At 37.8% G+C, this 133,300-nt stretch overlaps 9 protein-coding genes and 1 long non-coding RNA gene across 15 annotated transcripts; 7 read left to right on the forward strand and 3 right to left on the reverse strand.

Moving 5' to 3' along the window:
• The first annotated feature begins 10,871 nt into the window (after window positions 1-10,871).
• Window positions 10,872-14,200, forward strand: LOC137727408 (transcription factor MYB58-like). The gene is made up of 3 exons (XM_068466276.1): window positions 10,872-11,013; window positions 12,948-13,077; window positions 13,348-14,200. The coding sequence occupies exons 1-3, from the start codon at window positions 10,872-10,874 to the stop codon at window positions 14,174-14,176; spliced, it is 1,101 nt and encodes a 366-aa protein (XP_068322377.1). The 3' UTR covers window positions 14,177-14,200.
• A 10,609-nt stretch (window positions 14,201-24,809) lies between these two features.
• LOC137730150 (uncharacterized) lies at window positions 24,810-34,683 on the forward strand. 3 transcript variants are annotated; one of them, XR_011068087.1, is made up of 5 exons: window positions 24,810-25,024; window positions 27,824-28,024; window positions 28,355-28,456; window positions 28,567-28,656; window positions 33,995-34,683. It is a non-coding gene; the product is annotated as an uncharacterized lncRNA (long non-coding RNA). The 3 variants fall into 3 exon arrangements; XR_011068088.1 differs by having other exon boundaries at window positions 28,362-28,456; XR_011068086.1 differs by having other exon boundaries at window positions 27,824-28,456.
• A 16,580-nt stretch (window positions 34,684-51,263) lies between these two features.
• Window positions 51,264-53,596, forward strand: LOC137729929 (style cell-cycle inhibitor 1-A-like). Its single transcript, XM_068468979.1, has 4 exons — window positions 51,264-51,398; window positions 51,703-51,819; window positions 52,360-52,415; window positions 53,177-53,596. Exons 1-4 carry the CDS (start codon window positions 51,329-51,331, stop codon window positions 53,408-53,410), a joined length of 477 nt encoding a protein of 158 aa, XP_068325080.1. The 5' UTR covers window positions 51,264-51,328; the 3' UTR covers window positions 53,411-53,596.
• A 1,244-nt stretch (window positions 53,597-54,840) lies between these two features.
• On the forward strand, window positions 54,841-59,994 carry LOC137728935 (proteasome subunit alpha type-2-A-like). Its single transcript, XM_068467748.1, has 11 exons — window positions 54,841-54,926; window positions 55,035-55,111; window positions 56,161-56,225; window positions 56,459-56,505; window positions 56,667-56,742; window positions 57,198-57,265; window positions 57,663-57,732; window positions 58,410-58,495; window positions 58,860-58,922; window positions 59,080-59,145; window positions 59,685-59,994. The coding sequence occupies exons 1-11, from the start codon at window positions 54,886-54,888 to the stop codon at window positions 59,731-59,733; spliced, it is 708 nt and encodes a 235-aa protein (XP_068323849.1). The 5' UTR covers window positions 54,841-54,885; the 3' UTR covers window positions 59,734-59,994.
• LOC137728932 (pentatricopeptide repeat-containing protein At3g24000, mitochondrial) lies at window positions 59,855-63,495 on the reverse strand. Its single transcript, XM_068467741.1, has one exon. It carries the CDS (start codon window positions 63,493-63,495, stop codon window positions 60,319-60,321), a length of 3,177 nt encoding a protein of 1,058 aa, XP_068323842.1. The 3' UTR covers window positions 59,855-60,318.
• Window positions 63,496-64,431: 936 nt separating this feature from the next.
• Window positions 64,432-69,818, forward strand: LOC137729527 (DEAD-box ATP-dependent RNA helicase 10). The gene is made up of 13 exons (XM_068468501.1): window positions 64,432-64,736; window positions 64,866-64,989; window positions 65,095-65,164; window positions 65,551-65,613; window positions 65,718-65,792; window positions 66,270-66,389; window positions 67,163-67,204; window positions 67,300-67,374; window positions 68,175-68,321; window positions 68,433-68,570; window positions 69,002-69,113; window positions 69,193-69,281; window positions 69,415-69,818. Exons 1-13 carry the CDS (start codon window positions 64,574-64,576, stop codon window positions 69,550-69,552), a joined length of 1,356 nt encoding a protein of 451 aa, XP_068324602.1. The 5' UTR covers window positions 64,432-64,573; the 3' UTR covers window positions 69,553-69,818.
• Window positions 69,819-70,236: 418 nt separating this feature from the next.
• Window positions 70,237-82,930, reverse strand: LOC137729526 (protein PHOTOPERIOD-INDEPENDENT EARLY FLOWERING 1). Of its 2 annotated transcripts, XM_068468499.1 has the most exons (20): window positions 82,699-82,930; window positions 81,184-81,264; window positions 80,918-81,025; window positions 80,704-80,784; window positions 80,506-80,594; window positions 80,251-80,387; window positions 80,082-80,152; window positions 79,203-79,338; window positions 78,410-78,748; window positions 78,253-78,326; window positions 78,036-78,170; window positions 77,567-77,605; window positions 77,219-77,287; window positions 77,036-77,098; window positions 73,888-76,951; window positions 73,346-73,410; window positions 73,208-73,275; window positions 71,987-72,770; window positions 71,224-71,801; window positions 70,237-71,089 (listed from the first exon to the last, which is right to left on the reverse strand). In XM_068468499.1, the coding sequence occupies exons 1-20, from the start codon at window positions 82,756-82,758 to the stop codon at window positions 70,648-70,650; spliced, it is 6,483 nt and encodes a 2,160-aa protein (XP_068324600.1). In that variant the 5' UTR covers window positions 82,759-82,930; the 3' UTR covers window positions 70,237-70,647. The 2 variants fall into 2 exon arrangements, with proteins under 2 accessions (XP_068324600.1, XP_068324601.1); XM_068468500.1 differs by lacking the exons at window positions 78,410-78,748; window positions 79,203-79,338; window positions 80,082-80,152; ... (4 more) ...; window positions 81,184-81,264; window positions 82,699-82,930 and having other exon boundaries at window positions 78,246-78,326.
• A 1,475-nt stretch (window positions 82,931-84,405) lies between these two features.
• On the reverse strand, window positions 84,406-96,104 carry LOC137728437 (G-type lectin S-receptor-like serine/threonine-protein kinase At1g67520). The gene is made up of 15 exons (XM_068467220.1): window positions 95,987-96,104; window positions 93,999-94,183; window positions 93,542-93,752; window positions 93,197-93,431; window positions 92,990-93,077; window positions 92,479-92,694; window positions 91,045-91,265; window positions 89,562-89,659; window positions 87,178-88,386; window positions 86,560-86,664; window positions 86,244-86,452; window positions 85,953-86,163; window positions 85,612-85,846; window positions 85,333-85,483; window positions 84,406-84,714 (listed from the first exon to the last, which is right to left on the reverse strand). Exons 1-15 carry the CDS (start codon window positions 96,102-96,104, stop codon window positions 84,406-84,408), a joined length of 3,801 nt encoding a protein of 1,266 aa, XP_068323321.1.
• A 1,963-nt stretch (window positions 96,105-98,067) lies between these two features.
• Window positions 98,068-101,674, forward strand: LOC137728933 (G-type lectin S-receptor-like serine/threonine-protein kinase At1g67520). Of its 2 annotated transcripts, none has more exons than XM_068467745.1 (7): window positions 98,068-99,399; window positions 99,495-99,605; window positions 99,681-99,883; window positions 99,973-100,183; window positions 100,298-100,535; window positions 100,650-100,800; window positions 100,891-101,674. In XM_068467745.1, the coding sequence occupies exons 1-7, from the start codon at window positions 98,187-98,189 to the stop codon at window positions 101,197-101,199; spliced, it is 2,436 nt and encodes an 811-aa protein (XP_068323846.1). In that variant the 5' UTR covers window positions 98,068-98,186; the 3' UTR covers window positions 101,200-101,674. The 2 variants fall into 2 exon arrangements, with proteins under 2 accessions (XP_068323846.1, XP_068323845.1); XM_068467744.1 differs by having other exon boundaries at window positions 98,075-99,399; window positions 100,295-100,535.
• A 9,587-nt stretch (window positions 101,675-111,261) lies between these two features.
• LOC137728934 (G-type lectin S-receptor-like serine/threonine-protein kinase CES101) lies at window positions 111,262-114,885 on the forward strand. Of its 2 annotated transcripts, none has more exons than XM_068467746.1 (7): window positions 111,262-112,538; window positions 112,650-112,760; window positions 112,836-113,038; window positions 113,128-113,338; window positions 113,450-113,690; window positions 113,805-113,955; window positions 114,047-114,885. In XM_068467746.1, the coding sequence occupies exons 1-7, from the start codon at window positions 111,347-111,349 to the stop codon at window positions 114,353-114,355; spliced, it is 2,418 nt and encodes an 805-aa protein (XP_068323847.1). In that variant the 5' UTR covers window positions 111,262-111,346; the 3' UTR covers window positions 114,356-114,885. The 2 variants fall into 2 exon arrangements, with proteins under 2 accessions (XP_068323847.1, XP_068323848.1); XM_068467747.1 differs by having other exon boundaries at window positions 113,453-113,690.
• Window positions 114,886-133,300: the final 18,415 nt, after the last annotated feature.

Below are 133,300 nucleotides of genomic sequence, written 5' to 3' on the forward strand. Positions count from 1 at the left end.
GAGTGCACTAAATATTAAAGAGTCACATTGAGTCCGTATGAGAGAGTTTTCAACGCAATCGTGGTTCATGGAGCCTTGTGATTTGGAGTGCTATTATTATAGGACGTGATCGTTGTATCTTGGGAGACATGCGCCGATCAACCATGAGCACCATAGTGGGGCGTAAACTTGTTTTAAGGACAAAGTGTCCAACACTTGCATCGACCATATCTTCTAGGTTTTTCTAATCCATTATATCCTATTCATTTAACATTGGTTACTCCATGCATTACTGTGATATATATATATATATATATATATATATAATTGCATGAATTATTTCTTGATTTTTCATGTGATTTAATATAGCAATTAGACCCTATTTTTCCAACAATCTTAAGACAAGTTTAGGTTTGATTGCTATACTTTTGGTCTTGAAAATCAATTGAATATCTGTCTCACGATTTAGATACATGCGTGCGTGATAGGTCATTAGAGTGTTCTACAATTGCTTAATTTTCACATTGGATTATAGGAATATATTTTTTTGTATATTTTCTTCATTTACTTCTAGTCCTTGTGAGTACACTTTGAAAAGTGGAACGGTGCTTGTGTCTCATGAAAGGTAATGAATATTGTCTGTATGTTTGTTCTCTAAAATGTTATTTTGCAATGTTAGTTTTGACACGTAATTTATTTGAACATATGACTTACATTTCTTTGTAGAACTGTTTTGACCTGTGAACCCTTACGATGTATATATGCATCTGTGCATAATGTATATGTCTACATGGCTGGAAATTGCATCCTTATGTCAAGCCTAAACTGTTTTAATCCGAACAAATGTGTGAAGGAAAGGGATGCCCTCTTTCCAAAAAGGCTGGAAAAACAGAAAAGATCGATGATGCAGTTTGAGTGGTATTGATTAGTTGGTTTTGTTGTATATGCGAAAAGCCACATTATGGCAATTGTAGATATTTTCTTTACCGTAAAAGCAAACATGTAAATGGTGGTGCGTCTTAGACTGCAGAAATAAAAATGCATTTTTTTATGGCATGCATATTTGTGTTCCTATATGTGTGAGCTAACACAATCTTTAAATTAATGGGAAGATGGGTCTCTTGGAAAGTTTCTGGAAAAACATGAATGGAGCATATTCTTGTTCATGCAGAAACATACGGTGAAGAGATATTTCACTAGACATGTCTTTGTTTAATTTCCTACCTTCATGTATGTCCCTTACCTTGAAGCCAAGTGGGCGAGATGTAGACCATGGTAGTTTCTCTTGAGGCATGTCAGTTGCCCTTAAGGAAATGGCTACCTGTTCAACTATGCAGCTGATGGATTACGGTCGAATAAGAGAAACCACAATTAATATGCACTTTCAAATGAAAAGGGTAGACTCTTTTATCATAAGAGTTGTGTTGGTTAAAGGAATAGATGCAGATTCTGCAGTGATATACATTTGACATGCTTTAGAAGATCCGCTATGAGTCATACTAAGTCCAATGAAATTGCAATGCGAGTGATAACAACTCAAGTGATGTTTTCTCATTGGAAGGAACATTAGACATAATTGGTTATAGCATGAGAAGTTTGAAAGTTTAAAGGCTAAAGACAAAAGGTGCTATCAGTGTTTCTCCTAGGAAAGTTCTAGTGAGGTTTTTAAGGCCTGATAAATGAAAATAGACCAAGTGAACCTATGAAGATGTATATATATCTATATCTTCATAGGTTCCTATTTCATGAAAAATGAGAAATTGATAGCATTAAATAGCAACCACAATGTGAGGGAATTGTGGGGTGGCTTAGCTATTTTTGGGAAATAGGATATACATAAAAAGAATGTAAAAGTTATTTGCTTCTAGAAAGAGATAACAATTATCTCTTATAATTGCAGTTTTAAGGTATTGAAAGGTTGGAGATCTTCTAGCAAATACCTTAAATGTGGGGGATTTTACCCAAGTGTTAGCAAATTACTTAGCAAGTCCAAAATACATGTTTGGAGAAATTACGTTGGAAAACAACTACTCTCAAAGGAAATAATGTCCATGCATGGATATAAAGTTTGTGATGACCATATAATGAGTAGTCAACCTAGTGGTACCAATTTTTAAAGGTTTGACTAGAGAGTAAGTTGTATCATCGAGGGGAATAGGTTAAAAGCCTACGTCTTAAGAATCACCATAATGACAACCTAACCTAGTTGATTGGAGATCCCAAGATCTAGGTTCAAAAGGACAACTGAATTGTGGATGATTCAATGGGAGCACTGCGGAGATAATCTCCTACCCATGTCCTTTGATGAAACAGTGCTATCTGCAGTGTATTTAGGATAAGTTTTGTTTTTAATGATTCTTATACTTAGAAATAACAAGTGGGGTATTGCATAATGCTCTTAATGGGAAGTCACCTATCTTGAGTGAGGAATGAGGCCGTTCTTGTGAGAATTTTTTGAAAGGCTTAGTTCTCTAAAAGCACTCATGAGAAACCAAGAATTGTTCTAGGCCAAAATGAGCACAATCGAGCAACCACGAGGTGTCTTGAAGGGTATTGTGTGATTACTATTGGTTTGGTTTACACAAACGGCTGAGCAGTTCAAGACATCGCGTTCATTGATTAGCCAAGTAAATCCGATAGTAATTCACTACGGAAGGTTCAAAGCCAAAAACCACCTATCCCGATGTGGTACTTTTCCTACTGAATTTTCTCTCTAGTGTCTGCATTGTCATTTGTATGGTATTGATTCAATTTCCATTCATGTGGGGGATTGTTGGAAAATTTAATAATAATATTATTATATTAAATTTAGGGTAAATATCAGTTTACTACCCTCAAGTTTTGTGACTTTCAACATTTAGTGCATGAAGTTTTTTTCTTCCCAGAGTTATACCTAATGTCACATCCTGGCCAGGGGCATATCACTTTCCGGGCCCGCTTTACCATTGTAGCACGATATTATCCGCTTTGGGCTTACCATTCCCTCACGGTTTTGTTTTTGGGAACTCACAAGCAACTTCCAGTGGGTCACCCATCCTGGAAGTGCTCTGGCCTCCTTTTCGCTTAATTTAAGAGTTCATACGAAACCCGAAACCAGTGAGCTCCCAAAAGGCCTCGTGCTAGGTAGGGATGAGAACATACATATAATGATCACTCCCCTGGGCGATGTGGGATGTCACAATAAAATTGTCACATCCCGGCCCAGGGCGGACCACCTCCCGGGCCCACTCCACCATAGCACGATATTGTCCGCTTTGGGCTTACCATTCCTTCACGGTTTTGTTTTTGGGAACTCCTGAGCAACTTCCCAGTGGGTCACCCATCCTGGGAGTGCTCTGGCCTCCTTCTCGCTTAACTTCAGAGTTCTTATGGAACCCAAAGCTAGTGAGCTCCCAAAAGGCCTCGTGCTAGGTAGGGATGAGAATATACATATAAGGATCACTCCCCTGGACGATGTGGGATGTCACAATCCACCCCCTTAGGGGCCCGCGATATTGTCCGCTTTGGGCTTACCATTCCCTCATGGTTTTATTTTTGGGAACTCACGAGCAACTTCTCAGTGGGTCACCCATCCTGGGAGTGCTCTGGCCTCATTCTCGCTTAACTTCTGAGTTCCTACGGAACCCGAAGCCAGTGAGCTCCCAAAAGGCCTCGTGCTAGGTAAGGATGTGAATATACATATAAAGATCACTCCCCTGGGCGATGTGGGATGTCACACCTAAAGTGTTAATTTTGGGACAGTCTCATACATCCATTAGTCAAACTATTAATTCTCCCGTTAAGTGATGACATGGTGCCCATGTGGACAATGATTGAGCGCCACGTGTCATTAAAAAAAAATTAAAATAATTAATTAAATAAAGGCTAAATATTAGTTTAATACCTTCAAGTTTCATGGTTTTCAACATTTGGTACATAAAGTTTTTTTTGTCCCAGAGTCATACCTAAAGTGTTAATTTTGGGACAATCTCATACATCCGTTAGTCAAACTGTTAACTCTGCCGTTAATTGATGACGTGACACTTATGTGGACAATGACTAGACGCCACATGTCAATGAGGGTTTCATGTGGAAAAAAAAAATTCAAAAAAAAAATATTTATATAAAAAAAAAGGCAAAACCCAAATCGTCTTCCCCAAAGAAAAAAAGAAAAAAAAATTATATAAATTGAGGCAAAAGACAAACAAAAAGATAATAACTTTCCCACGTTTCATCGGCAACCAAACAGAGATAAAGGAGAAAAAATAAAACCAATAGTAAAAATGGTAAACTTTCCCACATTTTCTCAGCAACCAAACAGAGAAAGACGAAAAAAGAATCAAAACCCATGTGAGAAAATCCAAAAATTAAGCCAAAGGAAAGAACTTTAGCCATACCCATAACTCCACTAACGACACTGCGGAAGGCGCAGTTGTTCCAAATGTCTTGGCCGCGCATCTCCTCCACTGTAGGTGGCAGTATGGGCTCAATTGGCGGCTTCTCGACCTTTTTCAAGGCCATTACTGTAAAGCTTGAATGGGCAGCGAAATTAGCAACAACCCATAAATAGTAAGTTGTTTTAGGAGTCAGAAAGGGTGAAATTTTTGGATCGGTTAAAAAGGGTGGTGTTTTGGGTTCAACGCCATAGACTCTTTTAGAGAAGTCTGAAACATATTCCAAAGAAATTATAAACTTGGAATTGGTGACACAGATGGAGTTCTGGATAAATTACTGGAATTTGGTTGGTGAGTTTTGTTGTAAATGTTAAAAATATATCTGGGTTGGTGCTCATTTGTTGAATGAAACAGAAATGGGGGTCAAAGACTAAGAACACCGATGATATCTCTCTCTACAAGGTCTTTCTCTTATCTTCTCTGTGCAGCCCATACCATTGCCTGTAAACCCATACTCCAGAAGCGGGCAAGATCCCTACCCCTCTCCCTCAAATCTCGACGACCCACATGCTTTTCTCTGAGTGTACCCCTTCTCCCACTCATGAAATCAAGGATCTACAGCAATAGCGCCGAGATCCCTACTCTTCATTTTCCCCCTCTTTTTGTCGCTCTGACTCTGTCTTTGTCTCCGTCTCCGTCTCCCTCAGCATGGCCTCCCAATTGCGAAACCCTCAGCGAGGGATCCCCTATACTCATCCCTCTCCCTCTTTTGTGATGTCTCCCTTTCCTTCTCTCTATCCAACTGCGAAACCCACGATCTGGGTTTTGCTTTTTTTTTTTAAATTTTTTTTATTTAACTGTTCTTTAAATAATTATTTTTTTAATTTTTAATTTCCACATGGACCTCTTTATGACACGTGGAGTCCAGTCATTGTCTACATAGACACCACGTCATTAGTTAACGGCAAAGTTAACAGTTTGACTAAGGGATGTATGAGATTGTCCCAAAATTAACACTTTAAGTATGGATCTTGAACAAAAAAAATTTATGCACCAAATGTTGAAAACCACGAAATTTAATGGTAGTAAACTGATATCTACCCTTAAATAAAAGTAAAATAAATAAATTAATTAAAAAAAAAAGAAAAAGAAAAAAACCAAATCCTCACCCGTGCCCACTCACCCATCTTCCACCTCCATTCCTTCTTCCCTCTGTAACACCCTCTCCGGCTCCCCCTTTTCTCTCCCCTATTTTTGTCCCCCCTTCTTCATAACCATGACCTCCTCCATCATTCCTCTCCTAACCCCACCCCTTCTTCCTCCTCCTTATCTTGCACCACAACCCAAACCCAGATTGAAACCCCACATCAAACTTCACTGAATTCCCTTCGGAGTCCACTCACACCTTCAACAACCGTTTGGAGTTAATGGCTTCCTTGGACAAGTTCTTCATGTAACAAGGTACAAACCTTTTCTCTTGATTGGGTTCTAAGTATGAAGTTGGGGAAACAGATATTAAAAATTGTTGCTTTGTTGAAAAATCTAGTGTTTTGGTGTAGGATCAGGAGGAGGAAGATAGGGGTTTGGGTTTGGGTGCATGATAATGAGGAGGAAGATGAGGGTGGGGGTTAAGATGGATGTGCAGAGGTTGCGGTCGATTTTTCAAGATTTGCCGTCAAATCTGCAGGGAGAGTGAGAGATAATGATGAATAGTGGGGGGAATATGGGGGGTGGGGGAAGGTGGTGGTTGCGCATAGAGAAACGGGGCTGTCGAAGATGATAACGGATGAGTGGGTGGAGTCCAAGAGGGGAGGGGAAGGATGGATGTGCAGAGGTTGGGTTAGGTGCAGAGAAGAGAATGGAGGGGGTTGGGGTGGGGAAGACGATAGGGTTGTGGGTTTTTATTTTTTATTTTTAAATTTTTTAAATTTTAAATTTTTTTGCTTTTATTTAATTAATTAATTTAATATTTTTTAATGACACGTGATGCTCAGTCATTGTCCACATGGGCATCACGTCATCACTTAATAAGAGAATTAACAGTTTGACTAACGGATGTATGAAATTGTCCCAAAATTAACACTTTAGGTATGACTCTGGGATGAAAAAAAACTTCTTGTACTAAATGTTGAAAACCACGAAACTCGAGGGTAGTAAACTGATATTTACCCTTAAATTTATTAATTGAATGGAAATTAGAAGTAGAGCTTTTTGGTAGAAAGATATGTCTACTTAAATGTAGTGTTGCAACTTTTGACTCTTCATGAATAGTCACATGCTTTCCAAAAATGTATCTCACATTCTATAAATAGGGAAGCCTCCTATAATCACCAAGAGAATTTTTCATTGTTTACATAATCATACATAGAATGCACTAAATATTAGAGAGTCACATTGAGTCCATGTGAGAGAGTTTTCAACACAATTGTGGTTCATGGAGCCTTGTGATTTGGTGTGCTACTATTACATGACGTGGTTATTGTATATTGGGAGACATGTGCCGACCAACCATGAGCACCGTAATGGGGCGTAAACTTGTATTAAGGACAAAGTGTCCAACACTTGCCTCGACCATATTTTCTAGGTTTTTCTAATCCATTATATCATGTTCATTTAACATTGGTTACTCCATGCATTATTGTGATATATATAATTGCATGAATTATTTCTTGATTTTTCATGTGATTTAATATAGCAATTAGATCCTATTTTTCTAACAGAATATCCTCTTTTTTCATAATACTTTTTCAGTTTCAGGGATGATCTTTGTTTTACTGTCTCCTCTTGGATTTTGTCTATTGGATATTGATAAAAAGTCTTAGTGGTTAGTAGAACTCTACTAACCAAACGGAAATATGTCAATATTAGGTACCAAATGGCCCTAAAAGCCTTATAATGTTAGTTTCCCTAACCAAGGGACTTAAAAGTTAACAATTAATACTATTTTTGGGTCTTTCTCATCACATAGTTAGACTTTTGCTCGGCTCATCCCGAAAAAAAGACTTTGCCAAACTACTCACTCAATGTTAGATATGCATGGGGCAGGGTTTTGGCATAAGGATTATACTAACTATCAACTAACAATTTTATATGTATCTGATACCATTTTCAGAGGCACGAACTAGGGCGGGTGACCTAATCATATATACACGACAAGGTTTTGTCGCCATGGCGTTTATAACTATCATATCCACACAGTACACTTGATTCCACTTGCTATTTCGGGAACGATTAAAAAACAAAGGGGAAATTATGATTTTTTTTTAATACTCGATCCCTTATTGTACTTAAGCCGGCGAAATATGTACGAATGTCCCTTTGGTCGCGATGAGAGATTATTCACCTTCATATAAAATAATAACAAGCTAAAGATTGCCATCGTGCCCAACTGCTGTTGACAAACCCATTTTTTTAATTTCTACTAAGCTTCTCATAGGCGGACTCTTTTATTTAGAGCAACTAGAAAAAGGTATGTAAGTACGTCCCTATTCAACCTCTTGGGAAACTTCACACTTTTTTTATTGGAAACTTTAACGAAAAGCTTCTGGTACTGTCATTTTAACGAAAAACCATATTTTTACACTAAAAAGTTAATCCTGGTATTATTCACTTTACCCTTTATTTGGTCCTTATCGTTAAACTTAAAGTTTTCCTTTTTTTATTTCTAGCATCAATATGCTTAAGAAGCTTAACCCTCTCTGGATGTTGTAAGATAACGTAATTAACTACTCTTTCTTAAGTTGGTTAAATGATGGTTGGATGACTTTAGTACAGGTAAAATTTGGCGAGTTAATTAGTATAAAGTTGTAGACTTTCATGCAAAAGTTATTTGCTTCATTATCTATACTACATTTAAAGGAAAAAAAAGAGCAAGGGATGATATGGTACTGGAGCTTATGCAATATACAGAACGAACAAAGTCAAATATCAGAGCAAATTGGGCTGGTCTTATACCTACACTTGAGGTTGAATATCCAATCATGCGGCCCCATGCAACGATCATCTTCTATTCTTGATTAACTATTTTAAGTCAGTAGTGGGGAACGATCAAACATTAACATGAAAGGGACCAACTCACCATGCATGCATGATAAAAGTTGATTTACTGCTGGATTCCAACCCCTGTGCTACATCGTACCTTCCTTACCACAGATTATATATTGAAAGATGATAAACCTTCGTAGTCCTGAGTAGTCATTCTTTTTATACTTCTTTCTTGTTTCTTTAATTTTTCTAATATTTTAATTTTTAATAACATGTGGTATTACTAATTCACTCATGTTATAAGTTATGTATCTATTTATTAATAACCTACACAAGTTCATGAAATACTATTATTCACCCGTATAGCATGTGAATTAATAACTGTATGAAAAGTAAAAAATCTTCCTTATCGACCACCGTAACATATTTAATATCTGAACAATTTATGACATTTAAAATATTTTGATACTCCTCTATATATATATCTTTGCTTAGATTAATCAATGCAACATTACTCACTTATTAATTAAATGAAATTTCTTGTTCAACTTAAAGGTAAAAAAGAATAACAAACCAAAATTTTAAAATTCTAGCCGCATAACAAAGGGAAAACGAGAGAGAGCCGTAAGAAGCTAGTGATCTCCTAGCTAGAACCTCTCTACAGATAATCTTATTCTAGTCGTTATTTGTAAATTTGTGTTTCCCTACTATTTTGTAAGGTTTGTTTTGATTGTTTTTGCCTTATATGGTTTCTCTCTCCATAGTAGCTACCTATGTCTTCTTTGACTAGATCTATAGTTTGCCTTTCTTGCCTTGTCAGATCTCTTTTTTTTTTTTTTTTTTGGGGGGGGGGGGGGGGGGGGGGCCGCATCTACTATGTCTTCTTTGACTAGATCTATAGTTTGCCTTTCTTGCCTTGTCAGCTCTATGGGTGGGGTGGGGATGGCGGGGTTTGCCTTGATTAGCACGAGGTTGATGTAGATATCTTTAGGAGTGGTTGATGGTGTTGGCTAATTTTACTCTGTAGAGGTGGAGCTGATTGGTGATCTTGTCAGAATTAGTTTATGTTTGTAATAATCAAAATAAGAGTTGCTTGTGTTTTGCAAACTCTCTTCAAGCAAACTTTGTACGTAATCTCTTTATATGGTACAAGTAAGTATGATGATTCTCACTATATGCGAGTTTGTTTGTTGTGAGGTTAATTTGGTAGTTTCTACATCAAAGTACCAGAGGTGCGCTGTTTGAGTTTGTTGATTTTACTATTAAACAATGCTTTAAAATCATGAGGTAATTTGGAGCTGTATTATCTTTCTTTGCAATGTTCAGATAAAAACATGACGTTTTTATCTATCTCAATATTAATTGTTTTAAGAGTATTTATCTTTCAAATCTTGCAACATTTTGTGATTATGTGTCAAGGAGGGTACAATCCTCAAGGAAAAAATCCTTTCATTTTGGGTGCGGGTCTCACATCATTTCTGTAAATAATTAAACATTTGCTCTAGTGTATTGGTTGAATTTACACAAAAGAAATAAAAATACAACTTAAGGATAAATTTTGGGACGTATTAGGTTATTTGCCATGTAAATATTGTAATATTGCCACCACCGGATATGCTATTTAATTGTAATTACTGGAAATGGAAAGATATCCAACTGTTGACAATTTACATAATAACAAAAGTGACAATATAATAAATATCAATCTACGCACAAAGGAGCAAAATGGCAGCACAAGAAATCTCATTGGTCCGATAATTTGTAAGCTATGAATTCGTTTGATCGTGACCATAGATAAGGTGTCCCGAACAAGATGGATAATCGTGATTTGCCACCAATTATCCTCATTTTTTTTATAAAAAGAAAGATTCAATAAAATAATTTGTACTATCTTACCTTAACTGACCATATTATTTTTCATATACAAAGGAATGATATACTAGATGGTCCTGAATTTTTTTTTTTTTTTTTGGGATAGAATAAACTATAAACATGCAGCATGAAGAAATGAAAGGCTGAACCCAAAGTCTTGGACATTTGATAGTACTCGTGGCAAATGATGTAATTTTTCTAGTTGACGTGGATCGTTGTGATCGCGGTAAATTATATAACATTTATATTATCATTGTTTGAGATATCATTCTCATGAGTGAGGATATTGTTAGAATTTCAGGTCAAGCATATCAGTTACAGTGAAGGAGAAATCAGCAATAAGTAAATTAGGAAGAATTGTAGATATTTAGAAATCGTCCTGGATCTCCTATTTATTACAGCATAGAGTGACCCCACCTTGAGGCATGAACCTTGAGGGCCTTTGCTCTGTAGACATTCCTCCTGCATATCTCCATCACCACCTCTTCCCTATATATATAAAGAGGGTGATGCATAAATGAATTTCTCATATATACAAAAAAGAAAGACATCGTAAATATAGATATCTGGAGAGTGAGGTGATTCGGATGACATGTGCGTTGGAAAAACACAGGAACAATCTCTATTATCGTTATACTATTGATTGGATCGAAAGAGAGAGAGATGGGGGAAAAGGGAAAATCACTATGTTGTGATAAGGAGCAAGTGAGGAGGGGTCCGTGGAGCCCTGCTGAGGACTTGAAGCTCGTTACTTACATTCAGAAAAATGGCCATCATAACTGGAGGGCTCTCCCTAGGCGAGCAGGTAATCTTAATCTTGATCCTCTCTCTCTCTCTCTCTCTCTCTCTCTCTCTCTCTCTCTCTCTGTGTCATTGGTGACATGTTGATTTTTCATAGATTTGGCATGTATGAGAAAATGAAATGGTGTTCAAGGATATAAGTTTACAAATTCTTGATCAAATTCCCCAAAAAATCGAATTTCTATCTTTTATTTAGACAAAGTAATTTCTTTTATCTGGGTTACAATATTTTGGATCAATCTTGCATTGAACATCCCTTTTCGAAGAATGAATCCTTCAAATTCTATTATGTTTTTGGTGACAACAAAAGATGTCATTGCCTTCAAATTCCTCTTCGTGGTAAACACTTTCTGTTATCCTTCAATGAATTGCATTTTTGTTTCTTGCTTTCTTTTTCGCGGGGTTTTATGTGGAAGAAGGCCGTTACAAGTTTTAGTGATAGAGTAATAGCTTTTTTTATGCGCGAAATTTAATTCTCAAGTCCTCGTAAACGTTGAATTTTTTTCGCTTTATGTGAAATAAGGCCATTACAAGATTTAGAGATAGAGTACTTATTTTACGCGCGAAAGTTTAAATTGGTACTCTACCTCTCAAGTCCTCCTAAATGTTGTTTTTTTTTTTTTTAATGAATCCAAATGTTGAAATAAAAAATAAAAAGTAGTTTCCTTAACTTCATTTGGAATCTGTTTTTTTTATTCCTAAACTGGCATGAAATATGGCTTCCATTGTTTATGACAGTGTTGACAAGAATTTTGTTAATTAGCTACCAAAAACAATAAAAAGCAAGGCAAGTTTGAAACGTTTTTAATTTGATTTTAAATTTTTATTCAACCTCTAAAAATTACTTTTTGGAAGGCTATATAACATTAATGATTGTTACCATGTTAATACCTAATCCTTGTTATTGCATATCTGCCTAACTGTCATGACCATTGTGTGCATCCAATACTTGCTTTCTGAAACATGCATATCCTGTTCGAATGTGTCAAATTTTCGTGAATATCAATGCCCCTTACCTTCTATACTACAAATTATGAATTTTTTTTTTCCATGACAAATTATTATGAAAATGCCCTTTCTACAAACGAACTAAATGTTATTGACTTGGTTTTATAAATTCAATGTTACTTTTTATTACTAATACAACGTATTTGTGTTACAGTCAGAAACAATTTTTTCTTGTATTCTTTGTGGCATGGACACACGAGGGCCTTGTTGTTGTCTATCTTTGGCTTCATCATTTAGCTAGACTAGATTGTGGAATGTTGGTCCAAGTTTGAAGAGTGATAGGGAGAGGTTTCCTAAGTTTTGTATCTTTCATGTGACTATATATATATGGTTGGAAAATCTCACCAATTACCTCTAGAAATACCAAGTGTTTTGTGTCAACAAAGTTAGGAATTGAGAACGAGTGCGCTACATTATCAGTCATATCCAGTTTCCTTAAAGTCTTTGCATGGCTGCGAGATGAAATGTCCCTTTCTCCACTTTTTATTTCCCACCAACATTAATCTATATTTCGTATTTGATAAAGGTTTTTTAGCTAAAATGTCTTTGAAATTTGCATAATTTCTCACATTGTTCTCTGAGATTTGAAATCAATAGAAGTAGTTACTGAGATTGTCCACCATCAATTATTTTGATCCTTACGTGAAAAATTATGTTAAATAAGGATCAAAATGACAAAAATACCTTCAATTTAATAAACAATAGGCCAAAATGATTTGACAAAAAATTGAGGGTATTTTTGTCATTTATTCTTATTTAATGGAAATTTTTCACGAAATGACCAAAATTATTGATGGTGGACAATCGTAGGGACCACTTCTATTGATTTCAAATCCAGGGATCAAAGTGAGGGGTTATGCAAATCTTATGGACCATTTTAATTTGTTTCAAAATATATGTCAGTAACATTAATATTAATTTGTTTTGAAGGTTTGATGAGATGTGGTAAAAGTTGCCGTTTGAGATGGATTAACTACCTTAGCCCTGATGTGAAGCGAGGGAACTTCACAAGAGAGGAAGAGGAGTCCATAATGAAGCTACATGAAGCCTTGGGAAACAAGTAAGATCCAACATAAATCTCATCAAATATAATTAGTGGATTAATTAAGCTATATTTTATTACTAACTTATTCTCGGCATAGTGGTATATAATTCTATTTTTGATACGAAATATATTTCAGGTTTGAAGCCATTCCATTACTCATTATTGATACACAATAAAACTATATTTTATTACTACCTTATTTTCAATCTAGTGTTATATATTCGTTTTTTTTTAATATTAAAGATGCCTCAAGTTCAAATCCCTAATTACCCGAAACTTGTGCAGGTGGTCGACAATTGCAGCACATTTCCCAGGACGAACGGACAATGAGATTAAGAATGTGTGGAACACTCATCTAAAGAAAAGATTGGCTTGCCGAAACCTATCTTCCTTAACATCCTCTTCCTCATCATCTTCTTCTACTACTACTACATTATTGTCTAGTGGAAAACCAACCGTAGGAGGAGGGGATGAACTAATTGAGCATCAATCTGCTGACCAAGAAACTAGCATGGCCACCAACAACAAGCCACATGAGCCATGCAGTTTGACTATTCAAGAAAACCCTAATCATCAGGATTCTCCAATGGAATTAACTAATGATCCCAAGGGGTTGAAAGAGTTGACCACTTCTTCTAATGTTTCATCTAATGAATCCAACGGCTCAAGTAATTCCAGCCAAGTTGTTGGTATGTCAAGGCCAGGAGCAGAAGAGCAGCAAATGGATGATGATTTGATTGACCTTTCAGGAATTTTTGATAATCCATTTCATGAGTCTGACTCTGACTTTTGGAACATGTTGGATGACTTTCAGCCACTCCAATCAAATGAAGTCCAAGTAGTTCATGAGGCTGATGAGGCTAATTACCAGAGCTCAGGCTTGGGACAAGTGGAAAATGGGAATTGGCTTAGTTACTTGCAAAATGAGCTTGGATTTGAAGCCGCAGCAACAGAGAGTGAGATCAACAACCAGGAGATATTACCAAAGGGTGCAACTGAACAACCAGTCATCCCAGAGACCTTTGACAAAATGCCAAACCCTGCCGGATATGACGAGAGCATGGATCACTTTCAAACGTGGCTTTCTTCGCCAGAAAACAATTCCGCCATTTAAGTTAGTGAAATTAATGCTAATATTAGTTGAGTCATCCCGACGACAGTTTTAAAGTTACAAATAGGGGAATTGCTTATGTTATGATGATGGAATCTTTGATGTAGTTTTTCATAGTTTATGTCAAAACACAGTGTAGGTTGAACAATTAAACATCATCAAATATTTTTATAAAAAAAGTATTTGTCTTCCAGTTATTATAATCTTTTTCTGAAAGTTTTGTTTATACGTTACGTATCTATTCTAAGAAGAAAGACATATAACATATATAATAAGTGCAAACAAATTCTCCTCCTTACATGTGATGATGTTCAAACATCTTCAAGTGGTTGGGTGAGATAGTTCCCCTCTTGATGAAAAATAATAGGAAAACTAATAAAAAAAATGTTTGAAAACTTTGAGTTTTAATGATAAGGACAAAATAAAGGGTAAAGTGAATAGTATTATGATTAACTTTTTAGTGTAAAAATGTGATTTTTCGTTAAAGTGAACAGTACCGTGGATTTTTCGTTAAAATCCCAAATATAATTAGCTCAGATGAAAAATACGTTTGAAAATTGTAGCAGCAATTCGCATGTTTTAGTAACAATTCGACCACTTTGATTTCACCCCACCCACAGTGACTATATATATATATATATATATATATATATATATATGAAATTTGAGTGAAAAGGCACCCTACCCACAGTGAGTAGGTAATAAACAATTTTTTTTTTTTGAACATTTGATATTAAGTAAAAATAAAAATTGAGGAAAAATGTATATGCACTACTACAAAAGGGGGCTATAGTGTCGGAGGGTGGTGTCGCTTTAATCTAATATAGTAGCGGATTAGGCAGTTGCGACACTAACTGAACATGACGTCGGATTTACTGTCGCTTATAAGCGTTATTAAATGTTTATGTCGCTTTTAAACCGACGTAAACATATATTTTAATCATTTTTAAATACTAGTGTCGCTTTTAAACCGACGTAAACATTATTTTAATAATTTTTAAATACTAGTGTCGCTTTTAAGCGACATAAAGTGTGTATATATATATATATATTAAATTAAATTTTATATCCCTAAAAACTATAATAATTATATATATATTAAATTAAATTTTAAAAAATTGGTGATCATTGGATTGGCTTAAATATACATACGATTCAATTTCTTAAGTGTTATACATACAAAATAAATAAATTTAAATCTACTTAATATATATATATATACACACACACACCATTGAACTTGATTGGATACGAATTCTATGAAACTAATTTCGACAGTTATAAACGAAAAATCACGATTTAACGGTTATTTTAACTCCGATTTTGATGATTTTTTACAGCTACACTCCTGACCCTATATGAATACAATGAATGGATTCGATCTTCAAATTAAAATATTTATACAAGTGGATACCACAAAATCTTATGTTATACTTAATGAAAGTATAAATAAACTCTAAGTGTTAGTCAATCTATTGTTTTGATGGGATACAAATTCTCCGAAACTAATTTCAACGATACCAACCGTCAAACTTGTTTGCATATGCTTCGAGATCACATTAGCAAAAAATCACAAAAAACAAACATTCAGAGATCAAGTAACGGGACAAAGCTTTTCGACGGTTATAAACGAAAAATCACGATTTAACGGTTATTTTAACTCCGATTTTGATGATTTTTTACAGCTACATTCCTTGACCCTATATGAATAGAATAAATGAATTCGATCTTCAATTTAAAATATTTACACAAGTGGATACCACAAAATCTTATGTTATACTTAATGAAAGTATAAATAAACTCTAAGTGTTAGTCAATCTATTGTTTTGATGGGATACGAATTCTCCGAAACTAATTTCAACGATCCCAACCGTCAAACTTGTTTGCATATGCTTCGAGATCACGTCAGCAAAAAATCACAAAAAACAAACATTCAGAGATCAAGTAACGGGACAAAGCTTTTCGACGGTTATAAACGAAAAATCACGATTTAACGGTTATTTTAACTCCGATTTTGATGATTTTTTACAGCTACACTCCTTGACCCTATATGAATACAATGAATGAATTCGATCTTCAAATTAAAATATTTACACAAGTAGATACCACAAAATCTTATGTTATACTTAATGAAAGTATAAATAAACTCTAAGTATTAGTCAATCTATTGTTTTGATGGGATGCGAATTCTCCGAAACTAATTTCAACGATCCCAACCGTCAAACTTGTTTGCATATGCTTCAAGATCACATCAGCAAAAAATCACAAAAAACAAACATTCAGAGATCAAGTAACGGGACAAAGCTTTTCGACGGTTATAAACGAAAAATCACGATTTAACGGTTATTTTAACTCCGATTTTGATGATTTTTTACAGCTACACTCCTTGACCCTATATGAATAGAATGAATGAATTCGATCTTCAATTTAAAATATTTACACAAGTGGATACCACAAAATCTTATGTTATACTTAATGAAAGTATAAATAAACTCTAAGTGTTAGTCAATCTATTGTTTTGATGGGATACGAATTCTCCGAAACTAATTTCAACGATCCCAACCGTCAAACTTGTTTGCATATGCTTCGAGATCATATCAGCAAAAAATCACAAAAAACAAACATTCAGAGATCAAGTAACGGGACAAAGCTTTTCGACGGTTATAAACGAAAAATCACGATTTAATGGTTATTTTAACTCCGATTTTGATGATTTTTTACAGCTACACTCATTAACCCTTTATGAATAGAATGAATGAATTCGATCTTCAAATTAAAATATTTACACAAGTGGATACCACAAAATCTTATGTTATACTTAATGAAAGTATAAATAAACTCTAAGTGTTAGTCAATCTATTGTTTTGATGGGATATGAATTCTCCGAAACTAATTTCAACGATCTCAACCGTCAAACTAATTTCACTATCAATTGATGGACAGAGTGTGGAGTGTGTGTGCTGTATAGCGCACAAATATGGCCCTCAACTTTTATTATTTTTTTGCTCTTGTGTAATACAAATTCTCAGAAGTATCCTTCCAATTAATTGAAGAGATCTTATTTTGGGACCAGGAGGTATTATACGGAATATATGTTTTCTTTTTTAGAAGAAAAAACCAGGTGGTTTGACTTGTGCAAAAATGGTGCTTTGCACACCCAAAAACCTACCCTTATATGAGTGTCGCTTATAACCGACACTAAATTATTTTTTTAAATATTTTGAAGTCCAATGTCGCTTTAAATTAGTTTTTTTAAATATCTTGAAACCCAGTGTCGCTTTTAAGCGACATATTGATTTAAATTAGTTTTTCGTTTTATAACCATCGAAAAGTTCCATAGAATTTGTATCCCATCAAGTTCAATGGTGTGTGTATATATATATATATATTTATTAAGTAGATTTAAATTTATTTATTTTGTATGTATAACACTTAAAGAAATTGAATGGTATGTATATTGAAACTGATGCAACGGTCACCAATTTTTAAAATTTAATTTAATATATATATATAATTATTATAGTTTTTAGGGGTATAAAATTGTTACATTAATATATATAATTATTATAGTATTTTTTAGGGTTATAAAATTAATATATATAAAATTATAGTATTTGAAATATTAGGCGGGAAATTTCCCGCTTGTTTGAATGGATGGAGAGACTTAGTGTCGGTTTTAACCGACGCTAGTGTCATTAAAGCGACGCTATGTGAATTTCAAAAAGTGTGTCAGAAGTTGGCGTCGGTTAAAAGCGACGCTAGTTTCATTAAAGCGACGCTAGTTTCATTAAAGCGACGCAAGTTTCATTAAAGCGACGCTATGTGAATTTCAAAAAGTGTCAGAAGTTTGTGTCGGTTTAAAGCGACGCTAGTTTTATTAAAGCGACGCGAGTTTCATTAAAGCGACGCTATGTGAATTTCAAAAAAAGTGTCAGAAGTTTGTGTCGGTTTAAAGCGACGCTAGTTTCATTAAAGCGACGCGAGTTTCATTAAAGCGACGCTATGTGAATTTCAAAAAAAGTGTCAGACGTTTGCGTCGGTTTTAACGGACGCAAACTAAGTACCCATATTTAAACCCCTCTCTTTCCCATTTCAACCGTGCTTTCATTTCTCCCCCAATTTCAGACTTTCTTCTTCTCCTTCCCCATTTCATCTGTGCGTCCCCTTCTTCCTCCTTTTCATTTTTTCCTCAACTCCTTCCCCGTTTGCTTTGGATCACCAGTTTGAAGATCAACATTCTGAAGAACTCCAATTCGAGGAGGAAGAGCTTGAAGGTGGTTCATTTTTAAATTATTATGATTATTAATTTTAGTTTCTATTTTGTATTCTAAATAGTTTTATGCTTAAATTGAAAATTTATTTTTGTTTCTTGGTTTTTAATTGTTTTTTTTGTATTTATGCATGTTGGATCTGAAGAGCAAGGACACTGGAAATCGCAGATCCATAATTTTTTAAAGGTATAAAACCTGAGTTTAATCTATAGAGATTAGAGCCTTAATGTTGAAGTAGTAAAGTATTGGAGCACTGATCTGATGGCAAGCATGGCAGCATGGAGTTGCTAGTATTATATATGGCACTATGGAGCTACAAAATATGTGGTCTTCGACAAAGGCAAGCACAGGAAAGCATGGAGGATGAATTTTTGTAAATTATATGGAATGTTAGATGTAAAACATTTGTATATTATGGCACTATTTTTCTTTTGAATTATTTTTATTATTGTTTGTTTTGGCCTAAAATTGAAATTTATTATTTCGATTATATAATTTTTTTGAGTTATAATTATTTGAGAACGAATACAGAAACAGATTTCGACTTTTTTTTAAATTGTTATTATCAAAGGTGGTGTCGCTTTAAATCGTCACTAGTTTGCATATTTTATTTATTTAATTGTTCTCTAACGTCGCTTTAAACCGTCACTAGTTTGCATATTTTATTTAGTTAATTGTTGACTAGCGTCGCTTTAAACCGACGTTAACATCAGCGTCGCTTTAAACCGACGCTGCGTAGTGGCGGATTAAGCGAACAAAGCGACGCTGAAGCCCTTTAGTGACGGTAGCAATGGCGTCGCTATTCCAATCCGACATTGCAGTGTTTTATGTCGGATTTTTGCCAAATTTTCGACAGAAATCGGGGTTTCTTGTCGGTTTTTGGTCCGCCGGTGATAGCCTATATTGTAGTAGTGATGGTAAAGACATGCAACCAATCATCTCAATTGAGCCTAAATATGACACACCCCGACCGAGATCGGAGCGTGCTGGCCGTCACACAAAGGTGACGTAGCCATGTGCACGTGCGGAAGCTAGTAAGTAGTAATATAAGAGTACGAATAATTAAAAACTAGCATACAAGTACTAGAATAAGTGCTAGTTAGTGCGATACAAATTCAGAGCAGGTCTATAGCAGTCCAAATAAAACGACAACAGCAGTACGCCCGAAGGCGACCCTACAATGTGGAATGTCTGTCAGAACGCCGAAAAGCTCCCAAGGGAAACCACCGCAACGGCTAAGCAACTAGAACCTGGAGGGGCGCAAAACAAAAGCGTGAGTGGGCAAAAACAAAGCTCTTTGAAAACCATTTAGCAAAATACAATCTAACCCCTCGCCGTAAAACCTGTATACTTCCCAGAAAATAAACATATAAACGTATGTATAGATATACCAAACATGCTCAAGGGTATGCTAATCATGCTCAAGAATATGCCATGTCAAAACCTCATAATGATATGTAAGTGCCCAGGTATAAATCATATCAACGTCATAACATCTGGCAGCCGGAGTCACCTAACGTGACCTGTACGGCTGCATCTAGAGCTCAAATCTCAATCTCAATATCTAAACCTGCCCACAAGTCGGAACCACCCTAAGTGGTCTGTACGACAGGCCTGGTGTAACATATATATATACGCTCTAGTGCTACGATCACGTGAAGACTGTGCGACTAATCGCGGGTCACCTACGAGTCGAAACCACCTAATGTGGTCTGTACGACAGGCCTATGCACCTAACTTGGATCCAAGCTGAGCGTATGGTGCGGGAGGTGAACAACACGTGAAGGACTGTGCCCTACTCTGGGCGGGAGCACTAACACCGGGGGTGCAGGTCATGAGCTCTCTAAGCATCTCTAACCACTATTTAATGCAATCGTTAAATAACGCTTACCTGGCACTTACCTATGCCTCCACAGCACCAACATATAAATATATATGACATATGCATAATTGAATATATAATTAAACGTATATGCCACTACTCATGCATAACCACCAATTATATATAAAAGAAATGGCATATAACGAAGCATTTATACTAATTTCTGGGAATTAATATGTATCTAGGTATATACGGAAAACAAAAGCCCACTCACTGGTATGTAGAAGGGTCGTAGCCCCCCTGTCTCGCGTGTGCACGCTCGTCCTCTGGGTACGTGTCACCTAGATGCGAAACAACTATAAAAACGTTAACTTTAAAGCACATAACCCGTTTCTCGTAATAACTTCTCATACATTGCTCAAAATGGACAATTGAATATACCAACGTGCTCTACACAACCTCAGGATCACAACCATATTTTTAAAATAATTTTTGGACCCCGCACGCGCCCCCACGCGCCAGCACAGGCACGGACCTACGCGCCCCCCACGCGCGGCCACGTGCCAGGCACACTGACGGTGTCAACAGACGCCGTCAGGAATATTCCGTTAAAACCCCGGAATATTCCGTTAAAACTAACTGGTTCCGTTAACGGCGTTAGGAATATTCCGTCAGAATTGACGGAATATTCCGTCGCCTTCTTCCTTCGATCGCCGGCAACGTCGCCGACGCCGGAAACTGGGAAAACCTGCAACTCAGGTTTTCTCACTCATTTTTCAACCGTTTTTCGTGATTCTTGGACCAAATGAAAGCCCTAGACTAGTAGAACAAGTCCCAACAAGTTTTAAGGGCTAAAACTAAGAGATTATACCTGTGCAATTTCTCCAAAACCGGCCAACTTAGAACAGGACGATCCCGACGTCCAATTTTGTCCAACGAAGCACTCCGAGGCTCCTTGGGACCTCACCAACACATCTACAAGCTTCAAAAGTTCAAAAACTCAACGTATAAATTTTGCATGAACAGTGCTCACAACGAACATCGTCGAATCGACGTGAAAACTAAATGTTTCTCACCTGAAATTGCTACGGTTGTGTTCCCCTTGACCTCACGAGCTTAAAAATGTCCTTGGTTCCCTCGATCTGTTAGTGTTTAGGGTGGTTGTGGGTTTGTCCGTACGTTTTCGAAGAGGAGGAAAGGGAATGGGGCTCGGGGAACTCACAGAGAGAGAGAGACAGAGGGAGACAGTGAGACAGTGTGTGTGTGTGGCCCTCAGCTTGCCAACACCACACAAAACAACCAAAACCAAATAACGAAACGAACTAGGGGCTAAAATGTCATTTCACTAGTACGTTTTTAAAAATCCCGGGACGGGATGTCACAAAATATAAGGTGCAACGGAAAATTAAGTGTGAGTATACGTAAGAAACTACAATATATAGAATAGAATAAGAATCAACAAACTTCAAAATTTAATCAAGTCGGTTAGAATGTACAATATCCTCTTTCACTTAAATTCGATTTTTCTTTATAATTTAAATAAATTCAGTACAAATTATCTTATTATTTGTAAATAAAAAACTTATTTTAGAGTGCGATTATGTATTGGTTTCCATTTTTTTGGACGGCCAACATCACACATACATATGAAACAGATGCAGCATTTCAGCTTACTTTACATCAAAAAGTAGTTTGGTTCACTGAACAAGTACATGTACTTGTACAATAACTAATGCTATAGAAAAAGAATTTTGTGCGCTTGTATGTTAAGTGATAATGTTGAGTATGAGGGTACAATATGTTAGGAATGTCGGTACTACAAGATAGAGAATACACAAAGTAAAGTAGAAAATAGACATAAAAAATTTATGTGGTTCGGCAATTTATGCCTACGTCCACGAAACAAGGATCAATCTTCACTATATGAAAAAGATGAGTACAACAAGAGTAGTCTTACAAAGCCAAAGACAAGGCTTGATGGATACAAGAAAGTATAACACACACTTTCTATTACTCTAAACTTCATTCACACAATGTGTAGTAGAATACTCTCACTCTTACTCTTGGAGTGGAACTCTAGCTTTGGACTTGATCCTTTTCTACTCACTTCTTTCTTGATTGGTTACATCACTACAACATCACACCAATATTTATAGGTGAGGGCTTGCCATTCTACTAGTTTCTAGTTCCTTCTACAAACTAGAACTAGTTTATAGTATATTCTACAAGCCTCTAACTTAGATAATTCTAGACTAACCACAATTGTAGCTTCTAGATCTTTCCATTTGCAACCAGGGAAGCTAGTACTTTCTAGCTTCTTCCACCATAACTTGCTAGCATTGTCTACTCCAGCCACCTCACTTGCTTACTAGAATAATCTAGAACATTCATCAAGGGCTAGATCATATACCAACACAATATTGTTAAGAAAAAGTGAGTAGAAACATAGCGCTAGTGGGCTAGGTAAGGTTAGTAGTTAGGAAGATGGGAATTTGTATGGATTAAACTCTCATTAAGGTGAATATATATAGTTATTTTTTGATATTGCAAAAAAAGGTCATCTGCACAATATTATTAAAATTTGGTATGTGTTTAAAAAGTGAAAAGAATATATATATATATATATATATATATATATATATGTATATATTATGAGTAACTAGCTATCACAATTAAATGCCAACACTTGTGCCAATCAACACTATCATATGACATGTACAATCTGGTACAAAGTTTTTTCTCAACATTCCAACAGTCCCCTTCTTATCTGAATTTCAGCCACACAGGGAGTCAAATTACTTGTAATCATTAGTTAACCTAAAATTGACCCAGAAATCAACTTTAACTGCACCAAGCGTTGAGTAAAGAGAGAATTATTATTTTTTTTTTATTGCTAATAATTAGCTGTTGTTAATTGTGAAGCTTAACCTACTCCCTAATTTTGTTAGTGTAGATAATACCGTGTGTTAAAAATAAAAATAAAAATTAGCTGCTGTTATAATTCTTATTGTCAAGTGGATGATTAAGGTCCTCGAGGGGGTGGTGCATTGGTCCAATTAAATTCAAAGCCAGTATTTTCTAACTGTATGACTAATTATCTTAGTGGGTAGTTGATAATTTCCACTTACTCCAACTAGCTTGACATATTTCCTTCATTTCCAGCTCCTCGAAGGAATTTAGGACAAATACAAGTAGGAAATAGAGTCAAAGTCTATGAGCTGAATCAGTAGCTACAACTGATCGAGCAAAACCCTTTTTTGTCTCTGAAGAAAAGTATACACACGATTATCAATCCATTCGTGCGGGATTGTAAACAATTTGAAAGAATTTTGGGACAGCTAAAATATCTCAAAGTTGAAATTTATGAAACATGAAATAATCAACATTAAAAGTTTATTGGTTTGTGTTGTGTCAGTTCCGCGAGTATTGTGGCCTCGCTGTTTTAGTGGTAGTGTGATGCAGTCTCGCTGTTTAATTTAGTGGTGGCTTCGATGCTTGATTTCTCGCGTCTCTATTGTCGATGGTGCAAGTTATATCGTTTGCACCTAGTTCTTCTGTGTGGTAATCATGTAAGGGTTTTACCTCATTTGTTAGCTGTGCAAATTATATTCAAATCTAAAAATTGGTTACTGGAGAATATATACTCTTGTAAATTTGTTGTGTTAATGAAATATCTCTATTGTTGCTTGTCAAAGAAAAAAAGTGGTTTATCTTTATAAAATGATTTACGATCACACTCACCCTATACCCTCTTGTTTTAGCTGTGAGATTGAACAAATAAAAAAAAAATCAATGATTATAATTAAGAGAAGTGTGCGGGAGGTGGAAAAAGAAAAAAAAAAGCGTATAGAAATTACTTTCCTAATTTTTTTTTGTTAATATTATGTATTTGCTATTCATTCTTGCAGCAATCCAACCTAATGGTTCATGATGGTGTTGGATGAATTGTAGACCTAGCAAATCCTATTTTTAATCTCATTCTATGCAAAACAAACTTAACATTGTTATATTATAGAAAAGTTATACTTGTTTGGTACACATGATTGGATAAAATAGAAATGGAGGCCTCTCAAATTTCAACGTATATTGAGGGTGGAAGTGAATAGATTTTTATTTGGCCGGGATTAGAAGAGGATTAGCTATGAAAGAAATTATCTCTTCTAATCCTACCATTTTAACGAGGATTGTAACGAATAAGTTTGTTTTGTAAGTAATTCATCTTCTATCCTCTAGATGGTCATAATTTTATAATTTCTCCCATCAACCTACCTTAAATTTTGAAGGTAATCCATTCCAATCAAATTTACGTGTTCCAAACGAGTCATTCATTATATTCTTAAGAAATTGAAATAAATTTTAAACGAGCCATTGTTTTCTTCAAGACCAAAGAAATAAAGAGAACCAATGTTACGCAAGAGTCAGCCCAGCTTAAGGCCCAACAAAAACGGGTCAATTATATTCAAACCGGTCGGCAACCCGTTTTGGGTTAAACACCACCCCCCCCCCCCCCCCGGAATCGTCTTTCAATTTGGCGTTTCTCAACTCCCGCCTCCGCTCCCTCCGCCGTCTGCAATGGTGGAAATCAACGAGCTCGCGTTCCCAGAGGACGAAGAAGGAAGCAGAGTGTTTAGGCAGCTGAAAGCATACTGCTTTGAGCTTCTAGCTTTTCCAAAACCCCAAGAAACACTCCTCTGCTCTCTCTTCTCTGCACCATTTTCTTCGCCAGTCTCCGCCTCATGCTCTCCAGCTATCCTTCGAGTAAGCACTTCAACCTCTCTGTAAATTTTTCTTCTTTTCCTTAAATTGCATTCTTTATATGTGTGTGTACTTGTACTTATGTATATGAATATATATGTATATAGGTGTCGTTATATATGCTTGCATGTAATAGGTATATTACACTAGGGGTAAGCTTTGAGGGTTGGAATTGGATGAAGCATTCGTAACTTAATCGAGTTGTTGCGTTAATAATTTTGAATTAAAGAGTGAATGCTTGTGTCCTTAATGTTTAGTGATCGGTGCGATGTTCGAAGGTCGGGGGAATTGGTAGAGTGGAAGGTATTGTTGGATAGTGGCCAAATTAGGCTAGGAAACAAAACAATAGTGATGAGGGAACATCATGATGAGGATTATGTTTCCTTGTTTTGTGGCTTAAATTGCTCCATGTTTTGTGGCTTTTTCAAAGCCATGTTTTGTGGCTTTTTCAAAGCCATAATTATTTGGCATAAGAAGGGGCACGGGTGAAGAGAGAGTTGTAGAAGGATGAAGAGAAAAGCATCCAAAGAGATGGTGAGAGCATTTGGCTCTACCATGGGTACGGGTGAGAGAAATCAAGAGAGCTAGAGTGAAAGATCTCTTGTGCAAGAACTCTTGGGGTAGAGTGAGGCTCTTGGGAAAATTCTGTGAGTGGGTGTACAAGGGATATGGGATTGGGTTATGTCGATTTAACTCATGTGTAACTTGTACTGTTTTTCTCATAGTGAAGAGCAATATCTCTCCGAGGACGTAGGCAGGTTTTTGCCGAACCTCGTAAATTTCTCGGTGTCTTTATTTCTTGTATTTTATTTTGTTCAACTGTGTGTGATTTTGGTAAGGTTGTAATCTGAATCTCGGTTCCGCACTAACGAACGGGCCAAGGCACAACAATTGGTATCAGAGCATCGTTGGGGGCTTTGGTTCGTTGGAGGTCCAGATTTGTTGTTCACCATGGAATTTTCAGTTGAGCAGTTTAAAGGGAGAGGCGGTTTTGCTCTTGGTAAAGGAGAGTAATGGAAGCTTGAAGAAATGGAAGCCGTGTTTAGGGATGCTTGGATCAACTGCGAAAGTTGATGTTGAGGAAGAAGACAAAGGCCTCTTTCTTCTTACCTCATTTTCAAATTTGTACGAGAACCTTGTGAAACTTTACTGCAAGGAAAGAAACAGTAAGTTTGGAGCAGGTGCAAGCTTCTTTGGTGTGGAATGATACACACAAGAGACCATGGATGATGGTGGGCACAAGACTGCTTAAGCTATTCAAGGTTGAAATCGTGGAAGAAAATTGGAAAGAGGATTTGAGAGAGACAGCAGGTTCGGATCCGGTTCCGGAGGCAAGGGTCCACAGTGCTACGGGTGCAAGGCCGGGTTAGCAAGTTTGTGGTGGAAGACTTTGAGTATGCCCTCTAGGTACTCGAAGCAACACTTCTCCTGGTGATGTTTAGTCTCAAGTGTTGCAGGGGTTTTGCAGCAGGTGGAGCTATGGGATTCACAGGTGATGAGAAGGTCCTGAGGTAGGAGGAAGTGTGGGAATTTTGTCTGGCTCGATGGGTTGTTGCTGGAAATAGGCGCGCTGACGAGTTTCCAGGTTGCAGACAATGAAGAGGAGGAAAACCTGCTGGAGGAGACGAGGATGTGTTGAGATCCTGTCTGAAGCTAAATGGTGATTTTTAGCTTGCAGCAGCTGCACATGCATTGGCAGTAACTGAATCGGAACAGGACCAACGAGGTGGATTCAGAGTGTGCATGCTGGTACGTAAGGCCAATGGACTTTGGTACAATTTGGCCAAGGTGAAGATTGTTGGATAGTGGCCAAATTAGGCTAGGAAACAAAACAATAGTGATGAGGGAACATCATGATGAGGATTATGTTTCCTTGTTTTGTGGCTTGTTTTGTGGCTTAAATTGCTCCATGTTTTGTGGCTTTTTCAAAGCCATGTTTTGTGGCTTTTTCAAAGCCATAATTATTTGGCATAAGAAGGGGCACGGGTGAAGAGAGAGTTGTAGAGGGATGAAGAGAAAAGCATCCAAAGAGATGGTGAGAGCATTTGGCTCTACCATACCATGGGTACGGGTGAGAGAAATCAAGAGAGCTAGAGTGAAAGATCTCTTGTGAAAGAACTCTTGGGGTAGAGTGAGGCTCTTGGGAAAATTCTGTGAGTGGGTGTACAAGGGATATGGGATTGGGTTATGTCGATTTAACTCATGTGTAACTTGTACTGTTTTTCTCATAGTGAAGAGCAATATCTCTCCGAGGACGTAGGCAGGTTTTTGCCGAACCTCGTAAATTTCTCGGTGTCTTTATTTCTTGTATTTTATTTTGTTCAACTGTGTGTGATTTTGGTGAGGTTGTAATCTGAATCTCGGTTCCGCACTAACGAACGGACCAAGGCACAACAGGTATTGGGTTGAATTATATTAAAAGAAACCAAACTTCTCACCCCAATTGCACAGAACTTCGTGTTGGTATGGTTGAGCTATACTTGTTGGGTTAGTGTACACAAAGTCAAATTGTTTTTGAGTTTCTGGTATTGAAATTTGTTAAGTACTATATTGTGATAGGATCCGAGGTGGCGGAGGAGCAAAATTCTCAGTTTTCCATTAGTGGACTCGGTGTCCCATTGTTCAAAGTCACAGTGAATGGCGGGTTCAACATTAAAGTTCCTAGTGATCCACACCTGAGGAAACATAGTTTCATCACTTATGCTTGTCGTACAAATTTGCAAAAGAATTTCGAAATGCCAGTGTGTAAGTATGTATACATCAGTAAGCATTATTTCCTTGACATCGTTTTTCATCTTTCAGCTACACGTTGTTTCTGTTGCTGCTTCTATTGGATGCAGCTGTTGACTTGACTGTAGAACCTCAAAGAAGCTTGGTTCTGAAGAAAAACTTGCGAGTCATAAGGTCCTAAAAATGCCACAAAGTGAGTGATAGTGTTGCTGAAGGTTGCTTCAGTGCCTGGAAGAACTGCTCAAGAAGTGTAGTTTAGGATCTGTAGATCAGGTAAGTTCAAAGCTGGCTGCCAAAGAAATGGCATGGTTTTTCCGTTAGTTCAAAATTGTTTTGTATGTTGTATTAGTTAGTTTGTTCCTGTGAATTGTTGTCCTAGAAGGCAGTCTTCACATTTGAAGCACAATAATATCCTTTGCAGTTGGTTTTAGTTCTGAAGAAGTTGACTTATGGGGCTTTGCTTTCTCCATCTGATGCATCAGAAGAGTTTCGTGAAGGAATTTTTAAGTGTTTCGGGGAACTGCTTCTGAATTTATTTCCATGCTTTGATGATTCTTGTGCATGTACATTGTAAACAAATATTTGGTGTACTTATGCTTTTAGAATACAGAGACATGAAAGCTCCACTCAGTAGAACTTCAAAGTATGATTCAGAACCAGATGAATGTTTGCTTGCATTTCTACAGTCAAAGACTGCTTCTGCAGGTGTTGGACACTGGCTATCACTTATTCTCAAAGTATGTTAAGTTGTGACAGTTGATTATTCTATAGCATTAAATTTTTCTTATGTTACTCCTTTGGGGTTTTATGAATAGGCTGCAGATAATGAGGCTGCATGAGAACATCTAGGTAATGTAAAGCTTCGGATTGAAGCCTTTATGGCGCTACGTGTGCTTGTTGCTAAGGTAATCTTGTGAAATCATGTAGGTTCTAACTTTGTGGCAATGATTCCTTAAATTTGACTTTGGGTTTCCTTTGTTTCTTCCCCTCCTTCATTTCACAAAGTTCTGACCATGAGAAAGTGTTAGACGATAGAATCCTAGATGAAGTCTAGATTTGATTGTAATCCTAATTGTAGTTATATTCCTAACTTGTAGGGATAATATCTTGCTCTGCAAGGAATGTACTTGTATATATTTCTTTCTCACGTATCAATACAAATATACTTTTCCCATATATCCTTTTCTACATGGTATACAGAGCAGGTTTCAAAACCCTAGCTTCTTTTTTTTTAAAATTTTTTTTTCGGCAACCTCTTGCCGTTCCTGTTCTTCCATCATGGGAGACTCAGATTCCTATTCCCCTTTTCACCTTCACCATTCTGATCATCCTAACCTCGTTCTTGTCTCCAAAAAATTAAATGGTGACAATTATACCACCTGGGCGCGCGGCATGGAGATATCTTTGAGCGCCAAGAACAAACTTGGCTTTATTAATGGTGACATTGCGGAACCATCTTCCTCCGAGGACCCTACTACTCACGCTACTTGGCGCCGATGCAACGATATGATTCTTTCCTGGCTTCTTCATTCGTTGGAGCCTGACCTTGCCGAGTCCGTCCTTTTTTCCACCACTGCCAAAGCCGTCTGGGACGACCTCCGTGACCGGTTTTCACAAAGCAACGTTCCCCGCATTTTTCAACTCAACCGTGACATTGCCACAATCTCCCAGGGCACTTCGTCTGTTTCAGCCTATTTCACTCGTCTTAAGGGTCTTTGGGACGAACTTGCCTCGTACAATGACCACTGCACATGTTCCTCTGGCACCAAGAACGACCGCCAGCAGCTTATGCAATTTCTCATGGGGCTTAACGACTCTTTTTCTGCCGTTCGTGATCAAATCCTCTTGATGAACCCTCTGCCCACCGTTCGCCAAGCGTGTTCCTCCGTGTCTCAGGCCGAAAAGCAGCTCTCCATGGGTTCTCTCCGTTCGGCCGACCAACCTGCAGCAATGGCGGTCCGTGGTTCGTCCCGTTCTTCCTCCGACCGTCCTCCTCTTCACTGCACCTACTGCAATTACGATTTTCACACCCGTGAAAATTGCCACAAGCTCCATGGTTATCCTGTTGGTCACCCTCTTCATGGTCAGCCATGGCGGCCCCCCCGTCGGTCTACATCCGCTGGTGCTTCACGCGGCCATGGTGCTGCTGCTGGTTCTTTCCGCAGCCCTAGTACTCGGCCTCCCACCAGCCTCCAAACCCACACTGCTCCAGTCCCTCCCTCGGCCCACCACGTGCAAGGGCAGCCCACGCTGCATGATGTGCAAGTTGCTATGCCCCACCTCTCGGCTGACCAGCTCTCCCGCGTCCTTGCTGTCCTCACTGACGCTAATAACCCTCCTTCATCTCCTCAGGCTCATGCCGTTTTAAGTAAGGATTTTGCCAAAGGTTTGTCTCCTGTCTCTTCTAGTCATGGTCAATGGATTCTTGACAGCGGTGCCACAGATCATATTACCTCATCTGCTTCGTGTTTGGTTAATACTTCTACCTCACACTTGCCACCTGTTTCTTTGCCTAGTGGTGCAACCGCACCTATTACTTCAACTGGCACCCTTTGTTTAAATTCTTCTGTCCATTTGAAAGATGTTTTATGCGTTCCTACTTTTAAAGTGGACCTTTTATCGGTTGGTAAGCTTACAGATGGATTATCGTGCTCGGTAACTTTTTTTCCCTCTTGGTGTATTTTGCAGGACTTGGTTTCGAAGGCGATGATTGGTGTGGGTAAGCGACGTGGCGACCTATACTACCTTGTGGCCCTTGCCTCCTCCTTTTCATCCCGTCAACCCCTCTGCAATGTCATCCGCATCCCGTCCTCCCTATGGCATAGGCGCCTTGGTCATCCTTCCCCTCCTCGTTTGCAAGCTTTAGCCTCTCGTTTTTTTAATTGTTCTTTTGATTCTAGTCATGTTTGTGATGTTTGTCCTTTGGCGAAACAAACTCGTCAACCTTTTGGTTTAAGTTCAATCTCAACAACTTTTCCTTTTGCTTTAATTCATTGTGATATTTGGGGCCCAAATCGTCAATCTTCCCTTTCTGGAGCTCATTATTTTTTAACCATTGTGGATGATTTCTCTCGCTTTACATGGATCTTTCTCATGAAACATAAATCGGATACTCAACAATTAATCAAAGATTTTTTTGCTTATGTCAATACCCAATTCCACACTACCATCCACTGTATTCGTACTGACAATGGCGGCGAATTTCTTTCTCTTCGTCCATTTTTCTCTGATAATGGGGTCCTTTTTCAAACTTCTTGTGTTTATACCCCTCAACAAAATGGCGTTGTTGAACGCAAACATCGGCACCTCTTAGAAACCGCCCGTGCTCTTCGTTTTCAGTCACATCTTCCTCTCAAATTTTGGGGTGAATGTGTCCTTACCGCTGCTTATCTCATAAATCGTCTCCCTACCCGCCTTCTTCATAATAAATCTCCATTTGAGATCCTCTACAACAAAGCTCCCACCTATGATCACTTCCGTGTCTTTGGCTGTCTAGCCTATGCCACATCTATCATTTCCCCTACAAAATTTTCCCCTCGGGCCCATCGTTGCATATTCCTTGGTTACCCTCCCGGCCAGAAGGCCTACAAACTTTATAATCTAGACACCCACCGCATCTTCACAAGCAGGGACGTCATCTTTCATGAAGATTCATTTCCTTATATCCTTCCACCTTCTCCTACTCCATCCCTCACGCCTACCCTGCCTCTCCCTTCCCCTCTGGACCTTCCTTATCCACCCCATTCCCCTACTGCCACGGCTCCGTCTCCTACTGCCACTTTCCATGACCACCATCCCACCCTTACCACCCCGGCCCCACCTGTTCCCTCCACCGATACCATCCCACCCTTCCCACATCCCACTGCCGCTTCACATGCTCCCCATCCCTCCTTTCCAAATCCGGCCCCACCTGTTCCCTCCATCGATACCCCCTCAATTTCACCCCCTTCCACCGCTTCACATGATCTCCCTCCCTCATTTCCAAACCCGGCCCCACATGTTCCCCTCCCAGATATTCCCTTAGTTTCCCCCAACCCACCCACGGATCCCTCCACCTCTTCCCTTATCCGCACCTCTTCCCGTACCCATCATCCCCCTTCCTACTTAAAGGACTACGTTTGCTCGCAGGTGATTCTGCCACCACACCAATCATCAACTTCGCCACCCAGTTCTCCCAGAGGTACGCGATATCCACTTTGTAATTTTATTTCTTATCACCGTTATTCTCCCAAACATCTTTCCTATGTCTATTCTGTTAGTCGGCATCTGGAGCCGTCCTCATTTGCCGCGGCTGACAGTGATCCTAATTGGCGTCGTGCCATGACTGAGGAGCTTCAGGCCTTACATGCCAATGGTACTTGGACCTTGACTACCTTGCCCCCTGGCAAAGTTCCCATTGATTGTAAATGGGTCTACAAATTGAAGTATAACTCTGATGGTTCCATTGAGCGTTACAAAGCTCGCTTGGTTGCTAAAGGTTACACACAGGCCGAAGGTATTGATTATCATGACACTTTTTCTCCTACTGCTAAGATGATTACGGTGCGTTGTCTTCTTGCTCTTGCTGCTAGTCAATCTTGGTCTCTTCATCAGCTCGATGTTCATAATGCTTTTCTGCACGGTGATTTACATGAGGAAATTTATATGTCTCCTCCTCCTGGTCTTCGGCGACAGGGGGAGAATCTTGTGTGTCGCCTCCACAAATCTCTTTATGGTCTCAAGCAAGCTTCTCGCCAATGGTTTGCCAAATTCACTACTGCCATTCTCTCTGCCGGTTTCCACCAATCAAAGGCTGACTATTCACTGTTCACCAGAAAGTCTGGTACTTCTTTCACTGCCTTACTCATTTATGTGGATGATATTGTCATTACAGGCAACGATGTCAGTGCCATTGATTCTCTGAAGTCTTTTCTCCGTGATCACTTTCGGATAAAGGACCTTGGTGAGTTAAAATATTTTTTGGGTATTGAGGTCTCTCGATCTCAACGTGGGATTTATATTTCACAGCGAAAGTATGCATTAGAGATTCTCAAGGATTATGGTTTTCTGGGAGCACGGCCCATTGCTTTCCCTATGGATGACACTAAATTATCTGATCAAGGAGAACTTCTCAAGGATCCTGAAAAGTATCGGCGCTTAGTAGGACGGTTGATATATCTCACCATAACCCGGCCAGATATCACATATTCTGTGCATGTCTTAAGTCGGTTTATGCATGAGCCGCGTATACCTCATATGGATGCTGCGCTTCGTGTTGTTCGTTATTTGAAATCCACTCCAGGTCAAGGCTTATTATTCCATTCTGACAATCAGATCAAGTTAGCTGCATTTTGTGACTCTGATTGGGCAGGTTGTCCTATCACACGTCGTTCGACTACTGGGTATTGTGTATTCTTGGGAAATTCGTTGATTTCGTGGCGCACAAAGCGACAGAAAACTGTGTCACTTTCTTCAGCTGAGGCAGAATATAGGGCTATGGCGGGTGCTTGTTGTGAGTTAGTTTGGCTTCGGTTCTTGTTAAAGGATTTGAACATTCCTTTAGATAGCCCTTCCATTTTATTTTGTGACAATCAAGCAGCATTACATATAGCCGCTAATCCTGTTTTTCATGAGCGGACTCGTCACATTGAGATGGATTGTCACTTTATACGTGATAAGATTATAGATGGAACTATAGCAACCGGGTATGTTGGTACGGCACACCAGTTGGCTGATTTGTTCACTAAACCTCTTGGGAAGGACAAGTTTTCCACTTTAACACGCAAGTTGGGTGTTCTTGACATTCACTCTCCAACTTGAGGGGGAGTGTTAGACGATAGAATCCTAGATGAAGTCTAGATTTGATTGTAATCCTAATTGTAGTTATATTCCTAACTTGTAGGGATAATATCTTGCTCTGCAAGGAATGTACTTGTATATATTTCTTTCTCACGTATCAATACAAATATACTTTTCCCATATATCCTTTTCTACAGAAAGGCTTAAATACTATTTTTGGTGTACTGAATAAGAATCAAATTATGCCAGTGGTGCGTGATCATGCTTTCCCTTACCTATTTTCCTTAGTCTGGCACAGGCGTATCATCATTTTTACTTACTCTATTCCTTTTGTGACTTGGATGACTCTGTTGTTGGCGGCTTGATGTGCTTTAAGATCTTAACCAAGAATTTGTCAACAGACGAGAGTGATCTGATTTTGTGGATCCTTTTAATGCACTACTATTATTGCATGTCGGTTTGCAGGCTGATGGAAGACGTTTATGTTTGGTGAGCAATGTAGTGCAAATTTGTGGGGGAGGTTTCTTTCACAACATTTCGGCACTGATGGCTCCCACTTCTGGAAACTTCTATCTACTTCCCCATTCCATAGAAAGCCCAACTTGAAAGAGGAAAGAATCCCCCTGCAACTTCCTTACAGAAGCACTTCCAGTTCTTCAGAGGAGTCCATGGCTGAAACTTCTAATCTGAAAGTCCAGGTTGCGGTGCTCAACATGATTGCAGAATTGTCCTGAAATGGAAGGAGTGCTTCAGCACTGGAAGTTGTCCTCAAGAAGGTCGTCTCATGGTTGGGATACCTTGTAGTGGGGTGGTTGGCCTGCATCCGTCAATGCCCTTCAAGGCCTTGCATCTATTGACGCTGATCTCATTTGGCTTCTTCTAGCTGACATTTACTACTCAATGAAGAAAAAAAACATGCCATCACCTCCTACGTCCAGCATACCTGAAATCTCCGAAATTCTTCCCCTGCCCTCGTCTCTGAAAGAGTACCTTAACGTGCAGTATGGAGGGCAGAGTTATGGTTTCGATATTGACTTAGATTCTGTAGAAATCGCTTTCAAGAAACTGCAGTCTCTGGTTTTTATTAAGCAAATGTAGGGTTAAAAAATTCACGTTCTCATAGTTTATGTACAACAATTATTATGGTGGGCAGGAAGGCAATCACATTCCTTGCCGGAATTAGTCTCACAATTAACAAAGTAAGAAGCTTTTTATGGACATATCCCTCTTTCTATTATTGCTCCTCTCCGTAACTAAAATCATCCTGAAAATTAACATTAATCCACCTCCAAAAAGTAACACAACTCAAAATTCACAATCCATACAAACAAAAATTAAAACCCAACTACATAAGGCGGCAGTTGCAAAAACAGAATTCAGTCTTTAAATTCCCCAACAATTAATCTTGTAATCATATTAAAAAGTTACAAACAACATCTTTGCTGGCAATCAATGGAGAGAATGAGAGGGATTTACCTGCAAAAACACTCGACGCTCAAGTTAGTGATTGATTGGGAATTATTTTTTCTTCAAACAAATGAATTTGATTTAACCATAGCTACAACGGATGTTTTATAATTGTTTGAGATATTAATTACACTAAAATTGAGCGAAATTGTGTACCTTTTTCTCTCCCTTTTCAGGTAAGCAAGTTGAATTCTATCAATTAGTGGATAAACATTTCTACACATGCATCGAAATGGTTGAAGGAAATACAAATATTACAGCCAAACCAACTCCATATCAGAAAATTTTACCACAAAAAGAAACTAAAAAGTTTAGAAATAAAAAGCGGCCAGCAAAAACCTAAACTCAAAACAAAATTAAAAAACTCGAACCGAAGAATAAAATCATCCGCATCATGCAACAGAATTTTGGAAAGAAAAAAAGAACTGAAAATCCACACTAATCGCACCCACGAATAAACCCTAATGAAATTTTAAATAACCAAAAGACAGAGATGAAAAGAAAAAGAAAACAAACAAACGTAGATTAATCTTTAAGCATCACACAAATGCAGAAGTATAAAACGTTTAGCAATTCTGCCAAACTCAACCCTGCTGAGATTGTAAAAACAAAAAAGAATAATTTCAACCAAATCCGAAACGATTAATAACATCAACTGTATGATGGACACATAAATAAAAATCCCAGCTATATTGTCTGCTATTTATGAGAAGGGTTTGTATAGGAAATATAAAGTCGCTTTAGAGCACAGAATATATAAAGAAAGAAAAATATAATGAAACATTGATTTCAAGAAAAAAAAATATCACAAGAAGCAAATACATTGACAAGAAAAAAGCTATCTAGGAATCAGAAAACACATACCAGCAAATATGCATGGCTTCTAATCTTTGGTATCCATGTTTTTGCGTACGTCAAAGTCACCGCATAGAGCAGCTGCATTCGAGGTTTTGTGGCGCTTCTTAATTTCTGAACTTAATCAAGCAAAGAAGCACCAAAAAACCTTGAATGTTGCTGCTCTGGTGATTCCGTATGCTTGCTGCTCGATCTGGTGATTGTTATACCATGGTTATGATACTTTGACAGAGGGGAGAGAGAGAGAGAGAGAGAGAGAGAGAGAGAGAGAGAGAGGGATCGGTATGAGAATTCCTCATGCCTTGTCCCTTATTTATACTAAGAGTAACTCTAGATCCTTTAGAAATTCCTATATTTTTGGAAGCGATTGATGGCCACGTTTTCCTCGTTAAAAAAGGATTTGATATCTTCTTAATTAGATAGGGTTTTTGTTTAGCCTAAATATATATAATTAAATCACCAATTAACCAACTTCAGAATCGTAAAATAGATACCAATGGACTTCTTTAAATTTGATTTTCGATTTGTGTTTGTAATTAGAACTTAAAAAATCGTGACATTTTCCACAAGAATCTCAATCTTTTCAATTTTGGATTCAATTATTTGTTCTATGAATTTTCCAATTTAATTGTCTTGTGGGTTGTACTAGCGAATGCAGACTATGTGATTGATCCTATATGTCATCAGCTACGACATTTGGAGATTAACCCTCGGAAAATTTTTATTTGAACCCATGAAACCTCTTTCTACTCTTAACTTACTCTTTACACCTATATTACTTGTAATCAAACTGTCAATATCTTTTTAAATCCAAATTCACTACCTAAATTACCCTCACAAACCCAATTCAATTTATTAATTTATCTTTACACTCATTCAGAAAATAAAAACCCAAAATCAATGTTATACAACTCATTCAAAGCTTAAAGAGAGCAATATCTCTCACATTTGTCTCATGCTTAATCCTTCTTTGTTTCATATCTGTGATTCTGATATACAAAGGCAAGGACCTGGTGGATACTGGATATAGTGCAATACTAGTCACTCTAATATACAATTGAGTCAAGTTTAAATAATTGTGTCATCTCAATACTAATGTTCGATCCTTGCTACTGCATTTTCCTAGTTCAAGCTTAATTAATTAGAGCTTATAAATTATATTCAATGAATCAATGGTTAAGTTATACAAAATAGGCAACGTGTAATTTAAAAAGCATAAAGATAGTTTGCTGGGTGCTCTCCACACCACTTTGTACTTTTATCATAAAGTCACTGCCTTCCCAGAACAAGTAGATACTAATCTATGGGGATGCTCTAGTTGTCAGCCAAAAGGCCAAGAAAATTATATCTTTAGTCTAGGCTACCGAATTTAACTTAGATTTATCTTTTGGACAAGCGTCATGATGAAGCGCTGATTTTGTTCCTAAATCCCAAAAAATTGAAATCAAAAGAAAAAAAATGCATAAATTGATTCATACTTTAATTGGAGGATTCAAAATTCGAAATCACCATCTTTCGGTCAGGAAGAGTGCATGTTTTTCTCTATGAAAACGTCTTAGAATTTTAGCTAGAATGAACATAAGATAAAGATCGTGTGATAGTAGGGTTTGATATGGGATGATAGGGATTCATTATTGAGTGGGTATAGTGTAATTTTGTAGTTAATTTCATTTTGTACTTGATTGTAATTATACAATAGGGTTAAAAAGACAATTCACATTTAAAATTTAAGTTGGGTGCAGCAAGAGTTTATATGGGTTCAAATAAAATTTCCCTTAACCCTCATGTGCCAAATGTGCTCGCTGTCTGCTTTCCTATGGAGTAGCTTATAAGATATTGCCTCTCCTTGAGGAGCTGGTACGCATACGATAGCTTGATGTTGATAGATCTTGAAGATCATAATTCCCTTCTGATTATCTGGAAAACATACTATTTATTTGCATGCTTAGTTCAGGTTTTTTGTTGTGAAGTCAACTCCTCTATTGTTTAACATGGAGTGTTGGGTTTAGTTTGTGAAATTGTACTGCCAATGACGTGGTCCTGTAATGCAGATGCGCTCTGTATCTCTGGAGCTCGAGATTCTTGGCAGGCATCAGCACCCTGAACTGACAATTCCCTTTTTAAAGGTCCTTTTTGTACCATTCTGAGTATCCTGTTATATCGTTAGTCCATTTATTTGGTTTATGGTTTCAATTTTACCAGGAGCTGTAGAGTGTTTTGCACAGTATTCCTACCTATTTGCCCCTTATATTAATTCTTTTTTTCTCTTTAGGAGGTAGCAGAAAGTTCCAAGGCGTCAAAGCGTGAGGCTTTTTCATTGCCGATCCAGGCAGTCTTATTTGTTGGATGTCAACGCTAGTATATCTGTTTAATTATTTTGATTGGTGTTGAAATTGTGATCTTTTCTTCTTTTTTCATGCAATTACTGTTGAGGTTTATAGTCTAAATATTTTTATGATCTATCTCTCAACTCAGCCAGTCATTGAGGTAGAATTTGAAAATAAACTCCAAGCATTTTGTAAATTTGTAATCCTCTGTCATATATTTTTCTTGGCACCGGAGGCATTTTCTTTCAAAATTTATGTCGATATATCCTAAGATGTAAGTAATAACGCCGAACCTGTAGCTTGTTTAATAATATATGCATGTAGAGCAACTGGAGAGCATTTTGTTTAAGCTGAATGATTCAAAAGAGATATAGACGCACAGTTGGAGCTACTGCCGGTCATGTATTATGGCTGCAACCCCTCTACTTGCTTCAGCATGGCAAGCAGCCTGTCTGGTGGCCTTGGATATAATCGAGGTAATTTTCTGCTCCAACTTTTTTCTGACATTTTCCTTTCCGCAAGCAGCTTGAAGTGAGATTCTAAATCGTGATATGGCTACTGTCTAGTAATCAAATACATTTTTCTTGTCGATCCACTGATGAATGAAAATTTTCTTGTCCACTTTTTTGGTCTGTATATGAAGGATTGGGTTATATCTTTGGCAAAAGTAGAAGAGGCTTATCGCCACGAGAGAGTTACTAAGGAAGCAACTGAAGAAGCGATTCAGTCATATTTGTTATATCATCTCCAAGATGCATTGGATGCTGCTGATGAAGGGGTGATGAGAACAGGTTGCTTCCAGCAGTGAATAAAATGTGGCCTTTTCTCGTTGTTTGCATTCGAAATAAAAACCCGGTGGCTCCTCAAATAGAGTCAAGCTACTCCACTATAGGAAAGCATGGCAGCTAGCACATTTGGCACATCAGAGTTAATCTCCGAATGGCGTAGTTGACGACATATAGAATCAATCACATAGTCTGCATTCGCTAGTACAACTGTAGACATCAAAATTTCGGTGAAATGAATGTTGACCAATAATTAAAATTTCAACACTCACGTGTTACATAAATTTTACATGTTGCGTGTGACTCAACGAAAAATCGAAATAAATTGGAAAAGTCATCAAATAGGACACGTGTCAATACCTGGCAGAAATGATTTATTTCATCTGATTATTTAAATCCAAAAATCAAGTTTTGGAATTCTATAAATAGGAAGCCAAGGCATTCATTTGAGGGAGGAAAAAGAAGAAAGAAAGGAGGAAGAAGAGAAAGAAAGAAGGGAATTCACATCACACCAAAACCTTGAAGCCTTGAAACTCTAAAGCTCTCAAGCAAATCCCGAAGGATCAAGAAAACACTCTTCGTTCTTCGTCAAATCCTCCTTCAAGATCAAGCCCCAACGGCCCTTGAAGAACTTCCACCAACTCAAGATCAAGCCCCGACGGCCCTTGAGGAAAGTGTTCATCGTTCATCATCCATTCATCCTAAGATCAAGCCCCAACGGCCATTTGGATCAACAACCTCAACAAATCCACACATACACTCAGTCTTCAAGATTAGGCCCAAAAGCCCTTGAAGATCCGTTCATCCATCAACCTTTAAGATCAAGCCCCAACGCCCCCTTGAAGAAATCCAGACACTCAGTCTTCAAGATTAGGCCCAAAAGCCCTTGAAGATCCGCTCATCCATCAACCCTCAAGATCAAGCCCCGACGGCCTCTTGAAGAAATCCATACACTCAGTCTTCAAGATTAGGCCCAAAAGCCCTTGAAGATCCGCTCATCCATCAACCCTCAAGATCAAGCCCCGACGGCCCCCTTGAAGAAATCCATACACCCAGTCTTCAAGATCAAGCTCAAAAGCCTTCATCAACTGTTCATCCCTAGATCAAGCCCCGACGGCCCTTTGGATCAACAGCTCATCCACAAACCTACACCCTACGAAGATAGAATCAGAGGATCAAATTACAAAGAGATTGTAACCCCAAAATCAATTAAATACAAAAAATATTATTTTGTACACGGTATTCGTGTTTCTCGTTGCAGGAATTTTTCGTGTTTACAAATTTGGCACGCTCGGTGGGACAATCTCTACCTCTCATCTCTGTCTCCGTTCAAGATATTCAAGCACAGTCTATGGCTTCAAACAAAGAACAAGTCATGACTATCGGCACTACCTCCATTGAAAAACAGCTTGTTCAGATGAAGGAAACAATTGCAAGGCTGATAAAGACTGCAGAGGAGAAAAACTTGCAAACCGCCGGACTCATCAACCGTCTGGAGGCGCAACATGGTGTCATAGTGAAACCAAGCTCTCTTCCAACTAAGAGGACCGAAGAAGGCTTCAACCCAAATGCCTACAAACTCATGTCAAAGGCTAGGCATGACTTTGCTTCCTCTTCAAATCTTGGAAAGAAAGTTTCAAACACCGTCAACGACAAAGATCGCGACCTCACCGAAACTCAAAAGAAGTTGAAGGAGCATGATTATGGAGTTGACAACAACAAAGCTGGACTTGGCTTCACACCAAATGCACCCGTGAAGATTTCAAGCAAAGTGAAGAAAGCTAGCGCTCAACACATCAGCGTGAGCATTGAACAAGACCAAGAATAGCCTAAACCCTCCCCTCGGACGTCGGTCTTCGATAGGATGAGCCATTCAAGCTCCAGAACTTCAGTGCTTAATCGCATTGGTAGTCAAGACCGAACCTCTGTCTTCAAGAGGCTTAACGCGCCGACATCCCAAAGCTCTGTTTTTGAAAGGTTGTTAAAGCCTAAGAAACAAAGCTACACAACTATCTCTCCTCTGCGACGATTAGCTTCAGAAAGATTTGAAGATAATGGTAAGCCTTTTGGAAAGAGGAAGACAACACCAAAGGAAGAAAAGCTCGATGGGTTAGGAGAAAAAGACGACGCTCGAAGCTTGATTCCTTCAAGGATGGAGCGCCAAGCAATCTTAGAGGTCGACACAAAAGGACCACTGAAGGTAAGGAGGCGCATCATCGTCCACACTGGCAAATCTTCATGCCAACAAACCCAAGAAAACGGCACTGAAGAGGAGATCCAAGATGTTTTCTACATCACGGTTCAAGAAGGTAAAGAAGACGAAAGCCCGAGGAAATACTCAGAGTCCCTACTCTCCGACCCTGATCCAAGCGGCAGTACAACCATGCAAGTCATGACCACTGGAGCAACTTCAATCGAGGAGCAGCTAGCTCAGATGAATGAAGCAATCGCAAAGCTTACACGGACTGTGGAAGAGAAGGACTTGCAGATTGCCGCACTTGTCAACCAACTAGATGCGCTGCCCGACGTGAAAGTCGACCCAAATATTGGCCTGTTAAAGAAAGAAGACGACGAAGAAGATGAGCCACCAGTGGAGAAAGTTGAAGAGAAGCTGAAGCTAGACCAAGCAACGGCATTTATGGGATCTCTCTCTATCCAGCAGCTACAGGAGATGATCGCAAGCACTGTCAAGACATAGTACGAAGGAAGCTCGCATGACTCCGTACTGTACTCAAAGCCTTACTCCAAGAAGATTGATGCTTTGAAGATGCCAAGGGGTTATCAGCCCCCAAAATTCATGCAGTTCGATGGAAAAGGCAACCCGAAGCAACATGTCGCCCATTTCATTGAAACTTGCAACAATGCTGGGACAGAGGGAGACTACCTTGTCAAACAGTTCGTACGTTCGCTGAAAAGTAACGCTTTTGACTGGTACACCGACCTCGAACCCGAGTCTATCAACAGTTGGGACCAGCTAGAAAGGGAATTCCTCAACCGTTTCTACAGCACTCGTCGTACTGTAAGCATGCTAGAGCTGACCAGTACGAAACAGTGGAAAGATGAACCTGTCATCGACTACATAAATAGATGGCGTTCTTTAAGTCTGGATTGCAAAGATCGGCTTTCTGAAACCTCCGCCATTGAGATGTGCGTTCAAGGCATGCAGTGAGGACTACACTACATCCTTCAAGGCATCAAACCACGAACATTTGAGGAGTTAGCCACCCGCGCCCATGATATGGAGTTAAGCATCACCCGTCATGGGAAAAAAGAAGCAAAATGTCGACAAACCCAAAATAGTGGGATGGATTGTTGTGTTGATGACGAAGGCCCATATACCCAAAAGAACCGGGCCTACTTTCTCTCAAGCCGCATGCAATTCCTTCAATGGGCCTTGGGCTTGACTGAGTACTCGTCTTCTTGGCTTCAATCTCCAATCCCATCATTTCTCCTCAGCCCTTCAAAACCGCAACCCAGACTCCTACTCATATTGAGTCTACTATGCCCTCCGCCCCCTCCAAAAAAATGTCGTCTTCTTCGATATTTGCAGATCTGCAACAGCAGCCACCACGAAGTCCTGGGCTTCAGCAAGGCCTGAATTTTGATGAATGTTGGTCCTCTTCACGACCGGCTTGCAACTCGTGTCCGGACCTGCGACACCCCACCTCTCCGCAGCAGCGATAGCTACAGATCCCCACCTGCAGATCGAGACCGAATTCCTGCAGCAACCCATGCAAATCAAGAAGCTCAAAACCTTCAATATCTTCAGTCCCCACATGCCCATTACCACTGCAGACCCGACCCACTATGCCCGGTCTGGGCATGTCGGCGACCGGCGGTCTACGGAAGAAGGGGCTTGGCGTGCGGCCATGGTTGCTTCTGGACTCGAATGGGCAAGCCCAGGTGGTAGAGGTCGGCAAGCACGCCATCATGCGGCGTACATGTCTACCCGCTCGGGACCTTCGGATCCTGGACCCGTTTCTTTCATACCCATCTACGGTTCTGGGTCGAGAGCGAGCTATCGTGATCAACTTGGAGCATATCAAGGCCATCATGACCGCCTTTCCCTCGTAATTCGTTGTATTGCAAGGGTCGTCTGGGCACCAGAATTTTCGAGATCAGCAAGCTTCTGATGTGATTATTTTGTGGACTGAGAATTTGGTTTGAAGAAGTTCCGAGAGTTTGGTTTTGTTGAAGATGGAGGGTGATCGAATTCAGGGGTCTCCTTCTTATTACACTGTTCTTGGTGTCGGCTCGGAGTCTTCCGTGGAAGAGATAAGGCGTGCATATCGCAAGCTAGCGATGAAATGGCATCCGGACAGGTGGACAAGAACCCCTTCTTTGTTGGGTGAAGCCAAGCGGAAATTCCAGCAAATTCAAGAAGCCTATTCAGTGTTATCAGACCAGAGAAAACGAAGTATGTACGATGTTGGCCTGTACGATCCCGATGACGACGAAGAGGACAAGGGGTTCAGTGATTTTGTGCAAGAAATGGTGTCTCTGATGGCAGAATCCAGAAGAGAGGCAAAGAGTTATACCATGGAGGTCCTGCTGCTCAATTCCCGAGACCCTTCTGTGACTCCATTTATTGAGGAGCTTCAGCGGCGGCTTTTGCGCCACCACCAAACCCGCAAAAAAAAAAAAAAACCAGGAGGGCAATGGCGAAGAATCGAATTGGTATGGCATGGAAGAAGCAGAGGCAGATGCCCAGTGAGAGCAGCCACGTGAACTTCGTCTCGCAGCTGAAGAACAGATATACACGAAGAAGCTTGTCAACATTTGACCATCGAAGATGTCGTGAACGTACCCCAATTAGCAAAGATGTGCGATGTGGCGGTACGGGTGGTCTCAGAGACAAAGTGCCACGACATAGGCTTGAGGTTGTAACTTAGGTTGGTGTCGCTGCGCCGCGTCTTGGATGCCTGGGGACTGCTTTCCGCTGCTGTTGGCTGAGACAAGGGAGTAGGTTGCGGTCATTGGACTCACGGATGACGCTCTCAGCTCTTTGGCCTTCCTTCGTTCTTCAACCTCCTCACGGCTGTGCTTCATCTTTAAGCTCACCAGCTCTCCAACTCCATAGCCGCAGCAGCAGCATCCACTAACTACCTCAAGCTCCTCACTCCTGCCACCGTGGTCAAAATCGGCGAAGAACTTCAGTGACCGCTGTCAAACGACTAGCCGATCGTGAAGCTCGACGCCTTACACTCTGCCTCAAGCTCTGGCTGCTTCTGCACTTCCGCCATGGCTGCTGCCTTTGAATGTGATCAACAAAATCAAAGTTTGTCAACTCACATCTGCTTGCCTCTGCTGCTGCCTGTGAATGTGATTAACAAAAACAAAGTTTGTCAACTCACATCTGCTTGCCTCTGCTGCTGCCTGTGGATGTGATTAACAAAAACAAAGTTTGTCAACTCACATCTGCTTGCCTCTGCTGCTGCCTTTAAATGTGATTGACAAAATCAAAGTTTGGCAACTCACACCCAAAGACTTTCTCCGTCTCTTACCTCCTACTACTCCAAGCTCCTCTGCATTTCCTCCCTGCACCATGTGGGGAATATATATATATATATAAAATATTATTAAAAAAAAAAAAAAAAAAAAAAAAAAGATCTATCTTGGTGGATCAGTACCACCGAAAGCAAAGAAAAAAAAAATATAATAAAAAAAAAAGATCTATCTTGGTGGATCAGTACCACCGAAAGCAAAGAAAAAAAATATAATAAAAAAAAAAGGATCTATCTTGGTGGATCAGTACCACCGAAAGCAATAAGAAAAAAATAATAATAAAAAAAAAGGATCTTGGTGCACCGGCACCATGTGAAAAAATAATATATATATATATATATATATATATATATACGCTCTATTTAGCACATTACGCTAAATAAAATAAAGTTTATTTATTGATATCTCTGATAAATTACAGATATGTGCTTACACATGAAAAAAAAAAAAAAAAAAAAATACAAGATTGGAGCTTTCACAAAGGATGTTCACGTGAAGCCCCATTATTTGGAAAAACTCTCGGAGCGGAAGGCATCGGAGCGGGAGGCATCGAAGATAGAGCATTCGAGGCCTCAATACTTGGCCAAACGCTGGAAGACCCAGGAAAAATGTGCCTTTGGAGGAAAGACGAAAACCTTTGACGGTCACTTTGAATCCGACCTTCAGACTCTTGCAGCTCATCAAGCTTCCTCTTCATGCCCGTCGAATAGTTGTTTGCAAGCACGTGCAAACTTCTATTCTCATACTTCAGCTGCTTGATCTCTTGCTTGAGACTTTCCACCTCTGCCATCAACGATTCAACCTGACGGGAGCGAGCAAGTAGGCGTTGACCCATGTTGGATACAGAGCCTGCACACTGAACGCTGAGAGCGAGGGACTCTTGAACGGCCAACTCATCCGACCGTCCTGACAGCAGCCTACTATCTTTTGGAGTGAGGAGGTTCCTAGCTACTATTGTAGCTGTTGTGGCATCTTGCATCATGGAGTCTTCACCTGTAAGAGGACCGTTAGAAGATAAGAAAGAAGGGCGCCATACGTTACCTTGACGCGGCACGCCCGTATCACTGCTGAGACTCAATTCTAAGCTAAGGTTCGATGGGTTTGCCATTTTTCAAAAGTGTTCAAAGAGAAGGGGTGGATGGAGTTAAATTTCAAAGGGCCGGAGACGATTTTCACAAATGGGCAGTCTTCAAAGTGTGCATGTTGGAGGTGATCGATACCTCTGTAAAAAGCCAAGCGACACGACCACCGATTCAAAAATCCGGATTTTCCTGCGTGAAGTTCGGCGACACGTTCGCGACTTTTCAGAAAACGCGTTCAACTTTGTCAAAAGATATCTGACAAAGTCGAAAACACGTGGAGGCCATCATCGCAACTACACGTCTTTAGCCGACAAGCGCAAAGTTCGGCGACGCTTTCTCTGCTTTTCAGAAAACGCGTGCAACTTTGTCAAAAGTGGCGCTCGTTCAGAAATCGAAGAGGCGTCGTTCAGATATCGAAGAGACGTTTGTCGACAAGGGTAAAAGAACGGTACCACCACTTGCTATTAAGAAATCCCTATATGTGTCGACTTTCGTCTCTTATGGCAAGGCAGACCTGAAGAAAATGCCCAACTCTTCCTCACCTCTGAGGGCGCACTCCCAGCAAAGCCTCTCGAAATACTCAATTCTTCTTCTTCCCTTGAGAAAACCTATTCAACCTTTGAAGACACCAGATGCCTGGAGTACAGATGACCCAGGAGGAAACGATAGATTGAAGCATGTGCTGATTCATTCACCGCTTCTTCAAAAGCAAAGGTATCTCATATCATCAAGGGCGAAAGCAAAGGTATCTCATATCATGCTTTTTCCCTATCTTTTCCTTTGCCCTTGTTCTCACCTGCCAAGACAAGGACAGAGAAAGCAATATGTCGGAACCTCCACTCAAACCAGTTGCCACCAAGAAGTGAAGCACCATTTAAATGCAAAGGTTGCATTCAACTCCTGCATCGGAGGACAAATACTACAAGAGAAGATGCTAAACCTGCATAAGGAAATACCACTTCTGCAAAGGGGAGCAAGTAAGGCAAGTGAAAATGATATATCGAAGCATGTGGAGACAAGCACAACAAATATATGTGTTGATTCATTCGCTGCTTCTTCGAAAGCAAAGGTATCTCATATCATGCTTTTTCCCTGTCTTTTCCTTTGTCCTTGTTCTTACTCGCATGGCAAAGTGAAAGAAGCAATCAGCCGGCACTTGGAGTCAGTCTTCCGATCTGGAACCGACTACCTGGAATCTATTCCTGATTGCTTACCTAGTATTGCTCTCGAGTAGTCATCTTCAACGGTTGATACACTGCCAGAGAAGGGACAAGGAAACTTCAATCTTTCCGATTCGTATTCAATACGAATTGGAAAGATTGAACAAAGAAACAGGTCAGCACCTCCACCTCGTACTTGCCTGCCATATCCTGAAACCGCTCGTAGACCTTCGGGGGGAGACCAAAAGAATCCTGCTGCCCAGTTCAAGAGTAGCACAAAGGAAAATCAACGAGCGGAGGAGACCAGAAGAATCCTCCAGCCCAGTTCAAGATCAAGCCTCAATGGCCCTTGAAGAAATCACAAGTCCGATTCAAAATCAAGTGTTCACCACCCTTGAATCAAATTCAACTCCAGATAAAAGAAGTAAGTTCAGACCTTCGGAGGAGACCAAAAAAATCTTCCAGCCCAGTTCAAGATCAAGCCTCAATGGCCCTTGAAGAAATCACAAGTCCGATTCAAAATCAAGTGTTCACCACCCTTGAATCAAATTCAACTCCAGATAAAAGGAGTAAGTTCAAACCTTCGGAGGAGACCAAAAGAATCTTACAGCCCAGTTCAAGATTAAGCTTGTGGAAAATCAACGATAGGAGGAAACCAGAAAATCTTCCAGTCGAACTCAAGATCAAGCCTCGATGGCCCTTGAAGAAATTTCCAGCTCAATTCAATATCAAGCCTCGACGGCCCTTGGGTTGACATCTACATTAAGGGACTTCAAAACGCATCTTCTACACGTGACAAGACATGTCTACGACGCGCCTTGAAGTGGGGGCATTTGTAGACATCAAAATTTCGGTGAAATGAATGTTGACCAATAATTAAAATTTCAACACTCACGTGTTACATAAATTTTACATGTAGCGTGTGACTCAACGAAAAATCGAAATAAATTGGAAAAGTCATCAAATAGGACACGTGTCAATACCTGGCAGAAATGATTTATTTCATCTAATTATTTAAATCCAAAAATCAAGTTTTGGAATTCTATAAATAGGAAGCCAAGGCATTCATTTGAGGGAGGAAAAAGAAGAAAGAAAGGAGGAAGAAGAGAAAGAAAGAAGGGAATTCACATCACACCAAAACCTTGAAGCCTTGAAACTCTAAAGCTCTCAAGCAAATCCCGAAGGATCAAGAAAACACTCTTCGTTCTTCGTCAAATCCTCCTTCAAGATCAAGCCCCAACGGCCCTTGAAGAACTTCCACCAACTCAAGATCAAGCCCCGACGGCCCTTGAGGAAAGTGTTCATCGTTCATCATCCATTCATCCTAAGATCAAGCCCCAACGGCCCTTTGGATCAACAACCTCAACAAATCCACACATACACTCAGTCTTCAAGATTAGGCCCAAAAGCCCTTGAAGATCCGTTCATCCATCAACCTTCAAGATCAAGCCCCAACGCCCCCTTGAAGAAATCCAGACACTCAGTCTTCAAGATTAGGCCCAAAAGCCCTTGAAGATCCGCTCATCCATCAATCCTCAAGATCAAGCCCCGACGGCCTCTTGAAGAAATCCATACACTCAGTCTTCAAGATTAGGCCCAAAAGCCCTTGAAGATCCGCTCATCCATCAACCCTCAAGATCAAGCCCCGACGGCCCCCTTGAAGAAATCCATACACCCAGTCTTCAAGATCAAGCTCAAAAGCCTTCATCAACTGTTCATCCCTAGATCAAGCCCCGACGGCCCTTTGGATCAACAGCTCATCCACAAACCTACACCCTACGAAGATAGAATCAGAGGATCAAATTACAAAGAGATTGTAACCCCAAAATCAATTAAATACAAAAAATATTATTTTGTACACGGTATTCGTGTTTCTCGTTGCAGGAATTTTTCGTGTTTACAACAACCTACAAGACAATTAAAATGAAAAATTCATAGAACAAACGATTGAATCCGAAATTGAAAGGGATTGAGATTCTTGTGGAAAATGTCACACGATTTTTTAAGATGTATTTAAAATCACAAATCAAAAATCAAATTTAAAGAAGTCCATTGGTATCTATTTTGTGTGGGAAATGTTACGATTATAAAGTTGGTTAATTAGTGATTTAATTATATATATTTAGGGTAAACAAAAACCCTATCTAATTAAGAAGATATCAAATCCTTTTTAACAAGGAAAACGTGGCCATCAATCGCTTCCGAAAATATAGGAATCCTAAAAGGATCTAGAGTTATTTGGGGAGCAAGTATTTCGGTTTCCCTTTTTATTATAAATAAGGGAGGGCATGAGGAATTCTCATGCCGATCTCTCTCTCTCTCTCTCTCTCTCTCTCTCTCTCTCAAAATATCATAGCCATCGTATACAATCACCGCCAGATCGAGCGCAAGCTTACGGAATCACCAGAGCAGCAACTTTGAGGTTTTTTGGAGCTTCTTTGCTCGATTAAGTTCAGAAATTAAGAAGCTCCACAAAACTTCGAATGCAGCTGCTCTATACGGTGACATTGACGTACGCAAAAGGATGGATATCAAAGATTAGAAGCCATGCATATTTGCAGGTATGATTCTTCTGATTTCTCGATAGGTTCTTTCTTGTTAATGTATCTGCTTCTTGTAATATTTTTTTTTCCTCTTGAAATGTTTCATTATTTTTCTTTCATTATAAATGCTTTAATTAACGCGACTTTATATGTTTATGCAAACCCTTCCTTGTCATAAATTAATAGCAGAGAATATAACCGGGATGTTATTTTATATTTATGTGTTCATCATACAGTTGATGTTATAAATCGTTTTGGATTTGGTCGACATTATTCTTTTTTGTTTTTATAATCTCATCACGCCAAAGTGGGTCTTTCTTCTTTTGTGTGATACCCGAAGATTAATCTGCGTCTGTTTTCTTTTTCTTTTCATCTCGTTCTTTTGTTTTATTAAACTTAATTCATTAGGGTTTGAGTTTTTTTTAATTTGTATTTTGATTGTAGGTTTCATTTTCGGGTGCGATCTGTAAGGATTTTCAGTTTTTTTTTTTTTTTGGTCAAAATTTCTTTTCATCTCTATCTTTTGTTCATTGACTTTATTAGGGTTTGAGTTTTTTCATGCGTATTTTTGCTGTAATATTTGTATTTCATTCAACTTGCTCAGATGGTCATGTACAAATTTTTTGATGTAATGTTTCTTATTTTTTAATGAGCACACAGCATGCCCATGATAGAGTTATACCTTGCATATATAGCCAATTAACTCACCTTATAGCCAATTAACTCACCTGAAAAGGAATTCTACTGCAACTAAAATCTGCAAATACTCACTAACTTAAGCGTCATTCGTTTTTTACAAGAAACTTTTCGTTGCAAGCAAAGATGTTGTTTGTAACTTTTTGTATGATTACAAGATTACTTGTTGGAGAATTAAAAGATCCGAATGTCTATACAAGGTTTTACACTTTCTCTCATTTTATGATATTAAGAACCACTTATTTTATGATATCAAGAATCATTCACTTTACATCTTATTTTATTGCTGTACAATCAAGCACAAGCATGTATAAAAAATAAATCAAAGATTTTGCTTTTTTTTTTTCTGTTTTTTTTTTTCATCTTCTATCCAAATCTGAATCCCTCAAACGCAACGTTATTCTTACCATTTAAATATTCCACAAATTCATATAGATCTTATACGGCATTTGAGGTATGCAACTTAGGTTCCATTTTGGTATATTTTAGTATTATTTTTCTTCTTAAATTGCAGCAACTTTAATCCTTTCAAACCTTCACCGTAAACTACCCCTGATCCCTCCCATTGATATGGCGTTTAGGTCAAAATACATTATTATTCCGGTGAAAGTTCAAGCCAAACGTCCATGAAGATGATAAGAGAGAAACTTTATTTAAACTCTTGCATTGTATCTCTCAACAAACTTATGGTTTTAATGTAAATTGAGATTTTCATCATAATATATAATTACCATTAAAAACAAGATGCAATTAAAAATTAGAATTAAAATTTATAAACAACAACCAAACCACCATGAATTCCCTTCAATCCAAGTTTCATTACAAAATAAAAAATAAATAAAACCTTCACCACTCTATCCCAAACCCTAAAATGCTTTTGTAGAGATAAAACAAAAAAAACTCTTACTGACTAATGGATGGTGATTTCAAATATTTAGAGCCTCCAAATTAGGCATGAGCTGTTCTGGGCTGCTTGGGGATCTGTCATGCGCGATCCTATGGCATGGTTTAGCCAGTGGATCTTATGGCTGCTATTGCTCCAACATTCAATCAACGGATGATTTTAATTACCAATTTACAATGGCTCAGTTTTTTTGTCAATTGTGTGAGTATTTTTGTTAACACAAACTAAAATTAACACGGAAGAAGTTGTCACAAACAAATAAATTTACAAAAAAATTGATTGAACACAAATAAATTTCAAGGAGGGCAAAGTTGTCAAATAACACTACGAAAAGGCCATGAGGTTTGTGGTTAGAAGGATGCTAAAATTTCCCAAAATATTATATATATATATATAAATTCCCCGGGTCGGTCGACGATCTTGGTCTCGGGCTTTCCCTGGTTCCTCTCTCCTTCTGTAATTCTCTGCAATTCAAATGGGAAGCGACCGGAAATCGGAGGAGAAGAAGAAGAGTCGGAAAAGGAGCACCTCTTCATCTTCCGAAGGTGCTCAATTCTCTCCTTCCTTTCTCTCTCTCTCTCTCTCTCTCTCTCTCTCTCTCTCTCTCTCTCTCTCTCTCTCTCTCTCATTTGTCCAATGTCATAGCTTTTGTTGTTCTTGCTTAATTTCAACCGAGCCAAATAGCTATGTTATTTTCCAGTTGAGAAAGCATGGGACTTTTGATTTTCTCTCTTTCCCCAACATTTTATCAGCAACCAAACAAGTTTTATTTCTCCAGGGTTTGCTTGAAAGTGTGTGCAATTTGTTCCTCAGAATATATATATTGAATTCTGTGTTTTCTTTTAACAGATGAGGGAAAAGGCAAGAGGCAGAGAACAGTAGAGGATGAGGACAGGAAGAGCAGAAGGAGTGACAAGAAGGACAAGAAAAGGTCGCATATGCACTCAAAACACCGTTCCGCTAAAGGTATGTCGATACGAGTCTGAGTCTCACACTAGTTTAAGATGGATTTTACTTCGTTAAATCGAACTTTGCAATACTTGTTAAAATCGAACTTTTTGGGATTCGGATATGGCTATGAGTATATTCACTTTGTTTTGACCTCAATCTGCTGTTGTATACAGGCCTAATAGTTAAGTTGCAAAGGAAAAATTATGTTTCAGTTAGCTTAGCAGTCCAATTAGCGTAATGGTATATTGGAATTGGTATGTTTTTACCAGACATGTACGGGCTTACTAGTTGAATAATCGTGTAAATTGTGCTACAAGTTGCAGTCGAATTAGAGTAATGGCATTGTTAGTGGTTTATCAGGCACGTTCGGTGTTTGTAGAGTATGGGAAAACTTTGTTTCATCGAGTTGTTTTGACATTGAAAAAGTAAACACAAACCTACGAGATTAAGTACATGAAAGTGCATTATTTGACTAACCATTGTAGCTTTTTTAGCCTATTGAGGATGAGGTTCTTTATGGGAAATTACTTATCACATTGACGTATTTTGCCTCAGAAAAGAAGACAAAGGATAAGCACAAAAGTAAACATCACAAAGGCGATCGCCTCTCGGTAAGCTTTCTCATCTCCAATCATGAATAAATATTTGGTGTTTGAAGTACTCTCATCTGTGAACTATATATAATATGGATTTTATATGTACCTATAAATCTTTACAGAAATAAAAAGACAAAGGGTCAAACTTCTTGTAACAATTCTTTACAAAAAAAAATGTCAACCTGTCATTACATTTAATGTTATAAGTGCTTGAATATGTTAGCAGAAGTCCTCCATCCTTTGAGTAATTTGCCTCCTCTGAGTTACTGAAGAAGTGAGGCAATCACATAATGTTAGGCTAAAGTTTGCGGAGATTCTCTAAAGTCGGCAAAAATTTGATTTCTATTATTAGACCTCTTTGTTATTATTGGTGATCTGTTTTAGCTTCAGATGAAAGAGCATCAAAAGTTTATATTGTTTAATGGAATATACAGAAAATATGGGAACTTAGAGAGCGGCAATGGATAGTTTCCATGGATACCTACTTGTGATGTTCTAATGTAGAAACCAGAAAACAAGAGATCTAGTTTCAATATGCAGTTTTCGGTATCACTTGTCTTTTCTTGCAAGTTATATTTCGTAGGAAGTAGTGTCTTTAGTATTGTTTGGAAATGGTTTTTTATTGCACGCAAGAGTTTGTGGTGCTCAACCTATGGCATAAGGAATTGTCTGCTTTTTGATATTGATCACTTGATGGTCCTACTTATTATGGTGTTCATTGTATCCGGTTCTTGAACATTGATTTTCTGATGGTTAGGATATCGTTTTTCTTGCAGAAAATTGACTTCCAGGAGCTGTCCACCGATGACTATTTCTTAAAGAACAATGAGTTCTCTATGTGGCTGAAAGAAGAGAAAGATGTGTTCTTCTCCGATCTTTCATCAGAGTCCGCACGCCAACTATTTGCAGACTTTGTGAAAGTTTGGAACAAACAAAAACTTGAATCCAAGTACTACGAGGGGATCGCAAGCGGGCCCCGGTGTGCCCATGCGTGGAAAATTAAAGGGTGAAATGCAAGAGCAGTAGGTGATCCGGCTTTACCTGTTTTGTGCTGGTTTTGGGTTAGGTTTTCCGTCTACAGAGGGATGGTTTTGGTGTGACTAAACATCACAAATATATAGCTTAATTTCGTATGTGATTTCTTATTTGTAGCATGGTAAAAGAAAGGGTGTATCAAGGTGAAGTAGTTGACACGGCATATGCAGTTTTAATCTTCATTTCCCTACATGGCATCTGTAGATTGAGCTCGAGCTTGTTGCACTAATGAGCCAGGTCCGGCCGTGCGTAGCTCGAGCTCACTCTAGAAGAGCCGAGTTGAACCAATTTCAAGCTCGGGAGAATGTATCCAAGCTTGATCCATTTTGAAAATCAATTTAATTAACAATCAAACAATCAATTCGACCAAAGTTAGAAATTGACGCAATGTTTATAAAGTCTTAAAATTGGGACTTCATGGTCTATCTTGAAAATCATGTGAAATGTAGTTAGCTCAAATAAATTCGTGTCAAGGGCGGCTGGCCTTAGTTGTAAGAGAGTTTTAACGAAACACTTCTAGTACTGTTCATTTTTAACGAAAAATCACATTTTTACCTTTTCCTAGTACTATTCACTACATCTTTATTTGTCATTTTTCATTAAAACTAAAGTTTTTTTTTTATTTTTTATTTTTTATTTACTTTTCCTTAGTTTTAATAGGACCTCTGAATTTTATGGTGCTTTGAAAAACAACTTTTTAAGATATTTTGTTACATTTCCGTCCTTGTAATTTCATTTTTTTTTTTTTTGGTCAAATGAAAACTTCATTAAAGACCCAAAGATGGGCAGCAAGTCCAAACAAAGGCAATGATAGCCCAAAGGCAAAACCCAAAATAAAAAAGAGAGTCCAATCGATACAAACTAGACAACAGCAGAATATGATCTAGACAATCCAACATCGGTTGACCATTAAAAATTGTCAATGAAGTTGACTTTTCCATCCATTCGTGTGTACATGTTCTTTTATAAAAAAGCCGACGTGGAAAAGAAATTTCCGTCATTTGACAGAACTAACGGTTGTAACACAACGAAATTACAAGGATGAAAATGCAACAGAAAAATCTACAGGGTCAGTGTCCAAAATAAAAAAAACTAGGGGGTCAAAAGTAAAAACCCAAATAAGTAAACAAGACACAGGTAAACATGACACGCCAGTTCATACGCCGTCGTTTCATCCATATTCTTCTTTTATGCACTGAAGAGTGAAGACTCTCTCTTCAAGGAGCCTTCTTCTCTCGCAGGCGGTTCTGAACTTCCGAGTCAGGTACGCCTCAAAAGACCCGAAATTTAGCTTGCCGTTAGGGTTCTATAGAAACCCAATTTACTAATTTTCACTAGAAATTGAAAACTTCACTTCTCAAGCAACAATTAATTGTCCTTTTTAATTGAAAATTGATGGGTTAGTTCTGATTTCTCTGTTTCCGCAGGATTTTTTGGGTTGGAAAGCACAATGGGTGATAGCCAGTACTCGTTTTCTCTTACCACTTTCAGGTATTTGACTTGTGGACTCGATTTTGTATTAGAAGTTTGATTGGAATCGTGTTTTTTTTTTTTATTATTTATTTTGGGGCATAATTTTTATGTTTATTTGGGATTCAGTCCTTCTGGGAAGCTTGTTCAGATTGAGCATGCGCTGACTGCGGTTGGGTCTGGCCAGACGTCGTTAGGGATTAAAGGTACGCAAACTGTTATGCCTTCCCTAAGTTTTTATATTCGGATACGTTTGAATTTACACATTCTAGTGTTCGTCTCGAATAAGAAAGTAGACAGATTCAATTGGTCAGGAAAAAAGATGAACAATCTGTTCATTGTTGTTTGAAACTGGTGTGAAAGAGTTAAAGGGTATTACACATTAACTATATTAGTTCGGTGGTTGCCTCAAATGTTTAGAATTGTTGTTATTGTTGGTAAGAATGAAAAATTATTTCCTGTTAAGGAATGAGTTTCCAACACCTCATATGGAACTTTCTTATTGATCCACGATAAATGAAATTGGCTGGAAGCGGCGTTTAGTTTCTATGGGTAGGGGAAGAAAATGGGTGTGGTTGAAACCAGTGCATTCAGGAGAGAGAAATAAAAGAAGCTAAGAGTTAGACTTGGTAGAGTTTAGTGCTTAGGTTTTTTAATTTATAGTTTTGTTACTGATGGGAAGGGGCTTTGTCTTTCTGGTCGTTTGGTGCGGTGGGCTATGTGTCACGAATTTTGGGACAAGGGTTTTTGCAGCTGAAGGTTTTAAATATCGATTTTACTAAAACGTAGATAGTTCAATTATATTGCAATTTTTCTTCAATGGTGTACTGAGTAGTATGAAAAATGAATGATTGAGATTGAAAGTAGAAAATTTAAAATGTACATTTTTTTGGTTCAAATTATTGCGACCACCCTCATGATATACCAACTATGATAGCAACATGCCTATCGTATGCAAGATTGGGGCTCATGCTTCCGTTGGTAATTTTAATGGACATGGAATGAAAGATCTTATGACAGCATTGGAGTCATTAGTTATATAAAAAGATCATTGTTCTTACTGCTATAGTGCTAAACATAAATACCATCTGTTGCTTAAATGTGTATATCTTTAACTTTCTGAAAAGTTTCCGGATCTTTTTTCGTTTTGATTCAGCTTATTGATTTGGTTTTTACGCCAGCTAAGTTTGGAAATCTATCATATAGTTAGTGTTAATGATTTTGTTATTTAGAAAAATCTATCTGGTTGTTGTAGCTGCTAATGGAGTTGTCATAGCAACAGAGAAGAAACTGCCATCTATCTTGGTTGATGAAGCATCTGTGAGTGATTACGCTACTCTTTTTTATAGAATGCAGTTCATCAGTTTTGTTTTAGTTCCATGCTGGTGCTGGATTTCCAAACTTTTTGCACTGATATATAGCTTGTGTATCTCATCAACTATCTTATTTAAGAAATTGAGTTTGTTTTCTTTCCACCTCTATGGCATGTTCTCTCAGATAATCACGTAGTATACTTCCGACTTCTTGTAACCTTTCAAGTTTTTGGGTTGCAGGTTCAGAAAATTCAGTTATTGACGCCAAACATTGGAGTTGTTTACAGGTTTGTCTGTGCTATATGCTTGAGTTTTTCAAGTTGAGGTTTCACATTACTAGTTTGATATTACTTTCATGTTGTTGCTGCTATAATGCTTCAATAATCTCTGATCCATGGAAAGTCTTAGCTATGATAAAAATAACTGCAATTTACTGTTCTTCATGCAGTGGCATGGGTCCAGATTTCAGAGTTCTGGTTCGGAAAAGTAGGAAACAGGCAGAGCAATATCATCAGTTGTATAAAGTATGACTCAAATTCTGTCTTTTTCATCTCTTATTACCTTTATTCTTACCCGTAGTATTGATATTGTTCCTTGAGCATATGCTAAGTATTGGAATTTCAGTTTACATTCCTTAGAAGAATCCATATGAATCTATATTCTCTTCAATGTGCACAACACCATTGAAGCATTTTTTTTTTTGTTTGGTAATTTTATTGTTTTTTGAGCTTCTAAACATAGTATATGAATTTGTTTTGGTCATGGGATGGGGCTTCAAATGGATTGAAGTCTTAGTATTTTGGGACTACGTCTAACTAGTATCTTTTTCTTAAGTGATATCTACCTTCTACCCCAATTTGTGAGAATGAGTCTCAACTTGAAACAAGTTGATTTATTACTTTACTTAGTCACTCAGTCAATTACTGTAATTTGTCTATTTTGAACGTAACTTACAATGTGATTTGGTGGGTATTTACAGGAACCCATCCCTGTCACACAACTAGTGAGGGAAGTTGCTGCTGTTATGCAGGAGTTCACACAGTCGGGGTAATCATCTTTCTTCTCACAACCTAGTTTACTATTTTAAGATTCTTAACTATGTTCTTGCTCATATTAATCATCCATATTGGTCCAAACTTCGAAGAAATTGAAGGGTTTTAATGCTTGAGTTGCTTATATATTAAAATGTGTTAAGGGAAGTTTAGTATCATTTAATCATTTGAAAATTTTTAGTATTTTAAATGATTTATCGTTGAAAATATGCCTGGGGAACTTAAAATTTGAAAGATTTTGATCTTGATAACTTAAGCTTGAGTATTGTAATTTTATGCTTAGACTTCGTGCACAAGCAAATGTATGTTTTGTGTTTTCAACTTGAGTCTGCCACTAACTTTAGGTCCTTTCCCACCTTAGAAACTCTGATTTGACTTTGTCATCTTTCTAGTGGTGTAAGGCCTTTCGGAGTTTCACTGCTGGTTGCCGGCTTTGATGACAAAGGTCCACAACTATTTCAGGTATGTGTATTCTGTCCTCTCTTAGTGTAAACGTATGGTGCACAAGTGTGCTTGAGTCTTTGAGTACAAACTATAGAGGTCCAAGGAGAGCAATCCTTTTTCCTTTTGGCGTTCCCTTTTCTTTTTAAAATTAGCATGCTCTCGTATTTCAATATTTCTCTTAGCCATCGGTTTTTATGCTCTTGTGTTTCAATATTTCTCTTAGCCATCAGTTTTTTCTTTCTTGATTTCTCATCTTGTGACATTTGAATGTACTACTCAATCATAATTCCTGTACCAAAATTGTCTGTTTCCAGTACTAAAGTTGCAGTTGAAACATTTTTGCTTTTAAAACATTGCATTTTGACCTCCTCTCATCATGTAAGTGAGATATGGCAACATCATTTGATTTACAACGAAATATGTGAACTTTAAATTTAGGGTAGTATATGTAACATGCGCATTTCCTCCTTTGTATATGAAATGCCCCTTTTATGCTGGCAGGCTATGTCATAGAATCTCTTCAACCTAGCTAAGTAGCAATTAATGTTGCAATCTAGTTGTCTGAAAAAGTCATAATTTAGTTGGCAAAACATACACACGCATACCACAACCTTTTAAAGATTTGGTAGGTATTTATTTTTCCGATATCTATTTTCCATTGGATTTCTGCATGACTGATTTTTGTTATGCTGTAGGTGGACCCATCAGGTTCTTACTTTTCTTGGAAAGCTTCTGCCATGGGGAAAAATGTTTCTAATGCAAAAACATTCCTTGAGAAAAGGCACGTTAGGATCAACAATTATAGAAACTGTCTTCTGATTTATGTTCCTTTTGTCTAAATTTGTAAACTAAAGCAATAACCACACGGTGCTTAACATCTCATAATTGCATTGTACACTTAATTATGAATCAAGTTGGAGGCTGAACGAAATTTTGGAACTCAATGGTCATTGATTTGCAAGAGTAGTCTTTGTTCTATTTTATTTATCTCAGTAATTATTGACAGCCTATATTGGATGTCTAATCGGGAGCATGCCCTCGTCACTTCTTTTAACCCTTTAATTGCATTTTATTTCTTTATCCCAGCCTTGAGTTTTATGTTTGCTTTGAATTTAGCTTACGATTCATGTGACTATTTCTTGTAGGTACACTGAGGACATGGAACTTGATGATGCTGTCCACACGGCAATATTGACCCTGAAAGAAGGGTATGCACTTTATCCTTCAGTTTTTTATTTTAATTTTAATCTTCCTAAATGAAACAAATTCAGACCTGAATTTATGCATATATCAAGTACAGCTGTATTCTACTATACAAATATAAGTTAGCTCTTTCATGACGTTTCTTTCTGCGTTTGGTTTTAGGTTTGAAGGACAAATCTCTGGGAAAAACATTGAGATTGGCATAATTGGTGCTGACAAAAAATTCAGGCAAGTTTCCGTGTGTTATAAATTGCCGTTACTTTGCTCATTATATATATTCTTAGTTTGTTGTAGTTCTTTCCTTTTCGTTTTTTGCTAAAATATGGCAGATTGAAAAATTAACTTTGAACTTAAGCAAATCTGGGCTGATTTTCATCGGCTTTATTTGAGTAATAGTTTAGCTTTAGTTTCAGCCAGGACAAAATTTTAATCTGGCTCACTTAGCAACATGCAAGCAGTAGTCCAACCATGACCACGGATATGTAGACTTGCATGAGTTATAACATAAAATGCAGAGTTGTTTTCATGTAAATGCACGATTGTAAACCGCATAACATAAGTTGATGCATTTCTAACCGGCAGGTTTGATTAAAATGGAAAACCAAAGAAAAACAAAAGCTAAAGTATATGGTACTAGTTTCCTAGTTTTAATTTTTGTCGGTTCCTTTCTTATTCGACACGAAATACTAGAATGTGTAAATTGGTTCACCCTTTAGTTGGGATGCTGCATTTGCTTATGAATATTTGTTGTGATTCTGTTGTTGCAGAGTACTTACACCAGCTGAAATAGAAGATTACTTGGCCGAAGTGGAGTAGATTGGGACCAAGAGAAATGGAAAGCTCAGAGCAACCAGACTACAGAGTACTCACGCTTTCGGGAGTTTTGTAGTCCCCCCGCTTTGTTGTTCTAGCAAAACATGCTTTCGGGTTTTCCTTCTTCAACTATTGTGCTTATTTTGTAAAATGCTGTTAAACCTAATCGTTACTCGCTTCTAACGATGGTACATGCTTGTGGCTCTGGCTTTTTCTTCAATAACTGCAAGCTTCCAGTATGCATTAGCTTCACTTCTTTGATAAGCTCACTTATTTGACAAATTCGCCAATCCCTTACAATTTTTGCAATTTCCACAGACGTAATTTCGAATTGCAATTCGGATCATGTCAACTTCAGGGTACAAAACTATTCGCATTCGAATTAGGTCCACAAATTAGTATTTCAACTTATGTTCCCATAAAATTAATTGAGATTTCAGATAAGAGTACAGAGATATGGTACAAAAGAATTCAAGTCCCAATACATGTTGGAAGAATTGGGATTTCAAACCTATCTATTGCTTGGTGCCGAAGTAACGATGCCCTCTTTAATCAGTACCGTGTTATCGAGGTTCTTATTTAGCTTCCTCACCAATAGTCAGAACAAGAACACTTGCCGTCGCTGAAATGGTGAAACCGGTAAGGATCTCTCAATATGATTTTCTGCCCGACTACTGCACTAACATGCTTGTAGACAGAATGGCAATCGCCACAGACACGAAGGTTCTTGAAAACCTTAACTGGTGAACCTTCTGGAGTATTGATCAATGCGAAAGCAAGGGCGATTCTCTCACTGTGGTTCCAAAGATTTTGTTCCTTCTGTTCTTCATCTGTATCCTGCAGTGCATAGCTGGTATCCGGGACATAACCTGCTTCTCTAATCATCTTCATGAGCTCTCCCAACTTGGCATAAATTTGCTCTGTCTGTGGATGGGACTGCTCTCCCATCCCAAATTTACTTACCTCGGTTTTCAACTTGACCCAACTGCACGCAGGCTTCTTCGTTATGTTTCTCGATCCCATCTGCCTCCTTACGTTCTCTACTTCCTCCCATCTACCAGTAGTTGCACACACATTTGAGAAAAGAACATAAGCTGAATCGTCCGATGGATCTAGCTCTAGGAGATGTTCTGCAGCTTTCCTCGCTAACTCCACATTACGATGGATTTTACATGCAGCCAGCAAGCTCCGCCACACAAGGTCATTTGGAGGCACAACCATTCCTTTAATAAAATTTTCAGCTTCAGCAAGCCTTCCAGATCGTCCAAGAAGATCAATCATGCACACACAATGCTCTATTCCTGGTGGGACGCCAAACTCTGTGGTCATTGAATTGTAGTACGCAAGACCATCATCCACCAGACCCCCATGACTGCAAGCAGACAAAAGTGAAACAAAGGTAACATGATCTGGTTTCAAGCCAAGATTTAGCATTTCATGAAAAGCTTCCCTAGCCTTCGGGAAACACCCATGTTTGGCGTAAGACGATATCAAAATGTTCCATGATAATCGTGACCTGCTGGTTGGCAAGGGAAGTAATTTCAAAACATCTTCCATATTCCCACATTTTCCATACATATCCATGGCAGCATTTGCAACGTAATCGTCTGAGTCAAAACCAAGCTTAACCACCAAGGCATGAAGTTGTTCGCCTTCATCCAACATAGCCAGGTCTGCACTAACAGAAAGTGCCACAGAAAGGCTGAACTGATCTAAGTCCACTCCAGCTTTTCTCATCATCACTACAAGTTTCAAAGCTTCCTCTAAGCCATGATTAGCATTTGCACATATGAGCGCATTCCATGCGATAGAGTTCTTGAAAGCTAATCCATTGAATATGGAATTACTTGAATTTAAATCACCACACTTAGCATACATTGTTATGAGGGTACTCTGCACATGCTTGTCCGAATCAAATCCTGTTAGAACTATATGCGCATGGATGGGCATTCCATGTTTGAGAAGATCACCAGGAGTCAGAAAAGCACCAAGGACATTGATTATTGTAATGTAGTTTGCTGGAGTTCCTTCTTCTCTCATGAACTTGAAACCTTTTATTGCCTCATTTGGTTCTTTGCTCTCAGCGTAACCACCTATGAGGGCATTCCAAGTAACTTGATCTCGGTTGGGCATTATTTGCAGCACCTTTTCTGCTTCAACCATCATACCAAACTTGCCGTACATTGTAACCAGTGCATTGCCAATTATCAGATTGTCTTGTAGGCCTGCAAAGACTGCAAGAGCATGAAGAATCTTGCCTTCAATGAGAAATTCAGGGTTCGGACAAGCAGATAGTGCACTTGTTAGAGTCACATAATTTACTGGTTTTCTCATCCGAAGCATTTCAGAGAAAAGTTCCAAGGCATTTTGGTACTCATCATTCTGCACATAGCATGCTAACATCGAGTTCCATGAGATTATATCCTTCTCTATCATTCTTTGGAAAACTAACTCAGCATCTTTGGACCTTCCAGCCTCCGAATACATACTTAAAAGAGTATTGCAAACACAGACATTTGCCTCCAACCCTAGTTTTACAACTAAGCCATGAATTCCACTGCCCCACTTCAGTTTCTCTGAGGAACCAGAGACTGTCAACAATGTCGAAAGCGTTGTGGAATTCACCTCTTTATTAACACTCCGCATACAGTGAAAGTGCCTTAATGATTCTTCGCAAAGCCCATTTTGTGCATCTGCAGAAATAATCGAATTCCATGAGATTATATCACGCTCATCCATCTGATCAAAGACATAGCAGGCCGCTTCTACATTTCCGCAGCTACCATACATGGATATGAGAGAGTTTGCTACAGAAACACTAGTCTCTAGTCCGAGTTTCACGACATGTCCAAGAACTTGATGACCTAATGGTTCATTCCCTAGCATCCCACAAGTACTAATGACTATAGCAAATGTGTTATCATTGCAACACACTCCTTCATATATCATACGCTTATATATGTTTATAACTTCTTCCGAATCTCTATTAGTTGAACGGCCAACAATCAAAGAAGTCCAAGTAACCACATTCTTCTCCGGCATCTCCTCAAAAATCTTTTGAGCAGAAGACACAAAACCATAGGTGCCATAGAAGTGCAAAAGCGAAGTCCCAACAAAGACATCACAAAACAAACCAATTTTAACCACAAAACCATGGACCTGCAACCCTTCACTAAACCTACAAGCAGACTTATCACACGCAGTTATCAAACTAGCAATGACAAACCCGCTTGGCTTAACACCGCAGCCAATCATTTCGCAGAAGAATCCAATCGATTCGGAATACAACCCCACTCGTACATAACTCGATATCATCGTGTTCCAAGAAGCTTCATTTCTCTCAGGAATATTATCAAACACATACCTTGCATAACCAATACGACCAAACTTCGAGTACATATTCACCAAAGTATTAAAACTGAACACACCAAGAGGCACAAAACCCTTCACGCACAATCCATGTAGCGCTCTTCCATTGATGTCTCTGGTGATCTCTGAGAAGCCCTTTTGAGAAAAGCATGAGACTTCGGGGTTGGGGTGGTTTGAAAGGTGGAGATACTGAATGCCGCCATAGTTTGTGGGTTCTTCTGGGCATGGTGGGAGAGAGATGGGTTTTGGGTTTAGGTAGCTTCTGCATGTAACAATGGCGGAATAGGTGGGTGGAAGTGGAAGTGGAAGAAGCACAAGTTTCAGAGCTGAGAGTTTTCTGCAGCGAATAGCCAGCTCTGCTTCTTTTGCTTCTTCAGTTCTCCTTCCACTGAGCATACAAATTCTTCAATAATTTCTGGGTTGAGGTAATTTCAAGGTTTAACTATTGTAATTATTGGGTCTACATATTTATTTTAAAAAAAAAATTTATTTAACAAAAAAAATAGTCTAAGTTCATTCTTTAATAATCCCGAGCTAAAATTTTAGGCTAGAATCGTTTTTTGGCTAAAAGATAAATTTTCCGGACTAAAAAATTTGACTTTTAGCCTAACCATTGGAGATGATCTAATTGGTTATGCAAGGTATGTGTTTGATAATATTAAACACATATCTTACGATGAAATTGGTTAAGCCCAATGATGGATTTTGGCCCAGCTGTTATCTAGCCCAGTGATGGATTATGGCCCAGTTTTTTTCCGGCCCAATCTTACTCTTTCTCAAATTTTACTTTTTGTAACACATATCTTTCTTCGGGTGGTTTTATTGCCAATTTGCCATCCCTTGACACAAATCTATTGACTGACAACAAAAATAAAAACACAAAAATAGGTCTATACATAACACTACTCTTGTGCGTATTGTTAAGTATTGATTACTGAAGCTCGATATGAATTTCTAAATTTTGCATAAATCAATGGACTATTTTGCAAATTAACATTATTACAGATTACTAAACCGATACACAGTTTTTAATCGATCACTACAAATTGCTAAAAATATTTAATTGTATTCTAACATATTCAATTTTTATTTTGTTTAGTCGTTAATTTGTTTATTTTATTTGATACAAAAATAATAAATAATAAGTGTGTAAAAATTACTTCTTTTTTTTTTTTTTTTGGAAACAAAAAAAAATCACTTCTTTTTGAATTTGAAAGATAAAAATAGAAAGTAAAATAAGGCCAAATGAATAAATTATCAGGGGTAAAATTGTAAGTAGACATAATATAATCTCCTTGTTATTTGTCGGCTTAAACCCTCACGCACCAGAGGCAGAGACGACGCAAGAAAAACGAAAAACCCTAACGGCCGAATCCCGTAGACTTCAACCTCTCGCGCCACACACCTACAGCTTCAGCTGACATTAACACGCTGCTGTTTCTGCTTCGAAGTACAAATCCGGCACCGAGACAGCATGGCGGCTACCGACGAAGAGAAGGAGGAGGCGACAACGACGACGACGACGACGACGTTTAAGAATTTGGGGATATGCGACGAATTGGTGGATGCTTGTGAGAAATTGGGCTGGACAATCCCTACCCCAATTCAAGTCGAATCCATGCCTGCCGCCCTCGAAGGTCCGGTCGCTCTCTCATTGCATTTGCTTCAGTTTTTCTATCAATAAAATTTGAGCTTGCTTTGCATTTACAGATAGATTTTGTATATATTTGGCTACTGATTGTATATATGATTTTTTGGGTATAAAGGAAAGGACTTGATCGCACTTGCACAAACGGGTTCGGGTAAAACCGGCGCATTCGCGCTTCCTATACTGCAAGAACTAATAAAGACTCCACAATCCTTTTTCGCTTGCGTTCTGTCTCCAACGAGGTCAGTTAAGCGACTTGAATGATATGTTTATAGGAAGATATATGTCTCAAAAAACAAAATTTGTTGTTGTTTTGTATTGTTGAAATTCATTTGGGTGTTCTGCAGAGAGCTTGCAATTCAGATCGCCGAGCAGTTTGAAGCTTTGGGGTCCGAGATTGGCGTCAAGTGTGCAGTGGTGAGCAATTGATGTTTTTAGTTTACTAGCTTGGCAAAGTGCATGTTATGCATTGTATGAGCTTTGTTCTTTTGTGTATGTAGTGTCGTGGTAATTTGATGAAAATGTAAATTGTTACAGTTTTTAAAAGGTGAAAACTAATGAAAATATACCAGTAGCTTCTTTTGTTGTTTGTTAAAGTTTTGTTTCATATTTAGGACGAATGTTTTTGAACAATTTATAGTGTCAATGTGTTGGTGCTTTATGTAGGCCTGTAAAGTACAGAGACGTTATCTTTTCTAATGCTCTGGAAGCTAACAATTTGAAGTTGTTAATTGAAGCTTTTTATTGAATTAACTATTCTAAACATTTTGAATGCTACTTAGTGCTTTACCTAATTGTTTTAGCTTGTTGGAGGAGTGGACATGGTGCAACAATCTATCAATCTTGCAAAGCGGCCACATGTTGTTGTAAGTTGTTATTTTACTTAACAAATAGCTTATGTAACAATTTTGTAGAAATGCCTTTGGGTTTCATGTCAATTTTTTCTAAAAGAATAGGTATTCTCTTGCAGGTTGCGACACCTGGACGCCTCATGGATCATCTATCCAACACAAAAGGATTTTCTCTTCGCACGTTGAAATTTTTGGTAGGAATTATTTTTGTTATGTCATCTGTTCAGTTGTTTCTTTGAATAACAACTTAGAAATGGGTTAGAGTGGTTTGGGCATATAAAAGGTAGACCACTAGATGTAGTTGTTGGCAGATGCAAGACTAGTAAAAGTAAGAACAAAAAGACCAAGAGGTCAGCCAAGACGAACATGGGATTACATAATGAAAAGATCATTGAAAAAATGATTTAGATTTAATAAGAAACATGAAATATATTTTGTTTTGGTCTATCATTTGTTTGTAGTTAGTTAAATTTGTTAAACATAGAACAACGTTTCCCGTCATACATTTTTTGGGAATATTTCTTGCATCTTCTTTCCCATCCATTAGACTAGCAACATTATCTTATACGATCATCTAGAACAATTTGTACTTGTGTGTGATATAACCTCGACTGTCCCATGACTGAGACTTGGTTAGAAATACTCTGAGTCTCTTATATCCAATGGAGCAGGTTTTAGATGAGGCTGACAGGTTGCTTAATGAGGACTTTGAAAAGTCAATTGATGAAATTCTGAATGAAATCCCTCGTGATCGGAGGACATACTTATTCTCTGCTACTATGACTAAAAAGGTACATGTCTAACTAATTCAAAGCATCTATGGAAGTGTTTGTATTGCTGCAATTGTTTTAGTTTTGTGTCATGACTTCTCTGCACGTCAAGTACCATAAATCAATTTTTTAATTGGACTTATGTCACCAGCAAATAAAAGGAATATATGTAATTTCACTACTTTTTTGGAAGAGAAAAAAAAAGGAATGTTAAGAAGCCTGCATATGAAGAAAAATTCTTTTATGCTGCTGTTACAGTTATATGAGGTTGCATTTTGTACTTCAAGTGTTCTTGTACTTCCTTCCTGCTTCTTAGCAGAGACGATCTGTGCTTCTCATAATTTATATAGATTACAGATTATGGAAGCAGATTCCTAATGCTTGTAATATTAGGGCTTGTTTGGCAAGTGCTTTTAAACGACTGAAATCACTTTTAGATAAAATATTTTTGGAACCAAACCTTAGTAAAAATACAAGTTAATTCTGCAAAAGCCCTTGAAGTGCTGCCAGCAAGAAGCACATAACTGGTGCTTTTAGCAGAAAGCACTTTCAGTCATTTAAAAGTACTTGCCAAACGAGCCTTTAGGTTTTTGGGTTGAGCTGGCCTTAGTTTAGTAGTTAACAATGTATCTAGTTTCGTCCTTGAAAGGCACCAATTAGATTGTGCTGGTGTTGCATTGGAGTGCAACACATAGGAAACAGATGAGTCGTATATGACGGAGGCTTGCCCTCTGAACCTTATATATTCCAAAAGTTATTCATCAGCTAACAGAATTGTGCTTGTAACATTGCAGGTTCGGAAGCTGCAAAGGGCTTGCCTAAGGAACCCTGTGAAGGTATGATGAAAGTGTTTGCTGGACCATGTTCATTCTGCACAATTCAAATTTTTTCTTCCAGTATTAAAACAACTGCATTTCTTGACTTATCTCAGATTGAAGTAGCGTCTAAGTATTCGACGGTTGACACGCTAAAGCAGCAGTATCGTTTTCTGCCAGCCAAGTACAAGGTTTTCGCTGTCTTGCTATTTTTCTCCTCATATGATTTTTAATCCAATGTTATTCGTCTACTCAGTTAGATAATCAGGACATGTCATGTTGCTCATGAGTCATATACAGATAATATTATGGCACGGACTGCTGCTAATAGTTTCCAATAAAAGTATGTGAATTATCACGAAGATATTTTGGTCAACATTTTGATTAGGAAAGAAGATCCTTCTATTATAGTTGTCATTCAGCAGTTTGGGAAAGCATTTTTTTAATTGCTTTGAGCTTTTATTTCCTTGGTTGTTTGTGAAGCCAGATCCAGTAACTTGTATTTTCTCTTGTGCAACTGCAAATTAGTTTCTTTATAAATAGAAAAGAAATACAATGCCTGATGTTATGCCTTTTTCTCTTAAAACATTGATCTGTATTAGTATATGGGGTTATAGATAATAAAGAAATGTCAAGACCAGTAGGTTTAACTTGGGCTATAGTAGCTTCTGAATTGGTTAATATATCTGGGGGACATCCTGGAGTGAAGGTATGATTTGAAGCATGTGTGCCTGGGGAGCGGAAGGGCATGCATGACAATATTATAATTATAGATGAATTGTTGAATTCGTTGGTGAATTTATGAAATACCATAATACATGGTATGCACCATAAATGAGGCACATCAAATATTTGGTGCAAGATCCGGACACAGTTTGAAGATGTAATCATGACATGCATTCTTTCTTTCACGAAGTTCCTAGCATTTATGCCTTTTTTTTGTTAATGTCTGTCTCTCTTGCTTATAAATTCACAGTTATTGTGATCACAGGATTGCTATCTTGTATATATTCTGACAGAGAAGTCTCAGTGTACAACTATGGTATTCACCCGCACATGCGATGCAACACAAGTTTTGGCTTTGATGCTTCGAAATCTTGGCATAAGGGCCATCCCAATTAGTGGTCACATGAGCCAGGTATATAACATCAAATTAAGTACTTTGAATTTACTAATTTCATTTGAAGCACATTGTTTGGCTTATATTTCAAGGTTTTCTCTAACCTTGTTCATGTATTATTTCTGGCAGTCAAAAAGGCTTGGAGCCTTAAATATGTTCAAAGCTGGAGAATGTAATGTACTTATCTGCACTGATGTGGCTAGTAGAGGATTGGATATTCCATCAGTGGATATGGTTATTAATTATGACATTCCCACAAATTCTAAGGTTAGGCTTGCTATTTACTATTTGGGTCTTAATATATTTGTTGCGTTTTTGTTCCATCTAAAACCCAATATTGTTATGGCTGCATTGCACAGTTTTTACCAGTACGACCCCGAAAAGTTTGTCATAAAGTTAATTAGTGGTAGTGGACGACAATTAATACGTGAAGACTTCATTACTAGTCAGTGATACAGAACGGCTTCCCTTGCCTCCCCCCGTGCCCCTCGTCTCTTTCTATATAATACTTGTAATGCTTTGCAGAAAGCATGCTTGCTTAACCTGTAAGCGTACCTATTCAAGGAATAAAAAGATAAAAAGAGGAAGAAGAAAAATGATATATTTTAGTTCTGTTTAGGGGATATATTATTTGAAGAACTGTGCTATTCTTTTTTTCTTTTTTTATGCCATTGTTTGCTAACTATTATGAATCACAGGATTATATCCATAGAGTTGGAAGGACTGCTCGTGCTGGACGATCTGGGGTTGCAATCTCTCTAGTGAACCAGTATGAGTTGGAGTGGTATATACAGATAGAGAAGCTTATCGGTAAGCTATAGTTTCCCATGCTTGTCTGGTGGGATATCGAAACGAGTGTTTTTTACGCTTACAATTGGTTACTGTTCAGGCAAAAAGTTACCCGAATTTTCTGCTCAAGAAGAGGAAGTCTTGCTACTGTTGGAACGTGTCGGACAGGCCAAAAGACTAGCCCAGATGGTACTGTTCTTCCCAAGTTGATGTTTTTGATTTTTGTTTACATATCAATCTCAAGGATTTTGTTTCATTTACGGGGTATGTATCCCATTGAATAGATATAGTGCTCAACGTGTTCTACATTTGACATCTCCAGAAAATTAAGGAGAGCGGAGGCAAGAAGAGGAAGGGGGGAAACAATGGTGAGGAGGAGGATATTGACAAGTACTTAGGTCACAAAGGAGGAGGAAAGTCCGGAGGAAAGTCGAAGAAGTTCAAAAAATCAAGAGATTGATTCCACTCCAATGCCAAGTTTTGTTCTCGAGAGAATTTTTTGCTTTTCGGTAACTATGTACCTCAATTCAACAAGGTGCCACCGAATACTTGCTTACCTTCTGTTGTTTGACGAAGGCAACAAGTAACTAGAGGACCGGCAATGAAATTTTTAATCTTTTTATGTAACATATCATGCTCAACATTTTCTTGACTGAGGGAAGATGTTGAACATTTGTCCCATAATCTTTTTGGAAGTTTGATAAACATTGTTGATTTAGGTTTTCAGTTATTTAATATCATCATTTTCTATCATTTCTCTGATTTGGAATCCAAATTTCCAGTTGCAAAACTACGTAGTATTGAAAAGATTAGGGACAAACAATGGTGAGGTCCTAAGTTCTTGTCATGATAATGGACAAAATGATTTGAACTTGAGACCTACGTCATAAAAAGAAAGTTACTGAAACAACAATTTCTGGGTTCCTATACCGCCTGGGAGCTACAACTGCAACAACTCCGTGGTTGACGTCTTATTTAGCACTTCCCATCGACTACGCTTGTTGATTGATTAGGAAGAAGAAATCGAGCTAAATATGGTCAGAAATATAATTAAGCCAAAAGAAAAGTCATTACACAGTTAAATTATCATGCTACACTCTAGGAATAAAACATATGATTTGATTATTTTTGTTACGTCTAATTCACGTCTAATTCAACTCTTTGAACAAAGGGAGGGAGAGAGAGAGAGTAATTTCATTTGCTACTTCTAATGGAGTAAATATGCCCGTACAGACGTCTCAATAGAAGCCCTAAACAAATTCAAACATCTGCCAGTGAAAAGTTCTACTACAAAAATTGTGTCACAATTTGTTTCCTCTGATCCTGGCTTCCATTCTTCGAGCAGAATGATCGATTTCTGCATATGACAGCAAGACGTGCCAAAACACTCCCTCTCCATCTCAAAAGGGTAAAAGTCCTAGCTCCCCAAATGTCATTTGCTTTATAGTCCACCGCGTCTGATGGGAGGGAGCAAAAAATCTATAATCCCAAATCCGATGGCCGGTATCCATCAACGTCTTTCAATACCAAAACTTGTGGCTCCAGCTCTCAGAGCTTACCCAATGTCGGTATATTCTGGCAATTGTTCATCATCGAGGCCTCCAATCAAGCCAGGAACGTATTCATGTGGCAGAACTCCAAAGGTTTCCATTTCCAGCAAAGACTCGTCAAGGCAAGAAAAGGAATTGCTTTCCAAATCATAAATTCCAGCATCCTCATCGATGGGGGTGTTCAGGTCAAACCTCGGATTTGGATTCAGGGGTGCAGCCATTGGGAAAGGTGGGAGTACCTGCTCAGAAACGAAGTTACGCATCTCACCATGCTCCACTGAACTTTTTCTGATCTTCGATTTGGAAGGTCTAACGGAATCAGAGAAGACAAGTTTGTGCTTTCCCGTGGTCGGTAACTTTGACATTGACCGAGACCTGATATCATTTGTTGGGAATACCGATGAGGCCCATCCCATGGCATCTTCATTACAAGTTCTTGTTGCGGTCCTGAAAAGAGACATGACACTTATTAGCAACCTCCCAAAACCCATAACTCCCCACACTTAAGTAATTTTGACATCAGATACACATTTATTTTGCATTCAGCAATCGTTTTGGAATCATGTTGCAAGAGACCTTACCTGAAACGGTTCTCAGCCAAATTTACATTGCTTGATTTCCTAAGATGATGATCTTCAGTAGCTTTATTTAGCGATGGAAAACGGTCAGAATCAGATATTGATAAATTTAAAACAGATGGCAATTCATCCATTGTGTCATCTTTTGCTCCCTGAAATTCCAGAGTTATATCCAACCGTTCTGATTCAATTGAAGAATCTTTCCCCAGGTTTGGACGAAAGACTGTGTCATTGTCACGCCTGCTGCTGGCATCATTAAGTGCAGCTGGTACCAACTTGGTACCCTGTCTGTTGCTGGCATCATTCAGTGCAGCCGCTACCAACTTGGTACCGTGTCCGAAATTGGTCAATTTCATTCTTTCTGTACGTTCCATCATGGGAGTTTGAGACTTTTGGTTGGAAGGGCTGAAAATGCTTCCCCCAAAATATAAACCATTCTGGGAAGATGGGAGATTTTTTCGGCGGTCTTTGTGGGATGTCACTTTCCAGACAGCTGAAAGCAAGGCAGTGAAGTGTTTCTGAATGAGGAACTCTGTATTGGGCTGGTCAGCGGCAACGTTTAATAACATTCGAATATTATCCTGGCACATAAGAAAGATAATTAGATGATTACTGGTTTTTCCTTGCGCAATGCTTTAGTAAATGATAACCGTACCAATTTTAATGCACAATAGTTCACTAAGTCCAGTGATATAAGTGATTATGAGGTCGACAAAACATATGCAGTTCAGTATATATAAAAAAGTAAAATAAAAACCATTTGTACCTCTGTCACTTTTAGAAGAGCCTTTCCAGATCCTATATTGTTAACTTTTTCATAGTTAGGATTGTCCGGTGTAGACAAAACATATCTTTGGATGAGTTCCCTAAATCTCTCACAGCAATGGATGGGATGGCGATATCTTCCCCTATAAAACCCACCAGCGGTCATTCCATAAAGCACGTCACTAACCAAGCTCCAATGAGGACCATACTCATGTACAACAGCACATAACATAGCATCCTCCTGTGACAACCAAAAATCTGGTGATGGAATACAGTCTCTAGACCAAATGTTCCCCTTCTTTAGCTTCTCTGGTTTAATCAGTAGAATTCGCTTTACAGGCATGGAAGTGATAGAAATTTTCCCTCCCATTTTGCTTCTGCTAGCTGGCTTATGATCAAACTCAACCATACTCTCACATGGTTTTGACTCTGTAACTTCATCATGATCCATAGTAGTGAGGTTAGTATCAAGCTCCGTAGGACATATTTCAAGAGTAGACTTCTTGAGCTTCTTAGACTTCTTCTTTGAACTCTTCTCTTCGCCGACTGGTATGACTTCAGCTTTCTTACGTTTTCTCTGCACGCTTGAACGTGGTGATTCCGTATCGGAATAGGTAACCATCTCATGAGAGAGAGAGTCTTCATCTATGGACATAGGTTCGGCTTGTAGCTCTCCTTTCAAAGGTTTCAGTTCAGAAGCTAGAGACTGTTTCTTCAGAGATTTAAATTTGGCTTTCTTCGATTTCTTCTTAGTCTTTGGTTTAGGATCAATTGGCACCTCATTCCTGGAATATTATACAACTAATTAATTAGAGAAGCTTCAACTTAAAAAGAAAAAGGTTTCAATGGCTACATTCAGAGATTCCCAAATTTAATATGGTATTTCAGAGCCAAAGTGCTCTTATTTCTTCAGTTGACAGTTTGGATATTCGTAAAACTTGAATATCTTAATTGCTATTCTAGACACCAGTACAGATGCTTGTGTTGTGTGTATGTATGTGCAGGAGGGGATCTTGTAACATATACATATTGGGTGCCAGCTACAGGACTTTTTTCTGAGAAAGGGGGATGGGGGAGGGAGAGAGAATAACATCAATTCATTTTTTCTCAACCTATTGCACCTGATACGATTCTTTTTACTATATCTGAATGAGTTGGATGGGAAAAGAGAATTAATTTGAACCAACTACTATCAGGAAAAATGTTGAGTCCGTCAGCTTACTTCATAGAATCACCATTTTCCTCTGCTTCATCTTCCTTCAGTTTAGCTTCGTATTCCAGTTCCTCTAACTGAAAAAAGTTTGCACATTAATTATTACATAGACACTAAAATATGCAGCACAAAAACTATCCCACTGACCTGAATTTGAGCTAAAGCCTCAACCTGCTGCCGATATGCCTCAGTTGCAAAATCAGCATCCCATGCTAAGTACAAAATACACGAGTTTAGTCTAAAGTTGCAACACGCATACATGGCAATATAACATATTAATAGTTTGAATTTCTCAAACTACGTCAACGACCAGCATGTCCCAAATAATTGCAGAATTGATTTGCAGATACCAGATACCATATCATGACAATATGTGATACAGTTAAGGGACAAATTGAAAAACAAGAGCCATGTAGGCAAAAAGATGATGTCAGGTGGAAACAATTTTATTGTAAGAGACGGGGAAATCATTATAGTTTAAAGAAAATAAAAACTCTTTCATGTTCCAACTCAGTTTGATGTCTAACGCAAACTTAATTTGGCAAATCGAGGTAAGATGTGGAGTGAAGGTCACACGATTTTATCATGAAGTAACACATATGACAAGCCCATAGAGTTGGATATATTTAAGGTTACGATATGCCTCAAGGTAACTTAACAAACAATGCAAAGAATACAAGGGTACGTACTTTCATATACAAGAGGTTCCTCATCTTCATCAATCTCAGCTTCCATTTCCTCCTTGTATTTTTCAATGCGGTCCAGTTCCCATTCTGTCTCCTCAAACCTAGCCTGAGATTCCACTGCTTTCTTGTCTATAATTGGGTCCCACAATTCTAGAAAACGAATTGCATACCTATCTATAGGACGTAATTGATTGCCAAATGATGAGATTTCTTGTCCTGCAGCTGCAGCAGCCGCAGCCATCTGTTTGACATCAGCCATCATGTCCACATCATCTTCTCTACAAGTAACAGTATGAGCTCTTCCTTCATTAGGATCACCCCCATTTTCTTTGCTTGAAGACGCCACGCATCCACCCCGATCTGCAGGTTCATCAATCTTCACATCGTCCTCATTTACTAATTCATCATCTTCCAATCTCACAATGGCTTCTTCTGTAAATTCTTGGTTGTCCACAGCTTCTTCCTGCTCAACTTTCTTTAATGCCATGTAATCAGCTTCATCTTCTGCATGCTTTAGAGCAGCTTCAAGATCAGCATTAGACAGAGAAACCTCAGTTGCGTTGTGATTTTTCTCCTTTTGCATATTCTTCACGGGAAGTGCCCTAAGACCAGAGAAAAGCTCCACAGGGTCAAGCTTTTTGAAGAATTCAGTATTGTAGCCCCCACTCTGTATAACTAGATCATCAAGTGCACGCTTCTGATTTGCCTTCTTCAGGATATTTTCTTCAATGGTACTCTGACTGATCAACCGATAAATATTTACTTCACGTGTCTGTCCAATACGGTGGCATCGATCTTGAGCTTGTTGGTCCATAGCAGGATTCCAGTCACTATCATAAAAGATAACAGTGTCTGCCCCAACTAGGTTAATACCCACACCCCCACTACGGGTTGACAATATGAAAAGAAAAATTTTTGGATTCGTGTTAAACCGCTGCATTAAAGTCTGCCTCTCCTCTGGCGGAGTGGATCCATCTAAACGCATATATGTGTAACCATACAGATTGATGAAAGCCTCCAAGGTATCAAGCATCTTGGTCATCTGAGTGAATATTAGTGCTCTGTGACCTTCTGACTTTAGTTTTCTAAGTAAAACTGCAAGCTCTTGCAATTTACCACAGTCAAATTGTATAAGTCGCCTGTCAGGAAAATATACTTGCCTTCGAACAATTGCAGGTCTGAACGGTGATAAAAGTGGTGACAAGTATTCAGAGCATTTCTGCTTATAAGCTGGATGCAGAAACACAGAACTTACAGACTTATTGCACCAGCATACAGGTGGTGGCGCTCGTGCGGCGGGGATTGCAAACAAGAAGCTTTCAACCAGGTCAATCATTTCCTGGAAGCGCTCCACTGGTGAAAGGACTATATCAGCAAGCTTTGAGGAGTGCATGTAGGATATAGGATTAGCCTTGTGGCGGTGAATATCAAAAACAGGATGTCTTACTGTAACAAGCTCCCTTAGGCTTGTTGAGTATATGGGTTTCCTGTCGCACCTCAAGGAATTCCACCATGCAATAGCTGCAGCATGTTCCTTTGCTTGTCTTAGTCTCTCCTCCATAATTGCCTTATGAATGTCTTCAAAAATATTGGTACCATGCAACTTCTTGCGATGTTTAAGTCCACCAATATCTTCAAGATTAATCAGTTCTACACGCTCCTTGATTGAATTTGATGGTGTAGCAAGAGCTTTAACTTCATCACTCTCCCAAGAATTCATTGTAAAATCTAAATGAGTAAGTAAAAACCCTAAACCCTTAAGGTCTACTGCAGAAAAGGGTCCAGGTAAAAGAATTGAACATACTGAAGAACTCAATTGTGTGTAAATACCCCCCATATCATAGGAACTGACAATCGGACGACCTTCAAATAAGTCGGGATGATTGCATACTTTACGAAGTTGCATTATAATACTTATCATTCCAAAAAAATTTGCACTTGCAAGAGTTGCTTGTGTTTCGGAGCTAGCAATGAAGTCTTCATACAAGTTACGCTGCCTCTTGGAGAGTCTACAGTATATGACATGCTCATGTTTCATAGGAAGCTGCTTCTCCACATCTCGTTTTAAACGACGGAGAATGAATGGACGAAGAACATTATGCAGGCGATCAAGAACTTCTTTATTTACTCTTTCTTGCCCCTCAACCATCCCTGATATTGGATTAGAGAACCAATCCTTGAATTCCTGATGAGACTGAAATACATGGGGCATCAAGAAATGCATTAGAGACCAAAGTTCCATGAGATCATTTTGTAGAGGAGTACCAGTTAACAAAATGCGCCGTTTGGAATTGAAGTTCAAAAGAGTCTGCCACCTCTGAGACTTCCAATTTTTAATCAGATGGGCTTCATCTAAAATCAAGTACTTCCACTTCTTACGCTTGAAAACTTTTGAATCTTGAATAACCAGTCTGTATGTTGTTATGCATATATGAAATGAGTTTGGTTTCAACCAGCCTTGCCTTTTCAACTTGCGCTCTTTAGCACTTCCAAAATAAGTTAGGATTTTGAAAGCTGGACACCATTTAAGAAACTCAGTCTCCCAATTAAGCATTACACTAGTTGGGACCACAATAAGATGAGGACCCCATATTCCCTTTTCACATGCTAGGTGTGCAAGCAAAGCAATTGTCATGATTGTCTTCCCAAGTCCCATCTCGTCGGCTAGAATCCCATTCAGTCTTTTCTCATACATCGTTACAAGCCAATCCAAGCCAATATGCTGATACTCACGTAGAGGGAACTTAAGAAGAAAGGGGAACTTTGTGCGGACATTGGTTGTGGAGAAGGTGTTTCCAGTTGGCTGTGCAGATCTAGCGGCAGCAGCTGCATCCTCAAGTCTGTTTTCACTGTCTTTTCCCCCTTCTGAAATCTTAGTTATACTTTCACTGTGTTCTTCAGTTGGAGAATCAAGAGCTGGCTGGTGTTCACCAGAGTCAACATCTTCATCCATATAATCATCTTGCTTTGGTTCAACATCTTCAAGAGATGAAGAATCCACAAAATCCTCTGATAAAGCAGAGCCATATTCAGATTCACCATCTGCAACTTCATCACTGTTTAAATCCTGAAAACAGGTTGATAATAGAACAAAAATCATATATGATGTGAATCACTCAACCTACAAGCAGAAGTATACAATAAAGCATACCTTTTTATACCTTGCAAGCAGTTCCTGTAAAGGAACTTCACTCTCCTTCTGCAGTAAGGCAATCTGAAAGATGGCAAAAAACCATTCAAACAATCAACAACTTAGGCCAAACCATTTAGTGTTTCTACCAATATGCCTAAAGTATAAGGGTACACATGAAAGGTACATAGACTAGCTCCTCACCTCATCCATGCGGTCATTGGTATCTGCTTTTTCCAGTTCCTCCTCCTCTGATAAGGTTGTCTCATCATCCTGGGCATCAAATTCAGATCAATAAAACAAAGGCTATTGGCAACAAAATTCAACCACTTCGAAACCTATTTCCAACTACTGAACTAACACAGATTAACACAATTACGCTATATTAATAATCAACCAGAATACACCTAGAGGTTGCAAAAAACTCAAGTTTATAAAAATAGTGTAAAAAGGCATCTACGATGGTTGAGTGGGCAAGTAACAAACAATAGCTACTTAAATCAGGAAAAAGACCAGGACTTTAAATTAGTGAGAACATAAAGTAATTCCCACCTGTTCTTCTCCAGCAGCAAGAATGAAGTCACCATCTTCCTACATAATTTAGAAAGAAGAGTGAGCAATAACCCTCTTATTTTTTTTTTTTTTTTTTTTTTTTTTTTGCAGAAAGAAAAAAAATTTAAAGATATTTTAAATGAAAGGAAGGGAACTAAATCTGAATTTGGAGAATCTGAAAGTTGGAACATATAAATTCAAGGTATATGTATATAGAGATAATACATACATACATATACACACACAAATAGGTTTATATTAACACATATATATCCACAATTTAATCTAACAAGTCTGAAATAAAATAATTGGTTTTAAAAACTACCATGCTAGGACAAACCAGAGCTAAACGAGTTCACCAGACATCAAGGTAGATAAACACCATGATGCAAAAGCAATGTTGCTGAACATATGCTATCATTGTAAAAGGAAGAAGAACAAAATGAAAACCTAAAAATAGCACTCTCACATGTTCATCATTAAAATCATATCGCATCTGTCCTTTGGCAAGCTGTACAGGCGCTTCTGAATGATTTTTATCTTCATTTATCTCAATCTCTGATAAATGGCTTTCTGAAATGGACAAACCACCGTTACTTTGCACCTGTAAATAGAAAACAACTATCATGCCAACCATTCATAAACTGCACAATTCAGCATCACAACCACAAACACATACAACTTACACAACGACGACCAGTGACAACATCTGAGTTGATTTTCTCGGTTATATCGGACACAAAAAGATCGCTTTTTTCACCTGCAGTATAATTGAACACCCACCTCTTCAGACATGATCATAAGTTTCACTCGATAACAAAATACATTAACTGCTACACCTACCACGTTCCTCCCCCACGGAGGTTATTTCTGCGGCATCTTCAACCTTTTCTGAACACATACCCTTCTCTTCTCCAACTGAGGTCATTTTTGTGCCATCTTCATCCTGTTTAACACGCTCTTCCTCCACCGAAGTCATTTCTTTGCCACCTTCATCCTTCCCTGGAGACATATCATCCTTTTTCCCCAACGAGATCAGTTCTGCACCATCCCCATTCTTACCGGGAGACATCCCATGCTCTTCCTCTACTGAGGTCATTTCTGCTCCATCGTCTCCTGATATCATTTCTGTAGCATCTTCACCCTTTTCTGTACTACTTTCTGGGCTAACCGAAAGTCCATCTGTCAGATAAGATTTATAAAAATGCCATTAATTCAAAGGAGCTCATTTAGCATACAAGAGACAGGGGAATAGATCCCATCAATGATATACCAAATCTACTATATATTGAGCACAACTCTGTGACTCTAACACACGACACGAATAAAATTCATAGTGCTAGAGAAGAAAAACTACTGGAAAAGCCATCCCAACTGGCTCATAGCTCTTCCAGGACCAAAATATTTGGCTAATTGGAGAGGAATCTGAACAATGTGGAAATAATTACACTTAGATACATGCCTAAAGCAGGTAAGAAGAAAAGCATAACCCGCATCTTCCAACTGCAAATTTTTGAAACCTAGCTATCATCTTGTATAAAATTATGCAAAAAGTTCCAGACCCATATTTAGAACATACAAACTGCCTCTCATAATTAAATAAAGTATAGTTGAGCAAAAAGTTATAACCATTCACCTTTCTCCGTAGGATATTGTTTGAGTAGCTCCCCAAGTGGAAGATCTACTTCATTCTGTAAAGCAGCCAACTCTTCCTTCCTTTCTTGTTCAGTAAAAAGAGCCTCGTCTTCCTCAATAGTGTTCTCATCATCCTCCTAAAACAGCATCATCATGCAGGAAAACATCTGTTAAGAATAGAAATAATACATAAAGAGCAGTATCAAAACGTCCTTCAAATCCACAAGGGGTAAGAGTCTAACTCTCCAAATGCAAAGCAGTTTTTGCAAACATGGTAATGTAGACAACAAATTTTTCCAGTAGACATACAGGCAATATAACACTTTACAGATAGACACATACTCCAAATAGCATGTTCAGAGTATAAAACTCACAATAACAGAACCTGAGGCTTCATATAAAAGTTGCAAATACAGAAAACTAAGTATTGGAGTCAGAACTCTATTCCAAAATTCAATGGAAGTTTTTTTCCATGTGATTATCCAGGCTTCATTTGATATTACAGAACTTCCCCGGACAGCAAACAGTTGCACTGTTAGCAGACAAATTGGTCAGTTCAACTGTAGACTTTATCTATGCATTACCTTATACTCGTGGTCAACTACATTACCAACTACGCTTCTTTCACCTTTGCCTGACATCCCTGATCCAAGGGCGGCATTGACTTAGATGAAAATACTATAAAGTATTGGAGAATGTTGACTGACGTACTTTTCCTTAACATCATCAAGTATCATGGAAAGAATTATTGTAATCCACTGCATATGCACATAGTTCCTTGCATAATTGGCCTTACTATCATGTAAATGCATACCCATCAAATTGAGTTAAAAAGAAATATCATATATTTACAGAATAGAAAAGTAAAGGAAAGACTCACAGTTCTATCTTCAGACTGTACGTCATAATCATCATCATCAACGTCAATGTCTGCTCTTTCTGTGTCAGGTTCTGTTTAAAACGTGTGAGAGTATCTTAGTTCAAGATAAAAGTAAAATGACTTTCTAGGTAAGAGAAGAACGTCAATGAAATAACAACCTTCAACTTACCGGCATTCAATTCGGTTGATTTGTTAGTATCATTTTTGTCCATCTCTTTGAATTGGATACTTGGTTGACCTTGGGTAGGATATTGCTGAACAGGCTTGTAGCTGTCCCCAAGATTTTCTGCCAACATTGTTGAGTACCTGGAAATTCCATGCAGAAGTGTCATTCAGTTTACCAGGACAATAGCAAGAAATCAAATGCAGCGCACAGAAAACAACAACTAAGATCATATCAATTAACCACGAAAAAAAATTTCACCTCTCAGTTTGACCTAGAAGGAACTCAAGCTGCTTATCGAGTGCCTTTTTCTTTTTCTCATCAAGTTCCATCTGATGCTTGTAAAGCACCTAGAATACAATATTAGGCATATACAGTCAGTGCCCTATCTATAAGGACAATAAACTAGTGAAAATAAATTTTTTGTTAAAGTTGGTGACTTAGCAAAGATAAGCTTACCAGCTTTTCTATTTTCAGCCAGAATTTCTTCACATCCTTCGATATATTGAGTGCAATCTTCTTTAGCCGTTGCTCTTCCTCCTAAATTAAAATTCATAATGTTGCAAGGAAAATAAACGCTTGAGCAATTATATGAACCAATTTTGTGTAACATGAGAACTGAGATAAACTTGTATGCATAATGCATTGCGCTTCAGTTAGGAAAAAACAGAACCTTCAATTTCCTTTCTCCCCTTGTAGCCTGATCTAGCATGCCCTTGCTGGCTCTTAAAGCAACTTTCTTCGCCTGAGCTAATTTCCATTTTCTCTCTGACTCGAAATCCTGCTAATAACAAGTTTCATAAGCAAGGAATACCAAAAGCATTTATCTCATATTCTCAACTTAATTGAGAAGATTTCACACTTTCCAACATAATACTTGTTCTAAAGATAATAAAGCACAATCATACCAAAATTTAAAGGCGCATATCTATAAATTACCTTTGAAAGCCATATCATCTCTTCCAAAACATGATCCCAGTGAGCTTTTGGCCGACGAGGTTCACTTGCAGTTTCAAGGGCCTATCACAGTCAAGTTAGTATAAACGAGTCAAGGATTAACAGAAGGATTGCAGCAATACATTCAAATTACTGACTGCTTTCAATATGTGGAATGTTTATCATCACCAAGGAACATGAAGACAGAAGACCATTACATGTAGGTGCATGTTATGCATGTAAAACAAAATACTTGGATTTTAACAAAATGTTGTCAGCTCTAATATTTTTATTGAAACTTGAACACAAAATTCACAACCTTGTATTCAAGATCCCTTGTTGCAACAATTCAACACAAGAAGCATTCTTTTAATCTCAAGTCCTAATAACAAACCCAATTATCACACTTTGTAGTAGTAATAATACTTCAATATATTCCCATTGAAGAACGGAACCATAACGCAAAAATGAAGACTTTGTCCTAACACTACTTATCCCCTGGAAAATTCTTTCACTTTGGTGCAATATTAGTCTGAAATTTTTCCAGAACAACAATCATAAGCATTGTAATGCACAATGATCACTGTAAGGGTTTCCTCTCAATGTCAAAACATCCAACAACCCAAAATTCTCGAATTGGTTTGGCACATTCTACACTAGGGAAATGTATCTTTCGCAGAACTAACGCCAAAAAAAATTATTTCTTCTCATCTCTACACTTCTTATGAGTCATAAAAAGTTTATTTTATTTTAAACAAGGGTTATGTCATAACTTTTCAAGGCCAAATCCATTAAAGAAAGTGCTTTCTACTTCAATTTATTCATCCACTGTAACTTTTCACTCCATGGACTTCCATAATCTCAAAATTGCAAGACAAAATGAGAGTTCATAAAATAGTGGGGGTTCGGGCCACCTCCACTCTAGGTGCACATACTTTTATATATCACTGAGACATGATTGCATAAGAACAAAATGCACATATCGAAAAATTCTCGAACGTCAGCAGCATTTTTGCATACGTTCAGCTCATTGGTTCCTGAGATAGCATCCTGAACGTTGTTTACTCAAAACGAAATAAACAAAACAAAAGCTCAAACTTCCTCCGGCCATGCTTTTAGCCTCGACCCAAGCATACACTCAACTAACACATCTCCAAAAAAGAATTCTCCTAAGATATACCCACGCCAGCAAAATTCTCACGAAATACAAGTTTCGTGTTAAAATCTCCATAATTTACCAGAAAAGTGAATAATTTATGAATTAAAATTACTCAAAACTACAATTTGCCAGACACTGCTACAAAAAACGAGAAAAAAAAGGAAAAAAATATATATATTTCTAACCAAAAAATTCAAAAGTTTCAAACTTCAACAACGCTAAGCCACAGTAGGATTACAAAACTACAAAAAAAAAAAAAAAACATAAAAACAAAACAAAAAACTACTATTTATTCATTCCTAGCTCAATAAAAATTAAAATCTCACAAAAATGCAGACGTATAATATCGGAAAGCTAACCTTTTGGCGCTTAGGTCTGGGTTCATGATCAAGCTTGGACCTTGGACCTTTGGAAGCCATGGCTTCGGGTCGTCGGATCCAGAAAACCAGTGGATCTGGACCGTACGATCAACGCCAGTGTGCTCTCCTTCTCCGATTGCTCTCTCCTCTTCCTTCCGGTATCTCTCTCTCTCTCTCTCTCTCTCTCTCTCTCTCTCTCTCTCGCTCTTTTCCCTTCTTTCTGTGTTTTGTGTTTTGTGTTTTGTTTATCTGTGTGGGAGCTGCTTCTTTCTTTTCTGAGAGGACACCCCACCAGCCTCTGATGCTTGTTACGGCGCTGCGTTTTGGGTTTTTCTTTTGTTTACGGAGTTGGATTCTTCTTTGGGCTTTCTTGTTATAGTTGGGTTATGGGCCAAATTAAATAGCTACAACGGCCCAACATGTTTCTTAGAAGAACTCCAACACCAGTATAAAATCTCATTTTTTAATTGGAAAATAATATTTCCAATCCAAAAATGTCATCACAGTCCTTTTTTTCTTATAAAAACATAAGTGAAAAAAATATAGACGAAGAAGTTTATGATGACTTTCTAGAATGTCGATAACAACACTCTTTTCTGTTTTGTGATAATAGGCAAAAAATTGGCTCAACAAGAGTATTACATATTGTTTACTTCGAATTGTTTTATTATAGCCTAAAATACATAATAAAATCCTCTAAAGCCCCCCAAAATCCTCAGTGTTTAAAATGTGAGACTTTTATGAAAAGTTAGAAGAATTATAGAACAACATGATTGTACGGGAAAATTGGTCAAAATAAATTAAAACGTAGAAAAATTAACTATGGAATACAAGCTTAAGAGAGAAATAGACGAAATACTTTAAGAGATATGCATAGAAAGAGAAAATATTTTAAAGAGAGAAGCAAATACCTAGAGTACAAACCCTCAATCATACACACACACGCACACATATATATATATGAACCCCAAAGGAAAACAAATTCTGGTCCAGTTCCACGATTGTAACTCTAGCCCTAGGCCGCCAAATAAACTGCATCTGTCTTTTGAATCTCTCAGTATTCAACGTTCTCCTCATTAATATTTTTCCAACCAGGAAAACCCTAGTTGTCTTCAATAGCACACCTTCTGTCTTATCAACTACCACAACCTATTGCTCCTCCTCTGTGAGGGCCAATCGTTTCGAAAAGCTAGATACCATGTCCTCCATTGAAAACCAAACCAAACTAAATAGCCTTTTGCCCAAATTCCACACAAGCGCCGCCGCAACTCGCACCTCCCTAAAAACCATACAGCGAAACTATCCACACCAGAGAACTTGTTACCAAGAAACCCTTTCTGCCGTCATCGGAATAGAAATAGGAATTATCGCCGAGCGACTGTTTTAATACTCTCCTAGGGAACCCTAGAGCCAATGAATACTAGTAGTTACGGACCGAATACTAATTTTTTTCTAATAAAAAATTCTAAATCCACTCCAACATTGTTATTCTTGAGACGTTTGTACATTGTATATTGCCATTAATTGCATATAAAACTTCGAAATTGCATACAATATATATATATATATATAAAAGATTTATTACTGTATATGGTCTCGTACTTTTAAGAAGAAGGCTACCCATAAAATTACAGTTGCGTTTTCTTGCCATCCAAAAACAAGCTTTGTTGCAGTATTGGTAAGGCACAACAGATACAATCAATACCTTCAACGTCCAACGAATTCGGAAATGGACAACCCGTTTATATCCAGTGGTGGTCCCCTTCTATCTATATCAGCATTACCCACATTTCTCTCTGCGTAATAAAATGCTGGTTTTTTTGGTTCAGGTAACTGCATGCTTTCGTTTGTTAACATGAATATCAGCTCTGACATGGTTGGCCGATCAGCTGCTTTTTCCTCCACACACAGTAGACCTACTTGGACGCATCTTAAAACTTGATGACTAATACATGTTTCAACTAGTGTTGGATCCATTAGTTCTTGCCCTCGATCTTCTTTCCATAACTCCCAGGCCTGGAGAAAAAAATTAAAATCATTGAATATCACACCTTAAAAAATGAAAAAATAACTTACATAAAGATTTCCGCACACTATTTTTCCCCTATTGCAGACCCCTGTTTTGTTTACTTTTTGTCCCTTCATTTTCTTTTGATTTGTTCAATCTGATGTTGAGAGTTGAAATGTGAGGAAGAGTTATCTCACATCGGTGAGGGACAAGATTTGCTATATGCTTATATGGTCTTGGGTTACTCCCCATATTGCCAATTGGTTTTATGGTAGAACCTTAATTTCATCATGGTATCAAAGCAAGTTGTCCCTCGTGTGAAAGCTCAAGGGCCACATGTGCTCACGCGTCACTCACTTGTTATCCACGTGTAGACTTGAAAATAGGCTACATGTGCAAGGGGATGTTGAGAGTTGAAATGTGATGAGGAAGAGTTATCCCACATCAGTGAGGGACAAGATTTGTTATGTGCTTATGTGGTCTTGGGCAACTCTCCGTATTATCAATTAGTTTTATGGTGGAACCTCAATTTCATCATCGGAAGGCTAGAAATAAATAAGGGTGTGACGGGAAGAAAAGGGGTGTGCAGAAAAAAAAAATTAACTCCAGTGATTTGTTTGGCTTACATGTCCTACTAAGTTGAGCACACGATCTTCATTGCAGAAGCTGTTGTTTTTCATACCACTGATAATTTCAAGCATTAACACTCCATAGCTGTAGACATCAGATTTTACAGAAAAGTGTCCTCCCATGACATATTCTGGAGGCATATAACCACTGTACCAAATGAGAAAAGAAAAACTTAAGTACATTATCTGTATATACGTACATTAATGCATGCTGCTCAACCAAAAGAAAAACAAGTGATGATACGAATGTATTCATATATGTTATTGTTTACTTACCGTGTCCCGACAATTCTCATCGTATTTGCTTGAAGCTCCTGAGTGAAAATCCTTGCCATACCAAAATCTGCAATTTTGGGGTTCATATTTTTGTCAAGTAGTATGTTACCCGCTTTCAAATCTCTATGAATCACTTTAGTTCTCGAGTATTTGTGCAAGTAAAGCATTCCTTGAGTGATTCCTTCAATTATATTGAAACGGCTTTTCCAATCTAGTTGCCGACGTCTGATGGAATCTGTCCAAGATAGGATTAAAGTTAAGGGAGGATGTTATGAACTCCCTATGAAACTGAATAAATGAAATGAAGATCTAATATTAAACTAGCTAGTGTAATTCCCAACCAAATAAAAAGTAGTCCAAGCTTTTGTTTGGCATGTATTCGTATATTAACATCCTCTCGTCTTCGTGAATACAAAATCCAAACAGTCGAACAAGGTTGGTGTGTTGGAGTTCATAGATGAGTATCAATTCATTCTTAAACTCCTCTGTGCCTTGGCCTGAACATCTTGAAAGCCTCTTCACAGCTACTTCTTGTCCCGTCGTCAATTTTCCCTAAATTCATAATCCATAAACATTTCTCAGTAATTCCAAATACAAATATGATATTTTCTTAAGATTATTTAAAGCCTTACCCAATAAACAGGTCCAAAGCCCCCTTGTCCAAGCTTGTTTTCTTCAGAGAAGTTTCTTGTGGCTTCCAAGACCGATCCATAGGTAAATACGCTTAAATTAGGGTATCTCATATTTTCCTGATCATTTTGATTCCCAACAACATGACCTATAGGTCTCTTCGATTCCATGAAGTTAAGCAATTTTCTTAGAATCGTTGTCCAGTTCTTCCCTAATTGGATTAGCATGCGAGTTAAATTTTCAAATTAGGGACAACAATTGTGAAAGAAGTGAAATTATGTACATCTAACAAGTTTACAGAAAGTTTAAAATGTTTACCTGCTGAAACCATATATATTCTTCTCAGGCGAAAGCCCAAGAAGCAGAACCCCATTACTAGTAATGCAGCGGCAATAGAAATGCCAATCCAGAACCATTTGTGTGCTGCATATAGTGATAGTATCAATTAATTTATTATATATACGGGAAAGAACTGATAAAGAATATATACTTTAATATTGGCATATTGACCTGTTATGTAAAAAAGTCTAGATAATAACTATGATACAATCAAAATCGCTCGTGACTATATATTTTCAGCATAAAAACTTTAAAAACACTTTTACCACCCATAAGCGCTTTATGGAGAAACACTTAACATGTGCTTCTATAGGAAAAGAACTTTTCAAGAAAGCACTCGAATTGTCTAGCTACTTAACTAACTAAATTCATGATGAATATGTATTTGCGTTTGTATCGTTCAATATAACCCAAATTCATTTTTTCGATATTCATCTTTTTGATATACATAAAGCTCATTTGATTTCTAGTTAGTTGATTTTTGTTATTTGTGTGCAGATTAATAGTCTCATAATTCTGTGAAGTACTTGTAGGAGATATGACATGTAGTCCAAGTTCAATATTTAGTAAGATTAGTACATAGCTAGCTAGGCTTACCAATCTTTCCCGCAGGTGGTGAATCCGGTGATTGTGGTAGTTGCGTTGCTGACGGCAAAACAAAACTAGTATTTGCAGTAAAGTCTTCAATGAATCCACAGTCCACGCTCCAAAATCGGCATCCTGCACCAGTAGTCGGATTACCAGATGGAAAGTCGAATCCAAGGCAGTCACAATCTTGCCAACAAGTAACCTTACAATCCTCACTACCACTACCAATCCAGTTGGGGGGTCTTGAAGTACTAGAGTTGATTACCTTGAAGTAACCTTTTTTCAGCCGAAAATCATCACCAGCTTCCCCAATACAACCACTTGGCCTGTCCCTCCTCACGCACCCTCCGATGACATTATAGCCATCACAGGTCTGCGCTTCTATGATGGCAACTGATGCGCCAAACTCAAAAAGTGCCCCCCTGGTGAATAGCACCCATTCTGGCTCAGGATCACTAGGATCATTTAGACTAGTATAAGTGAGGTAGTCTTCATCTTGATTTGAAACAATGCTAAAATTGTACCTTTGCTTGGACACATCAGGGAAAATAAATTCAAATCTCCCATCTGCAAACACCCCGCTGGTCCAATACACAACATCATTTCGCTTTATATTCAGTTGGTGTCCATTGGTGTCCCAAAAAAGGCTGTAAGGCCCTGGTGGCATGGGGTTGTTCGCAGATCCCCATGATGAAAGAGACCAATAGAAGCCATTTCTACGATCAACACCCAATTTCATGCCCGGTAAAAATGTGTCCAATGGATAATCAAAACTTTGCCACCAAATGCGGATCGTTGATCCGCTGGCGGAGTTCACTTCTTGTAGTACAAAATTGCCGGAATCCAAAAGGGTAGCCACAACACTAATACTAGTGTCATTAATATATGGAGCGGCTGAAAGGACAACAGGATCTCCATCTTGGCGGGTAATTTTCAACACGTTATTGAAGTCCAACGTAAGAAGTGGGGATGAAGTGGATGAAAAAGGTGTGTCTCGGTTGGCAATCCATGCCCTGTTTACTTTACTTCTAACACGCAGGATAGCAAGAAGAATGTTATTGGAACCACCAAGTTCAACGAACTTCATAGTGAACGATCCAGATGCCGAAAGTAGGGAGCCTGTGGAGTTGAGAGTGTCCCCTGGTTTCAGTGTGTCTATTGCTTCATGACAAGTCCACAAGGATGCAAAACAAACCGAGATAATTGCGTACTTGATCACTGAACGTGCAGCCATGAATAGTGACCACAAGGCTACTTTAAATTGTTTGGATGATCTTGAAAAGTTGTATTTCTCCCACGTGGCTGCCTATCTTTTTAGTTGTTTTCTGTTGACAGAAATATAAAAATTAACAATAAGAGGCCGGCAATACTTTAGAAATCAATAAAGTTCTTGCATTTACATGGAGACTTCTCTCTTTTGTTTCAATATTACAGAAAGAGAAAGACTTTGGCTCGCTCACTCATTTATATTTGTCTTTCAATCATTCCTCGTCAATTGGTTTTTTTCTTCATATACGCTCGCACTCATCCACTTCTTAGAAAGAAATGGATAGTTTCCGCGCAATGTTCATTGTTTTATTGTGCAATACTAATGTTATATATCCAACATAGATGATGATGTCAAAGATGGCAACCTGAAAATGAAATTGAATCACATTTCCACATCAATTAGTATTTTGTTGCAATGTGCCACTTTTTTATTGGTATTTTGACGTCTGAAAATTCCTCACAAAATATTATACGAAGGTCAAGAAAATGCAACTTTTTTTTATGAAAAAGTGGATGAATATATGCGGCACGCGTTGTGCCGAATTGTAACAAGGCCTGTAACTGTCATGTTTTAAGATAAGTGTATTTGGGTTGGTAATCCAGCCATCAAGTGTGCAGCTTTTCTGAAACCGAAACTGAACTTCCTGTTTGCAGACCGTTAATTAATAACTCTAGTAATATGCAGATTTACCTGGTTTGAGTTGTCCCTGCCGTCTTGCAGCATGATGAGTACATAAGTCCAAATCTGATGGCATGAATTAAGTTGCGGCTGCAGCAATCAATGAAAAATGTGAAATACAAAGAAAATCGAAGCGGGCCGGAAAGAAGAAGCTTATCGTTTTGACATGTAGATTAAAAATATGAAGTTTTACTAATAATTCTCAAGCTGGAACCTGTATCTTCTTAAAAAAAAAAATATTGGTGACAAATAATCTCCGAGGAAAAATTGGATACTAGATAACATCGATCCAAATTGAAAAATGATGTAGGAGTAGAAACCGAGGAAAATACATCTCGGCTAACTTGAAGGTGAGGAATATACTGTTCAGCTCACAGAAGGGCTGAGAGAAACAGATGAAGAAAGGGGTTGGAGGGAATTAATATGGATTCTTTTTTGGCATTACTATTCTGCAAAATCAGCTTGTATATATGCAGTTTACTCAAATACCGAGGAAAACCGAGAGCCAGCTGGGACGAGGCCAAGTTGCAGGATTTTTGTCGCCTAACAAGAAAAAATAGAATAAAGCAGCGTCAATGGAAGTGTGTCAATCTCTATGTTCTGCTTGTTTTATAGTTACATTGTTAACTGCCCTTGTCTTGCATTGAGCAACAAACAACTATAGCTTTAACCATATTAATATGTTAATGAGTAATAATTCAATAAAAATATAAAGGCTACAATTCGTTTGATGGTAGAAGTACATGGTGAATTCTAAGAACGACTAATTACAAGAGGTGCCATATAGGTACATATTCTTCAGCAACCAATTCCTTGATCTGGAGATAATTTGCACAAAACACAAATAATTATAAACCCTAATACGGCCACCACACATCACACCAATGGAACTAGAAGTCCCAACGCAGAATTGTCACAAAGATGATAGACACAACATACTTAGCACCGGAATTCGCACATAAAGCCATTGCAAACAGCGAGGCCGCATAAGTACTAAGGTGAACTTAGATGAAATGTGGTGTTCAAATAGAAGAACTCTAATTAGTCAAAGGCTACGCTGGAAAAGGGCCATCTACTGGAAACTATAAATCAAGATTAATGCCCATAAATTGTCAATTACATGAGCATTCAGTTTCCATGTCATCCAGGTATAGAAGATATTGAATCGCATTACCATGTCAATTAAAATTTTATTGCAATGTGCCACCTATAGGGCATAATTCCATCCGTTTTGTTCAAAAATTTGCACGTTACCTTTTGAATGGTATTTTGACGTCCGACAAATAATCTTTATATGGTAGTTTTCGAAAGTCAAGGACTATTAACATTTTCCCCCTTCTAGTGCCGAATTGCAACAAGGCTTGTTATTGAAACTTCTCCGGATATGTGTATTTGGGTGGGCAATGCATCAAGTGCAGCTTTTTAGGAAACCGATTGAATTTCCCTTTTAGATAAATTTGTATTTATACATAGCTTGAGTAACCGAGATTCACCTGGTTTGAGTGTGTCCCGGCCTGCTTTCAGCATAATTACACAGGTCCAAAGCTTCAGGCATGAAAATTGAGCAGCAGAATTAAGTTGAGACTTGAGGCTGCAGCTAGCCATGATAAATGTGAAACACAAAGAAAATCAAAACGTCAAGGAGAAACTTATCCATTTGACACGTAAATTAAATGTCTGGAATTTTACCAATCAAATTGTGAAGGTGTGCAAATAAAGAAAGAGCTGCACATATGGAGAAAAAACGTGTGCGGATATTGTTTGGCCACTAAAAGAATGGAAAAAAAAAATTTGAGCTATGTAGAAGCTGAGGAAATACCTTTCGCTTAACCTGAAACTGCAATGAGCTCACTGATACGGCTGAAAGAAAAAGAAGAGAAGGGTTGGAGGAAACCAATTCGAGAGGTTGAAACTTGTAAGTTGATTACGTGCGATTGGGTAGGCAGTGACCAGACCAATGATTTATAAACTCCAAAACCGAGGAGATTAATCCAAGAGCCGGCTGGGGAGGACGACAATGGCAATGAGCAGTCAACTCCTCTTGGTATTGGGTACCACGACCCCAGTAAAGAGAGTAAAGCAGCAGCGATGTAAGTGTGTCAATCTTTATGTTCTGCTTGTTTGTATCTACATTGTTAATTGCCCTTGTCTTCAAATGAGCAACAAGTAACTAGCTTTAGCCGTATTTATATTCCATTAAGTAATTCGTTGAGTTTTTGGGAAATATTGTTACCTTTTTATACATCGATAATAGGAGAGTGGTGAATTAAATTCGAGACTTCGGGTACAAAAAGAAACACTATCACCCTAATATATCTTTATATCATTGACAAAATACGACATAATAATGATGTGACTATACCATATAAGTTGTTCTTCTATGAAGGAGTAGCGTGAGAAACACGCTTAACAATATTGTGGACAGTAAAAGAAAAAAAAAGACAAAATTATGGCTATCAATTGATATCATATTTACAAAACAATTTTAGGAAAGTTGCACAGACCACAGGGGACCAAAAACAACAGCCAGCCAAACGAAGGGTTTAATTTCACTAAACATACGCCTCAAAATTTATTGTGTTTTAACAAAATACCGGGTTAATATATTGGGTTGCGTTCTCCTAAAAAAATACTAGCAATTGTACACATTCTTGCAAGTGCTTATCAAAACTTTGAAAATAAAATTTACTGTTTCTGTACAACTATTTCTCACTAAAAGTTTATTTATTCGGAGAAAAATGTGGAAGAGAAAATATAATAAACTGATGTGGTTACCTTGATGTAAGGCTTTAAAAACAAAAACCGTAAAATTATTTTATTTACTATAGTGCCCATAATTTTTACTTTGGTTATTTTTCTTTAGTTTTGTTCACAATGTTAATTTGGTATGAGATGTGTAATTTTTAGTAGACATGATCATTGATGGGAAATCTAAAAGATAGATGGCTCAAATTGTTAAAATACATTATGGATTGAGCCTAAAAAAACGTGTGTAAAAAGTTGTATAAAAAATGTGATGCCGCGGATTGCCCCTTATAAATAATATATACCGATTATCGACTTTTCTTAAAAAACAAAATTGCAGAAATTTGAAAAAGCACCACTTGAATATGAAACATCGAAATTACATGCCATATAAGATTTATCACAGTATTTGGTCTCTTTTGAGAAAAAGAGAAAATCACCCATAGAATTACAGTTAAATTTTTCCTCAGAACAAGCTTTGTTGCAGTATTCATGAGGCACAAAATACATGACCAGTACCTTCTACATCCAACGAATTCGGAATTGGACAACCCGTTTATTGATACCAGTGGCGGTCACCTTCTACCTATATCAGCAGTGGCCGCATTTGTCTATGCGTAATAAAATGCTGGTTTTTTTTGCTTAGGTAACTGCATGCTTTCGTTTGTTAACATGGATACAACCTTCGACATGTCTGGCCGATCGACTGCATTTTCCTCCACGCATAGTAGACCGACTTGGATACATCTTAACAATTGACCTCTAATGGATGTTTCGACTAGTGTTGGATCCCTTAGTTCTTCCCCTCTACCTGCTTTCCATAACTCCCATGCCTGATGAAGCAAATATTAAAAATCCTTGATCAATATCGATCAAACTGTAAAAGATGATAAAAAAAACATAAAAATAATTCTATTTAGACACAAATAGACACACTTGGACAAACCGTAAAAGAGGTTGACCTTACTCTTGTATATGAGACCCACATGTATTAGAAAGTGTTAATTTTGTGTACTAAATAACATTAATCAAATAACTGTAACGGCAGTGATTTGTTTGACATACATGTCCTACTAAGTTGAGCGCTCGATCTTCATTGGAGGAGCTATTGTATTTCCTACTGCTTATAATTTCAAGCAGTAACACTCTGTAGCTGTAGACATCAGACTTAACGGAGAAGTTTCCTCCCATGGCATACTCGGGGGGTATATAACCACTGTAACGAATGTGAAAAGAGAATATGGTTAGTAAATCTCTGTATATGTAAATGCATGTTTCTCAATTGAAAGAAAAATGTGTGAAACGAATGCATGTGTGCATTGTTTAAATTCTCACTGTGTCCCGACAATCCTCTTAGTATTAGCTCCCAGTTCCTGAGTGAAAATCCTTGCCATACCAAAATCTGAAATTTTGGGGTTCATATGATCGTCAAGTAGTATATTACTGGCTTTCAAATCTCTATGAATCACTTTCTTCCTCGAGTATTTGTGCAAGTAAAGCATTCCTTGAGCGATTCCTTCAATTATTGTGAAGCGCTTTGTCCAATCTAGTTGCTGACCTCTGGTGGAATCTGTCCAACATAGGGAGTCAAGTGAGAATGTTTTAAACTTTATGCTGAACAAATGATGAAAGAAATCATCAAGAGCTATCATTATATATAAAATAGTGTTAATTCCCCACCAAATAAAAAGGAGTCCAAGCCCTTGTTTGGCATGTACTCGTATATCAGCATCCTTTCCTCTTCATGAATGCAAAATCCAACGAGCTGAACAAGGTTTATATGTTGGAGTTGATAGATGAGTATTAATTCACTCTTAAAATCCTCTTTGCCTTGTTCAGAACACTTTGAAAGCTTCTTCACAGCTACTTCTTGTCCCGTTGCCAAATTTCCCTGAAATCATAAGCCACAATATTTTTCACTTAGTCCAAAAAGAAAAAAGAAACTGCGATATTTGTGTGACGGCTACTGAGGTTAATAGAAAACATGCACACTTTATATTGGGAAATGATTTCCACACTCTTTCTCTCTCTTGGGTTGAATAAATCAAAATAGTAAGAGACAAAACAATGGAATGAGTGTAGAAGGAGAAAACGAGATTATGAAAACTACTCCCCTATATTATTATTAAAATCTGACCTTATAAACTGTTCCAAAGCCCCCTTGTCCGACCTTGTTTGCTTCAGAGAAATCGCTTGTGGCAGCCAAGACCAATTCATAGGTAAATGCGCGTAACTCAGGGTTTAGCATAATTGCCTGATCTGTAGGTATCGTAGCTTTGATGAAGCTAGGCAATTTTCTTAGAATCTTTTTCGCCTTCTTGCCTATTTAAATTAGTAAAAGTAAAAATTTCAAACCAGGCAGAAAAAGTGTGAAATCCTGTCCAGAAAATGCAAACCACAAAAGTTGAACAAGGTTTGTATGTCGAAGTTTAGATATGAGTATCAATTTATTTTTAAGCGATCCAACGTTCTTTGCACCAAACATCTTTGTCATCCACCACTTTGTTAATCATTTATTGTAGGTGAATTGTTAATGGTTTTGTAATTCACTAATCACTACTTTGTTAGTGATTTGTTGTAAGTAAATTGTTGGTGGTTTTGTCATCTTCCACTTGTTTCTTCTTCTCTTATCAATGGGTGGGCATCCATATGATTACTATTACATCAAGATTTTTTTTAGTTAAAATGGTCCATGAGATTGACATAATTCTTCACTTAGATCTCTAAGATTTGAAATCAATAGAAGTGGTGCCTGAATATGTTTACCATCAATCATTTTAGTCATTTGGTGAACATTTTTGTTAAATAAGAACCAAAATAACAAAAATACTAGGGATGGGCACTTAGAACCGAAAACCGAAGCTGAAACACAAACCAAATCGAACCGCACCGAACGGTTTGGTTTTGCGGTTTTGAAACCGAACCGCAACATAGAAAATGGTTTGGTTTTGGTTTTGGCTTTTGAAAACCGAACCGCACCGTAAATATTAATAAATATTTAATTAAATGTCCATATTAGGTTTCATGTTTTAATTGGTTGTTTGTTAGAATCTATACACTTAGTATGGACTCAACCACACTAGAATATCATCATTCATCACTTTTTTTCAATCATTAACTTGAAGGACCTTTGTTATTTTATACCATCACACACACATATATGTACAGGGGTGGTCTAATCTTGTTATCAAGAGTCGAACAATGATCTAATGAAGTCGACTCATTTGAAGCATGGTGTCACATATTCTAGTCTGAAAGTTTTGCTCACATTTAATGCATTCAAATTTATTCAACTTGTTTTATGACAAACATTGTAAGGGACACCTTTTTGTTGCACAAACATGTTTTAACATCACAATTGCAGGCAACATGCTAATTGTTTACATAACAAATGTCTTTTTCCTATTGCTATTGAGAAATGCTTATTAATATGTTAAATTGCAAATTGTACATTTTTTCTTAAAAACCAAATCGAAACCGTTTGAAATTGCACCAAACCAACCCGTGCCCATCCCTAAAAAATACTGTCATTTAACAAATAATGAGACAAAATAATTTGACAAAAATTGATAGTATTTTTGTCAATTTATCCTTATTTAATGGACATTTTTCATGGAATGACAAAAATAATTTAGAATGGACAAACTTAGGACCACTTTTATTAGTTTCAAATCTTAAGAACCAAAGTCATGAGTTATGTCAATCTCAAAAATTATTTTAATTAGTTAAAAAGCCTTACAATAATTAAAGTTTTTTTTTCTTTTTTCTTTTCCCTCAATGATTTAATTTTGTCAAACATATTTTTTTATTGATATCATTAATCACGTGTACCTCGTTGTCCTTTTATTTTTTTTCACTGATTCACTTTACCCAGAAGAGAACGAAAATTCTCGTCGACATCATCTTTTTTTGAGCTAAGAAACTTGATCTGTCTGCATTAAAAGAGAAAAAAAAAAAAAAAGTAGAAAGAGAGAGCTAGGATGCTCTAGAAGGAACGGGGGAAAACGGGAGGAAAAAGGAGAAAATACCAGAAAAGGGAAAAAGGAGGTGGATAGAAGGAAAAGGTGGAAGGAAATAAAAGGGGAGGACGGCCAATAGAGAAAAAGGAGGAGAGAGACGGGACACTTGCACAGAGCCCCATATCGAAAGAAGGGGAGAAAACTAGGATTGGCACTGTCCTGCTCCTTCCCAACGTCCCCAAATCGAATTCGAATCGCGTCGAAGAAGACCCATCACCGGCCATGGCTGCTATTTTTGCTCGGAAATTTCTAATTGAGTTGAGTTGAGCTCTACCATTGGCTACGTTGCTTTTAGAAGGATTGAGATCCACTTCAGATTTGTGTTCGAGTTTGCGGAGCATTCAATTTTATTTTTATTTTTCTCATTAGGTTAATCTACTGGTCTACTTTGTAAAAAAAAAAAAAAAAAATTGAACTATCTGGATCTTTCTCACTACACCACAAACCACTTTTTGTAGGATTCAATAAATGCTATAAAAAGTGTTCCATATCATTTTCTCAAATGCTATAGTAGGCCTATAGTAGGCCATGCTATAGAAAGCTTTACAGGTAAATTGATGTTTGACCTTTTAAACAATCATTTCAGTTGAAGTTGATTTTTTAAATTTTTTTTTTTTTTTTTATAAATTAACCCTTTGAACTATTTAAAATTAGTCAATTAACCCCTTGCCATTAGATTATGGAATCAATTTCGTCAAATTCAAGGGCAAATTAGTTATTTCATCATCAATTGCTACTTGTCAGCTATAATCACTAATAAAATTTTGACATATGGACACAGAATAATTCAAAAACATATAGCATAATGAGAAAACATAAAAATAAAAAATAAAAATAAAAACCAAACATTTACATAACGGACCATCTCATATTGTCATTACACATTATTTTGTCTTCACATGTCATAATTTCATTGGTGGTTATAATTGAAAAGTAAGAATTGATGATGAAAACACTAAATTTCCTTTGAATTTGACGATATAGTGGGAAATCTACCGACAAGGTGTCAATTGGCTAATTTTTAATAGTTTAGGAGGTTAATTTACTGAAAAAATAGTTTAAGGGGCCAATTTGAACTGGAGTAATAGTTTAAAGGGTCAAATAACAATTTATTCAAGTTTTACACCTTCAATAGCATTTTTCAACCGCCATAAAGGAATTGCTATGAAATGTTTTTCATAACATTTTTCAAATGCTACTATAGCATTTTCATACAATTCATAGCACTTGGCGACATATATAGGAAAAGTCTATTACATTTATGACATACATCGTTATACGATCAAATATCACTTTGAAAACACTAACTAAACCAAGAACTTTTTCTTTTATTACAAATCACCAATGTCATATCATCATTCAAGCAATTACAACCATACGATATCTCAAATTTTTATACAAAGAGAATTGAACTAAACAAATAATACCATATACTCATATCAGCCCTTTTAACCATTGCAGCAGCTCCATTTTCATCTCGCGTAATAATATAAATCAAAAGTCATTCAATGATGAAAATACCTCAAATAGACCACACATAATCAACATAAACAGACATGTTTCGCTCAACGAAAGTTGAATTAAAAGGGAAACAACCAGAGCGAAACTCCAAGAGTTATTTACAACAAGAAGCAGAGATTGGAAATAGACATGCCACTAAGGTCACTCAACAAAAAAATACCAACTACGTAAAATCCTAATACATTATGACTTGTAACCAGAGATTGAAAATAGATACGCCAACATATGTATGAATTTAGAACAAGAACCAAGTTTTGGTGATTACATACCTCTGAAAATATGTTATTCGAATCTAGTTCGATCATCCAGTTAGAAAGACATAGCAAATCGGAGAGCAAAGAATCGAGTTTCTCTTGCACAACAGTGCCTCTGCAAAAGAATCGAGTTTCTGCACAGCACAAACGCAACAGTTTATTTCCTTTAAAGTTGATGCAGTCTTGTTTACTAACCAATTTAATTCACATAAGCAAGACAATACATATAGCTAAAATTAGCTAGTTTGTTAAACAACATATGTAGGTGCGTGAAACATGCGTAGCTCCAATCTTAAGAAACCTTACCCAAAGTTGTGTGCGTGTATGTTTCAGTGGTACAAGGGGTCCTTCTGTCTTTTTCTACATCTATTTTGTTGATTGGTTATCTTTTTAAAAGTTTTGTCGGTCACTTGAACTTTAAAGTTTAAATCACTTCAGACCTAATAATTTGCTTTAGATTTAGGGCTTATCACTCAGTTACAACCAACAAAGAACAAAGGTTAGGCAGATAATATTTTTCTATACTCATTCATGGCTAGCTGCAGAACTTGCTTGCTCATATTTTCAAGCTTAGTGGTGTGGACCTATTATTATACTGCTGCAAGTGCACAGGACACACCCAAACCAGGTGACACACTCACACCAGGTGACACACTCAAACCAGGTGAGTCTCTCAACTCCACAACTTATATGTGTTCTGCAATGGGGACCTTCTGCTTAGGTTTCGTTGTATATGACGAATCGAATTCCAGCCAGTTGTGCATATGGGGACGTGATGCTAATAACCAAGGATGGATTGCTAGCCGAGACAAACCTGTTTTATACCCAACAGGAGTTCTTACCTTGGACAAGGACAAAACATTGAAAATTATGGACCAAGGCAGGACACGGTTGGAGCTTTACTCTGCCAGTATAGAAACTGCAAACACTAACACTAGTACTGTGGTGGCTACTCTACTGGATTCTGGCAATTTTATCCTACAAGAAGTGAACTCTCTGGATGGATCGAAAAATAGGGTTTTGTGGCAAAGTTTTGATCATCCAACAGACGCTCTTTATCCAGGCATGGTATTAGGGGTTAACCATAGAAACGGGCATATTTTGTCACTTACTTCATGGTCAAGTGAGTACAATCCAAAGCCGGGGCCTTTCACCCTTGAATGGGACTACAAAATGCGAGAATTGCATATTAAGCACCGTGGGGTGGTTTACTGGACTAGTGGAGCCCCTACAAGTAAGAGATATAAGCTGCTGATGAAGAGGTATAATTTTAGCATTGTTTCGAACGAAAATGAAGACTACTTCACTTACCACTCTCTAAACCAGACTTCTACATCAGAATGGCTGTTAACCTCAACTGGACTACTATACGATTTTGATGGAGTTGATATTGCAAGAACAGATAACTGTTATCGCTATAACACAGATGGAGGGTGCCAGAGATGGGCGGAGAAGCCAACTTGCAGACATGTTGGTGACATATTCGAGCTAAAAAGTGGTTTCTTTAGAAAAACCACCTCAAATTCAACCTTCCCGATTGACTCTAATACAAATCTAAGTATTAGTGATTGTAAAGATTCTTGTTGGAAAAATTGCGAGTGCCTTGGATTCAACTTTCTAGTTGAACATGATCAGTCTGGATGTCAATATTATACTGGAATAAACTGGGAGTTCGTTCAAGACTTCAGTGGTGATACTACAGTGGGTTTTTATATGTTGAAAACAAAGTCACCTCGCAGTAATGGTAAATTTCTATGTGTCATACCTTCCTCACACACACACAAACACACACTAGTATATATGAAATTAAATGGAAGTACATTTACTAAATCAATGCAGATACAAAAAAGCGGATATTTATTGGCACTGGTATCACAGTTGCTACTCTACTACTAATGGTCCCCTGCATCGCCTGGTATGTACTACGAAGAAGAAAATTTGCACTTTCAGGTACACAAAGTTGTTCACGTCAATGAATTTTTTTGTCATGAATGTAAAATTCATTTTGTACCTTAATTTACATAGGTGAGAAAGAGACAAATATCATTGAGGAAGAATTGCTAGACTTCATGAAATCTGATCGACCTACTGATGCCAATGCACGTCAAAATGATGGAAATATGAGACATGATTTAAGTGTCTTTAGTTATGCTTCTGTCATGGCTGCCACATGTAATTTCTCACAAGAAAACAAGCTTGGACAAGGGGGATTTGGTCCGGTTTATAAGGTAAGGTTTTAAATCATAGAGTGTTATTTCGTCCACTGATGCAAAAACTTAAAGCTGATCAGGTGAGTTATTGTGCATCATTAATTCAGGGAAAATTGGTGACGGGACAAGAAGTAGCTGTTAAGAGGCTTTCAAAGTGTTCAGGGCAAGGATCGCTGGAGTTTAAGAATGAATTGATACTCATATATGAACTCCAACATAAAAACCTTGTCAAACTTTTTGGATTTTGCATTCATGGTGAAGAGAGGATGCTTATATACGAGTATATGCCAAACAAAAGTTTGGACTACTTTTTATTCGGTTGGTAACACTCGCTTTAATCCTACTGCTTGATTTATTTTTGTTTCGGATTTGTGTGATATGTCAAAAATACACAGCTAATTATCAATCTACTAATTCTTCTATATACAGCAGATTCAACAAGGGTCACGCTACTTGATTGGAAGAAGCGTTTCAGTATAATTGAAGGAATTGCTCAAGGATTGCTTTACTTGCACAAATACTCAAGAGTGACAGTAATCCATAGAGATTTAAAAGCAAGTAACATACTACTTGACGAAAATATGAACCCCAAAATATCTGATTTTGGTATGGCAAGGATTTTCAAGCATAATGAACTAGAAGCAAATACTAATAGGGTTGTCGGAACATAGTAAGTAAACAATAAATTGGTCTTTCATCTCCTTCAGTTTGCTATATTATATAACATGGATTATTTATGTATGCAGAAGTACTAAAACACGTGTCTTTTCCTATTTGGTAACAGTGGTTACATTTCTCCTGAGTACGCCATGGAGGGCCTCTTTTCCATAAAATCTGATGTTTATAGTTTTGGAGTGTTAATGCTTGAAATTGTAAGCGGCAGGAGAAACAATAGCTTCTACAATGCTGATCGCCTGCTTAATATAGTAGGATATGTATGTCATTCCAATCTTAATTGTGACGAAAGTTTTTGTTCGTGGTTTTAGGTTTGTGATTCTAATTAAATACAATCCTGCATTTTTCAGGCATGGGAATTATGGAAGGAAGGCACAGTTCTAGAATTAATGGATCCAGCATTAGGTGATTCATGTATCAAAGATCAATTGTTAAGATGCGTTCATGTTGGTCTACTATGCGTGGAAGAAAATGCAGCTGATCGGCCTACCATGTCAGATGTCGTATCTATGTTGACAAATCAAAGCACACCGTTGCCATTGCCTGCAAAGGCAGCATTTTTTACAGGAAGAAATGTGGTTGAAGATGGTTTGAGTGGAAAAAAATCAGAATTTTTTTCATCAAATGAGATATCGAATTCCACTGCTGTGCCGCGATGAATTTACATCCTACTATGTTTACGGTTTGCTGAATTTTTGCTTGCTTTTATATGTATGATGGAAGTACTCTACTTGGAAAATTTCTTTTTCCTCACAAACTAATGTACCTGTGGAAATATCAACTATAATAGCTGTTGGCATTATGTGCTCTCTGTTCTCTGCTGTAAAACGTTCAGTTATATATAAGAGCAAATGGATGAAGCAAGACGAACGATACTTTCATGTGTTAGAATCTACCTGATCAAGTTATGCAGCAGCGGTAGCAGTTCCAGTTCATATAATTACTGTTGATGTGCCTCTGAGGAAACAGCTTAGTGAGTTAGCCACCTTCTTCCTCAGGCATAAGGTCTTAAATCAAAGCGTATTTTCTAGATCATGTAGTACGCCTATGGAAGCAAGTATACTGAGGAACACCAGGCATGTTAGTACTGAAGAAAGTTGGATTCCACTATAAAATCAATTGACAATATGAAGAGTAGCCCTACTCTTATAAACTCATGCAAAGGGACTCATTCTCCACAAGTACTGTACCTTCATCTTCCTACTGTGTCGGAGTCAAACATGCCATTTCTCTTGATAAAACTTCTTATTCGTTTCCACTTATTATATTCGATTTTTATTTTTATTTTTAAAAAAAATCTTGACGCTGCGAGAGATTTTATTGATAACTAGAAAATAAATTACACCTAATGAGGACATAAACTTTACCTCTATGTTGAGGTCAAAAAAAAAAAAAAAAAAAGGAAAAAGAAGCCGTTCCTTAAATCAAGGAAAGTGGGAATGTGAGTGGCAAACAAATCAAAGGTACAGATTATTTTAAGAAATCTACACCTTCCATTGTAAAATAAAAATAAACTTTAATTTTATAATGGGAAACAGTTCCATCATTTCCCTAGACGTGCAAAAGAAGTTAGTGAAAACTACCCACTTTCACCATACTTTTCACCCCACGTTGCCTGTCAGACTCAAAGTTCTTCAAAGTCTATAAATAGGACGTAAAACACAGGTGAGACGGAGGCCAAAAAGCATACAAAGGACGGACAAAAAAAGAGAAGAGACTCTGCAGAAATTAAGAAAGAAATCAAAGAGGTGAACTGCTGCAGAAATTCAGGGAGACAAAAGCAAACAGAGAAGAGGATACACGGCAAAGGAAAGCAACAAAGCATTTAAAGGTACAAATCCATCATTTTAAATCTTTCTTTGTTTGGTTTCTCTCGCTTTGTAGGAAAAAAAAAAAACCTCTCCCATTCCGCAAAGCAAAAAAAAATGAAGGTGGAGACTCTAAAGAAGCAACCCCAAATCCTTCCCCCGACTGCAATGCATCGCTTTCCTCTCCTAAGTCACGGCATCCATCACGGCGAGATTGCAAACCCTGCAAAAGAAAAGTAGAAAATGGAGATTGCAAAGTCTTTTGTGTCAGGAATTCGAAAGATAAGAAAAAAAGTGGAGATTGCAAACCCTGCAAAAGAAAAGTAGAAAATGGAAAATAGAGAAGGAAAAGAAGAAAGCGTATTGTGTCAGGAATTCGAAAGATAAGAAAAAAAGTTACGATGACCAATCCATTCACATAAACCTCCAAGAAAATGCTGATAATTGCCGAAATTCTGATATTCGATTCAACCTCTTTTCTTCCTGTAAAAAATGCTGGCCTTGTTGGTACAGGTAACGGCGTGCTTTCATTTGTCAACATACATATGACATCGGACATGGTGAGCTGATCAGCTGCATCTTCTTCCATGCATAGCAGACCAACATTGATGCATCTTATCAACTGATCTTCTTACATGAATCGCCTAGCATTGGATCCATTAATTTCAGCCGTGCACCTTCTTTCCATAACCCCAAGCCTGAAATAACCTTACATTCATTTAGGATATCAGACTCTCTAAGTCTCACCTCAAAGAGGAAACATTTTAATCATAGAAAGATTTTATTTGAAATACCTATCTTACTATATTGAGCACGCAATCATTGTAGAAGCTATTATTTTTCCTTCCAAATAATCTCAAGCGTTAATACTCCAAAGCTATAACGTCAGATTTTGTAGAAAAGTTTCCTCTCATGGCATACTCAGAAGACAAGTAACCACTGAAGGCACGATTTAGCTTATACATACATAAATGCATAACTAGTAACCAAAAGTGAATGATGTGATAAGAATGCACTTCTTATTTGTAACTTATTATGTCCCAACAATCCTAATTGTGATGCATGAAAATCCTTGCCATACCAAAGTGAGAAATTTTGGGGGTTTTATTTTCATCAAGTAGTATGTTACTAGCTTTGAAACCTTACCTTATAAACAGGTCCAAACCCCAAAAGTTGAACAAGGTTCGTATGTTGAAGTTCATATATGAGTATCAATTCATTCTTAAACTCCAATGTTCCGTGCACCGAACATCTTTGTTGTCCACGACTTTGTTAGTGATTTGTTTTAAAGGAATTGGTGGTGACTTTGTCATTTACTGTTGGATTTGTGACTCATGTAATAGGCCCTTATATTTTGTGAGCCCAACAGCCCAAATTGTTTCGGCCTCAACTGTCCATGTGAAAGAGTGGGTAGGGTTGCTGATGCCTGATGGTTTAATTGGCAGCAGCCTTATATAAGGCTTGATGCCTTTTGTTTTAAATGGAGAGCAGCCAACAGCTCTATTGGAAGAAAAGAATGAGAGCGATCCCCCTATGTTGGTAATCACTCATTCAAAGGTACTGATGTTACTTTTGTGGGTTTTGGGACAGGAGTCTATTATGTATTTTCATCATCTCCATTTTTTTTTTGTTTGAGTGAGAGCTTCGGAGTGTATATGGGAGAGTTTAAAACTTTATTTGTAATCTTCATTTTGATTATTAGTGAAATATTATGGTCGTTTCCAAATTAGATGTAGGCTTACACCAGGCCAAATTAGACGTAGGCTTACGCCGAGCTAATACAAATTAGACGTAGCCTTACACCGAGCCAGTACAAACCCTTATGTCACTTTAGGTTGTTTGTCTTGTAATATATTTCTATATTAGTTTATTGGTTTCATATTTGACACTTAGCACAACATCCTCCACCACTTTGTTAATGATTTGATACAAGTGAATTATTGGTGGTTTTGTCATACACCACTTGTTTCTTCTTCACCTTTCAATATGTGGGCATCCATATTATTAGAACTAGCCTTCTTACACGTGCTCGCTGAAGGCTCTTTTATAACTACGGTGTTCTACGCGCGACTTATACAATTTAAATGTATTTATCTACGTAGATTTGAAAAGTGAATTAAACATTAAAAGAATGAATGAACCTTGTCATATATTTGATGGAAGCAAAATATCTTTGTACACAACATTTCTTGTGAAAATAAAACTTGGATGAACCTTAAAAGAATGAATGAACCTTGTCATATATTTAACGGAATGACCAAAATCATGGATGACAATCTCAGGGACCATTTATATCTAAAGACCATTTTGTATAATAACCCAATAAAAAAATAAAAAATAAAACTTTCAATTCACTCAACGAACTCAAGTATAGGTAGAAAGATCGTAAAGAGAGGATCAACTTTCTCTCTTGGGCTGAGACCAAATTCCGGCGGGATTGGGCGTAATCAGTAAAACCTCCGCCAAAAAACCGTCACTGTTCTAGGCTCCAATCTTTGAGCACAGTTGATTTTGAGGTGTGGGTTCATATCAGATTTTGACGTGTGGGTTCATATCAGATGGAAGAGAGTGCTGATTTGCACACCGGGAGCAAAAGAGGAAAGCAGAAATGAGGAAAGCAAACCGACTATAAAAGCTTAGGCATTTTTTATGATAAAATTATTTAAAAATAAATTTACAAAATTACCCTTGTATTATTTTATGATTCATTTTTCCTGCCTTTAACTTTTTTTGGTCGAGGGGTATGTTCGTTCAATTAGTTTTATCGAAGCCTCAAAATCGGCCTCCTGCTTTATATATAAAAGATAATTGAGTTTGTTTTTACTTTTTCCTAATAATTTAATTTTGTCAAAAATATTTTTCTATTCTTATCAGTAGCACGTCGTTTTCTTTTCTTTTTTTTTCATTTCTTTTTCTTTTTCACTTATTTACTTAATAAACAAAAAAGAATGAAAATTCTCATCAAATAATATTCTTTTTTGAGCAAAGTCTAAATTAAAGAGAGAGAGAGAGATGGCCTTAGAACCCTCAATCGTCAATGACATCCTTTTTAGAGAAAAGTCTACATTTAAAAAAGAGAGAGAGAGAGAGAGAGAGAGAGAGAGAGAGAGAGAGAGAGAGAGAGAGAGAGAGAGAGAGAGATGGCATTAGGACCCTGTATAAAAGGAGGACGAAAGAAAACAGAAAAAAAAAGGGGGAAAGAGAAAAGAGGAGAGGAGGACAACCAAAAGAGAAAAAGGGGGGAGAGAAACAGGTCACTTGCACAGAGCCCCTTATCAAGAGAAAGAGGAGATAAATGATAAGGTTACAAAGAATAAAATTTTAAATTAAATTCGTAAATTGAAAAGTGGGAACCAATAAGAAATAAGCACGTTAATCAACATTTAAATTAGTAATCTAATCATCAACATTTACATCATTTGGTTTACAAATTTTAGTTTAAATATTTAATCTCACTAGCATTACCCAGAGAAAAAACTAGGATTGGCATTGGCCTGTGAGTTTTGATCGACAATAGTAAAAAATTAACACTCAATTCCATAAATGTTATTTTTTATAAAATCTTTAAAAAATAACCGAAAATTCACTAAAATAGATTTAAATGCCTTCAAAATTAAACCTAATAAAACATAAAGATGTAGTTCGTAATGTAATGGAAAACATTCTCATTGCGGCCTCTTTATAACTGTGTAGTTTTTTCAATGAGGAAAAAAATCAATTGGAAGGAGGTCAGTGAGATCTCGCCAGTGTTTGTCTGAGATTGATCAATGCCCAGCTTTATAAAAACACAAATAAATCAGGAAAAAAAATTATCTGGTAGGCTTTGATGTGTGAGTTGCTGATTAAAAATAATATTGTCGATTGTGAGACAATATTATCCATCTACTATTTACTTTGGTTCCTCCTCATTCAATCAACCAAAAGAGAAAATGTATGGACACATTTGGCACGAGATAGAGTCCAAAATTATGAATAATTGATGGACACATTTGGGCACGAGATAGGGTCCTACATTTTGAATAATTGATGGACACATTTGGGCACGAGATAGAGTTCAAAATTACAAGCTAGCTTTTTTTGGACACATTTTATCATAATTTTTTATGATAAAATTATTTAAAAAAAAATTTACAAAATTACCTTTGTATTATTTTATGCATTCATTTTTCATGCTTTTAACTTTTTTTGGCCGAGGGGTATTTTCGTTCAATTAGTTTTATCGAAGCCGGTGACACCAAAATCGGCCTTCGGCTTTATATATAAAAGATAATTGAGTATGTTTTTACTTTTCTCTAATAATTTAATGGGAAATTTTATTTAAACTCATGCAACCTCTTTTTACATCCAACTTAAAATTTTGAATGTTAATTGTCTATTTTACCCTATTGCATAATTACTATTAAGTACAAAATGAAATTAATAATAAAACTCAAATTTATCAATAAACCCAAACACTATAATTAAACCCTACAATCATTCTTTGTTTATCCTACATTCATTCTGACTAAAACCCTAATAGCTCTCATAGAGAAAAATAAAATTTTCTATTGATGGATGATGATTTTGAAGTTTTGAATCCTCCAACCAAGGTATGACTCAATTTATGAATTTTTTGTTCGTTCGATTTCAATTTTTTAGAGTTTAGAAGATGATTAAAACATGGTTTTTCTTCTTGTAAAGACTATTGGTAAACTTTATTCTCCGTTTGAGATTAAATCTCATTCTACTTACTAAAACGTGAACGCTAAATTCGTTCAATTCAATCATCTTCCTCCAGCCCGGCTAACACAAGAAAGCTCTGATTGTCATCAACTGTGATTTTAATTTTAAGTCTTTCATTTGTGAGACCAGCAAGGAACCAGGCATGGCAATGATGGCATGCCATGTATAGAAATTTTTCTCAAGAGTTTGGTTTCGAACTTTTAACTGAGATGCATATACTTTTGTATTGTCTGATCTAATGAGAGCTTAATTGCGGCCAGAGTCATCAAAACACAAAAATAAAGCAACATCATTTGTATTTACAAGTCTATTTACAAATAAAGTTCGACAATGATGAACTAGCCATCACAAAGGTGACTGACTGACCTCAAGCTCCTCGTCAAGCATGTGCAACCGAAACAACATGAGGGACTTTTTCGTTGTCGAAGGGCAAGCTCACATACTCCCTAGCAAACTCCTCTGCAATTTCCATGGCAAGCTCACCATTCACAGCCCGGCAATACATATACAACACCGTATTCTCAGCGGCATTGTAGAGCATCAGCAGCACGAGAGAAGTCGTAATCACCATAATTGCACCACAAACACCCAGCTCTTCCACCCATCAGTATCCCCCTTCAAATCCAATGTCGAAACCCAACTGCAGAACCCCAAAACGCCCACGAAAAACCCGAAAAACATCAGCAAGCACAATGCCACCCCTCTCATTCCCTTGATCAAATTTGCACTTTGAGTGAAGGATTCAAACCCCCATTTCGATTCCAGCACAACAACCACACCCATTTCTCCCAAACCCGCTTATAATGCTTGTCCATGAAACCACGTCCCTTTCCGGCATGCTTTCAAATAGCAAAAACAGCAGAACCCATATCCCCATTCTTCCTAAACCCATCAATCATCGCATTCCACGCAACCACACGTGGTTCAGACATTTCCTCAAACACCTTACGGGCATCGCACAACTTACCAAGCTCATTCTTCTTCTTCTTGTTTGGGGCTGTCGGCACAAGGTTATTGGAGTCAAGGAATCCCATTGCCCTCACCTTGGCTCCCCTACTGCTACCAGGAACAAGACCCTGCATCTCTTTCTGCAAGAACCTCAGCCTGCCATTCATATCATCCACAACCCAAGATTTTTCACTAACATTTCTCACCATCTCCGGCGACAGAATTGGTTTCAATGCACCTGAAACCATCATATAAAACCCGCACATCGCCACATAAACCAAGCTTAAACCCAAAATCAATCTCCAAAACTCACACCCAAAACCCCATTTTCTCTCCATCTTCTTAGTCTTCTTCTTCGATTTCAATCTTACATCTGTTGAAGCGGCAGCTTCTGACTTAAAAATTCAATGGGTGTACAAATAAATCTACGAATTGGGTTTATAGAGGTATATTAGGTATTAAATTTGGGTTTAAAGAGATATTAATAGTTTAGTTAAAATTCAATAATAGTTTAGTTTAGTTAAATTTGGGTGTATAAATAGGTTAAATTGATTTAAATAAAATTTCTCTAATTTAATTTTGTTAAAATTATTATTCTATTCTTATCAGTAGCACGTCATTTTTTTTTTTTTCATTTCTTTTTCTTTTCCACTTATTTACTTAAAAAAAAAAGAACGAAAATTCTCATCAATAATATTCTTTTTTGAGTAAAGTCTACATTAAAAAGAGAGAGAGAGATGGCATTAGGACCCTCTATAAAAGGAGGACGAAAGAAATCGGAAAAAAAAGGGGGAAAGAGAAGAGAGGGGAGGAAGAGGACAACCAAAAGAGAAAAAGGGGGGGAGAGAGACAGGTCACTTGCACAGAGCCCCTTATCAAGAGAAAGAGGAAATAAATGATAAGGTTACAGGGAACAAAATTTTAAATTAAATTCGTAAACTGAAAACTGTGAATTAATAAGAAATAAGCACGTTAATTAATATTTAAATTAATAATCTAATCATCAACATTTACATAATTTGGTTTACAAATTTTAGTTTAAATATTTAATCTCCATTACCCGGAGAAAAAACTAGGATTGGCATTGGCCTGCGAGTTTTGATAGATAATAGTAAAAAATTAACACTCAATTTCATAAATATCATTTTTTATAAAATCTTTCAAAAATAACAGAAAATTCACTAAAATAGATTTAAATGCCTTCAAAATTAAACCTAATAAAGCATAAAGATGTAGTTGGTAATGTAATGGAAAACATTCTCATTGCGGCCTCTTTATAACTATGTAGTTTTTTTCAATGAGGAAAAAAATCAATTGGAAGGAGGTCAGTGAGATTTCGCAAGTGTTTGTCTGAGATTGATCAATGCCCAGCTTTATAAAAACACAAATAAATCAGGAAAAAAAAAATTATCTGGTAGGCTTTGATATGTGAGTTGTCGATTGGGAATAATATTGTCGATTGTGAGACAATATTATCCATCTACTATTTATCTTGGTTCCTCCTCATTCAATCAACCAAAAGAGCAAATGTATGGACACATTTGGGCACGAGATAGAGTCCAAAATTATGAATAATTGATGAATAATTGATGGACACATTTGGGCACGAGATAGAGTCCAAAATTTTGGGCACGAGATAGAGTCCAAAATTTTGAATAATTGATGAATAATTGATGGACACATTTGGGCACGAGATAGAGTCCAAAATTTTGAATAATTGATGGACACATTTGGGCACGAGATAGAGTTCAAAATTACAAGCTAGCTAGTCAGTCAGCACAGTGGACAAATTGCTGAATAATTGCAGGAACTATATACAAGTTAAATGAAACAGAAACCGGTTTAGTTTCAGTTACTGCAGCAAATGGAGAAAGATACGAGTGACTGCAATCTTGAATCTCCGACTTTCTTGATTTTCTTCCTATATATGGGTGGATGGCCGCTGATATTCGGACAAGTCGATTATGTTCAAGAATTTCACAGGATTTTTCATATGCTTTATGACCTCTTCTGCAATTCTGGTCTTCTTGGAGTAAGAAGAGCTCAAAGTTTGGAGCGGTTGAGTTGCTCCCTTACAGCTCCCACCAGAATTCCATTTACCTATTTCGGAGAAAGAGAAAGAAAGGGAAAATGTAGAGAAATTAAGAAAAGTAAATAACGATATTCTTCATTCATACCTTCTTTACATCATAAAAGGGTTTAAATACATATAAAGATAATAGGATTTGAAGTGTAATAGGCCTAATGGAAATACATGTAATGGACCTAATTAGTCATAATAGAAATCCAATACCTTAGAGTCGCATCAAAACTGGTATGCATAAGTTTGATATAACCAACTCCCTTAGTGGCCTCACACTTTGTGCATCTTTTTCCAAACAAACACTCTTGATACATTGAAGAGTTACTGCTGAACCAGCTCAGCTTGGAATGGGATGATTAAAAACGTACAAGACGAGAAATTTTTCATTGTGAAAATCAAACAAAACAGTTGCACATTCGAAAGATAAAAGCCATGGAAGTTGAAAAAAGGAAATGATTGGGCAGATAACTCTTTCATATACGTGCATGAAACATGTGTAGCTCCAATCTTATGAAACCTTTTCCAAAGTTGTTAGCATTTATGTTTCAATGGTACAAATGGGCCTTCCGTCTTGTTCTACGTCTATTTGTTGATTGGTTATCATTTTATAAGTTTTGTCGGCCACATGAACTATGAAGTCTAAATCACTTCACACAAAAAAATTTGCCTTACATTTCCAGTTGAGAGGGTGAGATGTAGAGCAGAAAGTTGAGATAGAAAGACGAGAGAGTGAAGAGAGATTTTTCAGTGTGATCAGTATATTAGATGATACATCATATGTCATTATTTAAATGGTGGGATATGTGTGCTAAAAAGTTAAAAACTTCAAAAATAAAATTCTCCATTACTTATATTAAAAAACGTGATAACTTGTATTTCCGTCATAATTAAAAATTTCTTGAGAGTGAAACGTGAGCATGAAATACAAGAGGGAAAAAGGAGGAAGGAAATTAAGAAGGAAGACGGGTCATAAATGACCCCGTTCCACCGTGAGATCAGTTTGGGCACATTTGTTGTGAACCGTCAAGATCAAATCCAAGGGCTTAAAACCGTCTGCATATTTGGTCCGCATAGTACAATTTGCCATTTAGGGTGTTGATCGGTTATCATTTTAAAAGTTTTGTCGGGCAATTGAACTTTAAAGTTCAATTCACTTGACACAAAATAATTTGCTTTAGATTTATCACTCAGCTGCAACCAACAAAGAAGAAAGGTTAGGCAGATAATACTTTTATGTAGTCATTCATGGCTAGCTGTATAACTTGCTTGCTCATATTTTCAAGCTTAATCTGGACTTATTATTATACTGCTGCAAGTGCAAGGGACACAATCAAACCAGGTGACACACTCAAACCGGGTGAGTCTCTCAACTCCACAACTTCTTTATGTTCTGCAAAGGGGACCTTCTGCTTGGGTTTCTATACATTTTACAACTCGAATTCCAGTCAGTTGTGCATATGGAGCAGTGTCAGTAATAACAGAGGATGGATTGCCAGCGGAGACAAACCTATTTTATACCCTCTAGGAGTTCTTACCTTGGACAAGAACAAAACGTTGAAAATTTTGGACCAAGGCGGGACGCGGTTGGTGCTTTACTCTGCCAGTAGAGAAACTGCAAATACTAACACAAGTACTGTGGTGGCTACTTTACTGGATTCTGGCAATTTTATCCTACAAGAAGTGAACTCTCTGGATGGATCGAGGAGCCAGATTTTGTGGCAAAGTTTTGATCATCCAACAGACACCCTTTATTCGGGCATGAAATTAGGTGTTAACCATAGAAACGGGCACATTTTGTCACTTGCTTCATGGTCAAGTCAGTCCAACCCAGACCCGGGGCCTTTCACCCTTGAATGGGACTACAAAACGCAAGAATTGCAGATTAAGCGACACGGAGTGGTTTACTGGACTAGTGGAGCCTCTACAAGTAAGAGATTTAAGCTGCTGAGGAGGAGGTATAATTTTAGCATTGTTTCGAACAAAAACGAAGACTACTTCTCTTACTACTCTCTAAACCAGACTTCTGCATCAGAATGGGTGTTAACCTCATATGGACGGCTATTTGACTTTGGAGGAGTTGATATTGCAAGAGCAGATAACTGTTATGGCTATAACACAGATGGACGGTGCCAGAGATGGGCAGAGAAGCCAACTTGCAGACATATTGGTGACATATTCGAGCTAAAAAGTGGTTTCTTTAGACAAACCACCACAAATTCAACCTTCCCTAGTGATTCTAATGAAAGTCTAAGCATTAGTGATTGTAAAGATTCTTGTTGGAAAAATTGCGAGTGCCTTGGATACAACTTTCTAAATGCAGATGATCAGTCTGGATGTCAATATTATACCGGAATAAACTGGGAGTTCATACAAGACTTCACTGGTGATAGTACACAAAATTTCTATATGTTGAAAACAAAGTCACCTCGCAGTAATGGTAAATTTCTATATGTTTCTATATCATACCTTCCTTACTCACACACACACACACAAACACACACTAGTATATATGAAATTAAATGGAAGTACATTTACTAAATCAATGCAGATACAAAAAAGTGGATATTTATTGGCACTGGTATCACAGTTGCTACTCTACTACTAATGGTCCCCTGCATCGCCTGGTATGTACTACGAAGAAGAAAATTTGCACTTTCAGGTACACAAAGTTGTTCACGTCAATGAAATTTTTTGTCATGAATGTAAAATTCATTTTGTACCTTAATTTACATAGGTGAGAAAGAGACAAATATCATTGAGGAAGAATTGCTAGACTTCATGAAATCTGATCGACCTACTGATGCCAATGCACGTCACAATGATGGAAATATGAGACATGATTTAAGTGTCTTTAGTTATGCTTCTGTAATGGCTGCCACATGTAATTTCTCACAAGAAAACAAGCTTGGACAAGGGGGATTTGGTCCGGTTTATAAGGTAAGGTTTTAAATCATAGAGTGTTATTTCGTCCACTGATGCAAAAACTTAAAGCTGATCAGGTGAGTTATTGTGCATCATTAATTCAGGGAAAATTGGTGACGGGACAAGAAGTAGCTGTTAAGAGGCTTTCAAAGTGTTCGGGGCAAGGAACGCTGGAGTTTAAGAATGAATTGATACTCATATATGAACTCCAACATAAAAACCTTGTCAAACTTTTTGGATTTTGCATTCATGGTGAAGAGAGGATGCTTATATACGAGTATATGCCAAACAAAAGTTTGGACTACTTTTTATTCGGTTGGTAACACTCGCTTTAATCCTACTGCTTGATTTATTTTTGTTTCGGATTTGTGTGATATGTCAAAAATACACAGCTAATTATCAATCTACTAATTCTTCTATATACAGCAGATTCAACAAGGGTCACGCTACTTGATTGGAAGAAGCGTTTCAGTATAATTGAAGGAATTGCTCAAGGATTGCTTTACTTGCACAAGTACTCAAGAGTGACAGTAATCCATAGAGATTTAAAAGCAAGTAACATACTACTTGACGAAAATATGAACCCCAAAATATCTGATTTTGGTATGGCAAGGATTTTCAAGCATAATGAACTAGAAGCAAATACTAATAGGGTTGTCGGAACATAGTAAGTAAACAATAAATTGGTCCTTCATCTCTTTCAGTTTGCTATATTATATAACATGGATTATTTATCTATGCAGAAGTACTAAAACAAGTGTGTTTTTCTATTTGGTAACAGTGGTTACATGTCTCCTGAGTACGCCATGGAGGGCCTCTTTTCCATAAAATCTGACGTTTATAGTTTTGGAGTGTTAATGCTTGAAATTGTAAGCGGCAGGAGAAACAATAGCTTCTACAATGCTGATCGCCTGCTTAATATAGTAGGATACGTATGTCATTCCAATCTTAATTGTGAAGAAAAAATTTTGTTCGTGGTCTTAGGTGTGTGATTCTAATTAAATGCGATCCTGCATGTTTCAGGCATGGGAATTATGGAAGGAAGGCACAGTTCTAGAATTAATGGATCCAGCATTAGGTGATTCATGTATCAAAGATCAATTGTTAAGATGCGTTCATGTTGGTCTACTATGCGTGGAAGAAAATGCAGCTGATCGGCCTACCATGCCAGATGTCGTATCCATGTTGACAAATCAAAGCACACCGTTGCCATTGCCTGCAAAGGCAGCATTTTTTGCAGGAAGAAATGTGGTTGAAGATGGTCCGAGTGGAGAAAAATCAGGAATTTTTTCATCAAATGAGATATCCAATTCCACTGCTGTGCCGCGATGAATTTACATCCTACTATGTTTACGGTTTGCCTGAATTTTTGCTTGCTTTTATATGTATGATGGAAGTACTCTAGTTGGAAAATTACTTTTTCCTCACAAACTAATGTACCTGTGGAAATATCAACTATAATAGCTGTTGGCATTATGTGCTCTCTGTTCTCTGCTGTAAAACGTTCAGTTATATATAAGAGCAAATGGATGAAGCAAGACGAACGATACTTTCATGTGTTAGAATCTACCTGATCAAGTTATGCAGCAGCGGTAGCAGTTCCAGTTCATATAATTACTGTGGATGTGCCTCTGAGGAAACAGCTTAGTGAGTTAGCCGCCTTCTTCCTCAGGCACAAGGTCTTCAATCAAAACGTATTCCAGATCATGTAGTACACCTATGGAAGCAAGTATACTGAGGAACACCAGGCATGTTAGTACTAAAGAAAGTTGGGGTTCCACCAAAAAACCAATTGGCAATATGAAGAGTAGCCCTAGCTCTTATAAACTCATGCAAAGTTCATCCTCCCATCAATATAAGACTCATTCTCCACAAGTATTGTACCTTCATCTTCCTACTACATCAGAGTCAAACATGCCATTTCTCTTGACAAAACTTCTAATTCGTTTCCACTTATTATATTCGTTTTTTTTTTTTTTTTTGAGAAACCTTGATGGTAAGAGAGATTTTATTGATAACTAGAAAATAAATTACACCTAGTGGGGGGACATCAACTTTACCTCTCATAAAACAGAGACAACAAAAAAAAATATACGAAAAAGGAGGACATAAACCTTTCCCTTCTCTTCTAGAAAAAATAAACAAGAATGATACAAAGAAAAATGGAGGACATGAAACCTAATTCTTCTAAAACCAAACCTAAAGGTCTAAACCTGCAAAACAAGTCGAACAACACCATAAAGTTCAGAAAAAAAACAAGGGAAACAAACTTGGATGCTGAGATGCACATTAATTTATGAAGCGGTAGTTAGGCAAGCCAACATAGTTTGAAAATATAGTAGCATAAGCCGCTAGCAGGGGAAAATCATGTCATATTAAAGATGGGGAAGACAAGCTCAAATTAGCAAAATTGTCTGCAACAAGATTTTCTACACAATATATGTGAGATGCATAGAAAGTTATTTCCCGAATGCGATCTAAACAAATAGACCATTGTGTACGAAGAGGCCAAGGATGATCAAAATCAAACGGTTGAAGAGCAGAAATAACACTAGAACTATCAGTTTCCAACCAAAGAGAATGTCAGCCCCGCTGATATGCAAACTCTACACCAATAATAATTACTGATAATTCTACAATAAAAAAAAAGTTACGATGACCAATCCATTCACATAAACCTCCAAGAAAATGCTGATAATTGCCGAAATTCTGATATTCGATTCAACCTCTTTTCTTCCTGTAAAAAATGCTGGCCTTGTTGGTACAGGTAACGGCGTGCTTTCATTTGTCAACATACATATGACATCGGACATGGTGAGCTGATCAGCTGCATCTTCTTCCATGCATAGCAGACCAACATTGATGCATCTTATCAACTGATCTTCCTACATGAATCGCCTAGCATTGGATCCATTAATTTTCGCCGTGCACCTTCTTTGCATAACCCCAAGCCTGAAATAACCTTACATTCATTTAGGATATCAGACTCTCTAAGTCTCACCTCAAAGAGGAAACATTTTAATCATAGAAAGATTTTATTTGACATGCCTATCTTACTATATTGAGCACGCGATCATTGTAGAAGCTATTATTTTTCCTTCCAAATAGTCTCAAGCGTTAATACTCCAAAGCTATAATGTCAGATTTTGTAGAAAAGTTTCCCCCCATGGCATACTCAGGAGACAGCTAACCACTGAAGACACGATTTAGCTTATACCTACATAAATGCATGATTAGTAACCAAAAGTGAATGATGTGATAAGAATGCACTTCTTATTTGTAACTTATTATGTCCCAACAATCTTATTTGTGATGCATGAAAATCCTTGCCATACCAAAGTTTCCCCCCATGGCATACTCAGGAGACAGCTAACCACTGAAGACACGATTTAGCTTATACCTACATAAATGCATGATTAGTAACCAAAAGTGAATGATGTGATAAGAATGCACTTCTTATTTGTAACTTATTATGTCCCAACAATCTTATTTGTGATGCATGAAAATCCTTGCCATACCAAAGTGAGAAATTTTGGGGGTTTTATTTTCATCAAGTAGTATGTTACTAACTTTGAAACCTTACCTTATAAACAGGTCCAAACCCCAAAAGTCGAACAAGGTTCGTATGTTGAAGTCCAGATATGAGTATCAATTCATTCTTAAACTCTAACATTCTTTGCACCATAGTTGTTGTCCACCACTTTGTTAGTGATTTGTTTTAAGGGAATTGGTGGTGGCCTTGTTATTTACTGTTGGATTTGTGGCTCATGTAGTAGGCCTTTGTATTTTGTGAGCCCAACAGCCCAAATTGATTCGGCCTCAATTGTCCATGTGAAAGAGTGGGTAGGGTTGCTGATGCCTGATGGTTTAATTGGCAGCAGCCTTATATAAGGCTTGATGTCTTTTGTTTTTAAATGGAGAGCAGCCAACAGCTCTATTGGAAGAAAAGAATGAGAGTGATCCCCCTATGTTGGTAATCACTCATTCAAAGGTACTGATGTTACTTTTGTGGGTTTTGGGACAGGAGTTTATTATGTATTTTCACCATCTTCATTTGTTTTTTGTTTGAGTGAGAGCTTCAGAGTGTATGCGGGAAAGTTTAAAACTTTATTTGTATTCTTCATTTTAATTATTAGTGAAATATTATGGTCGTCTCCAAATTAGATGTAGGCTTATGTCGAGCCAAATTAGACGCGGGCTTACGCCAAGCTAGTACAAATTAGACGTAGGCTTACGCCGAGCCAGTACAAACCTTTATGTCACTTTAGGTTGTTTGTCTTGTAATATATTTCTATATTAGTTTATTGGTTTCATATTTGACGCTTCAGCACAACATCCTCCACCACTTTGTTAATGATTTGATACAAGTGAATTATTGGTGGTTTTGTCATACATCACTTATGACACCCCCCGATCGGAATCGAGGCATGCTGGCCATCACGTGAGAATGACGTAACCATGTGCACAGTGCGGAAGCAAAAATAATAATAAAAGTACGAATAAATAAAAACCAAACTACAAAACAATGTAGTTAACGTACAAGTGCAAGTGTGATAAACAATATTCAAAGCACAGAAAGCCTATTGCAGTCCAGAGGAACAAACACTAACGAAACACACCCAGAGGTGGTCCTACACTAGTGATCATCTGTCAGATATGCCGTGGATTCCTCGTAAGCCACCAAAAGAGCAATCCAAACTAGAACCTGGAGGGTCACAAAACAGAAAGTGTGAGTGGGCAAAAACAAAGCTTTTCAAAATCATTTCATTAGCAAAAGTTCTAACCCCTCGTCGTAAGACCTGTATACTTTCCCAGAAAATAGAATATACACATATATCGAAAATATGTTCAGAAATATACCACGTCGAATGCCTCAACATAAAATGAAGGTAACCCAGGTAATGCTAATCAATATAAATAACATGTCAGCCGAAGTCACCTAACGTCACCTGTACGGCTGAAACTAGAGCTCAAATCCACCACTCACTAACTATACCTGCACACGAGTGAGAACCACCTAAAGTGGTTTGTACGACAGGACTGGGTGTAAATAAATACGGTCAAGTGCTACGATCACGTGAAGACTGGGCGAATAATCGTGGGTCACCTACGAATCGGAACCACCTAAATTGGTCTGTACGACAGGACTGTGCACCTAACTTGGATCCAAGGTGAGCGTATGGTGCGGGAGGTGAACATCACATGAAGGATTATGCCCTAACTCTGGGCGGGAGCACTAACACCGGGGGTGCAGGTTATGAGCTCTCTATGCATCTCACATAACTACTACAACACAACCATAACTGCAACTTACCTGGCATTTACCTGTGCGTCCGCAGCACCAAACAAACATATACGTTACAATTCATGCATAAATAAATATGCAAACACTATGCATGGCCTTTTAAAAACATAATAACATTCCATTTCATTTTCCGGGAAAAACCACATGTATATAGGTATAACCAAAAGCCCACTCACTGATATGTGGAAGGGTCGTAACCCCTGAACCTTGAATAACTGCGCTCGTCCTCAGGATAGGTCTCACCTATATGCGAAACAACTATAAAAACGTCAATTAAAGCACATAACCAAAACTACATAATAACTTCTCATACAATGCTCAAATGGGGTGTTTGAATACACCAACGTGATCTACTCAACCTCACGAACAACCCCATATTTTTAAAATAATTTTCCGAGGCTCCACGCGCCGGCGAGTGCACGGACCTACGCGCCCCCTACGCGCGGCCACGTGCTAGGCACACTGACGGTGTCAGTTAACGCCATCAGGAATATTCCGTTAAACCTTAACAGATTCCGTTAAAACGAATTAACGGTGTCAGCATATTCCGTCCAAAACTGACGCAATATACCGTCTTCTTCTCCGGCGAATTGCCGGTCGCCGGAAACATGGAAAAACTTTAAACCCTTCGTTCTCACTCGTTTCTTCACCAAATTTCATGAAACCAGTACCAAATTGAAGCTCTTAACTTGTAGAACATTTCCTTACCTATTTAAAGCCCCAAAGCTCACAAGATGTCGTCGGAGAAATTCAAGAAAAATCAGCCAAACTTGCGATTCATGATCTCGACGTCCAATTCCACCCAACGAGCCACCCCAAGCTTCCTAAGGACCTCACTAAGCTTCCTATAAGCTTCAAATTCCCTGAAAGTCAATAATTCACGTGTGCATGAACAGTGACAAAATTAGAGATTCCTGGTTCGACGTGAAATCGAAGGATTCCTTACTTGAAATTGGTATGGTTGAACTCGTATGGTCCTCACGAACACAAATGTATTGTTTTCCACTTCGATCTGTGACGCTTGCAAGGGATTTGAGTCTCTTCCGTACAGAAAGGAGAAGAAGAGAGAGAGTTCGAGACAGAGTGGAACACGGGAGATGATGATGGGGATGAGGGTGTGTGGTCCAGATGCAACCAACAAAACCACAAAACAATCACCCAAAATGACAAATAACCACCAGTGGAAAAATCATCATTTCACACCTACGGTACGAATAATTCGGGACAGGCTGTCACAACCTACCCACCTTAAGAAAATTTCGTCCCCGAAATTACAAAACAAAACAACCCACTAGTAATCATAGAACAAACGAGGATACAAATCTCTCATCCGGTCTTCCGTCTCCTAAGTAGCCTTCTCCGCTGAGTGATTCCTCCACAAAACTTTCACTAATCTCACCGCCTTGTTCCTCAGAAATTTTTTCTTCTAATCCAGAATCGTTACCGGTTCCTCGTCATATGTCAAATCCAGATTAATTTCCAATGGTTGAGGAAGTATCACATGTAACGGATCTGCAACGTAATGACGAAGCATAGACACATGAAAAGCATTATGTTCTTTAGCCAATTCAAAAGGTAACTCAAGCCTGTAAGCCATTTCACCAACTCGCTCGATGATCACCAAAACTTAATTACCTGAACATTTTGAGTAGTTTCATCTACAATTTTTGGACCCACCAAAACTCTTTCTTCGACTTCTGACCAACACAAGGGTGTTCGACAAGATTTACCATATAGTGCTTCAAATGGTGACATGCCAATACTAGAATGAAAGCTGTTGTTGTAGGCAAATTCCATTAAATCCAATTGCTTGTGCCAAGCATCGCCAAACTGTAACACCGAAGATCTCAACATATCCTCCAACGTCTGAATGGTTCTCTTTGATTATTCGTCTGTCTGGGGATGATATGCCATACTATAGAGTAATCTCGTACCCAAAGCTTCTTGAAAAGCCACCCAAAATTTAGAAGTAAATCTAGGGTCATGATCTGAGACAATACTCACAGGAACTCCATGGTACTTCACGATCTTTGATATGAATAACTCAGCTAATCGGCCCAAAGAATACTTTTCCCTTACTGGAATAAAATGCGCTGATTTAGTAAGCCGATCAACAATCACCCAAATGCCGTCGAAACCATTATGTGTACGAGGAAGCTTGTACACAAAATCCATCGTAATGTTTTCCCATTTCCACTGTGGAACGGGAAGCGGCTGCAGCAACCCAAATGGCTTCTTCCTTTCAGCTTTAACTTGTTGACAAATGACACACCTACTCACATACTCAGCTATCTCTCTTTTCATACCCGGCCAATAATAAAATGGTCGAATGGTATGATACATTTTAGTAGCTCCTCGATGCATTGCATAAGCTGAGATATGCGCTTCATCAAGAATTGCTTTCTTTAATTCCAAATTATTTGGCACGTACATTCTACTCTCCTGCATAAGCATGTCATCCGATTCACGAATTCTAAAGTCCTTCTTTTTCCCCTAAATCCTTGCTTGAATTATTTCTTGAGTCTCTTCATCAACCATCTGGGCTTCAAGTACACGATCAATTAAAATCGATCTAACTTGAAAATTAGCAAGTAAGGCTACCTCCTGATCTTCTACCTCTAACCTCACTCCAGTTGATCTTAAATCTGCCATAAGAGGAACATGACTAGCGTACAACGCATTACTACGACCTTGAGATTTTCTGCTAAGTGCATCAGCTACCACATTCGCACGACCAGGATGATAATCAATCGTGCAATCATAATCACTAAGCAGTTCCAACCATCTCCGTTGACGAAGATTAAGTTCTCTCTGAGTGAAAAGATATTGAAGACTCTTATGATCCGTAAATATCTTACATTTCTCACCATAAAGATAATGTCTCCACATCTTCAAGGCAAAGATAATGGCCGCTAACTCCAAATCATGAGTAGGGTAATTCATCTCATGAGGCTTTAATTGTCGTGAAGCATAAGCAATCACCCTATCATGTTGCATCAGTACACATCCCAGACCATTCAAGGAAGCATCATTGTAGACTTCGAAATTACCACTATTGTCTGGAAGTGCCAAAACAGGTGCATGAGTGAGACAATACTTCAACTGTTGGAAACTCTGCTCACAATTATCATCCCATTCAAATTTAACTTCCTTCGTAGTTAACCTCATCAATGGTAAAGCAATCATAGAAAAATCCTTAACAAACCGTCGGTAATACCCTACTAAACCAAGAAAACTCCATACCTCAGTGACGGTTCGTGATTGCTCCCAATTCTTAACAGCTACTACCTTTTGAGGATCCACCAAAATACCTTAAGCAGATATAACGTGTCCCAAAAATGCCACTTGATCTAACCAAAATTGGCACTTGCTAAACTTAGCATACAATTGGTGTTCCCTCAACATTTTCAACACCAAAGTAAGATGTCGAACATGCTCAGATTTAGACTTAGAGTATACCAGGATATTGTCAATAAAGACAATAAAAAATCTATCCAAATATGGCTAGAATACTTGGTTCATTAAATCCATAAAAGCAGCTAGAGCATTCGTCAATCCAAATGGCATTACCAGAAACTCATAATGACCATAACGAGTCCTGAAAGCTGTCTTAGGGACATCATCACTACTAATCTTCAACTGATAATAACCCGACCTCAAATCAATCTTAGAGGATACACAGGCACCTCAAAGTTGATCAAACAAATCATCAATAAGTGGCAATGGATAACGGTTTTTAATTGTTACCCGATTCAATTGCCGGTAATCAATGCATAACCTCAGAGTCCCATCTTTCTTTCTCACAAACAACACTGGAGCTCCCCAGGTTGAAGTACTAGGTTGAATAAAACCTTTATCCACTAGTTCCTGCAATTGGATTTTCAATTCCCTCAACTCAGCAGGAGCCATTCAATAAGGAGTCAAGGATATAGGATTAGTACTTGGAAGCAAATCAATGGTGAACTCCACATCTCGGTCTGGTGGCAATCCAAGTAAATCGTCAGGAAAAACATCAGGAAAATGCCTGACTACTCTTACGTCCTATACTCTACTAGAAGTAACATCGTTCAACACTACATGTGCTAAATATCCATAGTACCCTTTTGATAACAACCGTTTAGCTCTCACTGCCGAAATCACACCATATCTCACCCCACTCTGCTCACCCACAAAAGTGACCATAGGTAATCCAGGACGATGGAAGGTAACAGTTTTCCCGTAACAATCAATATTGGCACGGTTATGGTGCAACCAATCTGTGCCTAAAATCACATCAAAATCAACAATATCTAATGGATAAGGTCAGCTGGCATAACAACATCCTCCACCATCACTGGACATCTTGGATGCACACAATCGACATAACATTTCTCCCCTCTAGGCATAACAAACTCTAAATCATACCCTAGAGGTGTAGGGTGAGGTTGCGTCACTTGAGCAAATGTATGAGAAATAATAGAATGTGTAGCACCACAATCGATCAATACTCTAGCAAAATAACCAAGGATATTTAACGTACCCATGATCAAGTCCGGATTATTCTGGGCATCCTGCAGAGAAATATTGTGAATACGCCCCTGGATCTGTTGTCGTCCACCACGACCTCTACTAGTCTGACCACCTCGACTCTGCACATTACGCCCCTGACTAGGCTAACCAGACTGCCTGGAAGATCCCGCATTATGAGAAGCAATCTCTCCATTCTGGGGCTGTCCTCCCTGATGCCACTGAGATCCACCAACTGCAATGGGCGGATACGGCATATAACCTCCTGAAAACTGAGGATACCCACTCTGAGAATAAGGATCCTGGGGATACGGATATTGCCCTGAAGCATAAAGAACAACATCACCCTGATAATGGTAAGCACCACCACGACCCATTTCCCCGAAACTACTAAGCCTTGTGACTTGCTGAATCGGCGCTTGTGGTGGTAAGAAAGGTTGCTGGGGCCTCAGCTGATTCTGGAGACAATTTGCAGCTCTATGTCCCATCTTCCCACAAGTGAAACAACCACTGCTACCTCTCCTACATTCACAAAAATGCATGTTGTTACACCTGCGGCAAAATAGAGCCTTTCCTCTACTAGCATCACCCTGTCTTTGGCCTTTAAGACCCCTAGAAAATCTACCACCTCTACCCTGACCAGTGGCACTAAAACCTCTGCTGGAAAAACTAGAACTAGTCCCACTTCGCTTAAAACTCTGGGTCTTGCGAGGTCCCTGAGATGTTTATCCTTTACCTTTATCATATTTCTTTTGATTACCATCTTTATCTTCTTCTTCACTCTCACTAGGCATGTTCTCAGATTTCTCAATTCTCAACAAAATCTCATAGAACTCCTGATAAGAATCACAAGGAGTAGTGGTCACCATAGAACGCCACTTCTTCGTAGTGCCCAATCGGAAACGACGAAGCATCTTCACCAGATTAGCAGTAACCTCCAGATAATAACGAGATAAATCAGCGAACCTCCTATAATATTCATTCGCCGTCAACTTCCCTTGCCTCAATTCAGTAAATTCTTGCTTCTTGCGATCAATATACTCAGGGGGAATAAACCTTTTTCCGAAATAACTGTTTAAATACTTCCCAGTCAACAATTTCTTCTGGGGTTAAACGATGAACCTCCTGTCCCCACCAGGATGAGGATTCCTTACCCAAGAACCATGAAGTCGTCTCTACCCACATTTCAACAGGAAGATTCCCCTGATTATGTAATACCCGAAAGGTCTTTTCAATATGCTCAAGCCATCGCTCAGCTCCCTCAAAACCTTTGTGGGCCTTAAACTTATCCAGCTTTAAATTATACATGGTCTCCAGAGGAGTTCTCTGGGGAGGGCGGAGCGCCGACTGAATAACAGTAGCAATAGCTTCCCCCAATTGAGCTACATCAGGGAAACTAGGCTTAGCAGAGCGACGTGGTTTTATACGAGGCGGCATAGTTCTGACAGAAGACACCAAAATAATTAGAACACGCATAAAATAAGCAGGACTACCAAACCTAGGCTCTGATACCAAACTGACACACCCCGACCGGAATCGAGGCATGCTGGCCGTCACGTGAAAGTGACATAACCATGTGTACAGTGCGGAAGCAAAAATAATAATAAAAGTACGAATAAATAAAAACCAAACTACAAAACTATGTAGTTAACGTACAAGTGCAAGTGTAAGTGTGATAAACAATATTCAGAGCACAGAAAGCCTATTGCAGTCCAGAGGAACAAACACTAACTAAACACACCCAGAGGTGGTCCTACACTATTGATAATCTGTCAGATATGTCGTGGATTCCTCATAAGCCACCAAAGAGCAATCCAAATTAGAACCTGGAAGGGTGCAAAACTGAAAGTGTGAGTGGGCAAAAACAAAGCTTTTCAAAATCATTTCATTAGCAAAAGTTCTAACCCCTCGCCATAAGACCTGTATACTTTCCCAGAAAATAGAATATACACATATATCGAAAACATGTTCAGAAATATGCCATGTCGAATGCCTCAACATAAAATGAAGGTAACCTAGGTAATGCTAATCAATATAAATAACATGTCAGCCGAAGTCACCTAACGTCACCTGTACGGCTGAAACTAGAGCTCAAATCCACCACTCACTAACTATACCTGCACACGAGTCGGAACCACCTAAAGTGGTCTGTACGACAGGACTGTGTGTAAATAAATACACTTAAGTGCTATGATCACGTGAAGACTGGGCGAATAATCGCGGGTCATCTAAGAGTCGGAACCACCTAAATTGGTCTATAGGACATGACTGTGCACCTAACTTGGATCCAAGGTGAGCATATGGTACAGGAGGTGAACATCACGTGAAGGATTATGCCCTAACTCTAGGCAGGAGCACTAACACCGGGGGTGCAAGTTATGAGCTCTCTATGCATCTCACATAACTACTACAACACAATCATAACTGTAACTTACCTGGCACTTACCTGTGTGTCCGCATCACCAAACATACATATACGTTACAATTCATGCATAAATAAATATGCAAACATTATGCATGGCCTTTTAAAAAAATAATAACATTCTATTTCATTTTCCGGGAAAAACCACATGTATATAGGTATATACGGAAAACCAAAAGCTCACTCACTGATATGTGGAAGGGTCGTAACCCCTAAGCCTTGAGTGACTGCGCTCGTCCTCAGGATAGGTCTCACCTATATGCGAAACAAGTATAAAAACGTCAATTAAAGCACATAACCAAACTACGTAATAACTTCTCATACAATGCTTAAATGGGGTGTTTGAATACACCAATGTGGTCTACTCAACCTCACGAACAACCCCATATTTTTAAAATAATTTTCCGAGGCTCCACGCGCCGCCATACGCTGGCGAGTGCACAGACCTACGCGGCCCCCACGCGTGGCCATGTGTCAGGCACACTGACGACGTCAGTTAACGCCGTCAAGAATATTCCGTTAAACCCTAATAGATTCCGTTAAAACTGACTGACGACGTCAGCATATTCCATCCAAAACTGACGGAATATACCGTCTTCTTCTCCGGCGAATCGCCGGTCGCCGGAAACCTGGAAAAACTTTAAACCTTTCGTTCTCACTCATTTCTTCACCAAATTTCATGAAACCTGTACCAAATTGAAGCTCTTATGTGAAATCCCATTTCTGGATTTCACTGTTATAATCTATGTATTTGTATTATTGAGATTTTATATTAATTTATTTAAAATTAGATTTCAATTAGACTAGTAACGAGAAGTGAAGTTTGGAAAATTATTATTTACTTGTTGACCTTTTGAAGTCACAAGTAACATTTTCGAATAAATCTCGAACCCACAAACGCATAGGCGAAAGCCGTTTGCAAGTCCGAATTATAACGGTATAGTTACGGACGTTTGCAATTGTGAACTATTGATTGTGGGAATTATTTAATTCCCACATGTGGGTTAAAGGTTAGGTTAGTTTAATTAAAAGGGAACCAATCAGATTTTTGAAGGGAGAGAAACAGCCCAATCAGAGGGGAGTAAGGAGGGGAAAGGAGAGGGACCCGAGTTGGGTCATTTTTGATCCGCGAAACTCCAATTTTGACCCGGCCATATCTCCTTCATCCGAACTCCGTTTTGGGTGATCTTGGTGTCTATGGAAAGCCCTTGATGAGCCCTACAACTTTGAAGTGTTAGATTTCCCAATTTCTTTCCCATTTTTCCAGTTCGAAGCCACAAATCCACGGCCCCAGGAACAAAGCCCAAGCGGTGTTGGAGGCGTCAGAGTTCGATTGGAAGCTGAATTCAAAGCACACCTACCTTAGGGTTCCGGCGGTTTATGGCCAGTTTGGGTTGTTTTCCGGCTAAATTGGCCTTGGCCGCAGGTATAAAGTTTACTCTACTCATTGAGATCTTCATTCTTGTAAAATTTGGTAATTTTTGGAAATAGTTGGATTTTTCCGACGAGTTGGGGCAGCCGACCGCCACCCACCGCGGCGCGTGCGGCGGCGTGTGGCCAGGGAGCCGTCGACGTCATTCTTAGGCTAAATTAGATGCCTTGAGCTCAGTTTTGGTAATTTTATGATATAAGTTGATGGTTGGAACCTAAATTCTCTACGATACATTAATTGGTAAAAGTGTGAATCGACGATCCGACCGTTGGATCGTCACCAAACTTTAACATATGTGATATGGTTATTATCTTAATTTCTTATATTAGTATCATTTGCAAATATGAATTGGTATTATAATTATGATTTCTATTGAAATGTGAATTTTATATATTTAGCCATAGACCTAGGCTAATTAACTATGATTTGGCTTGTGTATTGATGTTGTGATATATATATATATATATATATATATATATATATATATGTGTGTGTGTGTGTGTGTGTGTGTGTGTGTGTTTGATTAACTTTTTAATAATGTGAATGATAATTATGATGAATGTTATGACAATTATGGGATCTAAATATTGTTTGATAATTATTTGGATATGCTTGCCAACTGAATACCTATGTGAACTTGGCATTACTACCTAGCATGAGATGAAGATGGAAGTCAGGAGATGAGTTGGGTACTTTATTAGATTTTTAGTAGAATTAGTAATTAAGGGAATTCCTTGTGTTGTGCTCCATATAGCTGGATGATGGTTGATATGTGGAATCAATAGCAGGTATACGTATAATTATGTTTAATGTGTGATGATGAGATTGCACCACGTAGTTGCGGTACATGGATGGTCCTGCTGGGTATATCCATGATGGGGGACCATATGTATTCAAGGGTGATCATGCTTGGTATATCCGCTATAGGTGATCACTGCTTGCACGACGAGTTTATGCCTATGGTCTTGTTTGCTATATCCGTGATGGGGAACCATACACATTCTAGAGGTGATGATGATTGGTTGTACATGGTACATTTTTAGGCGATCATATTTGGTTTGGTTTAGTTGAGTGGTCTGGAACCCGAGGTTGTTGAATTTCATGGGGTGGCCTAAAATTCCATTGTTTGGAGAAGTAGGCTTGACCTAATTACGTAACTCTAGCCTTAGTTATATATATATATATTTGTCTCAATGGTTTCGAGAGTCTTGTAATTGAGTTAGAAAAGATGTTAGACGTTTGAGTGACTCCTTCGGGATTTTGATGATTCGATTATGATTTCATAAGGTATGAATTTAGAAGATTTGAGAATGATTGTTTTACTTTGATCAAATTAATTAATTAATGCGGCTAGAGGATGATTTTGTGTTAGTCGGCTCTTAAATATGATGTGCATTGTGAACTGCGATGTCATGATGAGACATAATGAATTATATGTTGGATGGGAGAGATATCATGTTTTCATGGGGATTGGTTATGTAGCTGAGTCTAGGAATTACATGTTGTCAGGTTATATTGAATGATTGAGGAATGCTATGCTGTTCTGCTTGAACTTAGTGGGATAAACATCTGATTTTGTGAATAGTGAACTACGAATGACTTGATCCCTATTGGGGGTACGTAGGCAGTCCAACGAGGAGATTAGATGCAGCCATAAGGTAAACGAAAGATTTCTTTGCAATTTGATTCTCGAATTGTGATTGCCATATTCTTGAGACGGGGTATGTGAGTTATACAAGTATTTGGGTGACGTCACGTGTCGATCCTGGACGTATGTCAGGATCGGGGCGTGACATCTTAACTTGTAGAACATTTCCTTACCTGTTTAAAGCCCCAAAGATCACGAGATGTCGCCGGAGAAATTCAAGAAAAATCGGCCAAACTTGCGACTCACGATCCCGACGTCCAATTCTACCCAACGAACCACCCCGAGCTTCCTAAGGACCTCACTAAGCTTCCTATAAGCTTCAAATTCCCTGAAAGTCAATAATTCACGTGTTCATGAACTGTGACAAAATCGGAGATTCCTGGTTCGATGTGAAATCGAAGGATTCCTTACCTGAAATTGGTATGGTTGAACTCGTATGGTCCTCACAAACACAAAGGTATTATTTTCCACTTTGATCTATGACGCTTGCAAGGGATTTGAGTCTCTTCCGTACAAAAGGAAGAAGAAGAAGAGAGAGAGAGAGAGAGAGAGAGAGAGAGAGTTCGAGACAGAAAGGAACACGGGAGATAATGATGGGGATGAGGGTGTGTGGTCCAGATGCAACCAACAAAACCACAAAACAATCACCCAAAATGACAAATAACCACCAGGGGCAAAATCGTCATTTCACACCTACGGTACAAATAATTTGGGACGGGTTGTCACAACTTGTTTCTTCTTCACCTTTCAATATGTGGGCATCCATATTATTAGAACTAGCCTCCCTGCACGCGCTCGCGGAAAGCTCTTTTAGAACTACGGTATTCTACGCGCAACTTATACAATTTAAATGTATACGTAGATTTGAAAAGTGAATTAAACATTAAAAGAATGAATGTAACCTTGTCATATATTTGATGGAAGCAAAATATTTTTGTAAACAACATTTCTTGTGAAGACTCTTATAAATTAACAAACCATAAAACACACAGTAAAACAACATGACACACTAATTATGAACAATTCACCGAAATTAGGACTTCAATTTAAACACATTAAAGCTAAAAGGAATACTAAAGTTTATTCGAACTTAAAAACAAAATGAAAACAGATACTTAAATTTTGATGTTAACAATTCTCTAATTTTAGATCACTTACCTTTATTGCAAAAATCCTTGAAACAGAAACAGAAGGACACCGAAACATGAAAGCACAATATTTCGAAACCCTTTTTTTCACAACTTGCAGAGTTGGAATTTTTTAAACACCTGCATTTGTCAAAGTAATTGATCACATTATATCCACTGATTGTTTTTTCAGAGACTGTAGTTAACCTTTTATTTTTTCACAACTGTGAAGTAAATTAGTCACACACATACGATAAATAAATTAGGCCAACACTATTAGTAACCCAAAAAAATTATAGAAAAATCTAAAAAATAGCAAGACATGAGAAATCAAAACCACAAAACCCAAATATTACAATGATCCTCTAAAAAAAAATTTAAATTAAAAAAAAAAAAAGTTGAAACCACTACATAAATCATAAATTACACCTGGAAGAAAAATTAAAAGACCTTTGCAAATTGCAATTAGTCATAAACCTAACATTTATAAATAGTAACACTTTTCATTACAATTTTTTTCCCGTTGCATGTTTCAACATAGAATTATTTCTCTGTTTTTTCAAAGCTTAAAATATCACTAATCTACAAAGAAAACATCCAACCATTCTCTATACCCCACAACCAACCACATAATTTTTAACCCATAACACTTATTTCACCACACAATTTACAGTCTTGTGTATTCTCAGCTTCTCCCTAACCAAATAAAAAAGGGTATCCCTAAGTAAATAAAAAACTCCAATTTATCTTTTCCAAGCTATGATAACATGATTTGAAGTAACAATTAACAAAATCAACAGAAATGAAACCCAACAAAATAAAATCACAGCTCAAATTAAAAAGTTCAAAAACTAATTACCAATTAATAAATCTTGAATGATATAACTAAGTCTTATCATTTTTTACCTTCTTTTATAACGCTTCACTTGATTGATTAAAAGGCTTCACTTCTTTTATGCTAGGTAATACAAAATAATTCTATGTTGTATCATTCACTTTTGAGAGGCTTTACTAAAAAACAAAGAACAATAATTAAGTATTTTGTATTTCCTATGAGCAATCACATAAGCAATCACATAAATTCCAAGTTATTCAATACATTCATAAAACAATATGAAACGCATTTAACATTCAAATCATACAAAATTGAAACCATAGAATATGCGAAAAGAATTATCACTTTCTTACAGAATAGGCTGAAAAGAATAACTCTAAATTATTTACCACTATTACGAAAATGTTACAATAGCATAGAAAAAGGCCCGGAAAAATGAAGACCCACAACTCCTAGAATAAAAAAGAAAACCAAGTAACACATTCAGACCACCAATCTAAACAAGATGCACAAAAAAGGAATTCACAAACAAAACTCATGTAAACACAAAGAACGAATCCAAAAAGGGAACCCAACACATGAAGAAAGTTAGAAAACTCTCACAATTAAAATAAAAAGGTTGAATAGCTCATTACCATTAATAAATCAATAACCAAACTTTTGCATTCTTTAATTTGTTTGAAATTAATTTCATCTCCGTCTTTTTTCAAATCTGATAAAATCCCCAAAACACAAAAAATAAAAATAAAAAAACAGCTAACTATTTTTTATACCGTGTAAACAACGATATGCATCTTAACCCATTTAACATATTCATAAAATAACATCAAACACATTTATGCATCAGATCATATAGAAGTGAAGTCTCACAACATTCATAAAAAATTATTACATTGTTAGAGAAAAGCTTGAAAAAAAAAATTTAAATTACTCACCTCTATTACAAAAATGTTACAACAACAGATTAAAAAGGCCAAAAAACAAAAAGCCACACCTCCTGAAATAAAAAACAAAAACAAACGACACATTCACAGTATCAATCTAAACGATCTCCAGAAGAAAAAAAAGAAGAAATGAATAGACAAAACCCATGTAAATATACAGAACAAACAAAAAAAAAAGGAATGAAGCTATAGCAGAGATGATGCAGTTCTTCCGGTCCCTGCTAAGACAATCAAACCCTTCGATTCGCACTGCAACTGGCTTGTCCCTGGACTTCATCTGGACACAGCCTCCGTTGCGCGATAACAACATAGGCTGTGCCGGCAAAAATGGAGCCATGTTGCCACTGTTCCCGAAATGATCATCTTGGATTACAGGGTTTGATGCCCTGCTCGACAGAGACCTGCAGAAAAATGGCGGCGATGAAGCCAATTGCTTATTACTGAATCTATCCTCATAAATCCCCTGTTTTCATAAATTAACCACAAAACAGGAGAAAATAATTAGTCTTTGTTCTTGGAATTTTTTCATAAGTGGAAGAGTGAGCTAAAACATGACAACAAAATTAAAAATAAACTAATTCATGCCAATAGAAACAAATTTGAAACCCCCAAATTAGAAAATATAAAACGAAAACATGAAATGATTTCCGCAGGACCTTTTCTCTGCAAAACCTACAAACCACAGTTTATTTATGTCCCTTGATTCGAGTGGATGCATCCACAAAAATGAGTGTGCGGAAATCAGTTTCTCTGAATATTAGCTCAAAAATCATCCAACGAATATTAGCTCAATAAATTTAAGGGGAAGAGAGGAACCTTGGCAAGAATAATATCCAAAATCTCAGACCCAGCTTCAGAAGACTCTACCTACGAATTAAAACCTTAAAAGAACATAGAAGTGCGAGAAGTTAAAAAAATGTACGTACTTGAAGTATCTGAATGGTCTGATGTTGTCGTTGATGGAAGGATTTAGAAGGCTGAAACGACATGGTTTTGGGTGCACAACTGAATCCATCCCCTCGTGGCCTGCCGTGGCGCTCTGCTCGTAACCGCACCTGCTCATCATCTTTGCTTCTTCTGTTGGGTGATATCACCAACAAAAAATAAACACCAAAGAAGTCAATCATTGAGAACACATCAAAAACCAAAATCAAACGCAAAAAATCCATAAAATTAAAATATGAGTTTTATTAATTTGGAAGTTAATCGCTAAAATACCACGAATACTGCCGAGAACTAAATCAAACAACAGTAAAAATTAACCCTACTTTAGTTTTTTTAATTCGAAAAAAGAAAGAGGGTAATGAATTATCTTCACAAACCTCTCTAACCCAACGAAGGGCGCTCCTATCAAGTCATTCAGTGAACATATCTCTTCTGGATTCTTCCTTTACATGCACAAAAAAATCAAAAAAATTTAAAACCCACAAACCAAAAACTAAAAAATAAAAAATAAAAAAAGGGTTGTTATACAAAATGTTCCCTGAGATTTGCATGATCAATAGAAATGGTTTCTGAGATTGCAAATCAATAGAAATGGTCCATGAGATTGTCCACCATCCATGATTTTAGTCCTTCCGTTAAAAACGATTTTGGGCAATTTTCAAAGCTTTGTAACTTAATCGTTTTTTAACCAACTTCGACTCATAATATATCAAAATGAAGATAGGAAAGTGTAGAATGAGATTATACCTATTTGGAAGCCCAATGGTTGCCGAAGATGGCCAGAAAATAGCTCTGGTCAGCGGGAAAACTGAAAAACTATCCGAAAACTGTGTAAACTTTAAACGTTCATAACTTCTTCAATACTCAACCAAATCGAGTGATTCAAAAACAAAAATAATACTTCTTGACGAGATGAAAAGAATGGTACATTTTTCGAAGGCTAACTCGCCGTGGTTTGGTCGGACAACGGCTTGAAAGTGGCTAACCATTTTCGAGTTAGCCACTTTCGAGCAGTTTTCAGGCCAAACCATGGCTAGTTAGCAGTATTGAATGATATAATTCTCTTCGTATCATCGAGAAATATGATTTTCGTTTTTGAATCACTCGATTTGG

The sequence above is a fragment of the Pyrus communis genome, chromosome 3 (assembly GCF_963583255.1).
Source record: "Pyrus communis chromosome 3, drPyrComm1.1, whole genome shotgun sequence".
Classification (NCBI taxonomy): Eukaryota; Viridiplantae; Streptophyta; class Magnoliopsida; order Rosales; family Rosaceae; genus Pyrus; species Pyrus communis.

What these genes read in the sequence shown, in the direction of transcription:
- LOC137727408 (XM_068466276.1), top strand. Translation starts at nt 10,872, where the DNA reads ATGGGGGAAAAGGGAAAATCACTATGTTGTGATAAGGAGCAAGTGAGG. An exon ending in GGCTCTCCCTAGGCGAGCAG is followed by an intron (nt 11,014 to 12,947) that starts GTAATCTTAATC and finishes TTTGTTTTGAAG; the next exon opens with GTTTGATGAGATGTGGTAAA. An exon ending in CATGAAGCCTTGGGAAACAA is followed by an intron (nt 13,078 to 13,347) that starts GTAAGATCCAAC and finishes AAACTTGTGCAG; the next exon opens with GTGGTCGACAATTGCAGCAC.
- LOC137729929 (XM_068468979.1), top strand. Translation starts at nt 51,329, where the DNA reads ATGGGAAGCGACCGGAAATCGGAGGAGAAGAAGAAGAGTCGGAAAAGG. An exon ending in AAAACACCGTTCCGCTAAAG is followed by an intron (nt 51,820 to 52,359) that starts GTATGTCGATAC and finishes ATTTTGCCTCAG; the next exon opens with AAAAGAAGACAAAGGATAAG. An exon ending in ACAAAGGCGATCGCCTCTCG is followed by an intron (nt 52,416 to 53,176) that starts GTAAGCTTTCTC and finishes TTTTTCTTGCAG; the next exon opens with AAAATTGACTTCCAGGAGCT.
- LOC137728935 (XM_068467748.1), top strand. Translation starts at nt 54,886, where the DNA reads ATGGGTGATAGCCAGTACTCGTTTTCTCTTACCACTTTCAG. An exon ending in TTTTCTCTTACCACTTTCAG is followed by an intron (nt 54,927 to 55,034) that starts GTATTTGACTTG and finishes TTTGGGATTCAG; the next exon opens with TCCTTCTGGGAAGCTTGTTC. An exon ending in CAGGAGTTCACACAGTCGGG is followed by an intron (nt 57,266 to 57,662) that starts GTAATCATCTTT and finishes TCATCTTTCTAG; the next exon opens with TGGTGTAAGGCCTTTCGGAG.
- LOC137728932 (XM_068467741.1), bottom strand. Translation starts at nt 63,495, where the DNA reads ATGCTCAGTGGAAGGAGAACTGAAGAAGCAAAAGAAGCAGAGCTGGCT.
- LOC137729527 (XM_068468501.1), top strand. Translation starts at nt 64,574, where the DNA reads ATGGCGGCTACCGACGAAGAGAAGGAGGAGGCGACAACGACGACGACG. An exon ending in TTGGCGTCAAGTGTGCAGTG is followed by an intron (nt 65,165 to 65,550) that starts GTGAGCAATTGA and finishes TAATTGTTTTAG; the next exon opens with CTTGTTGGAGGAGTGGACAT. An exon ending in ACAGATAGAGAAGCTTATCG is followed by an intron (nt 69,114 to 69,192) that starts GTAAGCTATAGT and finishes GTTACTGTTCAG; the next exon opens with GCAAAAAGTTACCCGAATTT.
- LOC137729526 (XM_068468499.1), bottom strand. Translation starts at nt 82,758, where the DNA reads ATGGCTTCCAAAGGTCCAAGGTCCAAGCTTGATCATGAACCCAGACCT. An exon ending in TACAGTCTGAAGATAGAACT is followed by an intron (nt 79,339 to 80,081) that starts GTGAGTCTTTCC and finishes ATGCTGTTTTAG; the next exon opens with GAGGATGATGAGAACACTAT. An exon ending in GGAACCTCTTGTATATGAAA is followed by an intron (nt 73,411 to 73,887) that starts GTACGTACCCTT and finishes TTTTGTACTTAG; the next exon opens with CATGGGATGCTGATTTTGCA.
- LOC137728437 (XM_068467220.1), bottom strand. Translation starts at nt 96,104, where the DNA reads ATGGCCGGTGATGGGTCTTCTTCGACGCGATTCGAATTCGATTTGGGG. An exon ending in GCTTTGGAACAGTTTATAAG is followed by an intron (nt 93,753 to 93,998) that starts GTCAGATTTTAA and finishes TTATGATTTCAG; the next exon opens with GGAAATTTGGCAACGGGACA. An exon ending in CTTGGACTACTTTTTATTTG is followed by an intron (nt 85,847 to 85,952) that starts GTTGGGAATTAC and finishes TATCTTGGACAG; the next exon opens with ATTCCATCAGACGTCGGCAA.
- LOC137728933 (XM_068467744.1), top strand. Translation starts at nt 98,187, where the DNA reads ATGGCTAGCTGCAGAACTTGCTTGCTCATATTTTCAAGCTTAGTGGTG. An exon ending in AAGAAAATTTGCACTTTCAG is followed by an intron (nt 99,606 to 99,680) that starts GTACACAAAGTT and finishes TAATTTACATAG; the next exon opens with GTGAGAAAGAGACAAATATC. An exon ending in GATTTGGTCCGGTTTATAAG is followed by an intron (nt 99,884 to 99,972) that starts GTAAGGTTTTAA and finishes TCATTAATTCAG; the next exon opens with GGAAAATTGGTGACGGGACA.
- LOC137728934 (XM_068467746.1), top strand. Translation starts at nt 111,347, where the DNA reads ATGGCTAGCTGTATAACTTGCTTGCTCATATTTTCAAGCTTAATCTGG. An exon ending in AAAGTCACCTCGCAGTAATG is followed by an intron (nt 112,539 to 112,649) that starts GTAAATTTCTAT and finishes AAATCAATGCAG; the next exon opens with ATACAAAAAAGTGGATATTT. An exon ending in TGCTTAATATAGTAGGATAC is followed by an intron (nt 113,956 to 114,046) that starts GTATGTCATTCC and finishes TGCATGTTTCAG; the next exon opens with GCATGGGAATTATGGAAGGA.